The 144,179-nt window shown below is 36.5% G+C and overlaps 2 protein-coding genes and 1 long non-coding RNA gene across 4 annotated transcripts; 2 read left to right on the top strand and 1 right to left on the bottom strand.

Annotated features, from left to right (window-relative positions):
- Positions 1-58,082: 58,082 nt before the first annotated feature.
- On the bottom strand, positions 58,083-68,986 carry LOC113701773 (phenylacetaldehyde reductase). 2 transcript variants are annotated; one of them, XM_027222560.2, is made up of 7 exons: positions 68,846-68,986; positions 68,417-68,619; positions 67,483-67,649; positions 65,002-65,193; positions 61,845-62,007; positions 60,013-60,199; positions 58,083-58,500 (listed from the first exon to the last, which is right to left on the bottom strand). In XM_027222560.2, exons 2-7 carry the CDS (start codon positions 68,520-68,522, stop codon positions 58,344-58,346), a joined length of 972 nt encoding a protein of 323 aa, XP_027078361.1. In that variant the 5' UTR covers positions 68,523-68,619; positions 68,846-68,986; the 3' UTR covers positions 58,083-58,343. The 2 variants fall into 2 exon arrangements, with proteins under 2 accessions (XP_027078361.1, XP_027078372.1); XM_027222571.2 differs by having other exon boundaries at positions 68,417-68,568; positions 68,846-68,955.
- Positions 68,987-104,160: 35,174 nt separating this feature from the next.
- Positions 104,161-116,071, top strand: LOC113701766 (phenylacetaldehyde reductase-like). The gene is made up of 6 exons (XM_027222549.2): positions 104,161-104,457; positions 106,331-106,500; positions 108,909-109,100; positions 112,154-112,316; positions 113,698-113,884; positions 115,610-116,071. Exons 1-6 carry the CDS (start codon positions 104,352-104,354, stop codon positions 115,764-115,766), a joined length of 975 nt encoding a protein of 324 aa, XP_027078350.1. The 5' UTR covers positions 104,161-104,351; the 3' UTR covers positions 115,767-116,071.
- Positions 116,072-122,405: 6,334 nt separating this feature from the next.
- Positions 122,406-123,296, top strand: LOC140021396 (uncharacterized). Its single transcript, XR_011825158.1, has 2 exons — positions 122,406-122,460; positions 123,125-123,296. It is a non-coding gene; the product is annotated as an uncharacterized lncRNA (long non-coding RNA).
- Positions 123,297-144,179: the final 20,883 nt, after the last annotated feature.

The raw sequence follows: 144,179 nt of genomic DNA, 5'->3' as shown, positions 1-144,179 counted from the left end.
GTACCCCTAGTTCTAGCCAAGGGGGAGAGTCAGTGGGCTCCGTGGGGAACTAGGCTAGAGCTCTTTTGGGCTAAGTTTTGATTCCGTGGGAGGAGTAGTTCAGGGGAAGAACTTTTAGCTAGCCGTTTTTATATGTTTGGGCTAGCTTTGTACATATCACTTTTGATGACTCCGTTATCTCATGGAATGTCTTTTGTTTGTATTTGGCTAGTTGTTACTGTGAAACTTATTTGATATGGTTGTGTTATGTGTATATATATGTTTGATTTGTGAGTAGCTCCTGTTCCTTGCTTATGCTTACATCTATCGTTAATGTTATATTTATGTTTCGGCCCTAGATTGGTTAATTTTGATGGAGGGAACCCGTAGTGGACGGGGTTGTGGTCGCGGAATTAGGCAACCCTCGAATGAAGGGGGTAACCAAGAACCAATACTTGAACCGAATCCAGAACCTAGGGTCGATCCAAATATTCAAGTAGCCGCAGCCATCCAATGAATGACCGACTTGTTGGCTCATGTAGTAGAGCATCAGGGTCAAAACCCTAATCCCCAACCCGGAAACCCTGGGAACCCTGGTAATTTTGTGGAAAGCGAGGATAGGGCCCTCGAAAGGTTTCAGAAAATTTTCCCACCAAAGTTTAATGGAGGGCCAGATCCGAATGTGGCCGAAAGATGGTTGGAAAAGATAGTGGACATTTTTGCTGCCTTGCACTACACGGAAGAGAGGCAGGTGACTTTTGCTGTCTTTCACCTAGAAGGGGCAGACCGTTCTTGGTGGAACGTGATTCGCATAAAGTGGGAAAGATAGCAAACACCAAGGACGTGGGTGAACTTTATGAAAAAGTTCAACACTAAGTTTTTCCCTCCTCTGATTCGAGAACGAAAAGAAGATGAGTTTATTCGGCTCCGCCAGGGGACCCAGACCGTAGTCGAGTATGAGAGTCAGTTCACTCGATTGTCCAAATTTGCCCCTGAATTAATTGTGACTGAACAATGGAGAATAAGACGTTTCGTTCAAAGTCTGAATGTGGAGATCCAAAAGGACCTAGCTGTAGGCCAAATTAATGCTTTTAGTGAGGCCGTGGAGAAGGCTCAACGAGTGGAAGTGCCAGGCTACAAGTGAGGAACTTCCAAGATAAGAAGCGAGGTTTTCCTGGTAGTAGTTCAGGGCAAGGGAATAAAGGTATCCCTCCCAAGTTTGGAAGGGGAACCGGAGGAGGAAGGCAGCCAGGAATGTGGAGAGAGGCCCCGCCAAGAGGCGGCCAATTTGGGCGAGGCCAAAGGGGAGGTTCTCAAGGAGGTTCGGTTTCTGCATCTAGCGGTCCCTGCGGGTATTGCGAAAAGCCAAACCACACGGAGGATAATTGCTGGAGGAAGGAAAGAAAGTATTTGCGATGTGGGAGTGCAGACCACCAAATAGCCAATTGCCCGGTTCTGCCACGAGACGGAAAGGGAAGCCAGCAACCGACGAGGACCAATTCTGGACCAGCTACGGTGGAAGGGACCAAACCTAAAGTGTCGGCTCGAGTGTACTCGCTAGAGCCACAACAGGTCCCTGACTCTTCTGAGGTCGTAGAAGGTACGATCCCTGTATTCCACCGATTTGCGAAAGTTTTAGTAGATTCAGGTGCCACTCATTCATTTGTCAACCCCGATTTCATGTGTGGTATTGATGTAAAATCTGCTAGTTTACCTTATGACCTTGAAGTTAATACTCCTACGGGGGAACACCGTTTGCTCACTAGTATGGTTTATAAGAATTGTGAAATTTGGGTAGGAGAGAGGAAATTGTTAGGAGACTTAATAAGCTTGTCCATTAAGGGGTATGATGTAATTCTGGGTATAGATTGGTTAGCTCGGTATAATACTCAACTCGATTGTAAGAGAAAAGTAGTAGAATTCCGTATTCTCGGGGAGGCGATCCTAAGGTTAGATATAAGGGGTAGGTTAGTCTCATCTGCTTTGATCTCGGGTATTCGGGTTAGGAAATTTCTAAGTAGAGGGGCGCAAGGGTTCTTAGCTTTTCTAATCAATACCTCCACCGATAAACTGAAGCTAGAAGATGTACACGTGGTGAAAGAATATCCAGACGTATTTCCTGATGAATTAGTAACCCTACCTCCGGAGAGAGAGATAGAATTCAAAATTGATTTGTTACCAAGAACGTCACCTATCTCTAAAATCCCATATCGGATGGTCCCTGCCGAACTTCGGGAGCTAAAGTTACAGTTACAGGACCTATTGGAACGAGGGTTTATTCGCGAAAGTGGATCTCCTTGGGGAGCTCCTGTGTTGTTTGTGAAGAAAAAGGATGGGAGTTTTGCGGATGTGTATAGACTACCGGGGGTTGAACAATGTAACGATTAAGAATAAATACCCACTGCCCCATATTGATGAATTGTTTGACCAGTTGCAAGGAGCAGTGGTCTTCTCGAAGTTAAACCTCCGACAGGGATACTATCAATTGTTGATTAGGAAGGAGGACATACCAAAGACTGCCTTCAATTCTAGATACGGGCATTTTGAATTTGCAGTCATGCCCTTTGGACTAACCAATGCCCCTACTGTTTTTATAGATTTGATGCATAGAATTTTTAAACCCTACCTGGACCGATTTGTCGTTGTGTTTATCGATGACATTTTGGTTTATTCAAAAACTCGAGAGGAGCATGAGCAGCATCTACGAATTGTCTTACAAATCCTGAAAGAGCATCAGTTGTACGCAAAATTTAGTAAGTGTGAGTTTTGGCTGGAGAATATTTCTTTCTTAGGGCATGTAATTTCACAAGAAGGTATCTCCGTTGACTCGGCGAAAGTAGAGGCAGTGACGGAGTGGAAGAGGTCAGAAAAGCCCATTGAGATTCGTAGCTTTCTAGGGTTGGTTGGGTGCTATAGACGTTTTATTAAGAACTTTTCTAGACTTGCCGGCCCTTTAACCGACCTGACAAAGAAAAATGGTCGTTTTGTGTGGGATACTAGGTGTGAACCTAGTTTCCAAGAATTGAAAAGAAGATTAACCATGACCCCCGTACTAACTTTACCTAGCGGAATAGATAGTTTTACTGTTTATACTGATGCCTCGAGGGAAGGTTTGGGGTGTGTGCTGATGCAAAACAGGAATGTGATATCTTTTACCTCTAGAAAATTGAAAACTCATGAGCAGAACTACCCAACCCACGACTTAGAGTTAGCTGCAGTTGTTTTTGCTCTGAAAAAGTGGAGACACTATTTGTATGGGATAACTTTCGAAGTTTACTCTGACCATAAGAGCCTTAGATACCTCTTCTCGCAAAAGGAATTGAACATGAGGCAGCGGCGATGGATGGAATTTTTGGAGGACTACGATTGCACCATCAACTACCATCCGGAAAAAGCTAACGTGGTGGCCGACGCCTTAAGTCGAAAGGTTCAAGTTGCGGGGTTAATGATTAAGGAGTGGGACTTGTTAACGTCAATTACTGAATGAACTCTTGTCTTGGCAATAAGAAGGTGATTTTTGGTAACATTAGGGTGACATCCACTTTACTGGAAAGAATTAAAGAGGCCCAGAAGGCAGATTCGATGGTACGAAAGTGGGGGGAAAAGTGGAAAAGGGAGAAACGTCTGATTTCAATCTAAGTCCCAAGGGAGTTTTGAAGTATCGAAATCGAGTGGTGGTACCCAAAGATGAAGTATTAAAAAGAAAAATCTTGGAGGAAACTCATCGGTCAAAGTATACAATTTATCCAGGTAGTAGTAAGATGTATCAGGACTTGAAAGGGGCCAATTGGTGGGACAACATGAAAAAGGAAATTGCTCAATACGTGCAAACTTGTCCCATCTGTCAGCAAGTGAAGGCAGAATATCAAAAATCATCTGTATTGTTACAACCCCTTGAGATACCCGAATGGAAGTGGGAAAACGTAACAATGGACTTCGTTTCAGGTTTGCCACGAATGCAACGAGGACATGATGCCATTTGGGTGATCGTCGATCGGTTAACCAAATCGGCCCATTTTTTACCTGTAAACATGAAGTATTCCATGGACAAATTGGCTCAGTTATATATGAATGAGATTGTAAGACTACACGGAATCCCTGTGAGTATCGTTTCGGATAGAGATCCTCGTTTTGTGTCTAGATTTTGGCAAAAGTTTCAAGAAACCTTGGGGACCAAACTCAACCTTAATACCACTTATCACCCCCAGACGGATGGACAATTTGAGTGAACCATTCAGACCCTTGAGGATATGTTAAGAACTTGCATCTTAGATTTTGGGGGTAGTTGGGGCCAACACATGACCTTAGTGGAGTTTGCCTACAATAATAGTTACCACTCGTCGATCCAAATGGCACCATACGAAGAGCTTTACGGAAGGAAGTGCCGATCACCGATCTATTGGGATAAAGTAGGCGAAAAGAAGGTTCTCGATCCAACAACCATTCCATGGATGGAGGATGCCCAAGAAAAAGTCAAGTTAATACGTCAAAAACTCCAAACAGCTCAAAACCGACAAAAGAGCTACGCGGACAACTGAAGAAAAGACTTGAAATTCGAAGTTGGAGACCGTGTTTTCCTTAAGATCACGCTACTACGAAGTGTCACTACAGGTAGAGGAAAGAAACTTCAACCTCGGATCGTAGGACCTTATACGATTCTTCAGCGAGTTGGGAAAGTGGCATACCGACTCGAGTTGCCGCCAAGTTTGTCCCGAGTTCATGACGTCTTTCATGTCTCGATACTCAAAAAGTATTACCCCGATCCAACTCACATCTTACAACCAGAGGAAATTGAGATAGATGAATCACTCACCTATGAGGAAAAACCTGTACAGTTACTCGACCGAAAAGTTAAGGAGCTGAGAAATAAACAAATTTCTTTGGTGAAAATCTTGTGGAAAAATCACGAGATAGAGGAGGCGAGCTGGGAGAGGGAAGAGGACATGCAAAAGAAATACTCTGATCTATTTACGAATCACGGTAAGAAATTTCGAGGGCGAAATTTTTCTAAGGGGGAGAGAGTGTGAGAACCCGAAATTTTCTTCTTTTCTAGCCATTATTTTATTTATTTGCACACATTTTCTATATTTTCTTTATTATGAAAAATTTTTAAATAATTTTTATGAGTAAATAGTTTTAAAATCATTTTTGTAGTATAAATTAGTTCAAGAGATATTAAGAGTGTATATTGGACGTGGGACCCGCTAGTGCGATAAGTGTGATAAATTCTGCCAATTACGTTAAGTTTTGTATATAGGGATTAATTTACTAGGTGTTAAGAGGTAATTAGAGGTTACCTAGATGGATTAACATTGGAGAGACTTGGAGATAAGTTTAAGCCCAAAAGGTGACATGTGTCACTTTCTTATTTAACCTTGGACTTTGACCATTTTACCTCAACTTTACTAAATACTAAAATTGACCCAAAAATCATCTTCATTTCAACCCTCTTGGCCGAAACTCTTACGGAGAGAAAAGAAGAGAAAGCTTCAACTAATTCATCCATTTCTTGCACAAATCTTGTGATTCAACCACCAAAACTTGAAATCACTCCATAAAAATCCTTTGCTAGGTAGGATTATAGAAGGTGGTGGAATTGTTTTGGAAGAAAGAGACCTAAGCTACTACATTTCTTGAGGTATCAAGGTATGGTGTGTAGAAATTCATAGTTTGTTCTTAATAATGGTTTATTAGTGACTTGTAGTAATTAAATAAGTTGTTTTGTGGAAGATTTCATGACTTTTAGTAGAGTTTGATAAATTTCTGATTTTATTCATGATTTTTTTGATTTTATATGATAAGTGTTGGTTGGCCATGGATGATGGCTTGATATGGTCTAAAGTGAAGATTTGGTGTGTTAATTGTAGTTATTTGCGAAAAATTTCAGCTTGGTGTGGAAATTTCAGTTTTAGGGTTTTAATTTGGGGCTTTTCTAGGGTTGTTGTGGAACTCTTGATTTGGCTTTGATTAAAGGGCATTATAACCCTAATAAGGTGTATTGAATGGCTTATGACTTGTAATTGTAGTTGTGGTTGTGTTGGATGACTATGTAGGATGGAAAATCTGAAATTTTAGGGAAAATGCTGTCCAACTTTTTAGTCTAGGCGATTTCATGGTAATTGGCTTGTTGTGAGTGGACATGAGTGCCTTTAGGGGTTGTCTAAACATTTGGCACCCCTTGTTCCGTATTTTGTTTCCAAGTTCTATTTTGGCCATGCATTAGTCGTTTTGATTAGGTTTATGACTCGTGTGCGAGTCTCAATTGTGTTTCTTGATTATTATAGGACACGCCGGTGACTCAAGGCATACGTCGGGCGGAAATTTGTGACTTTGCTTTGCTTGAATTGGTGAGTGTACTACTCCCGTGATTGTTATTTCATGGCTTTATTGTAATTGACATCTGTGATTGGACTGTTTGTGCTTACTGCTTGTGCTAGATGAGACGAGGGTATACTTGATCGCTCTCGTACTCTATGACTTATTTGACTGTTTACTGTATTACCTGGAATATACTTGAACTGATGTCAGTTGGACGTGTATCCAACGACTTTTACTGTTAACTCTGAGCTCAACCTCATTGGAAGTCAATTGACTCGAGCCAATAAGGACTTGGTCGAGGAAAATTGACAAGCCATGGGGACTATTTTGAGGAATCTATGGGTATGAGACTCTTGATTCCGGTATACTCGAGTATTACCAATTCTGTTCTGTTTGGTGTTCGGTGTGAGAACCCTAAACCTTTCATATTTTCTCAGCCTTTTGGTTTATTCTCATTTCCCCTTTTAAGTGAAAATTTGTTAACTAATTGTTTTAAACAAAGGAAGGTTTTGTTATTTCGTGTATTTGTATTTGTGTGTGAAATATGTATATGTGTGTATGTGTTGGAAATGCGGTTGAGCGCGGCAATCGAACTCGAAAAGAGGAAACTTTTTGTGAAAAAGCTGAAGGGGCCAAATCCGGCCAGAAATCCGGCCAGTTCCTGGCCGGATAGCTGAAGGGTTTTCAAAAAAATTTCATTTTGCCTCTGCCTTGAATCCGGCCAATAATCCGGCCGGAAATCCGGCCGGATTGTGACGTGGCACAGGCGGCCACCAACTTTGACCGCCTGTTTCCTTCTCTTTTTATACTGTTTTGGCCCCAAAATATCTTCATTTGTTCCTCAGCTCAGCCGTGCATCTTAAGAGAAGAAAGAAAGCTCTTCATTTCTTAGTTTTAATTTTTGCTTGAATCTTGAGATTTCACCGTCGGATTTTCAAACCACTCCGTACAAGTGCTAGCTAAAGGGGATTAAAGGTGATAGTGGAGTTATTTTTGGAGGGGAGGCTTTAAGTTCCTACCTTTCTTGAGTTAGAAGGTGAGTTGCTAAGGAAGTTCTTGTTTTGTTGTAATAATGGTATATTGGTGGCTTGTGAAGGTTAAAGGTGCTATATTGTGGATGATTTCATGGTTTTAGGTCAAGTTGGACCATTTTCTGATTTATTGGGTATTTTTCTGATTTTATATGATAGTCTTGGATTGGCTTTGATATGATAGCTCTAAATGATGTTAAATGGAACTTTTATGCGTTAATTACGATCATTTGCGAAAAATTTACGCTTGTGGGAATAATTTCCGGTTTTAGGGTTTCAATTTGGGGATTTTCTTATAGTTGGCTCCTAAGGTTCGAATTGGCTTTGATTGAAGGGTTTTGTGATCTAATTGGATGTGTTTTATTGTTTATGAGTTGTATGTGTGATAATGGTTAATTGCTATGAGTAATGGGTTTTTGATTGTAAGGTGAAAGTGAAGAAAATTAGGGGAAATGCTGTCCGTTTATTTTCTTGTCTTGTAAATGAGTTCAAGAAGTTTTGCAACATGTGTTTTGTGTCGAGTTGGGCGTACTTCATGGAAAAGTACTTTGACGCTCTCGAAGTGTGTTCAAGAAGCTATCTTCCATTTGAACTCATATATTTCCTCTTGGTGAACAACATGACAGTTGTGCTATTTTCCTCTTCAATTTGAAACTCCAAATGTTGCTTACTCCTTACCAAAATATAGAGGTATGATTTAGGGTTTTCTCGGCCACAAGTGAACCACTTTTAAGTGAGGTTTTAAGTGTGAAAGTAAGGTAGCGTTGTCCTCCTTTTCACATGATTTTTATTATGACATTTAGTCTATACTAGCTACTTGAATATGAGTTGATTTTGAACTACCTAAACGATCCCGAAAACATTATTTTTTCGCCTATCTAGTTAGATTCCGACTTGTCTTTGGTTCAAGTGTTTTCCGCCAGAAATTTTAGAACCCGTTTGAGTTTCGTTTTACGTTTGGTTTGTAAAACTCTTAGTTATTTCCGTCCTCCGATCCAAATACCCTCGTTTCACTATAAAGTCGTCTTTATACGTTTTACTTATCATTTGTCGGTTTTCTTCGATTTCACTTACTTGTTTTGCTAGATAAATCGTAATATTCTTTCTCGTTGAATCTTAGGTTTCCTCAGTGACTAAGGGTTTGGTCCGGAGGAATATTTTGGACGTTGTTTTGCTTAAATAGGTGAGTGTTCCTTGTTTGTTATGTTTCTTGATTATATGGCTTGTATGAATAATTGATAACGTGTTAAATGCTTTCAATGATTGTCAAAAATGAGTTTTCTAGGCGAGTGTGTACTTTATCGCACTCGGCCTAAATGATTGTGACATTTTCAATGATTGAACGATTGGAACGTTACTTGTGCATGAATGTAAGCCGTTTAGCTGAACTGGGCCCTGCCCCTTCATTACCGATCGACTCGAGCCAGAAACGGTCTTGGTCGGCGATATGGTGACCCTGGGTGAACGTTTGGTATACTCGAGTATTACCTTGAATTCTGGTGGAGCCTGGCCAATGTCCGGGAAGGGGGTGAATGAAATGAATGAACGAATGAGGGTTTTACTTACAAAATTCATTTTTCAAATGAATGGAGGAATAAGGGAATGAAAGGAGAACGAATGAATGAATGAACGAATGAATAGCTCCTTGTGAGCCCGTATCCTTTTAATGTGTGTGTTATTATCGCTTTCCATTGTAAATGTTACTTGAGTTATTGATATGTTAGATTTAACGTATTGGATGGATAGTTGCTTATGTGTTTGGAACCTCACTGAACTTTTAGTTCACCCCTTTAGTTTTGTTTTCCTTAGCAGGGGAAGGCGAGCAAGGACGGGAGCTTTGTATAGACTCGCTTAAGATAGATCTTTGATTTTGTAATGGTTCTCGCCCTAGTGCTTGGTACGGGCTGGTTGTATGGGGAAATGAGAACCTGTGTATATTTGACGGTTGTACTCCTTTTGAGATAGATATGTATATAAGTTTTGTTTTAAGTTTTGGATCGTGGTTATGTTTATTCTTGTGGATTTATTCTGGTTTTGATTGAGGATTGAAGTGAAAGACTGAGTCCCGGCGAGAGTTGGGCAGGCGGTCCGCCGAACCCTCTGGTTCGCCTTAGGGGAAGGTGGGGCTGTCACAGTTGGTATTAGAGCCTGCTTCGTGTGGTCTCTGCGCGGAGTGAGCCTGGACGAAGTGGTGAATAGGTATGAAGGATTAAGTGCTCGTCCGAGCATAAGCTATGAATTGTGGATGTTATAGGCCTTAAATTTTCTTGTGGTATTTGAGGACCACAGATAGGTACGTCTGATAGGAATTTCGATTGTAGATGGTTTACTCTTGGGACTGGCCAGCTCGAGATGTGAATTGTCTTATTTCGGATTCTCGTGCCCGAGTACTCTAGAGTTGAGGCGATGCTTAGTATTTGAAATTTGCATTTTGGGAACATGAACAGGCTTTGTTTGGCCAGAATGAGTACAAGAGGTCAATGGACGTTTAGAGTGGCTAGTGTGGATAGAAAGTGACGTGAGAGACCGGACGGGGTTATTTTAACTGAGTGTGGGACGATATACCCCTTTTTCTTTTGATTTGTCCTTATACTGTTACTCCTTATCCTTGTTTGTGATGATATGAACTTCTACACGTCTACCATTGACCGCATTTGATTATTTGTTTAATGTGATACGTCTCTTTGATATATGGTGTGTTATGTGTGTATATGTTTATTTGTGTATTTGGTGTGCTAGCATTTAGTTATTCTAGTCAACTCACTGCGTTTATTCACTACATTACTTTTGGGGACAAGAAAAGAAAAGAGAGGGGAAAATTAATATGGAGGGGAGACGTAGTCGTGGACGTGGTCGAGGCCGTGGAACTAAGCGGATCCCGAAACCAAGAGCAGAAAGGGAAACGTCAGGTAAAAGCCTCCCAAACTCGGAAAAGGGGTGCATCGGGCAGTGGATTGGAAGAGTTTAGTGAAACGATGGCACCTTCTAAAGCGCAGAAAGTGAACCAATTATTCCGCCCACCATGGACATTAGGGGCGATTTTGTAATGGTTCTCGCCCTAGTGCTTGGCACGGGCTGGTTGTATGGGGAAATGAGAACCTGTGTATATTTGAAGGTTGTATTCCTTGTGAGATAGATATGTATATAAGTTTTGTTTAAATTTTGGATCGTGGTTATGTTTATTCTTGTGGATTTATTCTGGTTTTGATTGAGGATTGAAGTGAAAGACTGAGTCCCGGCGAGAGCTGGGCAGGCGGTCCGCCGAACCCTCTGGTTCGCCTTAGGGGAAGGCGGGGCTGTCACATTCGGGCCCGGTAAGGGAAATGTGTGGTGGACGGAAATCGGAGTAAAGAGGTTTCTACGGTTATGGTTACGCTTTATACATTGACGGAGGGTCAATGAGGTAAGATCAAGTATGGCAAAAGAGGAAAAGGGCTCTTGAGAGCCATCTGTATCCTTTTACTCTCATTTGTTGTGTGGTGTTAGTTTGGCTCACTTGATGAACGTATTTGATTTGAGTATCATTGTGTTTATGTGCTTTTTGAATGGTTGAGTGATGGTACCTCATTGAGCGAAATTTCACCCCATTAAATTTTGTTTTCCTTACAGGGAACAACCTTTTGGACCTGTGATTTTTGAAGAATGAGTTGAGCTAGTCTAGTTATTTTGTATAGCTCCTCAGTGGTTGGAAACCCTAATGTATTTTGATCCAAATGTTTTGCTTTTGCTTTGTAAATGTGCGAGTATGGTATCTAAACGTGTTTAGTCATGTTCATGTGTTATTTTGGTTTGTAAATGTCCATTTTCCAGGTTTATATGACGTTACTTGTATTCGATTGGGGTTCCGACAGGTTCGGAATTTGAACAAAGAAGAAAAATTTTGGCGGGAAAATTCTGCAGTGGAATCCGGCCGCAAATCCGGCCAATTCTTGGCCGGATTGTCAAGGATTTTTGGATCCGGTTGGTTTTGGCTACTGCTCCCGGTCGGATTGTGACGTGGCAGTTACTATTCACTTTTCGTTTCAATTTTTGTTTTCCGTTTCATGATTGTTGTTTTGTTTTAGCGCGCTAATGTATTCCGGACAATTTGAGTTATCTATAACTGTCTTAGTAGTCCTGGCGAGAGTTGGGCAGGCAGTACGCTAATCCCTTAGGTACGCCTTAGGGGAAGGTGAGGCTGTCACACTTTTTGTGTTAGTAAACTTTCCAAAAATGAAAATTTTCCATTTTGGGAAACTTTAAAGTACTTTTTATAGATTGTTTTGACATGAATAATCGGATACTTAGAACAAGGAAATGTACCCTATGAATCAGAATGCAAACTAACTAGAACAAACATATATCTACTATAGGTATAAAGCAAGGGTAATGAGCATTAAGAGTATCTTACACGATCAGTTCAGGATAAGTGGTGCTTACCCCTCTATAATTTTTAAAGTGTTAAATATGAATTTTTTCTTTTGATTAAATGCTTTATTTTGATACATGTAAAATGGATCATATATTCCTATTTAAAATATTTTGGAATACAATATTTTATGAAATGAGTGGTACATTTTTCGTAGAATGAAAGAAATATGCATGTGACTTGTGAAATGATTTTATGTTACAAAAATCTCCAAACAGTCATGAAATAGACGATAAGAGTTATAATTCTATCATATATGACGATCAAGTAAAGATTAGGGAAAATGTTTGATTGGTAAAAATTGGTCAATTGTAGTCGTATGTCTGGCCTTTGACCCATGTATGGATAGTGTGACGCCCCGAAAGAATGAGAGTGAGAACTCGGAAATTTTCTAATTTTCTAGGGTTTATTTTATTTAATCACCCGCTTTTTCTACATTTTCTTTATGAGAAAAATTCCCCAGATAAAGTTTATGAGCAAAGATAGTTTTAAAATGATTTTTCTAGTATCGGTTAGTTTTTGAGAAATTAAAAGCGTATTTTGAACGTGGGACCCGCAAGTGCGGTAAATGCATTATATTTTTGACAACTTGTTGAAATTTTGTATTAAGTGATATTATTTTACAAAGTGTTAAGATATTTGTATTGGAGAGACAAAAAGATAAGTTTTAAACCAAAAGGTGACATGTGTCACCTTCTTATTCAAAATTGGATTTTGACTAATTTGCATCACCTTTACTAAACCTCAAAAATTGACCAATTTCTCTCCATTTTAAGCTTGTCTTGGCCGAACCTCTTGGAGCAAAAATACAAGAAGAAAGCCTTCAACTCCAACTCCATTTCTTGCTCAATCTTGTGAATCAACCGTTAAACTTTCAAATTCCTCCACAAAAGTCACTTGTTTAGGAAGATTGAAGGTAGTGGTGGAGTGATTAGAGAAGGCAAAGGACTAAGCCATCAACTTTCTTGATATTTCAAGGTTCATGTCTAGCAATCCTTTCTTTGTTCTTGATTATGCTAAATTAGTGACTTGTGATGGCTAAAGAGATGGTTTGATGGATTATATCTTGAGTTGTGGTTGACTTGATGAAGTTTTATAATTTTTGGGGATTTTTCTGTTTTAATATGAACATGGTTGTGTGGTTATATATGATGATTGGAAATGATGTTTAAGGACTCTATGAGGTGGAAAAAGTGGTCAATTGCAATCAATTTCTGTTTTGGAAGAAATTTCAGAAAATTAGGTTTTGTGAAGGAACATTCTGCCCGAATTTTTATCTCCTAGTTAGAGGCCGAATTGGCCTTGGCTTAAAACATGAACATTGTCGGGAATGACATTTTAGAGGTGCCTACAAAATTTCAGGTCAATCGGAGTAGTGTAGAATGAGAAAAGTTGAAATTACTATTGATGTTCTGGTTTTACCCGAATGTAAGAATTGCGCCTGTAATTGGTTGTTTTGGCTCGAATTGCTTCCGAATTGGTTGTTGAGGTCTTCTGATGAAATTTAGCCATGTTTCTTAGCTTTCAGCTGGTTTTAGAATTTCTGGATTTGGACTTGGATAGCCTATTTTATGATGTTTCCGCTAGAATGCGTTCTGTGAATCTGTTTTTCTGATTCTGGTATAGTATCTTGCATTTTTTACCTGGTTACACTCGAAACTAGGTTGAGTGACCTTCTGCAATATTGTAGCCCTGTCTCTTAGCTTCGAAACGGAGGGTCTTGTACCTTCATCCGACAATCGTAGCGCCTTTGGTACCATTACCGCAAAATGACGTCAAAACTGTTTTTCTGGTTTTGAGCTTAACTTTCATTTCCGGACTTTTCCCTAGCTTGACTTGTACTAGTACTACTTGGAGCTTGCTGAATGGCTATTGGATGAACTTATTGTTGTGTGTGTATCTTTGGGTTGGAATGAGGAAATAATGAAGCCATGATGACTGGAAAAGTTAGCAAATTCAGGGGAAGTGCTGTCCGAACTTTGAAGGGATTTGTTTGCATTGAGTTTGTGATCTAAGACTTGGATTTGAGCAAGGCAATGTTATATGTTGGATGATTTCTGAGCCGTGGAGGTGAGTGACCCTAAACTATTTCCAAAGTACTTGTGAAATGTTTCTTGCATTATGTGCTCGATTGCATATCATGCGTGCTTGCATGTGAGTTCATGACATGATTTGGCTTCAATGAGTTCTGCGAAAGTCTTGTGCTGGACACCAACGTCTCCACTCTGTTTATGGTTCATGTTCATGTTTATCTGGAGCTCAAGAAGGGGCTCCCTCTTAATGTTAATGTTAATGTTAAATGATCTATTTGAGCGTTGGGTGTTCAAGTGCTATGATTTCCCTGGCTCACGAGAGCACTAAACGAACATTTGATCTCTGAATCATGACATCATCGAAATGATCGAAATGCAACATTGCGAAATATATTTGTTTAATGATTTTACTGGTTACTCGCTGAGCTTCTAGCTCACCCCAAAAATATTTTATTCCCCTCCACAGGGCTCAAGGCGAAGGAAGGACTTGTAGTGCTTGTGCACGTGACTGGATGGCCTATGTTTTGTATAATTTGGATTTGGAAATCATTTTATGTATAGTTGGGAATTATTTCCGCTTTGCTTTTGACATGTAATTATTGGAGAATTTGATGTAATATTTGAGGTTTATTCTTGTAATTTATTTGAGGATTGTAGTGAACGACTGAGTCCCGGCGAGAACTGGGCAGGCGGCCCGCCGAACCCTCTGGTTCGCCTTAGGGGGAGGTGGAGCTGTCACAGATAGATCAAATGAAGATCAAGAAAAATGCTATCTACTGCCCTTCTAGAAGGGGTTAAACTCTAAATTGAGTACTCAGAAGCCAAATATTGTATGTGCCTATTTATGAGCTATGCTTATGAACTGAAATGGTATGTTTTGACATGCTATTCGATTGTAAAGTTTTCTGTGAATATGCTCATGTTACGTAATGTGAATTTTGGTGCCACTCAAATTCTTTATATATGTATGTGTGTGTGTTCATGAAGAAACAATGCCAATACTTTTCAATTAATGATGCATGTGATATAGTGTGACAAAGGTTTCAAGAGTATGATTTGTAGACACCAAAATTTTGTCAAATTTTAATGTTTTCTTGAATATTTTCCATTATGAGTAATTTATTTTATTTCATTTTAATGTACATTTTTTCTCATTTTTGTAGGTTTATTTTAAGAAAAAAAATTATGAAAAAAAAATCAAAATCAAATCATGACCAAATTTACACATTTTAATCATTTTCCCTACCAAAACCATTATTAACCCATTTTTACACTCAATTTCCATGCACCTTTCTTTTCTTTGGTAAAAAACCATCATTTGACAAGAACCAAATCCAATACTAATCTCTCGGCCTTGCTTCTTCTTTTTCTTCCAAGCGACACAAAAGAAAGACTCCAATTTTTTCCCCTCTCAATTCCCTCTCTCGGCCCTTCTCTTTCCCAAAAAAAATAAAAAATAAAAAATCTTCCAACATACCCCTTGGCTCAGTCACGGCACTTCCACTACACAAACACACACATCACTCCATTTGTTTTCTTCTCTTGGCTCTCATATGCACCTGTCCTCGGAGCAAAGAAAAGTGAAGGAAAGAAGTAAAGACAACAAGCAAACAAATGGTTGAGGCTTAGGAATTCATTCAAAGTTTTAACCAAGAAACTCCACTTTCATTGAGGTATTTTCCAGCTTTTTTTAAAGCATATTAGATACATTTTGGTTGTTTAATTTCTCTTGCTTTTGCTGGTTTTCATTGTTGTTGTTTTATTGCTGAAAATTTGGGGAATGACATAAGCTAGATTAAGGAAAAGGAAAAGATTCTTGTGTATGCATCCCAAGTGTTTGAAAAAAATACTTAAATGGAAAATCGAATTAAAATGTTAATTTTGTACATATATTGTTGTTAAAATGAATAATCATGACAAGTTAACGGTTTGGAGAGGTTGTTTAATTAAGTTTTTGTTGATTTTGAAGTCTAAAAGGCAACAAAAAAATTGGATTTTTAGAGGCTGTTTTTGCTTTAATTTAGACTTTTGATGCTGTTTTCTTGTCGAATTAAAATCATGCTTGTATTGTAGAAGTTATAAGGAGTGTTGTAGTATAATTTTTATGATTTTTGGTGAAGGATATAGTGTTTTGAAAAAATAAAAACTGGGCTGTCTTTTTGCTATTTTTGCCACTTTCAGTTTATTTTTTGTAAAAACTAAGTCCAAAAATGGATTCTACGTGAAAAATCGAGTGGGTGTATTTTGGAAAAATTTTGTGACCGGATAATTTGTCGGCGGCCGACAGCGGTCTGACGGTGGCCATAGCCGCCAACAGGAAGGAAGCTTCAGCTTCACTGGAGAGAAGAATAGGGAAGAAGGAAGAAAAAAGAAAAAGAGAAAGAAAAGAAAGGAAAGAAAAGAAAAAGAAGGAAAATGGATTGGGTCAATTTTTTATTTTCTGATGGGCTTGTCACTTTAATTTCGATTGGGCTAGAGTTTAGTTTTTAGGGCTTTTCGTCTGGGCTTGTGTTTATTTTTCATGAAGACAGCCCACATTTTTCTTTTGGACTAGATGGCTTCAGCCCAAACAAATAAAAATAAATGGTCCAAAATCCTTTTCTCACAAATCAAAAATCAAAATTTTCACTTTAGCCCCTCATCCTTTGAGTAATTTTACTGTGACTCAGAAAATTTTAAATTTCTTTCACTTAGGCCCTTAAATGAATTGCATTTTGGTCCCGAAACTTTATCTTTTATTTAATTTTGACCCCTAAACTTTGGAAAAATTTTATTTTTGACCACAAAAATTTTTCAATTTTTGCAATTCAGTCCCTAGTTAATTTTTGACTCTCTCTATTATAATTGTAACTTTTTTTAATAGCTAATTATGTCATTTTTAATATATTTAACTTGTAATTTTTTGGATGTTCTTAAATTTCTTTATGTTTGACATATTAATGTGAATTTAGTATTTTAATCATCATTATTATTATTTTCAATTAAATTGGTGCCATGATTTTTAAATTTTGAATATAAATAGGGCAATTTGACTCCATTTAGTCACCACTTCAAAGGGAGTTACCCCTATTATTATTTAAATGTTAATTACGTGCTCTTATATGCTCCTACGTGCTCCTATATGCTCCTACGTGCTCCTATGTGTTTATATATTTTTATACATTTTGTTATTTATTTGATTCAAATGTTCATTTAAATTTTCTTATGTTTGTTTAGTTAATTTTATAATTATTTGAGAGGTGTTTAAATACCTCAAAGTGTAATAGATAGGTAATATTTTTGTAAAAAATTGTAATTAGATAGACCAATGTAATAGATAGAATAGATAGGTTTATTTTGTCATATTTTTCCCACTATAGATTGTAATTAGGTCCCTTATTTTAATAGATAGAATAGATAGGTTTATTTTTTTTATATTTCTCCATTTTAAATTGTAGTTAGATTCTCCGTTATAATAGGTAGATTTTGTGTGTTTATGTGATTTATGTGTTATATGTTTTATTCGCTTTCCTTATATTTTTGCATCTAAATATTATACTTACATGTTACATGTTGCGTGCTCTTATGTGTTTATTCGTTTTAATTTATACCTTATTTGTTTTACTAAGTATTATTGATGCATGACGTCACCATACTAATCCAGCGCTAGTTATGGCTTCTCCATTCGCCTACTTGCTAGTCCAACACTAGTAAGAACTTTTAGAAATAGGTTAGTCCAACGCTAAACCCTTAGATCATTCATACATTAGATTCATTTTTTTATATGACATTCATTATATTTTTTGCATAATTTTTATTTTAGGATCTTTTCTCATTTGCATGATATTTCCTATTATATTGTTCTCTATCCCCTACCCTCTATATATGTTAATCATATCGTTTAGAATTGCATCTCATTTAAGAAATTGTAAAATAAGTTAGTTCATTTGCTTGTCTAAATTAGGAGAATTATTCTTTGAACATGGGAAATGGGCGATTATAATTCTTTAGTTTAAATATCCCATTAGTCCCTGTATAAGAAAATTCTGTCTCGAGTTTTGTCTCCTGTACCCATTATACTGCATCTCTATTTGTTGGCCACTTATATTTAGGTATATAATTTAATTTTTTTTTCTTTGAATTTCATTTATACATACTCGTGACCCCTTTCAAGAGATTATTTTGGATTTCGCAATTAATGCGATTGGCATTAACTAAACTCTTGAATGGACATTTGTCCCTTCCGACATGTTCTAAATTTAGATTTGTATCCATGTAAGAAACATCCAAACGTGATAAATTTAAAACTTAGATTACAAAAATTTTTGACTAAATCTCGCAACTAGTTTGGACTAAATTGAAAGGGTGTCTTAGGTTTGAATCGATTGAATCTTTGCCTTCCCTTTTTTCAAACGTGACTCCCGATCTCATTTTCTCTTGTTTTCAAAGATCTGGAGTTGTCGAAAAGGGTTTTATTTGATTTTATTTTGTTAAAACATTTTTGGGTGATTTGGTACACCCAAATTCAATTTCAAGTGGCGGCTCCTATTTTTTTTTTAAATCCTTTTAGACTAAATTTTGGATCCAAACTGTCGCATTCTTTAAAGTTTCATTCTAGGTCTTTTTTCACTTTGTAGACACCAAATTTTTGGTTTCGAATTTTATTTTTTAAATTAGTTTAATTTTGGATTTATTTGTTCAATTTTAGATTTATTTTGGTTGATTCCTGTCTCGTGTCTCTTATTGTATTTTAATTAGTTGTTTTTATTCAAATTCAATGTTTTCTTGAAAAAAAGGAGAAAAAAGAGAAAAACAATGAAAAATGGAAAATGGAAAAAAGAAGAAGAAAATGGAAATTGCACTTTGTTGCTTCTAGTTTATTTATTTTTATCCAATGTTAATTAAATTATTTTTGTTATTTATTTTTATTATCAATTTTGTTTTAATTAATTTCAAAAAAAAAAAAAAAGAAGATCCGCGGCATGCAAGCTGCGTATTTTCGCAGCTTGCAAGGAAGGACTTGGGCAGCCCTTTAGCTGCAATTTTAGAAGAAATGGCTAAGGGCTTAGGGTTATGATACCCCATATAAATAGAAAAGAAAGACAGCGGCCGCAAAGGGGAGGGGGGTGACGGAAGGAAGCAACGAGGCTGAGAAAAGAAACCAGGTGATGGGCTGAGCAGGGAAAAGAGACCGAGAGAGTGAGATAGAAAATTAAAGAGAGGAAGAGAGGAATCGGGTGCCATCCTTCCAGGGACAAAGTAGCAACTGGAGCTGCTGCTCCTCACGAAGCTTTCACCATTTCACTCCACCATTGTTACCCGTGAACTTCACCGTGAGTTAAGTGCAAGAAGAGGCAAAGGGCGGCTGGATTTTGGGGGAGAGTTTTGAGGGAGCCACGGTGCAAGGCTGCGAAGAAACAACGCAAGAAAGGTCGGTCCAAGCCACCACAGTCCGCATCTGCCGCTGCTGCTGTCCACCGTCGCTGCATTGCGCGCAACCTCCATCGCAGCCACCAACAACTACAACCCTTCTTCTCCCGCGTAGCCAACAAGTGCCCAAGGACTGGAGCCGCCTCCGCCACCAGAATCAGCCGTCACCACCAGCGAAGCCTGCTGAAAGAGCGTTTTTTGTGTTTTGTCCCGAAGCTAAAGTCTGCAATTGGTTTCTTTTGATTTCTGGGGAGTACGCCTCCTCGCAGGTTCCTGTTGAGATTTCAATTCCAGAAGAAGTGAAACAGGTAATATTCAACTCTCTTTCTCGTCGTTCTAATTTTCACATGGAACCAAATCCGCTAAGCTGAAATCTGGTCCTTTGATTCTTTTGCTGGGTCTCGGCTAAACCAATATGCATCCATCTTGCGTCTGATTTGGTTAAAGCTGGAGCTTTGATTTGGTTGAAGTTCTTGTTTGGCTTGCTTTCTTTTTTGTGTTTGGGGTCTGTTAGAGTTGTTGGGGTGCGGTTTGCAGCAGTACGGGTAGAATATCTTTTCTTTCTTTGGTTGCTGAAGTCGTAGCTGGTTAGACGTCCTTGTTCTGTTTTGCTGCTTGACTGGGATGCCATGAACATGTTTGTTATCAAAGCTGTGTTTAGAATCTTTCTTGATAGGAACCCAGGGATCAGAGTCATTAGTTTCCCTTCACAAACAATTCTTTGCATTGTTTAGTTGCTTTGTTTCTCTGAAATCTGCATTCGAAGTTGAGCTAATGGTCAGCTCATTTTATTGCATTTTGTGTTCGGAAGTTTGTTGGAACTTATATCTCTCCCTGATCACAAGCTCCCGCATTTGGTGTTGTAATGAGTTAGGATTCATTTGAATAACTTTGCATGAAAATTGTCTCGGATGAACAAAGGAAGTTGCAAAAGTTCATAGCCTTCGTAGCTTTGCATGAAATTCCTCCAACTATTTTGCATTGTTAAAGGATATCCAGCCATGTTTAATTGGAGAAATTTCAAAGTTGTGGTATGAATCTGCTTTGCTGAAATTGTTGAACTTTGAGCCTAAAGATTGTGTAGCAGAACTTTGCCGAGAGCTTCGTTAGTTTGTGAAGCTTTGTTGTGCAGAATGTGTCTCACGTAACTTTGCATGAAACTTGCATGAAAAATTCCCAAAATTGCACTTTGACCCCTTGGCTTCTAACTCATGCTACTAGGACCCAATCAATTGAATAATTTCCTCAATTTGGTCCTTGGCAGTTTTAATTCTACAACTTCATTGCTTGTTTGTTTTAATTAATTACTATGCTTTGTTTCAATTGCACTTAATTCATGACTTTAGGGGCTTTATGACCAAGTGAGCTTGTGTTTGCCTATTTTCTTTAATTTTCCCAAATAAATTGGTACCTTGACCATTTCTTTTATTTTGGAGGATAAATAAGTGATTTCACTCCATTTAGGGCATCATGTGAAATAGAGCCTATGAAAAGCTTGTTTGAAAAGATGATTGGAAGAAGCAAGCTGCATTGATATGAATAAACAAAAGAGATGTATGCTTAATATTCTTTTACCTCTGGTTATTCAAATTGCATGATGAACACATTCATATCATAAAGGTAAAAAGGTGCAGTCTATCTATCAAGAGGTGCATTATTCAAATAGCAGCCTTAACTTGTGGAAGTGCACAAAATGTTGGAAGGAGGTTATCCTTGTCTTGAGATGTAGTCATATCTAATAATACATAGGTTTAAAATTTGTAAGACAATTTTTAGTTTTGATGCTAGACTCCTTGACTAAAAACCATTGTTTAACTCGAAGAAATCATGAGCTATTAAGTTTATCTCAACAATTACTTAGTTTATAAAAAATTGTGTAATTTAAAAGAATCAAAAGAAGGCGATTAGCTTTGATGAATAAGGGAGGTATAACTTCTTTTATCTTTTTTGTCTCTCCCCTATGTGATCCAACATGCTAAATTAGAATTGCATGTCTACTTGGCTTTCCTTGCTTTTCCTTAAAACATTTCATTTATTTCATTTACTCTTGCTTTTGATTAAGTCATTCTTTTATTTATTTATGGGGTATGTGTACACCTCTTGGCTTGTAATAGATAGGGCTTGGAGAGCAATTTCGTCCATTTTCCCCTTCCCCTTCTGTTTTAGTTAGCAAATGTAATAGGTTCATCGCCTGTTTTTGTTGCTACGTGTTACTTTGCTTTATTAGGCTCTTGCATCTAGTCGAGCATGCTAAGTGTTATGTGCTATGTGTTTATGAGTGATTTGCATGTCTATTTGCTTTCTATAATTATAGATGAATGTAATGGATGAATGCACGTCGCCCCTCTAGTCCAACGCTAGTTGTGGCTCATTGTCCCGTTTTCCACTAGTCCAACGCTAGTAGGAATTCATAGATATGGGCTAGTCCAATACTAGACCCTTAGGGATTTCCCTCGCTAGTTCATACTTGCATGTTTCACTACATTTCATGCATTTTTCTTAGTTTTTTAGCATTTGGCATGCCCCTCCAACCCTTTCCCCTTCATTTTAGGCTTTTGCATCTTCATGCTAGTTGTTGGGTACATTTGCTTGAGAGTCCCCTTTCGATAAGGGAAACAAGCGAGTGTGGCTACAAAATAGCCTTAGCACGCTAGTCTTTCCTTCTAATCAAAGGGAAAATTAAAGTCGTGAAATTAGGAGTCATTCCCGCACCCGACTTGATGCATTCCTCTAGGTTCATGCACCTCCATTTGTATATCACCTTTCCCATTTTTATCTACATTTTCTCACTACTTATATTTTTCGCAATCCACATGCCATGTTCACACACTTTCCCTATCACTTATTTATTTTCCACCTCACAAATTGCACCTCATTGCACTTATATGTATTTACTATTATATTTTCATCCACTTGCACACAAACACCTTTATTTTCTCAAATTGCACACATGCACTTGCCTTACATTTGCACACGTGCACGTTTTCGTACATCTTCACACTTGCACTCATACTTGAGTCTTCATTTGCATCATTCGCGACCTCTATGAGGACTTTCCTTATTGGCCACCACAACTCATGTGGTTGGGACCAAAAAGCCTCATACGAGACATTTTATATTTAGGATTGCATTTTTTTCTTTTCTTTTTCATATCCATTAGCCATATCCAACATGCAAAACATACTTTGGGTAGAAGAATTAGGAAAAGAAGGGCTAAGTCACGCAACTAGCTTTGGCTAGGGTGAGGGAGTGCCTTAGGCTTTGCCTTTGCCTTCTCCCTTATCAAATGTGACCCCCGATCCCTTTCTTTGGTACGTAGACCTAAAAGTTCTTAAAAAGGGGTTTTGTTTACTTTGCTTTCCAAAAAATTCATTTTTGGGTGACTTGGTACACCCTAACTCTATACCAAGTGGCGACTCCATTTTCCATGCAAAAAACCCTTTTTCGAACTTTGTTTGGCCAAATCGTCGCATTTTCAAGTCCCATGGCCTTTTATTTTCACTTTCACACATGTTCACATACACATCACACACTTTCACACAACCCATCAAAAAGTGGGGCGCGACACACTTATTTTTAAATAAAATCACATCTTTTTTAAATACATTTTTTTCATTGCGAAAAATGGGGCGCGACAATTTGGCGACTCCAATGGGGATCTAGTGAGCCAAGAATTTGGTTTAGTTGTCTTTTCTCTTTCTAATCTTTTCATTTATCATATTTGGATGTCTTAGGTTGCATTTTTCTTTTTTTATGATATTTTGCATTTCACACTTGTATTCGTTCCTCATTCTTCGTATATGTGATGATTGGTTTGTTTATTTATTTTTGTTTCTTGTATTTACTTATTCGCTTTGCAGTTGAGGATGGGGAGCGATATTACCCTAGAGTTTTCATGCATATTTAATGGTATTACTCCCTCCCCTCAAAGAAGCACTTTATACGTGCATATGTTATTTCTTTTTAACCCTTTATCTTATTTTCTTTAAGTGGTTGTCACACCACTCATCCCTATTAGGATTAGGATCGATCTACTTAGACATGTAGCCGTGGCACGACATCCACGTAGCAATGTCTGAGGGATCACTCGAGCCACCGACTAATGGTTTTCGGATTGATGATCGTTCACTCTTTTGTCTGAAAGTTTGGGGATTTAAAATTTTATCGAATCTAGATGCATTAATGAACCCAACCTCATGCATCTATTTAGAAATCACCTAGGATAGAGCCTTCATCTGTCCTATTAAAAACACTAGACACGAGGGGATGGATTGTCTTTCTTTCTCGTTATCATATATTTTCGTATTATTTTATTGTTCTAATCTGTTATGTGTCGTTTATCAAATAAACTAACCATTATTTTATTTTCTCATATTGCATTCATAAGCCCTAGAAATAAGAGTTCTGACGTGGTACTCACTTAGGGCAGACCGCCTTTTGTAAATAGCACGTTTAAATTTCAGTCTATCGCATTAATACTATATATATATATGTGCATATCATTTTAGACTTATCCCGACATCTAAATAGGTCACCTTTAGATCATGTTTCAATTATTGTATTGCATATTTATTTGTTTAATAAACTGTCATCATGCATTAACCCTAGAGGGAATGCCATTTAGGAAATTTCATTTTAGGAATATACCAACCTTATTTTTCCTGGGTAACTAACTCTCTATGGGATATTCATATTTAAATTTTTGTAAAACTGGAGAAGTAAAGCCTGTAGGTAAGGTTTTTAATCGAGGTTACGTGCTTCAGATGAACAAACCTCAACGAATCAGTCAACTGTTAATGGTTCCAATGGAGGTTCGAAGATGACCAGAGCTTCTCTCATTTAGTGAGATCAATCAGGTTGCCTCATATCTCGGGCCAATTGGAAATTTCAAAGACATTGAATCCGATGGGAATTTGGTATAGGCTTTAATTCAACTGTGGGATCCCAACTATTCAACATTTAGAATAGGAAAAAAAGGAGCTGACTCTGACAATTGAAGAGGTAATTGGTCTTCTGAATTTGCCAATAAAGGGTACATCAATGATATTTCCAGTTGCTTCTAGCAAGACCAAATTTTGTCATTTTACTAGGTTAATGTTAGGACCGAATACAACCTAAGAGGGGGGTGAATTAGGTTATTTAAAAACTAATCAAGTTAAAGGATATTTTTTTTGTTCAATGTGAAGTTTACCTTCTTTTCTAGGTGACCACTCAATGAAACAATTAGTAAGAGAGCAATATCACTTGGGAGTAGAGGAAATAAGCAATTAAGGTTCACAAGATAATAAATAAAAAAGAAAAGAATTGCAAATCGATTTGATTGCCAAGCTCCTCTTGAGTTTGAAGATCAATTTATAGAACAAGCTTTTTCAAATTAATGAAATTCAACCAATCTTGTGTACAGATGAAGGCTCACTTCCTCTTTACTCTAAGTTATGAAGTTTTACAATCACACAGGATAACCCTCACAAACCTACACTATTGAAGTATTTTTCTCACACAAGAAAAGTTTACACGAATCTCACACCACAAAGAGTACAAATCTTCCTTGTAGAGTGTTTTCTCACTAAAACTACTCTTGATCTTTTGTATTTTCAGTGTGCAAAAGTTACCCTTTTTATTCTAATCATATGCCTTTTATATGGGACCAAAAAGGTGCTCATTATGACTTCCAACGGATAAAAAGTAGTTGAAGAGTCAACTAGCCGTTGGGAGTGTCAGACGTCCGATACAGCTTATGCTTGCGTCCGACAGCAGATAGAGAGTTTTGAGAAATCATCTTAATTCTTTCAGACGTCTGGTACTTCGAATGCTTGCGTCTGACAGCAAACAGAGAGTTTGGAAAATTATCTTAATTATTTCGGACGTCCGGTGATTCCAATACTTACGTCCGATAGCAGACAGAGAGTATCTCAATTCTATCGGACGTCCGGTGATGGAGTTCTTCGTGCGTTCGAAGGCAGGCAGAGAGTTTGAAAGATTGTTTTAATTCTTTCGGACGTCCGGTGAGGATGTTCTGCATCCGATAAGATCTGCACAGTTTATCGGACGTCCAGTATTGTCTTTATGAGCACCCGACAGCTTTCGTCTTCCTTTATCTGTTGTTCTTTGAATCAAATTGCTTCAAGACTAAAGGATTTCTTAGAAGAGATATTAGTACTATCCATTTGTTTTGTAAACATCAAAAGACAGGAATCAAGATCAACACTCTTCCTCTTTTAACGGCAATTAAGTGAGATTCTTTAGGGCAAAATTGAAAACGAGCACATAAGTAAACAGCAAACATAATATCGAGTCTACTTGCGGTTAAATAAAATAAACTATCAATCATACCTCTATACTTCTTCTCATCAATCTTCATACCTTCTTCATCTTTGTCAAATTTGGTAGATGTACACATAGGCGTTCCAACTTGCTTTGAATCCTCCATTCCAAATCTTTTGAGAAATTCCTTTGTGTACTTAACTTGATTGATGAATGTACCCTCTTAAATTTGAACCACTTGCAATCCAAGAAAGAAATTCAATTCTCCCATCATACTCATCTCAAACTCATTTTGCATAATAGTGGAAAAGTCCTTGCACAAACACTCATTAGTAGCACCAAAACATCCACATATATTTGCACAATTAGAAGATCATTGAAACTTTGTTTAATGAAAAGAGTGGTATCCACAATACCCCTTTTAAAATCATTTTCAACCAAAAAATCACTTAAATGTTCGTACCAAACTCTTGGAACTTGTTTTAACCTATACAAAGTCTTTGAAAGTTTAAACACGTGATTTGGATATGACTCATTTTCAAAATCGGGAGGTTGGTCAACATAAACCTTTTGATCAATAAATCTATTTAAGAAAGTACTTTTAACATCCATTTGAAATAATTTAAAGTTCTTGAATCATGCAAATGCCAAAAACATCCTAATTGATTCTAGACTAGTTACGAGAGCAAATGTTTCATCAAAATCTATTCCTTCTTATTGAGCATACCCTTTGGCTACAAATCTAGCCTTATTTCTCACAATTTCACCTTTATCATTCATTTTATTTCTAAAAATTCATTTTGTACTAATAATAGGATAATTCTGAGACCTTTCAACTAGTGTCCAAATCTTGTTTATTTCAAATTAATATATTTCCTCTTGCATGGCTAAAATCTAGTTTTCATCTTTCAAAATATCAACAACATTTTTAGGCTCAAAATGCGAGACTAAGACAAAATTATCCATTAATTGTTTAGATGAGGAACGAGTTCTTACCTTCTCGAATGGATCACCAATGATAAGTTCTTTGGGATGATTTTGAACAAATTTTCAAGTTTTTGGAAGATCCGTAGGTGTACCAACATCCTTGTCATTTTCTTCTAATGCTTGATACTCTTGAACATTATCTTCCTTTGAATTTTCTTCTAATGAAGTATTGTCTTAATCATGAATCGCGAGTTTCTTGAATCTTTCTTGAACACCTACATCATCATCTTCACAACAACTCTTGAAAATATCATCATTAGATTCATCAAATGTAACATGTATGGCTTCTTTTATGACAAGAGTCCTTCTATTATAGACCTTATATCCTCTTTTGTTTTCACAATAATCCAAGAAAATACCTTCATTGGATTTCTTATCAAAATTTTCAAGATATTCCTTGATGTTTAAAATAAAATATTTGCAATAAAAAACTTTGAAATATCCAACAATTGATTTTTTACCAAAAATTAACTTATAATAGGTTTTGTTCAAAATTGATCTAAAAACACTCTATTCATTGTATAGCAAGTTGTATTTACAATTTCGGTTCAAAAATATTTTGGTAAGTTGCATTCACTTAACTTGGTTCTTGCGGCTTCTTGAAGAATTCTATTCTTTCTTTCAACAACATCATTTGTTGAGGATTTTTGCAATTGAAAATTCATGTGTAATTTCATTGTGATCACAACATTTCGGAAAGCCACAAAATTTAAATTCCGAACTATTGTCAATTCTAATTTTAACAATATTCAAACCAAGCAGATTTTGAATTTTGACAAATAGAAAAATAAAATTTTTGAAGGTATCATCTTTGTGAGTAAGAAAACCACCTAAGTATATCTAAAGTAATCATCAACAATGATTAGTCAATATCTCTTACCACCCAAACTAGCAATTTGTGTAGGACCGAATAAATCAAGATGTAAAAGCTCCAATGGTCCTGAAGTAGAAACACACCTTTTGGGTTTAAAAGAGACTTTGATTTGTTTTCCAAATCAACATGCATCACAAATTTTATCTTTGTCAAACTTAATTTTTGGCAAACTTCTAACAAGATCTTTTTTGAAAATTTCTTTTAACAAGTCCATGTTGAAATGACAAATCCTTCTATGCCACAACCAAGGATCTTCATTCGAAACTTTAAGATATTTAAAGTTAGAAGAATCAATATTTTCAAGAATTACAACATAGATGTCATTTAATCCTTTTCCTTTGAAAATGATGTTAAATTTTGAATCAAGAACTAAACACTCATGTTTCATGAATAAAACAAACAGATTTCTATCATATAGTTGACTAACACTAGCAAGTTGTAACTCAAATTGTCAACCAAAAGAACATTATGAACTAAAGTTTAACCATTCTTACCAACATCTCTTACTCCAATTGTTTTTGCCTTCATATCATCTCCAAATGTCACTTTGTCACTTGATTTTGGCTTGAGTTTGATAAATTGTGATAGATCACCGGTCATGTGTCTTGAACATCCACTATCTATGAACCATTTTGATTCCTTAATGATGTTCACCAAATTCACCTATACAAAAGTTTACGAAATAATATTTGGTACCCTTTAATTTTTGGATTCTCGAGAGTTAGTATCATGTTTAACTATTCACATGCATTTCATATCTCTTCTTATGTTCTTCCTCACAGAGCAATTACTTTTCATGTGACATTTTTTACAACAAAAATTATACATAACTAAGGAGTCATTTGTATGGACAGGTTTAACAAATCTTACTTGCATTCTCTTATAAATAGTAAATTCATTTGCAATAGAATTTAACTTTTTCTCATGAGTGCCAAAATGAGACTTTGATCCATTTCCTTGAAAATAGTTTTATTTTTTGTGTTGGAGCAACTCATTCAGATTGTCCATTCTTCTTTTCAAATCACCATATTTTTTTTTTAATATTTCACAAAGTTTTATTTCTCTATCAAATTAAATGTGTAGATCAATCTCACCTTTTTTAAAGTAATCATTTTCAGTTCTTAGCATTTTGTTTTGTTGAAAGAGATTTGCATTATCCTGAAGAAGAAAGCTAATTTTTTGTTTTAATTCCTTGTTTTTAGCATAAGATTCTTTCAAACTATCATGCAGTCTATCAATGAAGGATTCAAGATCATCATCAGTTTCATTATCACTAACAAGTTGAGAGTTGCAAGTTATTACCTCATCATCACCAATGGTCATGAAAGCCATTTGAACAAATTCTTCTTCTTCTCTAATGTCACCATCTGAGTTTCATTCATTCCATGTGATTTGAAAGTTGTTGAATTTTGATTTTCGTTCAGCTTTTCCTTCTTTCTTCTTCATTGGACACTCACTCATGTAGTGTCCGGGTTAGCCACATTCATAGCATTTGTTGCCTTATTTTTTATTGGCCTCTTGCTTTTTTTTTTTTTTGTTTCTTGCATTATTAAATTGATTTGGAAATGAATTGATAGATCCTCCTTGTCTGAATCTCCTTTTGTCGAAGATTCTCTTGATACTTTTTGTGATGAGAGTAAGATCATTGTCGTCAACATCCATATCTTCTCCATCCAAGGAAGCTGAGTCATCTTCATCTTGAGATACTTTTAGAGCAATGCTCCTTCTTACCTTTGCATTTTCTTCTTCTTGTACCTTCGTTTTAAGTTTCAACTCATAAGAGATTAGAGAGTTAATAATATTTATCTCAATCCGTGACTTTTGATGATTACAAAACAAATGGATGTTACTAATGTTCTCTAAATAGACCTTTTCAGAAATGGAGCAAAACATGGTCAAAGATTAAGCACAAAGGATGCTGAAACTACTGCCGGACGCACAAGAAGACTGGATTGGACGTCCGACAACCTTTGCGCAACTTCAGACGCATGAAGAACTTCACCCTCGAACGTCCGAAGATATTGAGTCATTCCTTCTAAACTCACTGACCTCGATCGGACGCATATTATCAGAGCACCGGACGTCCGACAAACGTTGCGACACTTCAGACATAAAGCTTTGGAAGCGCCGGACGTCCAAAAAGAATTGAAAAAGAATTCTCAGTTTCATCCCCTACCCTCGGACGCATACATTAAAGGTACCGGACGTCCGATATAATTCAAGAAAAATTTCTTGAACTCACTGCCTACGTTCGGACGCAAGAAATTGGTCTACCGGACGTCTGACACTACCAATGGCTAGTTGACTCTTCAACTGCTTTTTATCCGTTGGAAGCATTAATTGAGAAACTTTTTGATCCCATATAAATAGAACAAAGTTAACCACTTCCGAAGAATTTTGTACATTGAGACTACATCAGATCAAGAGTGTTTTTAGTGATAAAATACTCTTCAAAGAGAAATTGTATTCTTAGTTGTGTAATTTTCGATAAACTTTTCTAGTGTGATTCAATTATTTCAATAGTGTAGTTTTGTGAGGATTATCCGAGTGATAGTAAAATTTTCTTGGTTGACCAAGTGTGGCTTGGGCAAGGAGGAAGTGATCCTTTCCTTGTACACAAGAGATTGGTTATAAGTTGATCAACTTGAAGAAGGTTGCTCTACAAAGTGACATTCAAACTCAAGAGGAGTTTGGTATTTGATTTGATACTCAATCTTTTTTACTTACTGTCTTGCTATATAAATTACTCATATTTTTTACTCACAAGCACTTGTGCTTTCTCATCAATTGCTCCATTGTGTGATCTTTTAGAAAAAGAGGGCAAATACTCAAAAAGTGACTCACAATTTGGCCAGTTTTTATACTACCTAATTCACCCCCTCTTAGGTTATCTTCGATCCTTACAATTGGTATCAGAGTTTGGTCTCCTAGAGATTAAGCTCAATCGACTTTGGAGTAAAATGACAACCAACAATGTCATATTTTTTGAAGGACAATCCGTCACTAGACCCCCAATATTCAATGGATCAAATTATGTGAGTTGGAAGGAAAGGATGATTATCTTTTTACAATCTATTGATATCGAGTTGTGATTTATTATCAATAAAGGTCCATATGATGCCTCTATTGTTGATGAAGTCACTCATAGATCAAGACCAAAAATTAGAAACGAGTTGACTGGTGATGATAGAACTCACCTCACTTTGAATGGCAAGGTTATGAATGTGTTATACAGTACTCTAGATTCAAATGAGTCTATTAGAGTCAAAAGCTGTAGATCTGCAAAAGAGATTTGGGATAAATTTAGAGAAATCCATGAAGGGAGTAAGAATGTGAGAGAACAAAAGAAATCTATTCTGATCACTAAGTATGAATTCTTTAAGATGGAATCTCGTGAAAATATTGATAAGATGTATTGTAGATTCAATGATCTCATTAAGGATTTAGAAGTGCTGGAAAAGGAATATTCTCTAGGCGAGAAGAATAGAAAAATTCTGAATGCTTTATCAAAGGATTGGGAGATCAAAGTGACTGCCAATGAAGAAACTAGAGATCTAAATTCCACGCCTATTGAATCTCTTATTAATTTTCTAATTTCTTATGCGCTGAAACTCAAGTCCAAGGTGCAGGAGGAAGAAGATGCAAAGGTGAGAAAGAGTATTGCTTTAAAAGTCTAGCAAGATGAAGATGACTCAGTCTCCTTGGATGGAGATGATGTAGAAGCTGATGACAGAGATATTGCACTCATCACAAGAAGCTTTAAGAGAATTCTCAACAAGAAGAGATTCAGAAAAGGAGGACCTAGCAATTCATTCCCAAATCAGTTCAACAACTCAAGAAACAAAGGGAAGCAAGAGTTCAATAAGAAGCAAACTGACAAATGCTTCGAGTGCGGTCAACCTGGATACTATGTGAGCGAGTGTCCAATGAAAAAAAAGAAAGAAGGAAAAATTGAACGAAAACCAAAGTTTAACAACTTCCAGATCACTTGAAATGACTGCAACTCAGAAGGTGAAGTCGAAGAAGAAGACGAATCTACCCAAATGGCTTTCATGGCCATTGGTGATGAAGAGGTAACTGCTTGTAACTCTCAAACTGATAGTGATGATGAATCTGATGATGATGTTAATTCTTTTATGGAAAGAATGCATAATAGTTTGAAAGAATCTTATGTTAGAAACAAGGAACTAAAACAGAAGATCAATTTTCTGATTCAAGACAATGCAAACCTTTTTCAACAAAACAAGAATCTGAAAAATGAAAATGAAAACCTGAAAATGATTGTAAATGATTTACAAGCTGAACTTGATAGAAAAACAAACTTCTGTGACATGCTCAAAAATGAACAAGGAAGTTTGAAAAGAAGAATGGATAATTTTAATCAGTTGTTTCAACATAAGAAACAAAACTACTTTCAAAGGAATGATACAAAACCTCATTTTGGCATTCATGAGAAAAGGTTGAATTCTAGTGCAAATGAATTTACCATTTATAAGAGAAGGCAAATCAGATTTGTGAGCAACTCACTGACTATGTGCAGCTTTTGTTGTCAAATTGGACACATGAAGAGTAATTGTTATGTGAGGAAGAATATGAGAAATAGTATGAAATGCATGTGGATAGTTAGGCATAATGCTAACTCTCAAGGACCAACAAGTAAAGGGTACCAAATATTATATTGTGAACTTTTGTGTAGGTGAACTTGGTGAATATTATCAATGAATCAAAATAGTTCATAAATAGTGGATGCTCAAGGCATATGACTGGTGATCCATCACAATTCATCAAGCTCAAACCAAAAGCAAGCGAAAAAGTAACTTTTGGAGACGATAACAAAGCCAAAACTGTTGGAATTAGTGATGTTGGTAAGAATGGTCAAATCTTTGTTCACAATGTTCTTTTAGTTGACAACCTGAGCTATAACTCGTTAAGTGTTAGTCAATTGTGTGATAGAAATCTATTTTTGTTATTTAAAAAGTATGAATGTCTTGTTCTTGACTCAAAGTTCAACACTATTTTCAAAGAAAAAAGAGTTAATGACATTTACGTAGTTATTTTGGAAAATGTTGATCCCTCTAGTCTTAAATGTCTTAAATGTCTTAAAGTTGCAAATGAAGACCCTTGGTTGTGGCATAGAAAACTTTGTCATTTCAACATGAATTTGCTAAAAGAGATTTCTAAAAAGGAACTTGTTAGATGTTTGCCAAAAATTAAATTTGAAAACGATAAAATTTGCGATGCTTGTCAATTTGAAAAACAAGTCAAAGTTTCTTTTAAACCCAAGAAATATGTTTCTAACACAAAACCTTTGAAACTTTTACATCTTGATTTATTTGATTCTACACAAACTACTAGTTTAGGTGGCAAAAGATATTGTCTTGTTGTTGTTGATGATTATTCTAAATACACTTGAGTGATGTTTCTTGCACACAAAAATGATGCTTTCAAAGATCAGAAGTGACAATGGCTCAGAATTTCATTTTTGTGGCTTTCCAAAATTTTGTGATAACAATGGAATTACACATGAATTTTCAATTGCAAGAGTTCCCAACAAAATGGAGTTGGTGAAAGAAAGAATAGAACACTTTAAGAGACTGCTAGAATCATGTTAAGTGAGTGCAATTTGACAAAATATTTTTGGCCTGAAACCATAATACAGTTTGCTATACTATGAATAGAATTCTTTAAAGACCAATCTTGAACAAAACCTCTTATGAGTTGATATTTGATAAAAAGCCTATTGGTGGATACTTCAAAATCTTTGGTTGCAAATGTTTTATTTTAAACATCTTGGTAAGTTTGATAAAAAATCTGATGAAGGAATTTTCTTGGGGTATTGTGAGAATAAGAGAGGTTTTAGAGTTTACAATCGAAGGATTATGGTTATAGAGGAAACTATACATATTACTTTTGATGAATCTAATGGTGATATTTTCAAAAGTTGTGGTGAAGATGATGATACAGATATTCAAGAAGGACTAAAGAAGCTCATAATCAATGACCAAGACACTGCTTCACCAGAAAATGACTCAAAGAAAGATGATTCTCAAGACAGTCCAGCACTGGAAGACGATGACAAAAATATCAGTACACCTAACGATCTTCCAAGAGCCTGAAAATTTGTTCATCATTGGTGATCCATCCGAGAATGTCAGAATTCGTTCCTCTTCTAAATAATTGATGGATAATTTTGCATTAGTCTCTCATTTTGAACCCAAAAATGTTGTTGATGCCTTGAAAGATAAAAACTGGATTTTATCTATGGAAGAGGAACTAAATCAATTTGAAAGAAACAAGATTTGGACATTAGTTGAAAGACCTCAAGATCATCCTATCATTGGTAAAAATTGGGTCTTTAGAAACAAATTGAATGACAAAGGTGAGGTAATAAGGAATAAGACCAGACTTGTAGTTAAAGGATATGCTCAAGAAGAAGGAATAGATTTTGATGAAACATTTGTACCCGTAGTTAGGCTAGAATCAATTAGGATGTTTTTGGCCTTTGCATGTTTCAAGAATTTTAAATTGTTTCAAATGGATGTGTAAGAGTATTTTTTTAAATGGCTTTATTGATCAAGAAATATATGTTGATCAACCTCCTGATTTTGAAAATGAGATTTATCCCAATCATGTGTTTAAACTCTCAAAAGTTTCATATGGATTAAAACAAACTCCAAGCGCATGGTATGAACGCTTAAGTGATTTTTTGATTGAGAATGATTTTAAAAGAGGTATTGTAGATACTACTCTTTTCACTAAATAAAATTCACATGATCTTTTGATTGTGCAAATATATATGGATGATATTATATTTGGTGCTATTAATGAGAGCCTATGCAAGGATTTTTCCACAATTATGCAAAAAGAGTTTGAGATGAGCATGATGGGAGAATTAAATTTTTTCCCTGGACTCCAAATAGTTCAAACCCGAGAAGGAACGTTCATTAATCAAGCAAAATACACCAAGAAGCTGCTCAAAAGGTTTGGAATAGAAGATTCAAAACAAGTTGGAACACCTATGTGTACATCTACCAAACTTGACAAGGATGAAGAAAGTACAAAAGTTGATGAAAAAAAGTATAGAGGTATGATTGGTAGTTTGTTTTACTTAACTGCTAGTAAACCTGATATCATGTTTGTTGTGTGCTTGTGTGCTCATTTTCAGTCTTATCCAAAAAAATCTCACTTGAATGCGGTAAAAAGAATTCTTAGATACTTAAAAGAAATTTTGAATTTTGGCCTATGGTATCCTAAGTGTCATAAATTTCCTTTATGTGGATTCTCGGATGCTGATTTTGGTGGTTGTAGGATAGATAGAAAAAGTATAACGAGTATGTGTAACTTTCTTGTAAATTGCTTAGTATCTTGGTTTAGTAAGAAGCAAAATGCTATTTTCTTGTCTACAATCGAAGCGAAATATGTTGCCGCCGGAGTTTGTTGTGCTCAATTATAGTGGATGAAAAACACATTGAATAATTTCGGATTAATGTATGATTGTGTGCCTATGTATTGTGATAACACTAGTGCCATAAATTCGATAAAAAATCTCATTCAACATTCTAGGACAAAACACATAGACATAAAGCATCATTTCATTCGCGATCTTGTCCATAAGGGTGAAATTTGTGTTCAATGTGTCTGCTCAAAAGATCAAATTGCTGATACTCTCACAAAAGCCCTACCACTGGATCAATTTGTGTCTTTGAGAACAAAATTGGGCGTTTCAAAAAAAATATTCTAAAAAATCTCTGATCACTCTTTATCGGACGTCCGATGTTTTAGAACGGACGTCCGATAGTGTTCTTGATCACCTTCCCAGAAAGTTCTGGTTCGGACGGTTATGTCGGACGCCTTACTTCGTTCGGCTGTCTGACACTCAAAAATCGCGTCTTATAAGAAAGTTCTCTGCTTCATTCAGTTCATTTTTACCCTTTGTTTTGGACGTAACTCTTCATATTCTCTCACTTTCAAAATTCAAATTCATCTCTTTTCGAAACAAGTTCCAAGAAATTGCTCTGACCAACACTGTTACATTCCTATTGCGCATTTATTGTGCCTCATAATTTCTCCCAACTGCCAACTGCACTAAAAATTTCAAATCTCATCCGAAACCCTAACCACTCAAAATTCACTCCCTGTGGACGATTCAAGTATCGATTACAGTTCATACTGCACTTTTCATCTTTTGATACTTATTTGCATTACACTCTCCATAAAAAAACACACTGCATTGCAATCATGGTGAGAATTAGAGGAGGGTCTATTGGTGTCGGACGTACTTTTAGCCTTAGAGATGAAGATGATGAAGATGTTCAAGTTGTCAAACCTTCCACCAAATCACCCAAAAAGGGAACTGAAACTCATGGTGAAAAAGTGATGCAGTCTGCAAAAAGGAAGCAAAATGTTCAAACTGGAGAGCTATCTGCTGAACCATTTGTTGAGCAGATGGAGGAGCATCAAACTGAAGAGCATCCAGTCAGTGGTAATGAAGAAGAACTGGAGCAGCCCATCAATGCTGATGCATCCGTCACAAAATCACCCAGAAATGTGACGGAATCTCACAGGTAAAAGGGAAAAAGGTCCGCTAAAAGGAAAGGGATTGATCAAACTAAGGAAAGGCAAAATACTGATCCCTCTATCGAGCAAAGTAAGAAACAGCGGGCTGCAGAGAAAAATACTGGGGAATAGCAAACTGCTGAACCATCTACCAGGAAGTTACCAAGGACAAGGTCTGGTATCCAGAATACTGTGCCAGCCGCTCAACTCAGTGAAAAGAGAAAGCGTCCTGCAAAAGAGCAACCTGAGGCTCAAACTGCAGAGAAACCTATCCCCTTACCCAAGTTCACTGATGATGATGTTAGGGAGAGTTTCGAATGGATCTCACAGAAAGGTTTCATCATTCAGAGGACTATCATCCCTTACGAATTCCGTAAGATTGACCTTGAACCTGTTCTTAACCTTTTTGAATTTCAAAAATAGACCCATCTTCTGACCATTCCAAACACATACTATCCTGACATGCTTCATCAATTCTTTGCCAATCTTAGGAAGGGTAGATCACACACTGATCTTGTTTCACGCGTCAATTCTGTTAACATAGAGTTGAACCCTGACATTGTTAATACTGTTCTGGAAACCAAAATTGAAAATGATTTTAAAGGAAAAATTGCAAACTTCTTTTCATATGAAGAATTTTCTTCTGCATATCATCATTTTCATGTTGCTAAATTGATGAGCTATTTTCAAACTCATTTTAATACTCCTGCTGAGGCGAGATTAGAGGATCTCAGTCCTCAAAACTTGATCATCTTTTTCATAATTTCAAATTTGTTGGTTCCTACTGATGCCAATAAAATGGAGTTTTACCTGTTCTATTGCTTTCTTGGAAAAATCAGAAATGATTTTGGTTTTGTTATGTGCAAATTCTTGCTCAAAATCAGCACTGATAGTCGTAGGAAACTTTTCTATAGAAACTTTCTGACTCCTATCTTTACTCATCTTGAAATTTCCTTTATTGGAAAATCACCAAAAAAAAGTTCATCAACTGTTTTCTCCAAAACTTATTTTGAAAGAAAAAATCTGAAATTTTTTAGGGTCACTGATGCTACAAGGAAACTGTTTCAGAGTCTAGGAGAAAGAATTTTCATGAAACTCCTGTTACCCCTAGGACTCCTCGAGATCAGCCCATGTTTGTCTCACCCTTTACTATCCATCCTAGAAAGTCAGCCACTAAGTCCTCTTCATCCAACTCTGAATTCATTTCTTTGCTTGAAGATCTCAGACAACACATCCTATTCCTTGAAGATGGTCTGATAATGATCATGTCATCCGAACAACAAGCCATCTTCATTGACAAAAAGAATCTGCATGTGCCTCCCATTCCTCGAGAAAATGAAAATGCACATCGAAAGGAGCTGAAAACTGAGCCACCTACTGAAACTACTCCAGAATATCGTGCCTCCAGTTCTCAGCCACAGGACAAGGGAAAGGCTCCAGCAACTGAAGAAGAAACTGATGATGATGATGATGAGGACACTGAAGAGGAAGAAGATCCTGCTTAGTTTCGCCTAACAAGAAGAAGGCTTGGATCCTCCAAAATCACCATTTAAGCACTTATAGGCAAATGCACCTCATGATTAGCATGGTAGTTCATAATAGGCTTTTGGCATCTTCTGCATTTTAAACATTTCGTGTGTTCTGTATTAAGGATTATATTTCTCTTCCTCTACTGGTCTGTAAAACTATTTGGTTATCTTTTACAGTTTGAATTAATGTTATTTTTATGGATTATCCCTTTGTTCTGGATGAATGTGCCTAACTCAGTTTGGCCTCTAATTTCTGATATTGACTGCTGTTGAAAATTGCTGGTTGCTGCCAATATTGTTGATGCTGTGTTTTGGTTTCTAGTTTTTGCTTATAATGGTTGATAATTGTTGATAGTATTGTTGATTGATTACTAGCCTCTGGTTGATCTAATGATGATAAAAAGGGGGAGAAATGGATACTGGTTTCTAATGAGATCAAGTGTAATAAAAGGAAGTCACTCTTAGGGGGAGTATTCACATGTAAGAGGATATCATTCTGAGGGGGAGTATTCACTCCTTGATGCATTAAATAAGGGGGAGTTGTGCCTAAATTATTTTTCTCCATCCATTGTTTTGTCATCATCAAAAGGGGGGAGATTGTTTATCTCAATCCGTGACTTTTGATGATTACAAAACAAATGGATGTTACTAATGTTGTCTAAATAGACCTTTTCAGAAATGAAGCAAAACAGGGTCAAAGATTAAGCACAAAGGATGTTGAAGCTACTGTCGGACGCACAAGAAGACTGGATCAGACGTCCGATAACCTTTGCGCAACTTCAGACGCATGAAGAACTTCACCCTAGGATGTCCGAAAATATTGAGTCATTCCTTCTAAACTCACTGATCTCGATCAAACGCACATTATCAGAGCACCGGACGTCCGACAAACGTTGCGACACTTCGGATGCAAAGCTTTGGAAGCACCGGACACCGAAAAGAATTGAAGAATAATTCTCAGTTTCACCTCCTACCCTCGGACGCATACATTGAAAGTATCGGACGTCCGATATACTTCAAGAAAAATTTCTTGAACTTACTGCCTACGTTTGGACGCAAGAAATTGGTCTACCGGACGTCCGACACTACCAACGGCTAGTTGACTTTTCAACTGCTTTCTATCCGTTGGAAGCATTAATTGAGAAACTTTTTGGTCCTATATAAATAGAACAATGTCAACCACTTCCGAAGAACTTTGCACATTGAGACTACATCAGATCAAGAGTATTTTTAGTAGTAAAATACTCTTCAAAGAAAAATTGTACTCTTAGTTGTGTAATTTTCGATAAGTTTTTCTAGTGTGATTCAATTACTTCAATAGTGTAGATTTGTGAGGGTTATCCGAGTGATAGTAAAACTTCCTTGCTTGACCAAGTGTGGCTTGGGACAAGGAGAAAGTAATCCTTCTCTTGTACACAAGAGATTGGTTGTAAGTTGATCAACTTGAAGAAACTTGCTCTACAAAGTGACATTCAAACTCAAGAGGAGTTTGGTATTTGGTTTGATACTCAATCTTTTTTACTTACCGTATTGCTATATAAATTGCTCATCTCTTCTACTCACAAACACTTGTACTTTCTCATCAATTGCTCCATTGTGTGGTCTTTTAGAAAAAGAGGGCAAATACTCAAAAAGTGACTCACAACTTGGCCAGTTTTTATACTATCTAATTCACCCCCCTCTTAGGTTGTTTTCGATCCTTACAAATAAGAGATTCAATAGGTATAGAATTCAAATCTTTAGTCTCTTCAATAGCAGTCACCTTACTCTCCCAATCTTTGGACAAAATATTCAAGATTTTCTGTTTTTCTCTCCTAAAGAGTATTTCTTTTCTAGAACCTCTAAATTCTTAATAAGATCATTGAATCTACAATACATTTTATCAATATTTTCATGAGATTTCATCTTAAACAACTCATACTCAGTAACCAAGATAGATTTCTTTTGTTCGCTAACATTTTCACTACCTTCATAAATTTCTCTCAATTTATCCCAAATTTTCTTAGTTGACTTGCAGTCTTTGACCCAAATAGATTCATTTGAATTTAAAGCACTATATAACACATTCATAACTTTCGCATTTAAGGTGAGATGAGTTCTATCATCACCAGTCAATTCATCTCTGAATTTTGGTTTAGGTCTATGAGTATTTTAATCTATTATAGAGGCATCATATGGATTTTCATTAACAATAAATCTCAATTCAATATCAATCGATTGCAAGAAGATAATCATTCTTTCCTTCCAACTCACAAAATTCGACCCATTAAACATTGGAGGTCTAGTGACAGATTATCCTTCAAAAAATATGGCATTGTTGGTTGTCATTTTTACTCCTAAATTGCTTAAACTTAACTTCTATAAGACCAAGTTCTGATACCAATTATTAGGACCGAAAACAACCTAAGAGGGGGTAAATTAGGTTATTTAAAAACTAATCAAGTTAAAGGGCATTTTTTTGTTTAATGTGAAATTTACCTTTTTTCTAAGTTAACCACTCAATGAAACAATTAGTAAAAGAACAATATCACTTGGGAGTAGAGGAAATAAGCAATAAAGGTCCACAAGATAATAAATAAAAAAGAAAGAATTGTAAACCAATTTGACTGCCAATCTCCTCTTGAGTTTGAAAATCAATTTATAGAACAAGCTTTTTTAAGTTGATGAAATACAACCAATCTTGTGTACAGAGGAAGGCTTACTTCCTCCTTGTCCTAAGTTAGGAAGTTTTACAGTCACACAGGATAACTATCACAAATCTACACTATTGAAATATTTTTCTCACACAAGAAAAGTTCACACAAATCTCACACCACAAAGAGTACAAATCTTTCTTGTAGAGTGTTTTCTCACTAAAATTACTTTTGATCTTTTGTATTCTCAGTGTGCAAAAGTTGCCCTTTTTTATTCTAATCATATGCCTTTTATATGGGACCAAAAAGGTGCTCATTATGACTTGCAATGGATAAAAAATAGTTAAAGAGTCAACTAACCATTGGAAGTGTCAGATGTCGATACAACTGATGCTTGCGTCTGACAGCAGACAGAAAGTTTTGATAAATCATCTTAATTCTTTCAGACGTCCGATACTTTCAATACTTGCGTTCGACAACAGACAGAGAGTTTGAAAAATTATCTTAATTATTTCGGACGTCTGGTGCTTCCAATGCTTGCGTCCAATATCAGACAGAGAGTATCTCAATTCTATCGGACGTCCGGTGATAGAGTTCTTCATGTATCCGAAGGCATGCAGAGTGTTTGAAAGATTATTTTAATTCTTTCGGATGTCCAGTGAGGATGTTTTGCGTCCGATAAGATCTGCACAGTTTATCGAACGTCCGGTATTATCTTTGTGAGTGTCCAACAGTTTTCGTCTTCCTTTATCTCTTGTTTTTTGAATCAAATTGCTTCAAGGTTGAAAGGATTTCTTAGCAGGGATATTAGTACTATCCATTTATTTTGTAAACATCAAAAGACAGGGATCAAAATCAACAGTTAAAAGAGTGTGTTATGCGAGGATCTGATCAGAGCATAGATGTAAAATTTTTGTTCGATAGATTTGCAATAAAAGATGAATTTGATAAGCATTTGAAAGATTTTTCATTTACATCTAAGGCAACATGGAAGTGTAAAAAACCGCTCATATATGGACGTGATGGCAGGGATTTATTTGTTCTCGAGAAAAGATAAGAAAATGGTTTTAAAATCACTAAACTTCTGTCTGACTTGTTCTTTGGGATTAAGGATCGAAAAGACTCTATAATATCGACTGTGTTGGCTGATATTTTTGTTGCATGTACTAATTGTCAAAAGGGGTCAAAATTTTTCCATGGGTCAAATAAAATCTTACATATATAGGCTATAGAACATTTTCAGAGACAATTGCCAGTTCCTGATGGTCTACCATTGATTGGGTATAATTGGATAGATACCCATCATAAGCGAGTTGAAAAAAGTAATTTGCCAAGAAATGCATCAGCATGGTTGGACTTTCTGAGGGTATTGCCAAATCAAAAGATTAGATGGGTTTTAGATTGGACGGATTCTTTCAACCCGTTTTGCATGCCAAATCATCAGATTTTATACCATTATTGAGAATTCAAGGCATCATGGCATACACTCCGAAAAGGTTTCTCAAACAGTTAGGACGCATTCAAGGAGTACCACTTACACGTGATTTGACTAGTTTTACCATCAGTTTTGACAAAGGGATCTGTCCAGACAACATTTTGATGAAGATACCAATTATCAAAGTTTGGAAAACATTGCCTGATGATAAGGATATCACTTCCGTTCCACAACTTAAGCAGATGGCTTTAATCACCCCTCAATACGAGGAGTGGCTCAGAAATTCTAATGCTAAGCGACCACCGATGAAACAGTCCGAAAAAGTCAAGAAATTAATGGCTATCATTGAGGTGAAAGATAAAGCAAATGCACAATTAAGGCAATATGTGGAAGTGAACAGGGGCCTGGCAAAGAAGAATAAAAGACTGTGTGAAGAAATGCAAGAAAAATACTAGAAGTTGAAAAGAAAGTGTGGCAAATTGTATGATCAAACTGAACACATACAGAATCCCTATTCTAGAGAGTCAAAAGACATTGTGATAGATAGATTGAAAAAGTTTAATGATCTTGTACGAAATCAATTTCGAGAAATGATGTAGATGATGTATGAGATTTTGAAGTTCATCAATAAAATGATCCTTATCTTTTGTAAAGATATTTCTGAAACACAGGTTTTGTAAACAATGCTCACTTCGAAGGTGTTGCATCATACTAGACCAACCCTTGGCAGAAAAAGGCTCCCCGTAGGACACGCATCCAAATTATTTAAATGCTTCCTAACACTTTTTTTTCTTTTTTATCTTTTCTTCTTTCGAAATAAAAGTTTGACAGGTCTACTCGAGAACAAATTTCTGAACCAGTTTCTCCTTTACTCTCTCAGGTATTTTTAAGCATAGTTTCACGAAGGAGTCCCATCATCACCAGGTCCTGAAGTAGAGTCTTGAGACAGTTTGTAAATATGAGTTCGGTGCCAGAAACTTCGGAGAGATCTGTCTTAGTTGTGTCACCGATTTGACTACTTTGGGAGCTCAGTTAAGTGAGGTACTCGACAAGTTCAATGAGTTGAGTGCTGAAATGGACGCACATAGGTGCGTAATTGATCAGTTGGTTGCAAGCAATAGTGGTGGTGGTGTCCCAAATGATCAGGACCCTGCGATAATCACCCACCTGCACCAGACCATCAACCGCCCAACACATCTAATATCTAAACAACTTTCCTTCCACCTTTCACTAATCCTCTTGAAAATACTTTTACCCGACTAAATTCAAACTTTTTCTATGTGCATCCAAATTACACATTGATGAACCCAATCAGTAGTCAATTCTCTCAAACTCATCTACAAACCAATCTGAACATTCCCTCTAACCCTCAGGACCCCACCACCACATTACAAAACCTTTTGTATTGGATACTGCCTCTCAAGAGAAGGCGACGATGGAGAAACAACCCGCACCTATTGACAAGGACCTGTTGAGAATGTTGGATCAATTCGACGAATTGATGAAAAAGAATCAAGGATTGAGCAAGCATAGTGGGTTGGACTACGATGAATTGTGTCATTTTTCAGATATTCAACTATCGTTGGGATTCAAAACCCCCAAATTCAGTAAGTATGATGGAACTGAAAATCCTAAAACGCATCTCAAGATGTTTGCCAATAAATTAGGTACACCCGTGGAAGATGAAAAATTGCATATGCATCTATTTTGGAAAAGTTTGGACGGAGATGCTCTAAATTGGTATTCAAATTTGAAGTTTGGAAATGTCAAAACCTGGTTAAATCTGTCAACAGTTTATGTAAAGTAATATGAATTTAACTATGAGTTGGCACCGACACGAACAACACTGGAGGGTACGAAAAGAAAGCCATCGGAAGATCACAAGACCTATACAAAGCGGTGGAGAAAATTAGCAGCCAAAGTGGAACCTCCTATGACTGAGGAGGATATTATTCATACTTTCATCAAGGCTCACGATCCACCCTACTTTTAAGAGATCTTTCGCATGATTGAAAATTCATTTGCTGTTATTATTAACAAGTTGGAGGAGTACAATGAATTTGTCGAAGCTGAAAAGATTGTTAATGTATCGGCATTAAAGTTACAATTGGATGCTTTGCAGAATCAAAGCAACAATGGAAAAAAGTCCTCATTCAAGAAGAAAAAAGGAGAAATTATTTTTATAAGGGATCAAGGCCCGTCTTGCAGACCCAAAATTCGAAATCATCCCACTTATTCTGTTCCTTACCCATACTACCCTAACCCTCAATCGGTCTACCACACTACTGCCCAATTCCATCATTCTCGATCAAATTACTTGAATACCTCAATTTACATCCAACCTCACAACCTATCTTTCAAAATCACCCCCGTCTCATTTATCATTCCAGACCAACCCTACAAAATAATAACCCATTCAAAATCTTTTTCAAACCAGCGGAATTCAAACTCAGAAGCAATTTCGAACTTTCACCAATTTGGGCCGACTCATTGATCAATTGTTTGAGCAATTAAAAGCAGCTGAAAAAATTGGCACCGTTCCTCCCAAACTCTATTCCAGAGGTCCTCCTGCTGATTATGATCCACAAGCAATCTATGCTTATCATTCTGGAAGTTCAGGTCATAGCACTGGTAATTGTTGGATTCTACAGCACAAGATTCAGGAAATGATTGACTCTAGAGACATCCTTCTTAAAAGAAAGGGAGAACAGGGACCGAATGTCAGTAAGAATCTTTTACCTAAGCATGGGAGCACTGTGGGGGTTATCATCGCTGATGAAGATTTTATCGATCCCACACAATATATTATAGATGAAACGGAGGTGTTTAGCGTAATGGAGACTGACCACTTGAGAATGAGAAAACTGTTGTCTACTAAAAAGTCCATGGCTAATGATAATGTTGAGAAAAAATTGAAATCTCTTGTGTTTGAAAAAGATGAGCCATTTATAGTAGAGGGAGGGCCTTCCGAGGTTGATAATTCTAAAACTCCTTTTATTCTGGATCTGTTCTCTTTTGAATGGGATATATCAAAGCCTGTTATCCTTGAATTTTCAGAACAAATGCCTGTCAATAACTTGTAAGAGCTGTCATGAAACTACGAGGAGCTTATTCTGTTGATTGGAGATAAGAAATGCTTGAAGGAAGATGTATCTACTATTATCAGGTCTGGGAGAATTGTGGAAACCCTGAAATCGATGTTCAATCCAGAGTCAATATTAATTCTCCGCCGCCCAAGCCTCTTGTGTTTGAAAACAAAACTGTGGATTTTCTAAAGATGCTGAAGAGAAGTAAGTACAAAATAAAAGAGTTGTTGGATAGGATGTCTGCTCAGATTTCTTTTCTAGACCTTCTCTTGACCTCTGAATTACATAGAGAAGCATTGTTCAAAATTTTGAATGAGACTCAAGTGCCTAAAGATATCCCTGTGGATAAATTTTCTAACATTGTGGGGAATGCACTTGCTGCCAATCATATCACCTTCTTCGATGATGATCTGATTGTAGAAGGGATTGGGCACAACAGAGCCTTATATATATCAGTATGCTTGCAATAGAAAGCTGTTGTCGAGGGTCTTAATGGATAATGGGCCAGTATTGAATATTTGTCCATGGAATACTCTCACTAAACTTGGATTTCTTGACATCAAACTTCGCCCGTCTACAACTGTGGTTAGAGGATTCGATAGTTCGAGGAGGGAATCTATGGGTGAAACAGATCTGGTATTGGAGATAAGTCTTACTTAGTTCCAAGTTACTTGCCAAGTCATGCACTTCTCTAGTGCTTACAATATTTTGCTTGAAAAATCTTGGATACATGATTCCAATTCAGTGCCAACTTCTCTGCATCAAATGTTGAGATTTATCATGAATGATCAACTCATTATAGTGTTTGCTGATGATGACTATACTATGATCATTAACACAAAATTCAAAGGTGAAGACAATAAAAGGACTCCAATTTCATCTCATCATGTTGCTGATATCATCTCCGTAGGATGGGTATCCAGAAATAAGTCGCTTACTAAATCAGGTTTGCTAGAAGCCAGTATCATGATGGCTAAAGAGATGATCCGAGATGGATATGAAATAGGAAAAATGTCTTGGACGGGAATTACAAAGAATTTTGGAGCCGATAGAGATCCTAACGCAAAAAGATATATTTGGATTGGAATTTCATCCAACTGCTAAGGATAGAAGGAAAATGCAAGCTCAGAAACAAGCTAAAAAAGAGGGTAAGTAAACTGTCTTATATGTCCCACCATTATATCAAACCTTTTCTCGCCCGTCAGAGGTGTTCTGTCAGAGAAGGAGGATTCTGTTGAAGAGGTTGAAATGGACTTATCTCAATTATTTGTTGGGGTTATTTGTAAGGAGAAGCCATCAAAAAATTCAGAATTTTTGCCAATTAGCAAAGGAGCCATTCAAAATTGGACTACTGATTATCTTCCCTCTGGAAGGGAATTTCGATAAATTTAAAGAGATTGTCTTTTGATATAGATTCATATCCAGATAAGTCTATGGTCTGGATCTTTTGCTAAAAGAAATTACTTTTTTTTTGGACCTTTATTCTCGTTTCAGTTAATATAGCTTGTTTTATTCAAGGAAATTACTGAAATGGAAATAAAGGTTTGGGTTAGATATGTGTTTGAATAACAATCATGTTTGTATATTTGTCATTTTATGAAGTTTCGATGCATTTTGAATTCAATGGAATGGAAGACTTCTCCTGCATTTTAAACTATTTTCTATATATTTATTACATATGTTCTATTCTATTTTTAGATGGCCACAAATAACATTCTTTGACCCTTTGGATGTCACCATTCTGGAAGTCAATGGCTGCAATCTCGATATCTCTCAAGAATTTGAAATCATGCAATTTGAAATTCAAGACAAGAGCGATACTGAGAAAGAATCTGAGTCCATTTCAAGGGATTTAAAACAGTATGAAGAGAAACCCAAACTGAACTTAGAAGAAATAGAAATCATCAATATTGGCACTAAGACGGATATTAAAGAAGTTAAAGTCAGCATTCATTTGAATAAGAAACAGAAGGAGGAAATGATCTAATTTTTAATACTATTTCAAGATATGTTTGCATGGTCATACAATGATATGCCAGAGATCTCTATGGACATAGTGGTTCATAAATTGCCAACTGATCCAAATTTTTACCTGTAAAGTAGAAGCCACGTAAATTCAAACCAGAAATAAGGTTCAAGATAAAGGAACAAATCGTGAAACAGCTCAATGCCAAAGACATCATGGTTTCTCATTATCCCATCTAGCTCTCAAATCCTGTGCCAGTGCTAAGAAATCTGGGGAGGTGCGAGTATGTGTTTATTACAGAGATTTGAATAAGGCCAGTCCGAAAAATAATTTTCTTTGCCAAATATTCATATTCTTTTGGACAATAATGTTGGACACGAGATTAAATCTTTTGGTGATTATTTTGTTGGGTACCATCAAATCTTATTGGCAGAAGAAGACAGAGAGAAAACTTCTTTTATTACCCCATGGGGAATCTTTTGTTATCGAGTGATGTTTTTTGGATTGAAGAATGCTGGAGCTACTTATCAGAGGATCATGACTACCTTGTTTCATAACATGATTTATAAAGAGATGGAGGTTTATGTGGATGATATCATAATTAAATCCAAAAAGGCCAAGGACCATTTGGTTGATTTAAAGAAACTGTTTGAAAGATTGAGGAAGTATAATTTGAAGTTAAACCCTACGAAATGTGCTTTTGGAGCTCTGACTGGTAAGTTATTGAGATTTATTGTCAGCAAAAAGGGTATAGAGATAGATCCTGCGAAAATTAGAGCAATTCAAGATATGTCCATTCCAAAAACTCAGAAAGATGTGAAGAGTTTTCTTAGAAAGATCAATTTCGTTGATCAATTCATTGCACAGTTAATCTCTACCTATGAGCTTTTGTTCAAATTGTTGAAAAAGAATGCGCCGATGGATTGGAATGAAGACTGTCAACAAATTTGTGATAAGATCAACAATTACTTATTAAATCCTCCAGTCTTAGTGCCACCTCAGTCGGGAAGATCTCTGATTATGTATTTGTCTATTCTTGATGAGACTGTTGGATGCGTTCTAGGACAGCATGATGAATCTGGGAGGAAGGAACAATTCATCTACTATCTGAATAAGAAATTTACAGCATATGAGACCAACTATTCTTTCCTTGAAAGAAATTGTTGTGTTTTATTGTGGGCAACTCAGAAGTTGAGACATTATTTGCTCGGTTATACCACGTACCTGATTTCTCGTTCTGATCCTCTAAAATACATGTTAACTGGATGCTCACGGGATATATGGCTATGTGGCAAATGATCCTTTTTGAGTTAGACATTGTCTTCACAACACAAAAGACAGTCAAGAGACAAGCCATAACAGATCATTTAGCAAAAAATTCAAGAAAAAATGATTACCAACCATTGCATACCTACTTTCTTGATAAAGAAATTCTGTTCATTGGAGCAGTTGAGAGCATGAGTGAGCAGTGTCTTAGATGGAGGTTATTTTTTGATTGTGTATCAAATTCTTTTGGAGTTGGAATTGGAGCAGTTTTGGTATCGCCTAAGGGGAAACACTATCCTGCTACTGTCAAATTACAGTTTTCTTATACCAACAACATGGCAGAATATAAAACTTGTATTTTTGGATTGAAAATGGCATTAGACATGGAAATCTAGGACCTGATAGCGTTCACTGATTCCGATTTACTTGTGCATCAGACGCTTAAACAGTGAATAATTCGGGATTTAAAAATTATGCTGTATCATTGTAATTTGCTTAGTTTGGCCAGTAAATTCAGGAATTTGGAGTCAGATATATTCCTCGCACTGGCAATGCCTTTGCTGATGCTTTAGCCACTCTGTCTTCAATGATCCAACATTCATATGAGCTGGTGATTGAACCTATACAGATTCAACTTTAGGATAGTCCAGCGCATTGTCTAGTTATGGAAAGGGGTCTTTGATGGTCGCCCTTGGTACAATGACATTAAGGAATTCATGAAAATGGGACCTACCCTCCTGATGCTGATTCTGTTGCAAAAGGTTTCTTACGTAGAATGTCATCAAGATTCTTCTTGAATAGAGAAGTGTTATACAAGAAAATATCTGATTTGGGCCTTTTGAGATGCATCGATAAAGAGGAAGCCGATTATATGATGAAGGAAGTGCATAGTGGCATTTGTGGACCACACATGAATGGGCATCTATTTATTAAGAAGATCATGAGAACATGGTATTTTTGGTTTACGATAGAGCATGACTGTGTAGATTTTATCAGAAAGTGTGTCAAATGTGAAATGCATGGTGATGTTATACGCGTTCTTCCTACAGAGTTGCATAGCATAACTGCTCTGTGGCCATGTTCGATGTGAGGAATGGATGTGATTGTAGCTATTGATCCTCCTGCTTCAAATGGGCATCGATTCATTCTGGTAGCAATTAAATATTTCACTAAATAGGTTGATGCCGCATCCTATAAGCTTGTGACTAAGAAAATGGTGTCAGATGTTTTAAGCAATAACATCATCTGTCATTTTGGCATACCGGAGACATTGATCGCCGATAATGCCAAGAACCTCAATAATGACATGGTGGATGGATTATGTAAACACTTTAAGATCAGGCATCGAAATTATGCCATTTATAGGCCTCAGATAAACGGAGCCGTCGAAACCGCAAATAAGAATTTGAAGAAGATCATTCGTAAGATGATTGAAGCACACCGGAATTGGCATGAAAAACTGCCTTATGCATTGATGGCATATAGAATGGCGATCAGGACTTCCACCGGAGCAACTCCTTACTCTTTTATGTATGGAATGGAAGAAGTATTGCCTACAGAAGTTGAAATTCCTTCCTTATGCATTCTGATGGAAGCTCAAATAGGAGAAGCTGAATAGATCAGGGAACGCTATGAGCAGTTGTTTCTAATTGATGAAACAAGATTGAATGCTTATTAGCGAAGAATAGCTCGTGCTTATTACAGAAAAGTTAAGCCTCGTTTGTTTGAAGTCAGAGATAAAGTTTTAAAACAAATTCTTCCAATGCAAGAGGATGCTAAAGGAAAGTTTGCTCCCAATTGGCAAGGACCATTCATTGTTAAGAAAGTGCTATCCGGAGAAGTGCTTATCCTTATGGAAATGGACGGACAAGGTTTTTCATAACAGATCAATGCAGACATGTGCAAAAAAATTTTCATTTGATTATAAAAAATTTTTTATAATTACTGCAAGAGACAGATTTAAGACAGACTTTCTCTCCTTTTTTCATTTCGATATCCTATTCCTAATTTTTCCCTTTTGACTTTTCAGAACAACCTTTTTTTTTCGTTTAGCAGTCCCTTAAGATCACTAACCCCATACTGGGGCAATTTCATTTCTTTGTGAAGAAAAAAGAAAGGAAAAAAAAGAAAGAAGAGAATTAAAAAAATAGAGAAATTTGGTTAGAATTAAACTGGGGCAATTTCTTTCCAACCCTAGACCGGAGCAAAATTTTTGAGAGAATGTTATCTCAAATGATTGCAAACCCATCATATGATCCACTTTCAAACCTTAGCCTTTTCTTCACTACTCCATCTGATCCTAATTACAAGAGCCAAAAGTTGCTGACTTTCATCTTTTGCAGTATTTTGAAGAAAATTTTTCTTAATCAATTTACAAATGATGTAAATACAGCTTTTCTGGAATATGTCAGAGAGGATTGTCTCACTGATGCCACTAATTGTCAAAATATGACTAGATTGATACAGAAAATCTGAAAGGGCACATTTTTAGAAAAAAAGAAGGAAAAGAAGAAAGAAAAAAATAAAAAGAAAAGAAAAGAAAAACAAAATAAAAGAGAAAAAAAAGGGTGGGGGTAATTTTAGTGAAAACCCGAAAGGGCGCTAGGGTAGGGTTTTGGAATACAAGAGGATCATGAACGAAGAACAAGATGCTAAGGTCTGAAAACTGGTGACAATGTTGATTTGGATTTCTTTCATACTGTTGTTCTTTTGCTGACAATGAATTCCAAAATGGATGATATTGAAGGGGTCAGATGGAGCATTTTTCTTCATCAAAGGCCGTCCTCTAAATATGTATTCAACTTTTGATTCTTGGACCCACGTTCATAAATCCAACAATTTTGTTTTGCTATTCTATTTACTATTTTGTTTATTTATTATATATCATTGTTTATTTCATATCAGCATCATTGCATGATGAATAATACATTTTCAATAGTTTATATTTCTCATTTATTGAGTCTCATTCAAAAGACAATCCCCTTTAATTTATCCCAAATGAGTCATAAAAATTGAAGGTCCTATGATAATAAAGCACGGATAATTAATTTTAGAAAGTTGCAAAGATTCTAAAGGGGTTGTGAACCAAATTTAAGGGAGTGATTTGTCGATATTGAAACTCATGTTTACACGATTTTCAAGGCAAAGGGATCACATGGTGGTGGCAGTGTTTACATCACAATTGTTTCTTTTCCTTTTTTTCCTGTTGCAGGTAAAATTATATGACACAATACTAGTTTAGTTAAACATGATTCACACTGGGGCAAATGGTAGAAGGATTGAACTCCAAACTTGACTGTACATTTCTAAAGAAAGAAAAGAAAAATCATTATTCCCTTTCTTTTGAAGTTCAAAAAATCAAGAAAGTTGTAAGTCCACCAAGTAAGTTTGTCTTGGTTTATTACCTTTTGAGCAACATGCATTTTGATCTTTCTATTTGATAGTATAGAATTTGCATTTTCATTTCTTCCGCTAGTTATTTGGGCTCGAGTTTAATCCCACCCATTATCTAAGTTTCGAGTATACTTTCATTCTCTTGATAGGCGTCTGGGTTTGGATTCAGTCCCATTGAACAAACCTAGATTCTTGACATATCGAATCTAACTTTCTGTTGGCGAGTCTCAGTGTCCGCCGCGCACCCTTCTACTCCCTTCTTGATAGATCGAATTTAATTTTCTGTTGACGAGTTTTAGTTTCCGCCGCGCACCCTTCTACTCCCTTCTTGATAGATCGAATTTAATTTTAATTTAATTTTCTGTTGGCGAGTTTCAACTTCCACCGCACACCCTTCTACTCCCTTCTTGACAGATTGAATTTAATTTCCTGTTGGCGAGTCTCAGCGTCCACCATGCGTCCCTCTATCTCTTTTCTTGATTGATTTGTTTAGCAACGGTGTTTTATCACTCATTTGTGTTTCATATTTAGAAATTCTGAGAGCTCAGACTTCTTTATATATGTAGAGATAACCGACATGATACACATCTGTTTTACCATAGTTCACTTGTATTCGAACTATGTTTGACCTGATTCCCATGGCGGGATACGTAGGCAACTCTACATGAGTTCGGTCACGTGTTTTGTAATGCCATCGCATCATTTTATTCAACAATTTTAACAAAGTGTTGGCTTACTTATTTTATCTCAAGTACAGTTGGCAAAAATAGGTAAACAATTTGGTGTCTACGTTTTTGTCTTGAGTTTATTCGAAACTATAGACAAAAAGGGGCAAATTGTAGACACCAAATTTTTGTCAAATTTTAATGTTTTCTTGAATATTTTCTATTTCATGAGTCATTTATTTTCTTGCTTTTTAATGTATATTTTTTCTCATTTTTGTAGGTTTATTTTAAGAAAAGAAAATTATGAAAAAAAAATCAAAATCAAATCATGACCAAACTTACACATTTTAATCATTTTCTCTACCAAAACCACTATTAACCCATTTTTACACTCAATTTCCATGCACATTTCTTTTCATTTGGTAAAAAAACCATTATTTGACAAGAACCAAACCCAATACTAATCTCTCGGCCTTGCATCTTCTTTTTCTTCCAAGCGACACAAAAGAAAAACTCCAATTTTTTCCCTTCTCAATTCCCTCTCTCGACCCTCCTCTTTTCCAAAAAAAAAAAAAAAAAAAAAAAAAAAAAAAAAAAAAAAAAAAAAAATCTTCCAACATACCCGTTGGCTCACTCACAGCACTTCCACTACACAAACACACACATCACTCCATTTTTTTTCTTCTCTTGGCTCTCATATGCACCTGTCCTCAGAGCAAAGAAAAGTGAAGGAAAGAAGTAAAGACAACAAGCAAACAAACGGTTCAAGCTTAGGAATTCATTCAAAGTTTTAACCAAGAAACTCCACTTTCATTGACGTATTTTTCAGCTTTTTTTAAAGCATATTAGATACATTCTGGTTGTTTAATTTCTCTTGCTTTTGCTGGTTTTCATTGTTGCTGTTGTATTGCTGAAAATTTGGGGAATGGCATAAACTAGATTAAGGAAAAGGAAATGATTCTTGTGTATGCATGCCAAGTGTTTGAAAAAATACTTAAATGGAAAACCGAATTAAAATGTTAATTTTGTACATATATTGTTGTTAAAATGAATAATCATGACTAGTTAATGGTTTGGAGAGGTTGTTTAATTAGTTTTTGTTGATTTTGTAGTCTAAAAGGCAACAAAAAAATGGATTTTTAGGGGCTATTTTTGCTTTAATTCAGACTTTTGATGTTGCTTTCTTGTCAAATTAAAATTATACTTGTATTGTAGAAGTTATAAGGAGTGTCGTAGTATAATTTTTATGATTTTTGGTGAAGGATATAGTTTTTTAAAAAATAAAAACTGGGCTGTCTTCTTGCTATTTTCGCCACTTTCGATTCATTTTTTTGTAAAAACGAAGTCCAAAAATAGATTCTACGCAAAAAATCGAGTTGAGAGTGTATTTTGAAAAAATTTTGTGATCAGAAAATTTGCCGGTGGTGGCGCCGCTGACTGTGGCCATAACCGCCAGCAGGAAGGAATCTTCAGCTTTCATCGGAGAGAAGAAGAGGGAAGAAGAAGAAAAGAAAGAAAAGAAAGGAAAGAAAAGAAAAGGAAGGAAAATAGATTGGGCTAATTTTTTCATTTTTTGATGGGCTTCTCACTTTAATTTCGACTGGACTAGAGTTTTGTTTTTAGGGCTTTTCATCTGGGCTTATGTTTATTTTTCATGAAGATAGCCCACATTTTTCTTTTGGGCTGGATGGCTTCGGCCCAAACAAATAAAAATAAAATGGCCCAAAACCCTTTTCTTACAAATCAAAAACCGAAATTTTCAATTTAGTCCCTCATCTTTTGAGTAATTTTATTGTGGCCCAAAAAATTTTAAATTTCTTTCACTTATGCCCTTAAATTAATTGTATTTGGTCCCTAAACTTTATCTTTTATTTGATTTTAACCCATGAATTTTAGAAAAATTATATTTTTACCTCAAAAGTTTTTTGATTTTTTGCAGTTCAGTCCGTAGTGAATTTTTTACTCTCTCTATTATAATTGTTTCTTTTCTTTAATAGCTAATTATGTCACTTTTGAATATATTTAACTTGTAATTTTTTGGATGTTCTTAAATTTCTTTATGTTTAACATATTAATGTTAATTTAGTATTTTTATCATCATTATTATTATTTTTAATTAAATTGGTGCCATGATTCTTTTGTTCATTTTGAATATAAATAGGGCAGTTTGACTCCATTTAGTCACCACTTCAAATGGAGGTATCCCTATTATTATTTAAATGTCAATTATGTGCTCCTATGTGTTTATATATTTTTATATGCTTTGTTATTTATTTGATTCAAATGTTCATTCAAATTTTCTTATGTTTGTTTAGTTAATTTTATAATTATTTGAGAGGTGTTTAAATACCTCAAGATGTAATAGATAGGTAATATTTTTACAAAAAATTGTAATTAGATAGACCAATGTAATAGATAGGATAAATAGGTTTATTTTATCATATTTTTCCCACTTTAGATTGTAATTAGGTCTCCTATTGTAATAGATAAAATAGATAGGTTTATTTTTTTTATATTTCCCCATTTTACATTGTACTTAGATTCCCCGTTATAATAGGTAAGTTTTGTGTGTTTATGTGATTTTTGTGTTATATGCTTTATCCGCTTTCCTTACGAATTTTGCATCTAGATATTATACTTACGTGTTACATGCTATGTGCTCTTATGTGTTTATTCGTTTTAATTTATACCTTATTTGTTTTACTATGTATTATTAATGTATGACGTCACCACACTAGTCTAACGCTAGTTGTGGCTTCTCCTTCCACCTACTTGCTAGTCCAATGCTAGTAAGAGCTTTTAGAAATGGGCTAGTCCAACGCTAGACCCTTAGATCATTCATGCATTAGATTCATTTTTTTGTATGACATTTATTACATTTTTTTGCATAATTTTTATTTTAGAATCTTGTCTCATTTGCATGATATTTCCTATTATATTATCCTCTATCCCCTACCCTCTATATGTATTAATCATATCATTTAGGATTGCATCTCATATAAGAAATTGCAAAATAAATTAGTTCATTTGCTTGTCTAAATTAGGAGAATTATTTTTTGAACATGGGAAATGGGCAATTATAATTCTTTAGTTTAAATGTTCCATTAGTTTCTGTATAAGAAAATTCTGTCACGAGTTTTGCCTCCCGTACCCATTATATTGCATCCCTATTCATTGGCGACTTATATCTAGATATATAATTTAATTGTCTTTTCTTTTCTTTGAATTTCATTTGTACATGCTCCTGACCCCCTTTCAAGGGATTATTTTGGATTTCGCAATTAATGCGATTGGCATCAATTAAATCCTTGGATGGACATTTGTCCCTTCCGACATTTTCTAAATTTAGATTTACATCCATGTAGGAAACATGCAAACGTGATAAATTTAAAACTTAAAGTAGAAAAATTTTTAACTAAACCTCGCAACTAGTTTGGACTAGATTGAAAGGATGCCTTAGGTTTGAGTAGGGGTGGCAATCGGGTCCAAATTGGATTGATTGGTTGGGTTGAGACCCGGATACAACAGGAAACCCGCTAACCCGAACCTGACCCCGAACCCGAAAAATTCGGGTGCGCGGGTTGGCGGGTCGACCCAAAATTACCCGAAACTTAATTTTAATTTATTAATTTACCACTGTAATTTCTAATAAAATCAATTTCGCACAAGACTAATTACATAATCAAGTAATAAAATTTAAATAAATAATCTCAAACCAAATCTAAAATAAATTAAAACACCGTAAAAGTATTTGATCCCAAACCAAATATAAAATAAATTAAAACAGTATAAAAGTAAAAAATAATATAATACATTATTTGTCCAAAGATAATAATTTCAACTTCACACAAGTTAAATAAATTCATTTAGGATTAAGTGATTAATGCCTTTGGAAAAAAAGAATAACTTAGTTTAGTTAGATAAAATAATTTTTTATATTTATTAAATTATTTTTAATTTGAAAACGGGCTATCGGGTCATATCGGGTCACCCACGGGTTGACCGGAATTCGACCTGTTTTCTTTTCGGTTCATCGGGTTCGACCCAATTCTGACCCGAACCCGCGAAACCTTAACCCAAATCCATTAATTTCGTGTTAGATTCGTGTCGTGTTTTAAGGTCGTGTCGAAAATTACCACCCCTAGGTTTGAGTCTATCGAATCTTTGCCTTCTCTTTTTTCAATCATAACTCCTAAACTCATTTTTTCTTGTTTTCAAAGACCTAGAGTTGTCGAAAAGGGTTTTATTTTATTTTATTTTGTTAAAAATATTTTTGGGTAATTTGGTACACCCAAACTCAATACCGAGTGACGGCTCCTTTTTTTTTTATAAAACCCTTTTAGACTAAATTTTGGACCCAAATTGTCGTATTCTTTAAAGTCCCATTCTAGGTCTTTTTTCACTTATTTTTAAATAAAATCACATCTTTTGTAAATACATTTTTTTTTCATCACGAAAAATGGGCCGCGACATGATTTATATACAAACATAAATAGTTACATGATCCAACAAAGGAGTAATTGCTGCCTATTGAGTATAGTGTCACTCAATTCACTCTTTTCACTATTTTACAAACCTTGAGGATGAGGTGGTCTACATTGACGACCCAGGAGATGACTTCTACTAGTTATGCATAGTTATAGGAAATAGAATCTGATGTTAGGATTTAATGTTTAACGTAGTATTGAGCATCTTGACTAAAATACCGTACAAAAGATGCCTGGAATTTGAAAGTAGACATACATAGCAGTATTCAACTTAGTAAAAGTATTAAACTATGTTTTCAAACTTGGATCGGGCATCGACTCGGTCGAGCTCAGGGGTCAATGGGTTCGACCGGGTTCGATCGGGGTTGAACCGGATGACGTCATAAATAAAAATTATTTAAAATTTAAAATATTGTATATAAAAAATACTTAAGAACATGTTAATATTAATAAATGTATATTCATATATATTTAATATTTCAAATATATTTAACAAGAAAATACAAAGAAATTAGAATGATCAAGTAGCAATTTATATTATTCAATGAACATTAACAAGTTTAGAATTAAAATTATAGATTTGATTAAAAAATAAAACCAAACTTTAAAATAATATTTATAAAATATGAAATATTTGAGATAAATTAATAATTTTTAACAACCTAGGGGCTAAAACATAATATTGAAAATACTTTGACCTTTCAAAAAAAAAATTGGGCGGCAGGACTGAGGCTAAAGTTTCGGCTGCGCATGCCATGTCGGTGTATGGTTCAATTAAGAATGCTGCCATTATATCTTTTCATCGGGCCCACCAGAATTCCCACATCTAGTACTTGCAAGCCGGCCTTGATTGAAATGCGAAATTTCCTCTTAGTGGACTGAAAGCTTTGATATCACCCCGGTTCATCCGGTTTGCTGGTCAAATCCAATTTTTGATCAAGTTTGACCGAGTTTTATACATCCGATTTTTTAGAATAATTCGGACCGGACACGTGGCCGGTTCCTGGTTCAACCGGTCAAACCGGCCGGTCCGGTCCGAATTTGAAAACATAGGTATTAAAGTTACTTGTTCCAACGGTTTGACTTGGCACCGACTGTATTATCATAACAATCTAAGCCTCTACAAACATATAAATTCCAATATCCACAACTCCTTGAGCCGGATGCTACCTCAGTTCTCCCTTACGCTTATCCTCTACTAGTTCACATTCGTTTTATCTTTGCCAAAAACAGAGATAATATCCACTGAATGAATTTAATTGCTCAGCAAGTACCTCAAGGCTCAGGCTATCTTTATGGACCATATGAGCTGTGTACAAGTACATTCAGCAATACATGTTATCAATCACATTAGTCAAAGCTTCATACGCATCCATACATTATTACGTAAAAATGACTTCATGTTAATGGCATAAAACTTTAAGCGTCCTTTAAACCTTGCTTACACTTTATCCCATGTGATTCATAATTTTCACCAGCTTACCGAGTAATTAACCTAACAATTAAGCCCCACTAGCAGGGTTGCTAAGGAGCCTGAACACAACTCACAAAGCCTTGAACAATTTAGACATGGATAAAGTTGAGCTACTTAATGTTCTTAATGATCATATACATATAATATGGATATAATTCAGCACATAAACTTCAATCTTTTATCAATTTGTTACCGTGACATTAATTTGCTCCTTGATTTTATAAAGTCTCATCAAATGGCAATTTAACACACTGACCCCAAATAAGAGAGAAAGAGGTAAGCCACATGATTACGCACCAAAATCTACTCATCATCATTGCTTTAACCTTGAATTTGAACAAGGAAAAGCAAAAGACATTTCCTGTTCAAATTTCCATGATAGCAAAAAGATGAGTCCTTTATTGTTTCATAGGTAGATCTCTCCCAAATCTCTGTCGAGGCAGATAATGCCAGTCAGACAGACCCGGTACAAATAGGAGTTTGCAAAACATATGTTCAATAGGCAATGACACCAATTCTGAAATGTTCCTCATCATGTTTGAGATCATATTCACAGTGCAGCAGAAGAGCCCAGAAAGTTCTTCTCCTTCAAGCTTTCAACTGTTTCCTTGATGCTTTGCTCAAGGGGCGTGAATTCAAGGCCTAAGCTTTTTGCTTTTTCCTTTGAAACCTGGTACGTTGGCACAAATGGCTTGTCGTCAGCACACCTACAAAGATTAGTTTACCAAAGAACATTAGAAGCTCCATAAGAATAATAAATATTGTTGAAAATGGTAAAAATCTAATAAAAGCAAACTGATAGAAATGATAATTTTGGCTTCCTTACTGGTGTTTGACGAGTAAAAATACATCAACAGCAGGTGATGGACAGGAAAACTCATCCATGATTAGAAAACAAAAGATGAATTGCAGTAAGCAGAACATTGGAATGAAGTTCATTGATACTCAAATACCCTTTTATAGATTCCTGGACACCCCTACTCGGTTTTTTATTTTTCCAAGGCCAAATGACAAGCATATATAGCAGCCAAAATACATAGTAAGGGTGTTCAAGAAGTTAGAAGGGTCGTGAATATCAGTACCCTTAAATGAATGCCTTGATATAAGCCCTGATATTTTAGGTACAGATTGTACAAATAATGGATCTTCTCACAGCAGGATCTGGTAAAGCAGCAAAGGGGAAAGAAAAAACCAGAAATTTTTTGCATAACTTCACATATTATACACGGATCTCACCATTTAGACATGAAATCAAATAAAAGCAGATGAAGATCAGAATTCGGAAAGGTAAAAAGTCTTGTTGCAATGAAGAAAGGTCAAAACTTTCAGGTAAACATTCTTAAAGAGCTGTAATTTGAAGTACACTATCTCAAAAAATTGACACAGTGGTTTGATTTGAATCGATGAAAGCCAACCTTCAAAAGGCCACCCATTCTGTTCTTGGCCACCCCAAACAATCCCCTTATGTTCAATAACAGATCTTCTACAACTAATGCTATTCTCATCTTTATCTACTTTTCTACCTAATCAGGTTGCCAGGATTAGTAGGCTGTCCTTGGTTTAGTAATTGTGGAGCAAAGATTCCAAGAACTAGATCACTATTACAAGGAAAAGGATTCCTTAGTTAAGTACCAACTAAATTAACTATATAGTCAGTATCAACTTTCCCGAAGTAACTTAACCTATTTTTTAATATTTTGTTTTATTTTATTATTTTTTTTAAGCAAGGAAGAACGGCATGTAAGAAGTAGGGAAGGGTTACGGGATAATTGAACCCAGGTGCTCTAATTCTTACGGTTTCAACCTTAGTCACTTGACCAAGGCCTCCTCGGCAACTTAATCCTATTTCAAATAGGGAAAATTTCAAAATCTTGTGAATTCGACAACATAAACCTTGACCAGAACTTCTAAAACATAATAGAGAACAGTCTATTTTATACAAGCTCTAATCAATAACTAATTTTACTCAGATGATGGAAATTGTATTCTGCAACAAGAGTTTCTTAATATTTATTCTGTCTTCCATCGTCAACAGATGGTATTAATAGGTAATAGCCTCCAGATATGATTTATCCATGTGGCACATCATAATAAATCCTAACAGAAAAATTACTGATGCACATACATGCATGAAGCATTCCAGACATAAATTTATGTTGCAGATGTAAATCCCTACTTGTATATGCATTATCAAGTCTAAATACAGAGCTTAAACTTACTTTTCTGGAAGTTTCACAGAAGGATATAGTGTATGCAAGATCTTCACAACTTCAGAGTAATGTGCCACTCTTTCAACCAGGCAGTATCTTCCACTTGCCGACGGATTTTCAAAAGCTAGTACATGGGCATTAGCAACATCTCTGACATCAACCCAGCCCAATGTTGAATTTGGGAATGTTTTTGCACCTGTATTGAATGTAGAAAATAACAATGAACAAACAACATTTCCATAATATTAAGACATCAAAATAAATTGCATAAACAATTCAATGACACTCAATGCATGAAAATCAGTCTAAGATCACAATACACAAAATATCTAATGACAGACAAGACAAGTTTCATATCAGCATCTCTTCCTTCTTGTATAAATGAATCTAACCAAGCAAAGAGAGGAAAATACAACGAAAATCATTTTCCATGAGCGTAACCACATCTTTACTGACAACTTATGAGCTGTTTGGTTTGTACTCCACAATTGAAATCAGAATTGGAACCATAAATCTCACTATTAGTATGGTGTTGGTCATTCCCCATTACATATTTGGTTGGAAGTGGAATGAGTTTCATTCTATCAAAGAGTTAATCAATTCAAAACCCAAGCTATAAGTGGGGAGTCATAGGGGGAAAGATCTAATACTTTCATTCCCATTGAGTGATTGCTATAGTGGTCTACCTAGCAACATGTACGGGCATCATTAATTTTGGTACCCATTCCTACCCTCATAGCCATTTACCGAATACTGCAGTAATAATTCAAAGACTTCAATAGTTGATTAAAAAAGCACCTGGAACTTTAAAACAATGTAAACATCCCTTCAAGCACACTGGATAAAGCTTTCGCAAGACACAAAAACGAATATGTTTGGGAGGTTTTGATCCAGCAAACAAGAACATATATAAATATCAACAAAAGGAGCATATACACATATACAAATACCATCATAGATACACAAACACACAAACAAATAAAATTCTAGCGAACCTCCAAATGACCATGACGTCTACCTTGGCAAAACTCAAGTTCATGACACAGGCAGAGAACTCCTAACAAGCTTTGCAACATGGCAAATTCCATAGCACGTTGCTCCTAAGTACATAGGTAGGCCACCTCACTGGTTTTTCGGCCTTTTTCATTTATTCTCAAGTTCATTTCAATTTTATCAGATACTTAGAAGTTCTATAAAGACTAACATTGTCCCCACCTTTTACAATATATCTAATGCATTTGTCATAGCTAGATAAGTAAGTACTAAACTCCTGACCGGTAAATTTTCAGAGCATGGGATGTACCATAAACCTTGGCATACAAGTGAATGCTCAATCAATATTCTGATAAAGCACAAATGAGTATGAATCATTACTGTCCAGAATGTTACTATTAATTCTTTTGGAGCATGTTACCATTAATTCACTTATCTATTCTTTACATACTTTAATTTTAAAGAAATATAAGAAGGTATGTAGTCTACACTATCGATGTCGATGACTAAGGATAGATAAAGTAATGGAAAGTCAAAGGTGCGAGTCAAAAAGGCAAAAACTTAAAAATAAATGCTTATTTGCATGTTCTAAAAACATCTGTCTATGCACCATTTTCATCACCATCAGTAGCTTCACCAGCTCAAAAAACATCAGCTCTAAATTGCTTCCTGTCCACTCAATTTCCCTCAAAAAGCAGAACCAAGGCAAAAAAAAAAAAGACAAAAAACAGTCAACAGAGCATCATGCACGACCATGGCCTCAAAAAACAAATAAACATAGATTCAACAAACAAAGTATCTCCAAAAATATTAATTGAATTCTCTTTGTTTAATATGAATATCCATACCATTTATTAAGTTCAAGATCGCAGCAGCACTGGTGTTAAGTGTTGGCTGTAATAGAGGCCCAATCACCATAGCTGGGTTTATTGTAACCATGTCGAGACCTTTCTCTTTTACAAACTTCCAGGCAGCATCCTCAGCCAATGTCTTCGAGAGCACATACCATAACTGGAAGAAAAACAATAGGAAAGAATAACATGTTTAACTATGATTGTTAATTCACAAGAATACATGTTCATTTCATAGACTGGCTAACCAACGGTGATCTTATTATGACAATATCAATTAAAAGAGGCATGTACACAAGGACAATTTACTTAAGTGCCACGGGCACATTGTCCCCAAATCTTGTGGAAATATTGATTTTGGTTATGCTGAAATGGAGTTTGTACAGCAGATAGAAATGACACTTGTCTAGAATACTTTTAACATGCCAGTGGGAAATGATGCTATTACTAGTATAGTATTTGGACACGAAAACAAAATCATGGGAGCTATAAACAATCTAAAATCTCCGCATCAATCCAAAAAGTATCGTTCGACAAACAAAAGCTTTCTTTCTTGACTAATTCCAGGTTTACTACTGCAACACCATGCCAACACAAAAGGGACAGAATTATTGCACCAATTAAAGTTCTGTTCAAGCCACGCTAGACTTGTTCCATAGGACAATATAGCATGACTATAGCCATGATTTCCAAGTTACATTCCATAAAATCAAAAGCCAGAGTATGAGTGGTTTCAACTATTACAAACATAAATTTTGCTGATTGCTAATTGAAGTACTTCAATTGAAAAGCTGCAATATTCAGCTTCTAACTAAAACCACAGGAATCAATTTGGCCACCACAAAAGGACGTATATCAGCTAGTTAATGATCAGGAACACAAGTCCTTTAATCAGGATACAGTTCCTTTCAACCAAATCTTTTAAAAGTTCATCCACACATTTAAGCCATAGGAACCTTGTCACATGCATCAGGCAGCTATACTGAAACAAACTGCACATAAAAGTATCCTGCATCTAACAATTAATTCTAGAGAAATGACAGTGATCAAATGGTCCTGGACATTCTTGATGCTCAATTAGTGATTTAGGAGAATGATTCTTTAACTGCAGACAACCAGATTTTCTTACAATTGTATATCAGTAAAAGTTCTAATGACTGAAAATAATTAGAGAAGAGACAAAATGAAGAGGCTTTAGGCTACCATTGCTCTTGTTTGTTTTACCTCTGTTAGTAACAAGAACCGTTTCCTTAGAATTTCAAAGCAACCAGTTGAAAGGGTCTGTTTTTTTATCTAAAGGATGACACAGCTGTTCAAACTATAGCCCCAGAGGAGATCCAGAAATTCAAAAAAGATGGAAAAACATCATCCATTTAAAATCCTATTTACATTATCTGTCAGATAGAGACAGCACCTAGTCTGGCAAATACATTGATAAAGACGGAACACTAAGTTTTGGGGGCACAATTACATTTTAACCTTAATCTACTAACACGTATAGGTACTTCAAAAACTAGACGACAATGAAAGATAGTAACAAGATCTCCAACCACAAAAGTTGTCCGAAACTCTGTTCCTGTACAGCCATGGAGCTTTTGTTAAATACTATTCCTATTGCTTTTTTATCACCTTCATGCCAAAGAAGGCAATAACACCCCATCCACAAAAAAAGTTCCCCGTGTGAGCCAGTGTCTATCACAGAGAGAGAGGGCATCTCAAGCATCTAAAAGTTTGGCATCACATTCGTGATAACAGCTGAAAAGGAATTCGGAACATAATAGAAGTGGCTTGTCGAGAGCACCAAAAGTTATTTTCCCGAAAGGAATTTATTAAGTATGCATTTTTTATTCATAATTAGCACACTAAAGTAGAGAAAATAACCCTATCAAGTATAATAAGCTCAAAATCAAATGATGGAAATCCTCAATAGAATTGGATAAGGATCATGCACATATTTGGATTCCAATGGGGGTCATTTAGTTTTACTTATTTCAGGGTCTCGCTGTAGGATTTACAACATTAGTACGAAATTTCTATTAGCTTATGCAATTTGAATTTGTTTACTGCTTTCATCCAGAAACTTTACCTTTTGGATTTCAACAGCTCAGCCTAAGCTAATGACATGAGGCACAGGGGTTTTGAAATATTTTAGTTGGTTTTAGCTTATCTAGTTCCAAGTTTACCCTTTCCGCAAATTTTTCCTATTCTAAAGTTTGCCATCATATTCTACTCAATTTTCAAAGAAATTCTTCAGGTCATTAATTGTAGTTCATATTGTCCCCAAATTTAACATCATCCAATTCCCAATTTTCGAGGAGCAGAAAGACCATCTGATATATACATGAAGGTATTTTATATTTCCTCCAACCATATGGCCATGTTTCGTTTTCCAGAGTTCCAGAAAACTGCCAAGCATCATAGTTCAAGTATCATCAATTACCAAATTCCTCGAAATACCCTACTTCTGCTTTCACATAAATATGTTTTGTCTCGAGACTTTTAATTCTTAAGGTTCACAAAAAAAAAACTTTCAGTATATTTATACAAAAGTTACAAATGTTAATAGACTAAGTGCAAGTCCAGTGAACTAATCTCTAGTTCAAATGGACAAATGCAAATGTGGACTAGATATCCTGAAACTTTGACAGAAAGAACATTGAGGTGGCACTGGCCTTAAATGTCTTCAAAAAAATCCATCAGAAGTCAATGAAAACCTAAGGCCTTTGGTAGATGGTAGTTAAAAGCTGAATACATGTTCTATTTCAAACAAATAAATTCTCTAATGTCTACACTCTATAGTGCCCTAATTTCAACTTCTAATACAGCAAATAACAGTACCTGTAACAATTACATTAATGGAATTTTTGCAGTTGATGCATAATGAAGATTTTATGTTCACAAATTTTCAATGGCATAATGATGTCAAATATGTACACCATTTTAAAGACATGCACCTTTTTAAGCATTCACGATACAAGTATATTATATTCTGGAACCACATCTATATTTTACTCCAAAAGGTACGTAAAGCAAAAGTGTTATGGGACACAGTCCAATGGTCTTCAATATATGTGACAGCAGATATTTAGTTAATTTAAGAACATTTAAATTTAGCAATAAAACTCAGACAGAAAGGAAACTAACATTTACAGACCTTGTTTTCTTTGCATAAATCAGGAAGACTCCACCAAGTCTCATCAACCACCACATCAGGAGAACGAGACCTGCCATTGTAGTAAACTGCAGCTACAGAGGATGTCAAAACCACTCTTTTCACAGATGGTGATTTTGCACATGATCCAAGAACATTAAGAGTGCCTTTTAGAGCAGGATCAATCAATTCAGCCTGTCCAAAAAGAATTCCTCTTGGTGACTTACAGAGATAGAAAATTACTCACCTTGGCAAGATGGACTTAATATAAAAGTTATTCACTACACATATTTAAAATATATATATATAACTCACTGTCTTCAATTTCATTGAATACTGCTCATTTCCATGAAGCATGGTTTTCAGGGTTCCTCAGTTATTCAATAAGTCAAATAGAAGGGCGAAATAAAAGGTTCAACAGTGAGGCTCTTTTAAAGAAATTACTGAGCTTCCATGAGGAGATGTGTAAGATTTACACCATTTCAACAATTACTCTTCTAGTTTTTGAGGTTAGCCCGTGATTTTGATACCACTTATAATAAGGAGTGCCAATAAAGCCAATACAACCAACAGAGGATTTTCTTTTGGGTTACTAAGTAGTAAATTGGTTATTGGACATTGTACAGAAATCAAATATTTGGTTTCACCTCACTGTACGACCCTATCAGATTAATACAGTCAACAAAAACTTGAGAAAAAGAACTTTAAAACTTGTTTCCACCAGAAAGAAACTCTTCAAACATCCATATGTATATGATGTTAATATTTCTTTAACCTGGCACTTCTATTTATTTTCATTTTCACCCCTTCTTGCAGACTCTATGGGTGATTAGTTATGAAAGAGCTTTGGAGTTCCTTTTTTATGCTGTAATCAAATAGCAAGCCCAATCTCAAACACCCATTAGATAACAGTTTCAATCGAAGCCTAAGGTGATCTCCACCATAAGATTTAATTCAATTCAAGATTCCTCTTGCAGAAAACCTGTACCCTTAGAACATCAAGACTTTAGCACCCTGAGCCGTTGACAGAAAGACCATCTACTCTTTTTAGAGTCCCTCAAAGAGCCTGAGAACCTTTAACATCTATACCATACATTTCTCTACAATGGATCAACTGTTTCTACTTTCTTGTTTCAAAGAGACTGCACAAACTAGACCACTGTAAATGCTGTTTAGTAAAATTTGAAGGAAAGCATCTCGAGTATTTTCTTTTGTAACATAAGTAGGATAGTGGTTTCTCTTTCCCTAAATGTAGAATAAAGGAGATTATTGGCAATAATAGTTAACACAATCTAAGCCATAACAAAAATTTGAATTAGCTCAAAAATTTATGCATCAGAGAGCATAGAGTAGAATGAACCCATACTGCAATAGATGCAACATATGAGTAATTTCAAATGTTTAAATAGACAAAGATTGGAGATACTCTAGAACTATACAAAATGTAAAAGAAAACAAGGAAAATACTACTGTAGCAAAAACTTGACCAGCTTTTGTTGGACTACAGAATTTTTAAGACTAAACATCAATCTTGAACTCTTGTAAGTCACTGGAATTATAATGTTAAAATGGTCATAAACCTGTGTAAAGGGATTCCAAGATAACTTTCAAATCTTTTAAACTAAAGAAAAATGAAACCTCAGAAGAATTAAGCAAAATGGCAAGCATTTAATGCTCAACTGCCTGCACATGTTAACACTTCTTCTTTTTGGGCAGGTAAGCCTATTGCATTACTAGATTCAGTTATTTTATAGCTGATAGCACCTGCATATTGCATCTATCAGCTTACTTACTGAAGTTTGCAAATAATGACAAGAAAGAAGCTTAGAAACCATACACAAATGGGTGCTCAAACATACTAAAGTCACATATACGCTAAGCAGTTAACTACTAATAAGCCACTGAAAGATTATCAAAAACCATTTAACATATGCTAAAGTAATTATTGGAGCTATCTATAGTTTCTTTTACATTTCTATTTATCTAAAACCCATTTATACTTACTAAAGCAATTGTTGAATCCAACCACAGTTTCTTGTACATTCTTTTAGGCAACAAATGAAGTCAATTAGAAACAGTGCACTAAAGCTTTCTCATTTATCATTACTATGTAAGAGAAACCTGCGAAGCATGCAGAGACATATAAAGATTTGAATGATAGAAAGAAATTTTTACCATATAAATGGAATTTATGTTAAACCATGAGAAGAAATCCTATATCCACAAGCTAAATAGTACTGCTTATATAGCAATTGGTCAAAAAGCATCTTCTGTGGCTCAAGTAGTAACTACTTTCCAGGAAGGGGAACAATGGAATACACCATTGTAGTAGCCGAAATGGCAGATTCCCCTGCTACATTACAATATCTCACTCCTTATACAGGAGCAGCTATGGCCTTCGTGTCTTACCTTTGCCTCGAAGAAAGAGTATTGAAATGAAGGAGGTGAATATTCAAATAAGAGAAAAGGAATTGTTCAAGGGACCTGAGGATCAGTGACTGAATGGTAGAAAGGAGATGCTGTATGAAAAACGCCATCGCACCCATGAATTGCAGCATCAAAAGAACCTTCTTCCAGTAGGTTAGCTTTGAACAACTGAAGTCTCTCAGCTCCATCAAGCGCAAGCAAGTGTCCTACCTTCTTTGGATCATCTACATGATTCAGATAAATTAAAACAAAGCTCAAAATAAAGTACTAAGCTGAGAAGCAATATATCTTTCTACAGGATTGTAATATTATAAAATTACAGGACTAGATGATGACCCTGACATGATTAGAAAGAGACAGTAAGCATTGACAAGATTCAACAACCAAATGGCCGAGAAAAGCATAATAGTTTTGGAAAATTGATTGCGTCAAGAGTAATTAACATCATGCACGACACTTGCTGCCAGTAGCAGATGCTATACGGAGACAAAAAGAGATATATTGCTTCCTTACGAATTTAATAAATTGCTTCCTATACATTCATTTATTTTCTTTCGCTTGGGGGAGGGAGGAGGGAGGCAGCTGAAGTTGGAAACCACCAAAAAAAAAAAAAAATTGCATCAAATCACATGCTATTCATCAATCCTGAAATTTCTAAACCTAGTCTTCTTTCTCTTATCATCATAAAAGCCCTTTCTCTTCACACGTGAATATGAAAACCTGTTAATTCAGAATCCTCAATCTACAAATGTCATCAACAAATTCTCCCCATCAGGAAAACCGAAATTGCACAACAAAATCAAGCAATAATAATCACAAGATCCCAATAATCCACAAAATTAGAGCCCCCAAAACCAACCTGCGTATCTTATGATTGTCACGACCCATATCCTACAATTGCAGTTTCACAGACCACAAAAGCAAAAAAAAAAATGGTAAAACATTGAATTCAAAACAGAAAAAAAATAAAGGGTTTGGAAGAAATACTGACTGAGGTCACGAACAGATGCCTTGACAGTGTAACCACGCTGGAGCAAGAACTTGACAATCCATGATGCTATGTAACCCGAAGCCCCTGTTACACACACTGTCTTCATTGTTTTCACCTTTTGTGTCTGTGCAGACTGTAGACGTTATCCTTCGCTAAAAATAACCAATGTTTTGTTAAAGGTTTGCTCCAACTATTAAGGCCTTCTGAATTCGGAACAAGAGCACGGACAGTTATTAGAGGCAACAATTCTGAACAATATTTTTCGAATAAAATGTAAATTTTAAGTGAATTATTTATAAAACTTAGTAATAAAAATACAATTATTATGTATGCAACTTATATGAATAATAATAAAATATCAAATCTAAAAATTAGATGTACAAAAAATTTATATAAAATTATAAAATATTAAAAAAAAATGTTACGGACTATTTAGGGACGGTGGTTGTTCTGGCAAGTCCCTGCCTGTTCCCTCTAGATTCGATCAAGCACTGTACTATGAGACCAGGACAGAGAGTTGAATCTTGAATGGCGGGCTCCTGAAAAGTTGGTAGATTATTGGCAAATACTCGGTCTATGAACCCACCCATGGACCTGCCATTCTAAATTAGCCACGTCACCCACTTTACTAGGACAATTTTTTTTTTTTTTTTTTTTTTTTTTGGTATGAAAGAGACTAGGACACTCTTTGCTGGCTTGTTTATCAAAAAGGGGGGGAAAGACCAGCTTTGAAACTTGGAACCAGCGGTGCCATTCATTTTCAAAGTTCAAACTATTTAGACCAACTATTTAGACAATCTAAGGGTCTGTTTAATAACATAAAAAAGTGCTGAATCTGAATTTTTTCAGATATTCAGATGTTTTGAGTGTTTGATAAATGAAAATCTATTTGCTGAACTTGTTAAGCAGTGCTGAATCTGTATGTATTTTTTTCAGCACAAGAATCCTAACTGAATGCTTAATTCTGATAAGAATCAATAGAATTACTTCAGCTACCTTATATTATCTATCAAATCTACCCTTATTTGTTAATTATGTTCAAAATTCTTATCTAATTAAATAACATAATATTCTCTATTTAACGATTTTTAGTTTCTCTTTTCTCCATTTTTAATCACTTTCACATATTCTCCATACTCCTCATATAATATATTTCATATTTTATATTAATTTGATTTAAAAATAAATATTATCATTTTCATACCTAACAATTTTAAACTAATTAAATCATAAATTCTATTTATTTTTTGAATGAAAGGATATAAGAGCTAAATTGTCAAATTAAACTTATTAAGCATTCAGTTATAATATTTATCAAACAGTATAAATAGATTTAGCATTAAAATTCAGACATTCATATTTTTTTTTCAGTACTTAAAATTCAGCAAATTAATTGTTTCAGTATTCAGATTTTAGAATTCAAACTTCAGAATTCAGATTCAGTTTTATCAAATGGAACCTAAAGCAGAATTCTGCAAAGGCATCAAAGTACTGAAGTAGGAAGATGATATCCTCCTAAGGAGAACAAAAGTCATCAAATGGGGTTTTGTTGTGGCAATTGCAGTTAACCCAATCACTGCCAGTAGGAAAAAAGGCTCATCTATTCCAGCGCCTACTTTGCCAAAATTTCGGGAGAAAAAGGGATGATTTTCATGTCGGGATCAAAATGTTCACGGAAGAATTTGCGATAAAGCCGGAGAAAGTGAACGGAAGAATTTGCGATAGCATCATGTTGGGCTAGATCGCCAACCTGGCTTAGAATTGGAGAATGATCAGTGGTGAAAGGAAAACATTGGAATCTGTGTGGGGATGTTTGACTTTCATTGAATTTTTGGATGAGAAAAATTTGTGAGTCTGATATTAGTTTTCTGTCAAGCAGCAAGTAATTGGGTTTTCTCGTTACTTTCTTAAATGGATTTAGATGGATTATGTGGATTATCCACTTAAAATCATCAAACCAATTGATTTTGCTTGGATGTCCATATAAATTTTGTTTAGTAATCCAAAAGGAATAACTTATTTGATCGTTAATATTTCACAAAAAATATTCTTTTTGTCCATCGCTTTTAAAGCGAAAAAAATTAGTTCTTAACATTTAAAAATGGAAGCTATAATATCCCTGAAGCCAACTTTCAATCTAAATCAAACCATTCAATAACCCAGTAATAAATTCAGGGATAGAATTGATAGATCACTCAGTCAACCCCATTACATTCATATGACATTTATTGAACCAAAAAAGAAAAAAATTTAAAAAATTATAACATAAAAAGGTCATTCTTTGTTTCAAAATAGTAATGCTTCTTTTTTGGATAAATCTTTTCATGCATCGTTAGTATACACATTTGCAAATCTAGATGTATACAATACATATAAAGTTTGATATTTAAATTTAAATTGAAATAATATATCAAGTATCTAGAACCATCAGTATATACAATGACAATATAAGAAAAATTAATCCTTCTTTGTTATGTTATAATTTTTTTCTTTTTTCTTTTTCTTTTTTGGTTCATTAAATTTTCCGTGAATATCAAATTGAGTTAACCAAATAATCTACCGATCATACCCCAAAATTTTGTAATCACGTTGCTGGGTGGTTTGAATTAGATTGAAAGTTGACTTCAGAAATGTAATAGTTTAAGTTTTTAAATTTCAATGATGAATTTGCTTCACTTTAAAAATGAGGGACGAATAGAATATTTTTGTAAAATGTAAGGGATGAAACTGGTCATTTTTCCTAATCCAAAACCATTTAGGTGAGGTGAATATGGACGGTTAAATAGATATGGATGAAAATTGTCACCTCTATAATCATGTTTCGTTCGGACTAAAAAAATTGATGTATTCTTTAATGTGATAATTGCAATTTTCATCCCGTGCACTAAACAGGTCCCTAATATTTTTTTCAAAATAAATCTAGACCCCAAATTTCTGATTTTAGGCACATTTAGAGTAATTAATGAAAATTCAAAATCACAAACGGTCAACATAAATTGCTGTTAGTTAACAATTTTGACTTTGCACTTTTGGTTCTCAATGCTTTCATTTTGAATCACTATATTCCCTCGAATTTTAATTTTAAATACTAACGTTAAGAATTTTAGGATGAAATAAGATGCGAACTAAAATGAAATTATATTAAATGGGTAATAAAAATTCTAATTAAACTTATTTATTTTAATTGTATTTGTTTCATGCAACTAATATCTCATATACTTCCTTTCTTTTGCATAGTTAGTGTCAAATATAGTACTATAGTCTATGCATGCTATTGTTTTGCACTATTACTAATGACTTATGAGTTCTATCCTTTTTTTAGACATAATTAAATAGCTTAATTAAATATCCCTTAAAAAATAAGGAATATATACTACTAGTAAATTAAGTTGATTTGGGGGGAGTAGGAGTGGCAATTTCTAGTACGACAGAATAGCACGACTCAAACACGACCTGAAATTAGTAGGTATTAATACGACCCAAATTCAAGTGAGTTATTATTGGGTTAACCTATTCATGACACGACTAAAAATGGGTCAGGTTAGGTCAACCTGCAGGTTGACACATTAACTGAATAAAAAATAGTTTTTTTAGAATATTACAAATTATAGAGGCAATTTTGGTAATTTCTAAAAACTACAAACCCACAAACCAAACTAATAAATTATCAATGTAATGCAAGATGGCTTATTTATCCTCCTCCAACGCATTTATCTAATTGTCTTTCTCTAAATTCCAAACCTTACACCCTACGGCCATACTTCTTTTCTTAAACCCAACCCCTAAATCACAAGTTTTAAATCACAGGTTTGGAACTGGCAAGTATATTGTTTGAATAGGTAAGTTTAGTAGTTACAATGATTTAATTGATCTTTCAATACATCAGGCATGTGTTTATATTGGTCAAAAGTTAAAAGAAAAAATTTTAAAAATTATTTGACTAGGATTTCATTGAAGTTTGTTTAGCATGATTATGAATTCTATTGTGAATAGTTACATTTTACCAAATAATAGATGTATTGCATTTGGAGTTGGAATTGTACTAATGTTTTTGAAGTTTAAATTTTGCCTTAATACTAGACTATTGCCTTAATACTAGACTACATGGTTGCATGGTGACCATGGTCTGATGATCAAAACTCAAAACATTGGACTTTCATTTTCATTTGCTCCAAAGTAGTGACAACTAATATGTTTATCTTTGTCCAAGTAATATGCTCTTTTTTTTTTTACAAGAACAATTGATATTATTTGTATACAAGATTTTGTATTCTTATGTATTCTCATACTATGTTGACCAAACATATTTTTCCTGTAAACTTTTAATTTCTTTTTAAATTTGTTAGTGAATCTTAAGTAAAATTTTCATCTTTGTATAAAAAAAAAAAATTACCGAGAGTATTTAGCTCCAATTTACAAACTTGATCTAATATTCTATAATCAAACAATTCATGTTGTATGAATTTTCTTTGTTTTGTTGATTCTTTTTTTATTCAATATTGATAAAATATTCATTTTATTGAGATTGTTGTACCATTTGAATCAGTGATAGTTTAATCTCAAAATTATTAGCGTTTACCGTTGACTTTACAATGCTAGTTTGAGAACCTTGTGTTCTCGATAAAGCAAAATTTCGTAGAATTCGCCTATTTGGGTCATTTTCCATCATTTCTTTCTCAAATGGTAACTCTATCAAGATTTCCTCTATCGGTTGCCAAACCTATTGTTCCTTTTGATATGGTGTATTCCTCCTTTGTCTCCTTAGTGTCCTCTCAATTTCAGGATCGAAAAGTGCAACTTCTCGATTTGATCGGTGCATACACTACAAATAAAAACAAGAGAAATTTTGTAATTTTTATTATTAAAATCAACTATAAACAACTTGGATAAAAATAATGGAAATATCTAAATTAATAGAGATGATTAGGCCCTAATATTGCCGCTCTCCGGCAACGGAGCTAAAAACTTGACGGAATTTTTATATCAATGTAAGTTTAAATCCGATTTTATACCCGTTGACTGCAAGTATACAGGCCGAAATCATAATGTAAGGTATGTATCGGGTCGATCCCATGAGGAGCAAATTAAACAAGTACTAGACCCTTATTTTTCTCTATTATTTAGACTTACAATAAATTAGAGCAGAGAAAGTATATTGCTATAGTCTACAAATCTGATATACAAATCTAGTTTAATAAATGCTAAATGTAAATGGAGAAATTTCACTCAAGAAAGACTCTAGGGATGTAGATTTTACTTATGGCATAAATGTGAGAACCCATATTTTCCCTAATAATTTTCCTAGGGTTTTTCCCCTTTAATTGCATGTTTTCTGCATTTTTTCTGGCTTAGAAAATTTTCTTGGTGGATTTTAGGGGTAATTATAGTTTTTAGATGATTTTTCTAGCATTGGGTAGTTTTTGAAAAATTACGGATAGATTATGGACGTGGGCCCCACTAGTGCGAAAAGTTCTGAAAAATTCGGCCAATAAGGTTAAGTTTCGGATACTGTGTAAAATTTATCGGGTGTTAAGAGATAAGAAGAGGAGGTGATTTGATTGATGTGAGAGAGACTTAAAGGATAGAAATGCATTTAATAGGGTGCCAAGTGGCACTTTCTCATTGGTTGGACTTTTTGACTTTTTACCCTTAAGTTAAATATCTCAAAAATTGACCAAAAATTGACTAAAAGTCACCATTTTTCACTCCTTGGTGGCCGACTCTCTTAAGCTCAAGAAGGAAGAAGATTTCTCCAATTTTCAAGCTTCCATTTAGCTCAATCTTCCAAACCAATTGCATCAACCAGTTTCTACTCCATAAAAGTCTTCCATTAGGTGCTAGTGAGTGTTTTGGTGAAGTTTTTTGGAGAAGCTAAGGTGGTCTACAACTCCTCTTCTCTTGTTTTCTAGGTAAGTGGTGATTACACTTCCTCCTATCCTTAATGATGTTTACTTTGTGCCTAATGGTGGCTAAAGGGTTGAAATTTGTGATTTATTTCTTGCTTTTGGATGATATGGTGAAGTTTTTATGTTTTTGAGGAATTTTCTGGTTTAATGTGATCATGGTGTTGTGGTTATTTATGATGGTTGGTAATGAGGGGTTATGACTCTAGTAGGTGTGAATGATTGAAAATTGCAACCAATTTTGGGTTTGGATTGAAATGTGAAAAGTTAGGGTTTCATAACCCCCTTTTCTGTCCGGTTTTGGATCATACGGTTAGAGGCCGAATTGGCCTTTGCTTAAAACATGAAAGTTGTAGGTATTGATGTGTTTGAGATGCCTGTAAAATTTCAGGTCATTTGAAGTAGTGTAGAATGAGATATGTCATTTTTACTGTTGCTGTTCTGGGTGATCAGAATGTGCGAACTGCGTTGGTAATCGTCTGTTTTGACTGGAATTGCTTTGGATTTGGATGTTGGTGTCTTCTGATGAAATGTAGCTTGATGTCTTACCTACCGCATGCCTTTGGAATCAATGCATTTGGACCTGTATAGACTGAGTTAGACGAATTACAGCATAGTATGATTTGTTAACCTGCAATTGCGGTTCTGGTTTGGTTTTATGCATTTTTGACCTAGTTGTGCTAGGATTTGGACTGAGTGGCCTTCTACATTGTTGTAGCCCTGTCTTTTAGCTTTGAGATGGTGGGTCTTACACCCTTATCCGATAAGCGTAGCGCATTTTGTGCCATTACCGCAAAAGGAGGACGAAAACTGTTTTTTTTGTGAGGTCAAGTGAGTGCATTGCTGAAATTTCTGGTTTGCTATAATGCTTATATATGCATATGAAACCTTATTGGGATTGTGATTGGCATTGCTTTATGACTCGTTATCGAGTCTCATTGCACTTGTTTGCATGTTCTAGGAAGTGACGGTGGTGCACGACGTTCGTTTAACGACGGTGCTTGAAACATCACCTACTTGAGTGGTGAGTATACTACTCACTTGAATGTTACAATGTGGCTTTGCTATATGTGATTTTGATGCCTTGAAGGTTTATTTGGCTATTGGAATTGATTGAGGTGAGGGTGTACTTGACCGCCCTCACCCCTTGTGATACCGTTAATGACTGATTACCCTTTTACTGAAATACTGCACTTGCTATATGAGATATTGAATTCCATTCATGAAAAACTGATTTGGTGTCGTTTGGACGAATATCCAACGGCCTTACTGTATTACTGAGCTCAACCCCGTAGGTAGTCAATTGAATCGAGCCGGCGAGGGCTTGGTCGTGAAAATTGACATGCCACGGGGACTGTACTGGGGAATCTTGTCGTAATGAGACTCTTGGTTCCGGTATACTCGAGTATTACCAAAAGCTACTGATTGGAGTGCGGGCCCGGTTGGGGTATGTTTGGTGGAAGGGATGGGAGTGAAGTGGGTTCTACGGTTGGTACTCATAAACGTTGACGGAGAGTCAATGAGATTGGATCAAGAATATAAGCGTGGAAATGGGCTCTTGAGAGCCGTCCGTATCCTTTTACCGTCTTGTCTTATTTCTTAATTGCGTACTTGAGATGAAAGTTTAAGGTTAAGTGATCTTTGTGGATTATGTGATAGTTGCTCACTGAGCTTTAGCTCACTCCGTTCCATTTGTTTTCCTTACAGGAAAAATGACTATTTTGAGAAAGGATCATACTTGTTGGTTGCCAAATTGAGCCATGTATATGTCTATTTTGAATAGCTCTTTGCATGAAAACCTAATGTGTATTGGGTTCATCTTTTGATTGGCAAACCGAACATGTGTATCCATGATGAATAGCTTTTGACATGCCAATGTGGTTGTAAATGTTGAATTTCAATGTATTCATGTTTGGTTGATGTTTGGATTGGACTTCGGAACGATTCGGCTTTCAAACGGCAAAAGAAAAATGTTTTGACCAAAGAGCACTGGACTGAATCCGACCAGGAATCCGGCCAGAAACTGGCCGGATTGTCGGCCGGATTGCTTGAGGAAAATTTTGATTCCGGAAGTTAGCCACTGGACAGTATCCGGCCAAGAATCCGGCCAGATTCCGGCCGGATTCCCCTGTTCCAGGCACTATTCATCGTTTTCGTTTTTTTTATTTTGTTATTTTGGTGCTTGTGGCTTGTTCGAGCGCGCTTTTAATTTCCCGAAACGTCTTAGATCGCGTGTTACTGCTCGTTAGTCCTGGCGAGAGCTGGGCAGGCAGTCCGCTAACCCCTTTGGTTCGCCTTAGGGGAAGGTGGGGCTGTTACAATAAACAACACAAATGAATGGATTTACCTCTTGTTATTATTCTTGTTTAACCAGAGATTCATTTCCAAAATTATCAAGTCTCATTCTCATGATAAAATGATCTAGAGTAGTTCAGTTTTCCCTATTTTCATGGTGAAATACTAGTTCTACTCTGTTTTCTTTCATGAAATGCTAAGTAATCCATTTAAGTGTATCTCTATTTTCATGAACATACAACTTAAGCTCTACTCATGTGTTTCCATTGTTACTACCAATTCTCATTGAACAATAACAACTATAAACATGCTATTAGTGATCAATCAATAACAAGTAATCACAGCTACACAAGTAAACAAGTTAATACAATATATAACAAGTGTAAATCACATTCAATTCATATTATTTAGCCATAAGTTTCATCTACTCCCTAAATAAAGAAAATTAGCTACTCATGAATGATTTAACAATCAAACTCACAAGTTTATTAATGCAAAATATCATAAAGTACAAGTACAAGAAAGATAAAAGAAAGTTTAGCCAATTGATGGTGAAACCCTCAAATTCTGCTATATTCTTGTACAAGATGATTACAAGTGAAAACTCCAAATGCTTCTCCAAGAACTCTTAGCTAGAGAGAAACTAGTTACAAGAAGAAAAACTAGCTACGTAAGGGTCCTCCTGGCTTCTCCCCTGTGTTTCTGCATAAAAGGTGGTAGAAAATCTATTCCTCTCACTTCATAATTTTCTCCACTCAGATTTTATAAAAAGAAGTCAAAGATATGATATTTTCTTTTGTCTACAACTCATTTGGTCTTCTCTTTTGTTGCAGAAGCATGTGCCACCGATTTGTGTCCCTTAAAATAGCGGAAAAAGTTGTGAGAAAGGTAAAGAAAAACGGCTGTGCCACTTGCTGAAGAGAGAGATAGATCCGAACCTCAGACTCGAGGGTTGAATATGGATCCGAGGCCTTTTTTCTATGGATCCGAGGTCGGATCTTCTGACCTCGGATGCACTGCTTCAGAAACACAAACGAGGGCTCGGATTGCCCCTTGTTCACACGGATCCGACCTCGGATCCGTGTTGATCAAATTTTCAGTTTTTCACTTCTTTCCTTTTTTCCTTCATTTTTGCTCCTAGTTTCTATTGTACTTTATCCTCAGGACGATTCTTACAATTTCTTCATCTCGTGCATGAATTCCATATATCCATATCCTTCATATTTTCACAAAACTAACACATTAATCTACTTATTTATCAAGTTTGAACATTTAAACAATATTTAATCAATTATCACCAAAAGGGTTCAAATATGGCTTTAATCTTCTCAAAACATACCAAAAGTTCATGCCAAACTTGTACAAAATGTACGTTAAATATTCCCTTATCAACAGTCACTTCAATTAGTCTCTTCCAGCCATTGTTAATACATAACAAAGAAAGCTTGATACATGGCAAACAAAGCTCTCAATTCTCACATTTGTTGAAGAGTTTTTTAGCTCGTTAAGCCTATACCAGGTTAGTGTTTAAGAATGTTGGAATATTTCAATATTCCTTAGCAGCCTATGTTGATTTGGTTGTTGTTTGGGCAAGTATGATACATGTTTACTAAGATTTTCTAGTTTGTGGTATGACTTTGTTTGTTAAGATATGACTTGGGTTACTTCATACAGTAAGATATGACAGCCCCACCACACCCTAAGGCGAATCAAAGGGTTCGACGGACCGTCTGCCCAACTCTCGCCGGGACTCAGTCGAACCTCAATCAAATCCGAAATAAAACCACAAGCTCAAACGAAATAACAATCCAAAGTTAAAGCGAAAGTTATATACATTTCTATCTCAAAAGGAAGTACAAATATCAAATATACAAAGGTTCTCAATTCGTTATACATCCAGTCCGTGCCAAGCACTAGGGCGAGAACCATTACAAACCAAAAAACTAGAATAGGCTAACCTACACTGGGCTCTCGTCCTTGCTCGCATCCCCCTGTTAAGGAAAACAAAACTAAAAGGGTGAGATAAAAGCTCAATGAGGCTCGGAACACATAGGCAAACAATAAATCCAATGCATTCACTACATATCACCAATAATTCAAGATACATGTACAATATAAAGTGATAAACACATTCATTAAAAGGATACGGGCTCACAGGGAGCCATTCATTCGTTCGTTCATTCGTTTACCTGTCATTTCCTCTTATTCCTCCAATCATTTGAAAATGTATTTTTGTAAGTAAAACTCTCGTTCGTTCATTTATTTCGTTCACCCCCTTCCTGGACGTTGGCCAGGCTCCACCAGAATTCAAGGTAATACTCGAGTATACCAAATTCACCCAGGGTCACCATATCGCCCGACCGAATCCGCTTCTGACTCGAGTCGATCGGTAACGAAGGGTAGGGTCCAGTTCAGCCAAAAGACTTACATACATGCGCATATAATCAAAAAATCATTGAAAATTTCATAATCATTTAGGTCGAGTGCGATAAAGTACACACTCGCCTAGAAAACTCGTTTTGGCAATCATTAAGAGCAATTAACACATTACCAAACAATAACAACAAGCCATGAAGTCAAGGAAAATATAGCAACAAGGAACACTCACCTATTTAAGTAAAATAACGTCCAAAGTTTTCTTCCGGATACACCCTTAATCACCAAGGTATCCTAATATAATCAAACGAACACATTATGCTTCAACCATCAAAGATATAAGTGAGTCAAAGAAAAGTCGCATACGTACTAGTACAAAGTATAAATATGGTTTTGATAGTGAAAAGAGTACATTGAAACCAAAGGACATAAGTAAAATATTTGTAAACTTAGACTCACTTGTAAAACTTTAAAATCGCTATTTAAGTCGAAATGGCAAAGAAAACGTAAATACCCTAGATGGTTCGCGTGGTATTCGCTCTCAAGCCTTACTCAAGTCGCAAGTATATCGACCTAGTTCTCGAGCGTAAATTTGGCCAGCATGCCCTTTGTATTTACTTATTTTCCAGCAATTTATGGCTTCAATCTTTTCCTCAATCAATCCCAAAGTTACACACAAAATAATCTCATTTCAATAGCCATTCCATAGGATCCAAGTCATACAAGTACAAAATCAAGTTAGGAGCATGTGCGAAAATGAAGGTTGAGTTGGAAAACAAAAGACAGATTTGACGTTGTTTTGTGTAACGGACACAACTGAAACTACGCTTATCGGATTGGGGTGCAATTTATACCGTTTCGAAGCTAAAAAGAGGGTTACAACTTTTATGAAGACAACTCAGTCCAGTTTGTAGTGTATCTAAGTGTGAGAACCCAAAAATTTTCACATTTTCTCAGCATTATTTTATCGACTATATTTTATATTTTCCTTGAAAATATTAAATTTTCTATGCATTTTTACAAGTACAATTTTAAAATCATCTTCCTAATACGAGTTAGTGTACGTTAATTTGAAGTGTATTATTGACGTGGGACCCGCTAGTGCGGTAAATGCGTTATATTTTGACAACTTGTTGGAGTTTTGTATTAAATGATATTATTTTACGAGGTGCTTAAGAGTGACTTTTAGGTGAAAAATAATATGTGATTAGAAGTTATGATATAAAGTTAGTAAATAGGAAATAAAAACTCTAGTACGTGTAATTTAAGGAAAACGGTTAGAACTGACGTGTACCGTTCGTTACCGAGTGAGTGCACCGATTAAACCCTACTTTATTTCTTTAATCTCCTCATTTTATTTTGACTAATTAACCCTCAAAATATCTTATACATGAGTCACCATGGTGGGCCAAAGGAAGAAGGAAGAAAACTCTAGAAAGGACACATGTCAAGCCCTTATTGGAAGGAGCTTTGACTAATTTGTATCAACTATCATAAAACAAGAATTTAACCAAATCTTCTCCATTTCTTCACCACCTTGGCTGAAAATAGAGAGAGAAAAAGAGGAGAGAAACTTCATCTTCATCAACTAAATTTCTTGCTTAATCTTAAACTCCAACCATAAATCTTGTGAATCACTCCACCAAAACTACTCTTTGGGGAAGATTAGAGGTTTATATGGCAAGATTTTGAAGGAAAGGTTGTGGTCTTCTCCTACAAGCATCCTAGGAAGGTATCATGGCTTTTCACCCTTTTCTTTTTCCCAATTTTGGTTAAATATGGCTAGAAGCTTTTAATTTTGAGTGACAACGGTTAATTAGTGAGTTTTGTTGGAGTTGGGGGGATGATTAGCTAGGGTTTCATTTTCAGCTTTGATTATGATCATATATCCTTTAATTGATGTTATGAAGTTGCTAGTTGGAATTCTAGCAACAAAGTTCTAATTCCAGGTTTACATTCTCACAAAACACCATTCTACCCGTTTTTGTTTCATCATGATAGAGGCCGAATTAGATTTCGTATAAAATATAAAAGTTGTAGAGAATGATGTTTATAATTGTCTACAAAATTTCAGATCAATCGGAGCAACGTAACCTGTGAAAAGACCGAAATACCCCTGCTGCCCTGTTTCTGTCCGGAAATGAAAATCAGTCTCTGTAAATGGTTAGTTTGACCCAGAATATTATCGAATTGGTTGATGATGTCTTCTTAAGAATTATAGCCTTATATCTTAGCTTTCCAATGGCTTTAGAATTACCTGAATTGGAGTTGTGTGTGCTGAGATATGAGTGAATAAAGCAAGACTGCTAGTTGATTTCCGCAGTAAATTTTGAACTGGAAACATCTGGAGTTGTTTTGGTAAATTTGACCTAGTTAGGGTGAGAACTGGACTGAGTGGTCTTCATGAAAGTTGTAGGGCTTTGTCTTAGCTTTTCAACGCCTCTACCAACGCCTTAAACGGACTTTGGTTGCCTGCAATATGGCCATTTAAAGGTAGTACGGTTAATTAGCCGATTAGTTGAAACTTGGTTCTGGGAATTGAGAATTTGACTAGGTTACACTGGAATTTGGACTAAGTGGTCTTCATCAAAATTGTATCCCTCTGTCTTAGTTTCGAAACGGTATAAATTACATCCCAATCCGATAAGCGTAGCTTCGGATGTGTCCGTTACGCAAAACCCATCAAATCTGTCTTTTACTAAAGCTCATTTCCGCACATGTTGTTAACTTGATTTTGTACTCATATGACTTTGAGCCTATTGAATGGCTATTGTGATGAATTTATATTGTGTATAACTTGGGGATTGGCTGAGGAAAATAATGAAGCCATAAATGGCTGGAAAATTAGGTAAACACAAATGGCGTGCTGCCCAAATTTATGCTCGAGAACTAGAGAACTATACTTGCAACTTGAGTAAGGGTTAAGAGTGAATATCACTTGAACCATCTAGGATGTTTGCACCTTCTTTTACCGAGATATATAAGTAAGGATTTGGCCGAACTTATACCCTTGAGAAATAAAATAATGACTGCTCGGAGTACGTTTTCTTTGTCACTTCGACTTAAATGGAGATTTCAAAGTTTTACGAACAAGCATAAGTTTTACAAATATTTTACTCATAGCCTTTGGTTTAAATGTACTCTTTTCACTTCCACTTCCAAAACTATTCTTATATTTTGTACTAGTAGTTATTCGGATTTTCTTGGGTTCCCTTAAACTTTAGAGGGGTTTAACTGTAATATTTTCTCTTGGCTATTATTAGGGTTTCTTGGCAATTGAAAGTGTTATCCGGGAGGATACTTTGGACATTATTTTGCTTAAATAGGTGAGTATTCCTTGTTTGTTATATTTCCTTGACTTATTGGCTTGTTATTATTGATTGATAATGTGTTAAGTGTTTCCAATGATTTCCAAAACGAATTTTCTAGGCGAGTGTGTACTTTATCGCACTCGACCTAAATAAATGTGAAATTTTCAATGATTAAATGATTAAATGCTAGTTGCGCATGAATGTAAGCCGTTTGGCTGAATTGGGCCCTGCCCTTCGTTACCGATCGACTCGAGCCAGAAGCGGACTCGGTCGGGCGATATGGTGACCCTGGGTGTGAATGTTGGTATACTCGAGTATTACCTTGTAGGTTGGTGGAGCCTGACCAACGTCCAGGAGGGGGTGAATGAAATGAACGATCGAACGAGGGGTTTACTTACAAAAATGCATTTTCAAATGATTGGAGGAATAAGGGGAATGACAGGAGAAGGAACGAACGAACAAATGGCTCCCTGTGAGCCCGTATCCTTTTAATGTATGTGTTATTATTGCTTTCCATTGTAAATGTTTCTTGAATTATTGATTATCGATGGTTAATGTATTGGCTTTGTTGTTGAATATGTGTTCGGAACCTCACTGAACTTTTAGTTCACCCCTTTAGTTTTGTTTTCCTTAACAGGGGGATGCGAGTAAGGACGAGAGCCCAGTGTAGGTTAGCCTAGTCTAGTTTTGTGTTTTGTAATGGTTCTCGCCCTAGTGCTTGGCATGGGTTGGATGTATGACAAATTGAGAACCTTTGTATATTCGATATTTGTACTTCCTTTTGAGATAGAAATGTATATAAGTTTCGCTTTAAGTTTGGATTATTATTTCATTTGATCTTGTGGTTTTATTTCGGATTTGATTGAGGTTCGACTGAGTCCCGGCGAGAGTTGGGCAGGCGGTCCGCCGAACCCTCTGGTTCGCCATAGGGGGAGGTGGGGCTGTCACAGTTGGTATCAGAGCCTGCTTCGCGTGGTCTCTGCGCGGAGTGAGTTTGGGCTAAGTGGTGAATAAGTATGAAGGACTAAGTGCTCGTTCGAGCATAAGCTATGAACCCTGAAGTGTTATAGGTCTTAAATCTTTCTCATGGTATCTAAGGACCATAGATAGGTATGTCGGGTAAGAATTTCGATTTGTAGATGGTTTACTTTTGGGACTGGCCAGCTCGAGATGTGAACTATCTTATTTCGGATTCTAGTGCCCGAGTACTCCAGAATTGAGGCGATGCAAGCTACTAGGTACTTGAGACTTGTATTTTGGAAACATAAACAGACTTTGTCTGGCCAGAATGAGCACAAGAGGTCAATGGGTATCTAGTTTGGATAGTAAGTGACGTGAGAGACCGGACGGGGTTATTCAACTGAAACTAGGACGATATCGCCTTTTCTTTTGATTTGCCCTTATATTATTGTTACATGACGTTAGTTGGTGTATTTGTGCATATGATTATCTGTCTAATTTGATATGCCTTTGTGTATTTGATCATCTGTCTTCGTGATATATGGTGTGTTACGTGTGTCTATGTTTAATTGTGTATTTGGTATGTTGGAATTTGTTACTTTGGTCAATTTACTGTGTTTATTCACTAAATTACCTTTTTGGGAGGGAAAGAAAAGAAAAGAGAGAGGGAAAACATATATATGGACGGGAGACGTAGTCGTGGACGTGGACGTGGACGTGGCCGTGGGAATAAACGAGCTCAAGAGCCAAGAGAGGAAAGGGAAACAACAGCTGCACAAGAGCAAGGACCGAGGGTTGAAGCCGGGGACCAAATGGCGACGGTAATTCAACAAATGACAAACATTTTAGCAAGGTTGGTGGACCAACAAGGTCAAATACCTGTGAATCAACCTCCGAACCCTGAAATAGGAGAAGATCGGGCTCTTGAGAGGTTTCAGAAGTTTGCTCCTCCGAAATTCCTTGGAGGATCTGATCCGGATGTAGCCGAACAGTGGCTGAAGGCCATGATCAACATCTTTGCAACTTTGAACTCTACCGAATAAAGGCAAGTGAACTTTGCGGTATTTCAATTTGAAGGACTGGCCCGAGCATGGTGGAACGTGATTAAGGCAAAGTGGGAAAGAGAACAAACTATATGGACATGGGCTAACTTCCTAAGGGAATTTAATGAAAAGTATCTCCCATCTTTAGTCCAAGAAAGGAGGGAGGATGAGTTTATTGGACTACGCCAGGGAACCCAAAGTGTGGCCGAATATGAAACAAAATTCACCAAACTATCCAAGTTTGCTTCCGAATTAGTGGCCACGGAACCGAGAAGGGTAAAACGATTTATACAGGGATTGAATCTAGAAATTCAAGAAGCACTAGCGGCGGTTCAAGTGAATACGTTTACGGAGGCCCTTGAGAAAGGCCAACGAATCGAGAATGCAAAAGCACTGATAAAATCCTCCCAAAACCGAAAAAGGGGTACACCTGGTAGTGTGACTGAGGAACCAAGTAAATCGATAGTCCCTTCCAAAGTGCAGAAAGTGAACTTTTTGTCCCACCCACCATGGACAATAGGGGCATTAAATGAACGATCTACAAAAGGAAGTCAAGTAGGCCATGGGGAGATTTTTCAAAAAAGCCAACAAGTGGCTTCTTCCTTGACTTGTGACTACTGTGGAAAGGCCAATCACACTGAGAGTGATTGTTGGAGGAAAGGCCGGAAGTGTTTGATTTGTGGAAATGGTGACCACCAGGTTAGCAACTGTCCGAGAAAACGGTCACGTGAAAGTAGTACTCAGCAACTGGAGGGCACTAAACCAAAATCAGCGAATGAAAAAGGGAACCGAACAAAAGTACCGGCAAGGGTATATGCTTTAGACAACCAACAAACTCCTAAGCCATCTGAAGGTAAAAATTTCGAGGACGAAATTTCTTAAGGGGGAGAGAGTGTGAGGACCCAAAAATTTTCACATTTTCACAGCATTATTTTATCGACTATATTTTATACTTTCCTTGAAAATATTAAATTTTCTATGCATTTTTACAAGTAAGTACAATTTTAAAATCATCTTCCTAATATGAGTTAGTGTACGTTAATTTAAAGTGTATTATTGACGTGGGACCCGCTAGTGCGGTAAATGCGTTATATTTTGGCAACTTGTTGAAGTTTTGTATTAAGTGATATTATTTTACGAGGTGCTTAAGAGTGACTTTTAGGTGAAAATAATATGTGATTAGAAGTTATGATATAAAATTAGTAAATAGGAAGTAAAAACCCTAGTACGTGTAATTTAAGGAAAACAGTTAGAACTGACATGTACCGTTCGTTACCGAGTGAGTGCACCGATTAAACCCTACTTTATTTCTTTAATCTTCTCATTTTATTTTGACTAATTAACTCTCAAAATATCTTATACATGAGTCACCATGGTGGGCCAAAGGAAGAAGGAAGAAAACTCTAAAAAGGACACATGTCAAGCCCTTATTGGAAGGAGCTTTGACTAATTTGTATCAACTATCATAAAACAAGAATTTAACCAAATCTTCTCCATTTCTTCACCACCTTGGCTGAAAATAGAGAGAGAAAAAGGGGAGAGAAACCTCATCTTCATCAACTAAATTTCTTCCCTAATTTTAAACTCCAACCATAAATCCTGTGAATCACTCCACCAAAACTATTCTTTAGGGAAGATTAGAGGTTTGTATGGCAAGATTTTGAAGGAAAGGTTGTGGTCTTCTCCTACAAGCATCCTAGGAAGGTATCATGGCTTTTCACCCTTTTCTTTTTCCCAATTTTGGTTAAATATGGCTAGAAACTTTTAATTTTGAGTTACAACGGTTAATTAGTGAGTTTTGTTGGAGTTGGGGGATGATTAGCTAGGGTTTCATTTTCAGCTTTGATTATGATCATATATCCTTTAATTGATGTTATGAAGTTGCTAGTTGGAATTCTAGCAACAAAGTTCTAATTCCAGGTTTACATTCTCACAAAACACCATTGTGCCCGTTTTTGTTTCATCATGATAGAGGCCGAATTAGACTTCGCATAAAATATGAAAGTTGTAGAGAATGATGTTTTATAGTTGCCTACAAAATTTCAGCTCAATCGGAGAAACATAACCTATGAAAAGACCGAAATACCCCTGCTGCCCTGTTTCTGTCCGGAAATGAAAATCAGCCTCTGTAAGTGGTTAGTTTGACCCAGAATATTACCGAATTGGTTGATAATGTCTTCTTAAGAATTATAGCTTTATATCTTAGCTTTCAAATGGCTTTAGAATTACCTGAATTGGAGTTGTGTGCTGAGATATGAGTGAATAAAGCAAGACTGCTAGTTGATTTCCGCAGTGAATTTCGAACTGGAAAAATCTGGAGTTGTTTTGGTAAATTTGACCTAGTTAGGGTGAGAACTGGACTGAGTGGTCTTCATGAAAGTTGTAGGGCTTTATCTTAGATTTTCAACGCCTTCAACAACGCCTTAAACGGACTTTGGTAGCCTATGATATGGCCATTTAAAGGTAGTACGGTTAATTAGCAGATTAATTGGAACTTGGTTCTGGGAATTGGGAATTTGACTAGGTTACACTGGAATTTGGACTAAGTGGTCTTCATCAAAATTGTAGCCCTCTATCTTAGCTTCGAAACGGTATAAATTATATCCCAATTCGATGAGCGTAGCTTCGGATGTGTCCGTTACGCAAAACCCGTCAAATCTGTCTTTTACTAAAACTCATTTCCGCACATGTTGTTAACTTGATTTTGTACTCATATGACTTTGAGCCTATTGAATGGCTATTGTGATGAATTTATATTGTGTATAACTTTGGGATTGGCTGAGAAAAATGATGAAGCCATAAATGGCTGAAAAATTAGGTAAACACAAAGGGTTTGCTGCCCAAATTTATGCTCGAGAACTAGAGAACTATACTTGCAACTTGAGTAAGGGTTAAGAGTGAATATCACTTGAACCATCTAGGATGTTTGCACCTTCTTTTACCGAGATATATAAGTAAGGATTTGGCCGAACTTATACCCTTGAGAAATAAAATAATGACTGTTCGGAGTACGTTTTCTTTGTCACTTCGACTTAAATAGAGATTTCAAAATTTTACGAACAGGCATAAGTTTTACAAATATTTTACTCATAACCTTTGGTTTAAATGTACTCTTTTCACTTCCACTTCCAAAACTATACTTATATTTTGTACTAGTAGTTATTCAAATTTTCTTGGGTTCCCTTAAACTTTAGAGGGGTTTAACTGTAATATTTTCTCTTGGCTATTATTAGGGTTTCTTGGCGATTGAGAGTGTTATCCGGGAGGATACTTTGGAAATTATTTTGCTTAAATAGGTGAGTGTTCCTTGTTTGTTATATTTTCTTGACTTATTGGCTTGTTATTATTGATTGATAATGTGTTAAGTGTTTCCAATGATTTTCAAAACGAATTTTCTAGGCGAGTGTGTACTTTATCGCATTCGACCTAAATAAATGTGAAATTTTCAATGATTAAATGCTAGTTGCGCATGAATGTAAGCCGTTTGGCTGAATTGGGCCCTGCCCTTCGTTACCGATCGACTCGAGCCAGAAGCGGACTCGGTCGGGCGATATGGTGACCCTGGGTGTGAATGTTGGTATACTCGAGTATTACCTTATAGGTTGGTGGAGCCTGGCCAACGTCCAGGAGAGGGTGAATGAAATGAACGATCGAACGAGGGGTTTACTTACAAAAATGCATTTTCAAATGATTGGAGGAATAAGGGGAATGACAGGAGAAGGAACGAACGAACAAATGGCTCCCTGTGAGCCCGTATCCTTTTAATGTATGTGTTATTATTGCTTTCCATTGTAAATGTTTCTTGAATTATTGATTATCGATGGTTAATGTATTGGCTTTATTGTTGAATATGTGTTCGGAACCTCACTGAACTTTTAGTTTACCCCTTTAGTTTTGTTTTCCGTAACAGGGGGATGCGAGCAAGGACGAGAGCCCAGTGTAGGTTAGCCTAGTCTAGTTTTATGTTTTGTAATGGTTCTCGCCCTAGTGCTTGGCACGGGTTGGATGTATGACGAATTGAGAACCTTTGTATATTCGATATTTGTACTTCCTTTTGAGATAGAAATATATATAAGTTTCGCTTTAAGTTTGGATTATTATTTCATTTGATCTTGTGGTTTATTTCGAATTTGATTGAGGTTCGACTGAGTCCCGGTGAGAGCTGGGCAGACGGTCCGCCGAACCCTCTGGTTCGCCTTAGGGGGAGGTGGGGCTGTCACACTAAGTCAAAATTCCAAATTACAGAACCAGCATCTCACATTCGGGCTTGTTAACTGCACTATGATTCAACGACAATAACTCAGGCTGCCGAAGTCCGATTGAGGTGTATCTTATGGCGTTTCGAAGCCAAGACATATACCTACATTTCTTATGAAGACCTCCAAAGCTAAATCATGCATTTTCAGAGTCAAAAACTGAAATTCCCACGAAGATAGAAAACTGTCCGCGAAAATAGGGGTTATGGACAGTCAAGGGTATTTCGGTCATTTCACTGGATATATTGCTCCGATTAAGCTGCAATTTTGTAGGCAACTATAAAACATCATTCTCTACAACTTTCATGTTTTGTGCTAAGGCTAGTTCGACTTTTAACCTGGTGAAATAGAACCGGACAGAAGCATGGCAGGTTATCATCCAAGTTGGAATTTATGCTTACAAACTAGAAATTTCTTTAGGCCAAGTAAACTAACATCTAAACACTAGCTATTTCACATATCAAAGCTATAAAACCATAACTAATCATTAATCTTCATATTAGGGCAGAAAATTCACGAAGAAACTGAAATTTTCATAAACCTACTTCAACCCATATAATTCTCTCACAAAAATACTAATTCAACAACTATAACCACAAATTATCCATTAATTGAAGTAAAGAAGGAGTTTCTTGACAATTTACCTTATCTCCCTAAGAAAGATGGTAGCTTAGGTTTTGTCCTCCAAAAATAACTCCACAAACACCTTGGAAACTACTTGGAAAGTAAGTTTTATGGAGTAGTTTGCAAATTAATCGGTTGAAACTCAAGATTTGGGCAAGAAATTGAAGTGAAAGATGAAGATTTTCTCTCTCTTTTGCTCTCCAAATTTCGGCCAGCTCTAGGAGGAAATGAAGATGATCTTGGTCAAATTTTGGGTTTAGTAAAGGTGGAGGAAAAATAGTCAAAGTCCAACACCAACCAAATCGCGACACTTGGCACCTTTTGTTTTCAAACTTATCCTCTTGTCTCTCAATGGTAATCTATCTAGCTAACCTCCAATTATCTCCTAGCACCTTGTACAGTAATATCCCCTCGTGTACGTTTCACTTATTTATCAAAATTTTATCGCACTTACCGCACTAGCGGGTCTCACGTCCTTACTACACGCCAAAGGTGTCATGAACTATCTTATACTGGAAAAATAATTTAAAATATAGACTTGCTTATAAAAATCTATGGAAATTCAATATAATAAAGTATAGTACGAAAATACATGAAAGAAAATAAAATTAAACGATTAAAAATAAGACAAATTTTCGAGTCCTCACATTCTCTCCCCCTTAAGAAATTTCGTCCTCGAAACTTTTACCTTTAGATGGCTCAGGAGCTTGTTGGTTGTCTAAGGCATATACCCTTGCCAGTACTTTTGTTCTGTTCCCTATTTCATTCGCTTGTTTCGATTTGGCTTCATCCGGTTGCAGAGTACTACCTTCACGTGACTGTCTCCGCGGACAGTTGCTAACTCGATGATCACCGCTTCCACAGATCAAACATTTCCGCCCCTTCCTCCAACAATTGCCTTCAGTGTGATTGGCCTTTCCACAATATCCACAGACCAATCGGGGAGCTACCGTTTGACCTTCTCGAGAAATTTCCTTGGATCCGATCTGACTCCCTTTCATTGACCCTTCATCTACTGCTCCTAAGGTCCATGGTGGGCGGAGTAACGGGTTCACTTTCTGCACTTTAGGAGGTGTTATCGTTTCACTTAATTCACCCACTATACTATCCGATGCACCCCTTTTCCGAGTTTGGGAGGCTTTTACCTGTGCTTTTGCCTCCTCAATTCTTTGAGTTTTCTCAAGAGCCTCCGTAAATGTATTCACTTGCACTGCCACTAAGGCTTCCTAGATTTTCAAATTTAATCCCTGTATGAACTGCCTTACTCTTCGCCGTTCTGTGGCTACCAATTCGGAAACAAATTTGGATTGTTTCGTAAATTTCGTTTCATATTCGGCCACAGTTTGAGTTCCCTGACGCAATCCAATAAATTTCTCCTCTCTCCTCTCTTGGACTAGAGGTGGGAGGTACTTCTCGTTAAATTCCCGTATGAAATTTGTCCATGTCCATGCAGTGTGTTCTCTTTCCCATTTTGCTTTAATAACGTTCCACCACGCTCGGGCCGGTCCTTCAAATTGGAACATTGCAAAGTTCACTTGCCTTTGCTCAGTGTAGTTTAGAATTGCGAAGATGTTAACTGTAGACACCAAATTTTGATTATTTTTAATTTCATCTTTATCATTTATTATTTATTATTATTATTATTATTATTATTTTTTTTTAAATTTAATTGGGTTAGATTCATCATTTTTATTTTTGTAAGATGATAAAAGTGGCCTTAATTCTCTTAAATTTGGTTTGAAAATTGTTAATTTATCATTCATTGATTTTTGAAGAAAATGAAAATGGCAAAATAGGTGGAAGTGGGCATGTTGAACAAGTGTACACAACAATCATTAGACAAGTGTCTAAAGAATTATAGGACAAGTGTATAGGGGTAGGTGTCAAACACACTTGGTGGAGGCCAAGGGGAGGCTGACGGCCAAAAAGAGCCGCAAAAACAAAGAGGGGACTGGAGTTTAGGGCAAGAGACGAGGGAAAGAAAAGAATACAGAGCAAGGGAAAAACAGAGGGGAGGGGACGATGAAAATCTGGAGAGCTAAGCAGGGGGCTTCGGCCTTGAGAGGAAAAACAGAGGGAAAAAATGGAAATTGAGAAGAGGTACGAAAGGAAAGAGCAAGGAAAGAGCGGCGGACAAAGGTTGATCAAGGTGGAAGAAGAGCTCGGGCAGGGGAAGAATTTTCTGGAAAAAGAAACGAGAAGCAGAGGCCGCCCCTGTTTTCTCCCCTTGTTTTTCTTTCGCGCACTGCCGCCCACCCCAAATCTCCTCTCTTCCTCACGCCATCTGCCGTTGCCTCACCGCGCGCAACCTTCATCGAAACCACCGCAGCCGTGAAGGTAGAAGCCGAGGCCATTCAGAAGAGCTTCGGGCAGAAGTAAGAGGGAAAGGCCGCGACCAGAGCCTCTCGTCAACTGCTTCTCCATCTGCTCCTCTTCCATGGATGATTTGAGCAGCAACGGCAACAGAGGTTTCCAATTCACCGAGCTGCCATAACCTCATCGAATCTACCATCACCATCTGTGAAAATTTCACCGGAACAAGAACACTGTAAGTTTCTTTCTCTCCAAAGAATTTTCAGTGCCTGCCTAGTTTTTGACATGGGTTTTCTGTGGTTTCATTTGGGTGCAATTTTCCTGTTAATTGACCTCATTTGGTTGAACACACATGCTGCATACGTGAATTGGATTGAATGTTTTGGTTGCTGATAAATTTTGGGGCCGGTTGTAGTGTAAATTAGGCAGAGAGTTGTTGAACTTTCCAATGACCGTTAGTTGTTTGATAAAATGACTGAGTAAAATTTTGAACCAAAAAGGAGAAGATTTTTATTCCTTTTTCTGCATGAGTTCAGGATGAAATCTGGCCAGTCCGAAACTGGCCAGAATCTGTGCATTTTCATCAGTTGGCGCAGGGAGAGAGGCCATGAACTTTTGAAATTGATTTTGTTTAATTTTGCTGTTTTTGCATTCCATAACGATGTGATGTTGTTGCCGTGTAAACTTGTCGGGTGTTTTGAAACATCAGAAGTTGCAGAAACTTTTCCATTGAAAGTTTGCATCGCAGAAGAAGGATTCTGCGAAGCATGAAGTATGAATCTCTGTAAATTTCAGTGTAGCCCCTCAATTCCTGTCTAATTTCACTATGACCCAAAATCTGGAAAATCGACCTAATTTTGCCCTTTAAGCTTATTCCTCTGTTTGCATATTTTATGCGATTTGTTGGATAGATTAATTCTTAGATTTGGATTATAATTATGGCCTAATAATTTTAGTTGATTTGCTAATCTTGTTAGGTTTGGTATTATGATTTGGGTTGTGGGTAATCATAATTTGTTTGGGTTTGATAAGTGGATTGATGACTTGTTTTTTCTGGGTTGTGACATGGGCTTGAGAGATGAAGCCCATCGGTTTTAGTTGAGTTTTGTTTGGACTTAAAGATAGGCTGCCTGCTTGTTTTCTTAGGGCTTTCTGTTGGGCTAGGGAGGTTTCGGCCCAAATAAATAAATAAAATGACCCATTCCCATTTGTTTTGGACTTCCGTGGGCTGGTAAGGGTTTTTGGCCCAAGAAATGAATAGAATAGCCCAATAGCCTGGTCCATGAAGAAACCAGAAAATGATTTTGCAAATCAGTCCCTGAATTTCTCCTTAACTATACTGTGGCCCTGGATGTCTTCAATTTCTTTCAATTCGGTCCTTACTTTAATTGCAAATGAGTCCCTGAACTTTATTTTTCTTTAATTTTGACCCCAAGATTTTATTAATTTTTGCAATCAAGTCCTTTCTTCTTTTGACTTCTTAAATGTGGGTTGTTGACATGATTCAATTGATTCAAATTCATGTTTATTTCTATCATTTGTGATTATTTGCCAAATAAATTGGTGCCTTGACCCTTTTATTGTTTTGAAGCTAATATTCTTTTCATTTCACAACTTAAGGGAGGTAACCTCTATCTCCTTGATTTTATTTTTCCTACGTGCTCTTACGTGTTATGTGAATATGCATGTCTACGTTGTTTTCTTTGCCTTTCTTTATTTCCTTTCATTTTTTTATTTATTTTATTTACTTTTGCTTTTTTTATTTAAGTTATTCTTTATGGGGTATGTGTACACCTCTTGGCTTGTAATAGTTAGGGATTTAATTATTTTATTCCTTTTCCCCCTTTTAGATTGTAGTAGGGTCTCCCTAATGTAATAGATAGGGCTCGGAGAGCATCTTGTCCATTTCCCCTTCCCCTTTATGCTTTTATGGGGTATGTGTACACCTCTTGGCTTGTAATAGATAGGGCTCGGAGAGCATCTTGTCCATTTCCCCTTCCCCTTTATGCTTTTATGGGGTATGTGTACACCTCTTGGCTTGTAATAGATAGGGCTCGAAGAGCATCTGGTCCACTTCCCCTTCCCCTTGCTTGCTTGTTTTTGTTGCTACATGTTAATTGCTTTATTAGGCTCCTGCATCTAGTCGAGCATGCTAAATGTTATGTGCTATGTGTTTACGAGTATTTTGGCATGTCTACTTGCTTTCATAGCCATGAATGAATGGAATGGATGAATGTACGTTTCCGCTAGTCCAACGCTAGTCGGAATTCATAGAATGGGCTAGTCCAACGCTAGACCCTTAGGGATTTCCCCCCATTAGCATGTCATTTGCTTGTTCACCACATATCATGCATTTTTCTTAGTTTTTATCACTTGGCATGCTCCTTGAACCCCCTTTCCCTTCTTTTTAGGATTTTTGCATATCATGATAGTTATAGTGTACATTTGCATGAGAGTCCCCTTCTGATGAGGGAAACGAGCGAGTGTGGCTACTCGATAGCCTTAGCACGCTAGTTTCGCCTTCTAATCAAAGGGAAAATCAAGTCACGATTTAGGTCTCCCCGTACCCAATATGCATGAATTCCCTAGGCTCATGCATTCTCAATCCACTCTATCATTACACTTTCACTTTCGTCTCATTTGCACACATGCACCTTTTTATCACCTTCACTTGCACACGAACACTTTTTTTGTCTCCACTTGCACACGAACCCTTTTATCTTCACTTGCACACGAGCATTTTATCTTCACTCGCACACGAGTACTTTCATCTACATTTGCACACCTTCACTCTTATCTTATTACTTTTATCATTTTTCTCACTTCACACAAACTCACACTTTCACATGGCATGCATTCCACTCATTTTTCACGTCATTTAGGTTTAGGTGTGACCTCTCCAAAAGGATCATTATTGGGCTTCACAATTAATGTGATTGGCACCACTCAACCTTTGAAGAGAAATTTCCCCCAATCCCCCTAGGTCTAGGTTTTTGCATTCATATAGACATATCCAATACGCGATACATACCTTGGGTAGAAAAATTAGAAAAAATTGGTTAAGTCGCGCAACTAGCCTTGGCTAGGTCAAAGGGGTGCCTTGGATTCTATCCTTGCCTTCCCCTTTGTCAAACGTGACCCCCGAACCTTTTTCTTTGGCTTACGTGGATTAGGAGTCGTTTTAAAAAGGGTTTTTACTACTTTGTCTTTAAAAAACACTTTTTGGGTGACTTGGTACACCCCAAATCTATACCAAGTGGCGACTCCGTTTTCATATTTAAAAAACCCTTTTTAAAATTTCATTTGGCCAAATCGTCGCTTTCCAAAGTCCCATGGCCTTTTTACTTTTCATTTTGCACACGTTCACACCACACTTCACACATCACATCACTCACATCCACATTCACAATTCATACACACCATCACACATTCTCAATTCATTCGAAAAGTGGGGCGCGACATTAACCATGGTTTCTACCCATTGTTCAGCTACGTCCGGATAGGGCCCTCCAAGGAATTTTGGAGGAGCAAACTTCTGGAATCTTTCAAGAGCCTTATCCTCACCCATCTCAGGGTTCCGGGTTTGGTTTACGGGTATTTGGTCATGTTGATCCATCAGTCTTGCCAAGATATCCGTCATTTATTGCATTATCGTCGCCATTTGGTCTCCAGTCGCAACTCTCGGTCCCTGCTCTTGCTCGGCTGACGTTTCCCTTTCTTCTCTTGGTTCCGGAGCCCGCTTAGTTCCACGGTCTCGACCACGTCCACGACCACGTCTCCCCTCCATATATTTTTTTCCTCTCTCTGTTCTTTTCTTTTTCCCAAAAAGTAATGTAGTGAATAAACGCAGTGAGTTGACTAGAATAACTAAATTCTAGCACACCAAATACACAAAAAGACATATACACACATAACACACCATATATCAAGGAGACGTATCACATTAAATAAATAATCAAATGCGGTTAATGGTACACGTGTAGATGTTAACATACCACAAACAAGGACAAGGAGTAACAGTATAAGGACAAATCAAAAGAAAAGGGGGTATATCGTCCCAGTCCCAGTTAAAATAACCCCGTCCGGTCTCTCACGTCACTTTCTATTCACTAGATGTCCGTAGACCTCTTATACTCATTCTAGCCAGACAAAACCTGTTCATGTTTTCAAAATACAAGTCTCAAGTACCTAGTAGCTAGCATCGCCTCAACTCTGGAGTACTCGGGCACGAGAATCCGAAATAAGATAATTCACATCTCGAGCTGGCCAGTCCCAAGAGTAAACTATCTACAATCGAGATTCCTACCTGACGTACCTATCATTTTGTCCTCAAATACCGAGAGAAAGATTTAAAACCTATAACATTCACAATTCATAGCTTATGCTCGAACGAGCACTGAGTCCTTCAAACCTATTCACCACTCAGTCCAGGCTTACTCCGCGCAGAGACCACGCGAAGCAGGCTCTAATGCTACCTGTGACAGCCCCACCTCACCCTAACGCGAACCAAAGGGTTCGGCGGACCGCTTGCCCAACTCTCGCCGAGACTCAGTCGAACCTCAATCAAATCCGAAATAAAATCACAAGTTCAAACAAAATAACAATCCAAAACTTAAAGCGAAACTTATATACATTTCTATCTCAAAAGGGAGTACAAATATCGAATATACAAAGGTTCTCAATTCATCATATATCCAACCCGTGCCAAGCACTAGGGCGAGAACCATTACAAACCAAAAAACTAGACTAGGCTTACCTACACTGGGCTCTCGTCCTTGCTCGCATCCCCCTATTAAGGAAAATAAAACTAAAAGGGTGAGCTAAAAGCTCAATGAGGTTCCGAACACATAGGCAAACAATAAATTCAATGCATTCACTACATATCACCAATAATTCAAGATATATGTACAATATAAAGCGATAAACACATTCATTAAAAGGATACGGGTTCACAGGGAGTCATTCATTCGTTCTCCTGTCATTTCCTCTTATTCATCCAATCATTTGAAAATGTATTTTTGTAAGTAAAACCCTCGTTCATTCATTCATTTCGTTCACCCCCTTCCTGGACGTTGGCCAGACTCCACCAGAATTCAAGGTAATACTCGAGTATACCAAATTCACCCAGGGTCACCATATCGCCCGATCGAGTCCGTTTCTGGCTCGAGTCGATCAGTAACGAAGGGCAGGGCCCAGTTCAGCCAAAAGGCTTACATACATGCGCATATAATCATTCAATCATTGAAAATTTCACAATCATTTAGGTCGAGTGCGATAAAGTACACACTCGCCTAAAAAACTCGTTTTGGCAATCATTAAGAGCAATTAACACATTACCAAACAATAACAACAAGCCATGAAGTCAAGGAAAATATAGCAACAAGGAACACTCACCTATTTAAGCAAAATAACGTCCAAAGTTTCCTTCCGAATACACCCTCAATCACCAAGGTATCCTAATATAATCAAACGAACACATTATACTTCAACCATCAAAGATATAAGTGAGTCAAAGAAAAGTCGCATACGTACGAGTACAAAGTATAAATATAGTTTTGGTAGTGAAAAGAGTACATTGAAACCAAAGGACATAAGTAAAATATTTGTAAACTTAGACTCACTTGTAAAACTTTAAAATCGCTATTTGAGTCGAAGTGGCAAAGAAAACGTAAATACCCTAGATGGTTCGCGTGGTATTCGCTCTCAAGCCTTACTCAAGTCGCAAGTATATCGACCTAGTTCTCGAGCGTAAATTTGGGCAGCATGCCCTTTGTATTTACCTATTTTCCATCCATTTATGGCTTCATTCTTTTCCTCAATCAATCCCAAAGTTACACACAAAATAATCTCATTTCAATAGCCATTCCATAGGCTCCAAGTCATACAAGTACAAAATCAAGCTAGGAGCATGTGCGGAAATGAAGGTTGAGTTGGAAAACAAAAGACAGATTTGACGTTGTTTTGCGTAACGGACACAACCGAAACTACGCTTATCGGATTGGGGTGCAATTTATACCGTTTCGAAGCTAAGAAGAGGCCTACAACTTTTATAAAGATAACTCAGTCCAGTTTGTAGTGTATCTAAGTCAAAATTCCAAATTACAGAACCAGCATCTCACATTCGGGCTTGTTAACTGCACTATGATTCAACGACAATAACTCAGGCTGTCGAAGTCCGATTGAGGTGTATCTTATGGCGTTTCGAAGCCAAGACATATACCTACATTTCTTATGAAGACCTCCAAAGCTAAATCATGCATTTTCAGAGTCAAAAACTGAAATTCCCACGAAGATAGAAAACTGTCCGCGAAAATAGGGGTTATGGACAGTCAAGGGTATTTCGGTCATTTCACTGGATATATTGCTCCGATTAAGCTGCAATTTTGTAGGCAACTATAAAACATCATTCTCTACAACTTTCATGTTTTGTGCTAAGGCTAGTTCGACTTTTAACCTGGTGAAATAGAACCGGACAGAAGCAGGGCAGGTTATCATCCAAGTTGGAATTTATGCTTACAAACTAGAAATTTCTTTAGGCCAAGTAAACTAACATCTAAACACTAGCTATTTCACATATCAAAGCTATAAAACCATAACTAATCATTAATCTTCATATTAGGGCAGAAAATTCACGAAGAAACTGAAATTTTCATAAACCTACTTCAACCCATATAATTCTCTCACAAAAATACTAATTCAACAACTATAACCACAAATTATCCATTAATTGAAGTAAAGAAGGAGTTTCTTGACAATTTACCTTATCTCCCTAAGAAAGATGGTAGCTTAGGTTTTGTCCTCCAAAAATAACTCCACAAACCCCTTGGAAACTACTTGGGAAGTAAGTTTTATGGAGTAGTTTGCAAATTAATCGGTTGAAACTCAAGATTTTGGCAAGAAATTGAAGTGAAAGATGAAGATTTTTTCTCTCTTTTGCTCTCCAAATTTCGGCCAGCTTTAGGAGGAAATGAAGATGATCTTGGTCAAATTTTGGGTTTAGTAAAGGTGGAGGAAAAATAGTCAAAGTCCAACACCAACCAAATCGCGACACTTGGCACCTTTTGTTTTCAAACTTATCCTCTTGTCTCTCAATGGTAATCTATCTAACTAACCTCCAATTATCTCCTAACACCTTGTACAGTAATATCCCCTCGTGTACGTTTCACTTATTTATCGAAATTTTATCGCACTTACCGCACTAGCAGGTCTCACGTCCTTACTACACGCCAAACGTATCATGAACTATCTTGTACTGGAAAAATAATTTAAAATATAGACTTGCTTATAAAAATCTATGGAAATTCAATATAATAAAGTATAGTACGAAAATACATGAAAGAAAATAAAATTAAATGATTAAAAATAAGACAAATTTTCGAGTCCTCACATAAGATGCCAAATCTCTGTGTTTAGAATGCTTATGTATGCTCTGTAACTTCAGGAACTAATATTGTTGGATTGTTAACACTGATATTCATGATATTGCGATCCATTTTATGGGAAGAAAAGTAAGAGTGCCCAATGTAGATTCCAACAGTTACTTGTACATTGACTTACTAAATGATGTTGTTGAGAAGGCATTGCATGAAATGCTTGGGAATGTTAATCTACTACTGCACATGAGGTACGAAATACCTGAAAAAGATGAGTACCTAAATGTGAATGATGACCAATCTGTTGTTGAAATGTTCAAGCTGCATCAATCTCATGTAGTCATCAATGTACAAGTGTTCAATATGGATATCATCCCTCATGAACAGGGTGATAACTTCCTAAACAGAAATCCAATAAATGGGCATGAAAATTTAGGAATTGAAACAATTGGTAGAGGCAAGAATGTCAAAATTGATGACATAAACTATGAGACTAAGGAGTACGGTTATGATTTTGCTTCTGATGACTCATGGAAACAAGGTTGGGATAGTAACAATGAGGATGATTTAGGTGATGAACATTGGTCTATATTCCAAAGTGACTGTAGTAATGATGATTTTTTTGACTTTGATGACTAGGAGTGTGCAAAAATAAAAAAATTCTGATTTACCGACCAAATTCGAAATTTTCGAAATCGATAAATTGAAATGAAAATTGGGTTTCCTGAATTCAAAATATAAGAATTTGGTTTGAATTCGGTAATGGGGATTTTCAAATCGAAAATCAAATATTGATTTCGATTTCAAATTCGTTATATATATATTTATTTATTTCATTATTTAATACATCTAACTAATAATTACATTATTTAATAATACAATAATAAGTCTTATTAAGTTAGTTATATATTATGTTATAATTATAAACATATATTATACAAAAGTTAGCATTTAGTTTAGCAAAACTTATATATAATTATAATAAAAAAAATTAGAAATACAAAACAAAACTCAAAATTGAATTCGGTAAAATTGGTTATTATCAAATTTTGACTTGAATTCGGTACGAATTCGAAATCGAAATATGTGAAATCAAAATTGAAATTAGTCAAATTTCCTGATGTCCAAATTTCAAAAAATTTCGAATTACCGAATTCGATTTCGATGCACATCCCTATTGATGACAATGAAAATTATGATATTATACCTGATTCTGAATCTGAGCTTGAAGTAGATCCCATGAGAAAAGTCTTGAGAGCCAAGATGTGGACTTACACCAAAAGGAGGACATAGAGTTTAAGAAGGGACAACTTTTCACTAATGTTGATGCTTTTAGAGCAGCATTAAATGATTATGTGATCCAAAAAGATTTTCTCCTAAAAAGTTTGAAGAATGAAAAAGGTAGATGTATTGTCAAGTGTGGTGTTGATGGATACAAATGGAGAATTCATGCCTTATCTTTAGTAGATAAAATCTACACACCTGAACACACTTGTATGATGGACAACAAGAGCCGAGAGGCCACCTCGGATTAGATCGCAAAGAAACTTGTTGCTGTGATGGGGGATCATCCTGACATTTCCAGAAAGGGGATTGAAGCTGAGATGTTGAAATATGGTGTTCATCCTAGCAAACAACAAGTGTATAGGGTAAGAGAAAATGCCAAGGAAGAAATTGAGGACATGTAGCTTCATATAGTAAAATGCCAAAATATGTTGTTCTTCTATGGCAGAGCAATCGTAGCAACATATGTAAATTTCATTATGATAGACCCAATTTACTTGTTGAGCAAAAAACTTTTAGACTATTTATAAGTTTCAAAGGACAGAAAGATGGTTTCTTAACTGGTTTTAGACCCTTTGTTGGTTTTGATGGCTGTCACTTAAAAGGCAGCTTTGGTGGAGTATTACAAACTATTGTGGCATTGGATAGAAATAACTCAATTTTTCCTATTGCATTTGCTGTGGTTGAAGCTGAAAACAAAGAAACCTGGAGCTGGTTCTTCTACTTTTTTCAAGAATTCTTTAGACCATTTGATAATAGTGTTCCTTTAATATTCATGAGTGATAGACAAAAAGTATGGAGCTTTTTTACTGTCACTTCAAATGTGTCATGATTATGTCCAGATGTGCCTATTATTGACTAGTTTGATTCTTGCTGTAGGGATTGAATCTTGCTGGTGAAGAGATGATTCCATTAGTTACTGGACGATATTACTGCAAACACATTTGTAGCAACTTCAGGCTTCAGCTTCCTAGACTATTACTAAACAATTTCTTCTGGAAAGCTGCTAAGAGCTATGATGAAATAGGCTACAATGAAGCAATGATGAGCATTATAGACATAAGTATAGAAGCATGGAGATACTTATCAAAGATTCCACCTGCATCTTGGGCTTGGCATGCATACTCAACTGAGATAAAGTGTGACCATGTCACAAACAATTTTACTGAATCTTTCAATGCATAGGTGGGAAATTTAAGAGGAAAACCAATACTAACACTTGCTGATGGTTTAAGGACAAATTTCATGAAGAAGCTGCATAAAAGATATTAGAATACCTGCACATAGAGCTCTAAAATCATTTCAAAGATCACTGAAAAGCTGAAGGAAATTGCTGAACAGTTTAGGAGATGCTCACTGCAAATGGCAAGTGAGGGGATAGTTAAAGTTGGTGATATGGACAAAGAACATATTGTCAGTTTGGCCCAAAGGACTTGTGATTGTGATGCTTTCCAATTGTCAAGACTGCCTTGCATGCATGCTGCACTAGGCATAATATACAAAAAAAACAAAAATTAGAGACTTACTGTGATGGTTGTTTCTCAAGAGAAATGTGGCTTAAGGCATATAGTGGCATGATCCTGAGGAGAGCTCTAGGTAGACCAAGGGTGAATAGAAGGTAAGAATCTGATGAACCAATTTCATCTCAAACAAAGAGGTCTACTACTTTGAGATATGGGAACCGCAAAGCTTTTGGCCATAATAAAAGAACATGCCAAAGAGCACCTGTGAAATAACTAAGTCTCTTCTACAAATCAGTAGGTTCATTAGTGGTTTGACATCAAACTTCATGATTTTTGTTCACCATACTTTGATCATGACATAAAACTTTATGGCAGATTCCTCAGAGAAGAGCAAAGCTTGGTAGTGGAATTGCAAACACAGGCTTGACAGGATCTGTTCTCTTGGTAAACCAAATTTTACTGTACATTTAGTTAGCTCAAACTATTTGGTATCAACTTCACAACTGTTAACTAATTAGTGTGATTGTATTGCAGGATCATGTAGAAGGAATTGTGCCTATCGTGATTTCCACTGAAGGTAGCAATCCAAGCCCATCAACTCAATCTGGTGTAGCTAATATTCAATTGAATGTACAAACAACTATAGATGCTGTGAAGAGAAAGGTATTTGTGCAGCTTTCTAGTCATGATTTCCCAAATTCTGAGTTGCTCACCATATGCAATTGTCCTACATCATTTCAAAGAGGAAGACCCTCAAAGAAAGATAGAACATCTGCTGCAACTAATAGCAGGTGGAGAACTTCATTTGCAGCTTCACAACCAACTTCAGTTGTGCCAACTATTGCAGTCAATTCCACTGGCAATTTCCACTTAGAAACTTGTGTGAGCATCAATACATCAGCTAATAATGAGTCACACAATGTCAACAGCAGCATTAGCTTGAGGTTTTAAGTAGTTAAAAACTCCCTTGTCATAGATTGTCCTTTTGGATCTGCTAAGATATTACTGTTGTTCTTTTGTATCTGCTGAGGATTTCACTACTTTTGTCACTTCTTGTTTTGCTAAAACTTTGTAAAAACTTTTGGTTTTGTAAACCATCTATGGACTTAGTACCCATACATGGTCTTTTCTATGGCATTGAAATTCCAAATAGCTGTGTAAACTCATTAAAGACATATGATTCTGGTATTTGGAGTAAAGTTCAATATGCATGGTGTTACTTATTGAACTTTTTTTTGTGAATATGATTTTCTGATTTTGTCTTAGTAAGATCATAATAGAAAAGGTCTTGCATATCCTTCAATTATAAGTTCAACAAATAGCAATAGGAATATCACTCCAACAATATTTAAACAAATAGCAATAGGAACATCACTCCAACAATATTTCATCATTAGCATTCTACTGCATCAATCCCGTTAAACAGACTTTACAATTTGAATAAACATATAAATTGCTAGGAATACAAGGTCAAGTATGATCAGTTTTGTCACCGTGGAGTATGGTTGTTCAACTCTACCAATCTGGACTTGTTCTTCCCTTTACATTGATAAATGTCTTCGGTCTCTTTTGTTGCTCACCTTTTCCTCTTCAGGACCTTCATACCATTCAAAGAATTTGCAATTTGTGTAGCAAAAGTACAGCTTGTGTGGATTTCGTTCACTCTCAGAAATCTTAATTGTTGCCTTGCGATTACATTGACAAATATCTATTTCTAATTGTAAATGATGGAGGTGAATTGCTTGAACTAACCATTTGTGTGTGTGTTTGTTGCTGCTACAGTTGCTTACTTCATTTGCTGCTATTACTAAAAAGTTCATCCAACACCAAGCATTTCAATTGCATCTCTTGCTACTGCATTTTGCTCTTATAAATTGTCTTGTGAACTGACCGTTACATATAGACGTTACAAATGATGACCAGAAAGAGCCGCTGGCTTCCACATGTGAAACTAATGTTCAAACCTTCCTTCATGCATTAATTTCACTTACACCCCTTAAAGTTTCATTCTTGTTAAATTTCTTGGTTATTCTTCATATGATATTAGTTCACTAATGCAAGAAAATGAGGGCATTTGTAGTACATAGTTGTTTCTCTCTCCAGCTCCCCATTTTTAATTGTTTATATTTTTGAATTGGGTTGGATTTGAGATTGCTATTTAGTTTTAGGGGAACTTTGTGATATTTTGGAAACATTAGTGGAGGGGAATGAAACTGTTAGACATTTTAGGGGGGGGGGTTTGAAATTATCCCTAATTTCAACGTCAAAAGAGTGAATGACTAGTAATTACTTTTATAATAATTTCACCGCCAAAATGACTGAATGAGTACGTAATTACGCCATTTTGCATTTTGGTAAAAAGTCTGAACTAAGCAATAGGGTCACGCTGAGAATTACATACCAAATTTTCAGGAAGCAAAATCCAACTCAAAATGCATTTTGCATTTTAGTAAAAAGTCTGACCTAAGCAATAAGGTCACCCTGACAATAAAATAGCAGCCTTTCAGGAAGCAAAATCCAACTTTAAAAAACGTCAAAAATCTATTAAAGGGAAGAGACGGGACACGGACACTTGTCTCCTATTGCTGCAATATTTGACTAGAGATCGATTACCAGAAATGTGTATAAATAGACCAAACCCTTACAAAATCTGTGTCTGTTGGAACAAGATCTGTGTTTGTTGGAACAAGAATTCACACTCTGCACTCATTTTTACACAGAAAAGGCAGCAATAATGAAGACAGTGTGTGTAACAGGGGCTTCGGGCTACATAGCATCATGGCTTGTCAAGTTCTTGCTTCAGCGTGGTTACACTGTCAAGGCATCTGTTCGTGACCTCAGTCAGTATCTCCTCCAAACCCTTTATTCTTTTAATGGTTTCAATTCGAATTTTGACCCTTTTTCTTTGGTTTGTTGTCTGTGAAGTTGTGAAAATTACAAGATATGCAGATTAGTTTTTGGGTTTTTTTTGGGTGAATTATTGGAATCTTTTTGATGTTTATTGCTTCAGTTTGTTGTGCAATACCGTTTTCCTGATCAATCAGAGATTTGCTGGTCATATATGTGAACTGAGAATTCCAAATTAGGCAGGTATTCATATTCAAGTATGAAGAGAGAAGGGCTTTTGTGATGATAAATAAAGGAGAATAAGGAAAATAATTTGGGTTTAGAAACACAGAATTGATGAATTGCATGAAATGCAGTTTGGACTTTTTTTTATTAAAATCTGTACTGCATCCCCGCCACACACAAGAAGATAAAATGAATGAGTGTTGCAAGGAAACCTGGAAGATCACGGAAAGGAAACCACCTGTCCACAGCATACCACCGCCACCATCAACCATCATTGAGATATGGGCAATAGTAGAAAGGAAAACATTATGCAGATTGTTGGAAAAAATTGGGTAGGAAAAAGCCAGAGGTTATGGGAGGAGACAGAAGAGTGGTGAGAAAGTGGGGCTGCACAGTGGAGGAGGGAGAGGGAAAAGGGGGAGAGGGGAGAGGGGAGAGGGTGGAGGGAGAGCAAGGGGGGAGGCCATGGCAGATTTAGTACTCTTTGATGCGGGAGAAGAAAGAGAGAAAGGAGTGGGTTTTTGGGAATTTAAAACTCTTTTGTAATGAAGTGGTGTTAAGATACTTGTGTAGATCAGAATAATCCAAAATGAATATATTGTCTATGATGGTTAGCCGAGTTGCTTGAGTAGCTCGCCCGTGGCCTCAAGGCACAGGTTTTCGTCACCACTAGGGTAGGTGGAGTCTTATGGTTGATCTTCTTTCGGAAAATATTAAAAGGAAAAATTTGCAGCTTTATTGTTGGTTAAACCTAATTTCTCTTTTTTGTTGACACCTGGAACCTGTGACTTGTAAAATGAATAAACTTATGAACATTAGTGCTTTTGCTAATCAATTGTGTTATCTTGGCTTAGACAAAAATATTGTGAGGAATTTAGTACAAGTCAGATAGGTTCCTTACAGATTTCCAGCTAATATATGGCAGAAGATGTACAGAAATCCTATGCTTGTGCTTTATTTTGTATTGGCATATGCATTTCTTTTTGGTTTTCATTTTGAGATGGGGAAGAAAAATGAAAAAAGAAAGATCCAGGTTCTTTTCTGTCTTCTACATTTTCCATGCATATTTTCTTTGCGTTCTTTTTTTTCCCTTCCCTTTTTATGATAAGGGTGGCCACTTTGGGAGGCAATATTTTGCCTCCGTGGAGAGATCTCTGTGTGTGAGCTGATAGAGGGTTTTAAGTACTACTGTACCTGGCATTCAGAGTACTTCTGTTGGTCCATGTATTTTTATTTTTTTTAAATCCAAAAGTATGAGATTTGGGATATATTTTAACCAGATTTGGGCTATCTTATATGAGGAAGGCAGTGCATGTTTCAAATGAATCAAAACTTAAGATACAAACAGTTACATTGAGATTTGCATGGACCCTCTTTCTATCAACATATAGTGTCAGCTACCGATAGCAAGCGTCCTGTATGATGTCAGTCACTCTTATGTAATCAACTCTCCAAAATTACCATGCTTTTGTCGTCCATGGTTGTCCAATCTTCCGAATGCTTACCGTCTCTTACTATTCATGTCAGGATCATCATCCACTTTTGTGATTTCATGTAACCACTATGCAGAAGGAAGATATTTTGCTTCTTAGCTTGTTAAATTTACTATGAGCTTTGGCTTAATTTATCTGAATCATGCAGATGATCCAAAGAAAGTAGAACACTTGCTTGCACTTGATGGAGCTAAGGAGAGACTTCAGTTGTTCAAAGCAAACCTACTGGAGGAAGGTTCCTTTGATGCTGCGATTGATGGTTGCGATGGTGTTTTTCACACGGCCTCTCCTTTCTACCATACAGTCACTGATCCTCAGGTCCATTGAACACTTCCCTTTCTCTTATTTGGATATGCATTTTATTCTTGTCTGATTTTCTTTCTTACAAGATGAAAGTAAGAGTAGAAGGCCATAAACAGTACAATTTAGGTTGCAGAAATGGATTTTCTTGGCTTAACATAAATTTCAAGCATATGGTAATACTTTCTTTCTAGCCCTCAAGTCTATGTGTATGGCAGATGGCAAGGTAGTAAGTGAAGTGGAATTCTGAGATGGTGCCCCTTTAGTATGCTGGTTCTAGTTGACTTTGTTTATTGCCTTAAAAATATAGATAAACTATAGTTGGCTTCAAGAATTGATTTAGAAAATATAAACAAAGTTTAGATGAATAAGCGTGTCAAAGAAACTATAGCTGGCTTCAATAATTGCTTTAGCAAATGCAAAAGGTTTTATTTAATCGTTCACTGGATTCGCAGTAGGTATTAGGTAACATAATTTCTTTGCAACTTTACTCGATTTGGATACCCATTTATGCACGGTGTCTTGAGACTCTTTCTTGTGATAAGTTGCAAACTCCGGTGAATAAGCTGATAGATGTATTGTGCATATGCTATAAGCTATAAAAATAATTAAATCTAGAAATGCACAACTTTTACCTGGCCAAAAAGAAGTTTAAACGTGCTGGTAATCAAGCATCAAATGCTTGCCACTTAGCTTGAGTTTTCTTTTTTTTTTTTTCATTTTTCTACAATTTTAAAGATTTGACAGTTATTATTGAATCGCTTTACATAGTTCTGTGTCCATTTTAATGTTAGAATTCCAGAATTTGACTTATGAGGGTTCAGGAATGATGACTCTAAAGTCTTATAAATTCTTCAGTGACAAAATTTTGGTCAAATGTATGCTACTTCAGTGCTTTTTCTTGTTATCGTTTACATTTTTGCAGTTTTTTGAAAATCTTCTTTCTTTTTCTGTATACACATTTGAAATTACTAATTTGTTGCACCCTTTTCAGTATAGTTTCAATATTGTTTTCTCTGCTTTTAGGTAAATAACTTTTTTTGAAGCCATCCTTTTTATTTTTTGGGCGGCTGGTTAGATGGTGCTAACTGTTGTCATCAATCTCCTTTTCAACATTTAGGAAAAGAGAAAAGAGCATCCTACTTATCTTACAAAAGAAGATACTCGATATGGTTCCTTGCTTCACCAAACTAATGCTAGACAGCATGTCTATGGGCCTAATTTGTTCAGTCTGTCTATTTAAAACAAGAAATAAGTAACAGTTGATGCGTCGTTGAGAAATGTATGATTGTCGATCTTAAAGATGCTCAAGCTATTTGAGTGAAGCTAAAAAAGAGAAGGTGGGTAGTTCCATGAACTGCTTAGTGTGCTGCCTTGATGTTCTAAGGGTACAGGTTCTCTGCATTGGGTGATCTCTCTCTCCCTTCCCTTGATTGGACGCATTTGTACCATAACCACAGGATACCCCAGATAGTCTTTCAGAGCCTTCCCTTGCTGACTTCAGTCAATTAGCAATATTTTTCCATGTCATGTAGGCAACACTGCAGTGCTGTCTGTTGTACTGTTGACTCTTTCTATTCATTGAGTTTGCTTTCAAATCATGTTCAGCCCTATGTTCAGATCATCCCTTATTTGACTAAGGATTGAAAGCATGTCTGCTGTGTTCTTTTAAGAGGAATTTTTCTTTGAACTAATTCTTAGTAAGTATGAACTTAGGCTTGGAACTTGTTACCGAATGGGTATTGCTGGGCTGGCAATTAAATTGTAGGATCAAAAAGGAGCTTCAGGGCTCTTGTATTTTTTGAAAGCTAATAGATACCTCAAGAAGGGGCCAAAATCCAAATAAATAGAAGTGCCATGCTAAGGAAATGTTAATATCAGACATACAAGTATGCTTGAAGAGCTTCATTTTGGCAGAAGCTAGTTTTAAATGTTTTTTTCTTGAGTTTTCCTTCAGTATGTCAACTCTGTAGGTGGTGACTTTGAGGTGAAAACCAATATTTGATGTCTGCAAAATGTCTGTTGACCAATTCATATATGTGGACACAAAAGTAAACACCGTGTTGCTTGTATTAACTTTATTAGTAGTCCTTATTTTAAGTTGTATCAAACCATTGTCCGACCTAAAAATAGACGAATAATTGTTTTAACTGGTGCAAATCTTTCTTAAACCCTGATAGAAGCAGGGTATATTTGCTAAAGGAGCCTCACTTACTGTTGAGCCACTTACTGTTGAGCCTTTTGTCCTCTTGACTTATTGCATAGTTAATGAATTAAGTATCAAATTAGCACTATTCCTTGAAATTGAAGATAGTTTTTTTTTTAAATTTAAATATCTCTGCTAATGGGTTTTCTATTACTTCATCTTAGCAAGGTGAGTGATTTGTTATGGCTGTGAGTCACCATAAGGAATTCTTTGTTGACAGGCTGAATTGATTGATCCTGCTCTAAAAGGGACTCTTAGTGTTCTGGGATCATGTGCAAAATCTCCATCTGTTAAAAGAGTGGTTTTAACATCCTCTATAGCTGCAGTTGCCTTCAACGGCAAGCCTCGTACTCCGGACGTGGTGGTTGATGAGACTTGGTGGTCTCTTCCTGAATTTTGCAAGCAAATGAAGGTCTGTAAATGTCACTTTCTCTTGCATGAACTTAAACAATTACTCTTGATATACTGGCATGTCTGCTGTCATGTATAGCGAACACCATTGCACTATGTTCCATAAGCTTTTGTTTTACTTTCCTGTTGGACTAAACTATAGATATGGCTCAGAATATAAGATACTTGAGTAGCAAATGCTCATAAACTCTGTAGATAAAGTGCATGTCACTAAAATAGGCTTACATATATCACATCATAATGCCACTGAAAAATATTTGAATATGCATCAACTGAAACAATTCTGTTTGTGTGGTTTCTTTATTTCTGTTATATGAGAAGTTGAGATGTAGGGCGCTTTCAGCATTGGAGAATCTATTTGCTTTAATTCAGATACTTTTTAAACCTTTTAACAACCATTGATAAAAGGCCGTGTTTTCATTGACATCTGATGGATTCTTACCTTAAGACACTTAAGGCTGGTGCCACAATATTCATTTGTCAAGATTTCAGGATAATTACTCCATCCTGTTTGCAATTGTCCATTTTAACTGGAGGTGTAGTTAACTGGACATCTAGTTAATGTATTAATATCTGTGACTTTTGTATAAACCTCGGAATTAAAAGTCTTGAGACAAAGCACACATGTGAAAGCAAAAAATGGATATTTCAAGGAATTTGGTAATTGGTGATATTTCACGTGTTATGGCAGGCTGTTTTCTTGAACTGTGTAAAAGGTACATGGCCAATAAAAATAGATGGGGGCAAATTTCTTCAGTTCTATGTCGGATGTTCTTTCTGCCCTCCAAAGGATAGGCGATTGGATGATATTAAGGTTGTGCATACTATAAACTACTATTAATTAAAGATTTTACTGAAAACTGAGCGGAGTATGATGGCAATCTCTAGAACCGGAAAAATCTGTTGACAGGAAGAACTTAGAACCGTGTAAGCTACAAATGAACTAAAAGATATCAAAACTCCCAGACACGTAACTTAGGCTGAGCTAGTGAAAAGCCAAAAGGTGAAATTTCTGGAGGAAACCCAAAAAGGATTTTCAGATTCCCTAGGTTATAGCAAATTTTTAAGTATCTAAAGCTGTAAATTTTACAACCAGACCCTGAAATAAGTAAATCTAAATAACCCTTAGCATCCAATTGTATGCATGTTCCTTATTCAATTCTGTTTAGATTTTCCATCATTGTGATTTTGAGCTCATTATGGTAGGGTCATTTGCCCTACTTTAGTGTCCTAGTTATGGATAAGTAATTGAAAATTACTTTTTGTGCTCTCTTCTAGCTGCTTCCACTATGTCCTGAATATCATCAATGGGAAGTTTTAGATATTTGAGATGGCCCCTCTCTCTCTCTCTCTCTCTGCGTATGGACACTGACTAACTTAAGGAACCTCTTTTGGGGGAACCTTCTTTGATGTAAATGCAATTGAGAAACGGGCACACTGTCAGAGCCCTGTGTTCGTCCCACTGCTTGGGAGCTTAACGTTCATGTTTGTATAGGAAGAGTTCAGAACTCGTTTTGTGTGTGGAATTCTTATTATTATCTTTCCTAGAGGCCTAGTTTTTGCTGTTGTTATAGTTATTGGATTGTACTATAAATGTCAATTCCCAAAAAGTGTTCCAAATTTAGTTTGCCAGATCAGATGCTTTTTCTGTCTGATGCCTAACAGGAATAGGATTGAAATGGACGATGGTTCCCATATTTTTTTCTGGATCTCCTCCGGAGTTGTCATCCTTAAATAAAAAAGCAATCATCTCTACTGGTGGTTTGATAATTCCAATAGGAAAGGGTACCTGTCATAAAAAAGAGGAAGAAAAACTAATGAATGCTGGTATAAAGCATCTTAATTTTGCCTCTGCTTTAGTCAATACTGGTATAAAGCATAAAAAAAGGTACCTGTTTCCATGAAATAATTGTCTAGTTCAACCCTTCGAATCATTCTCCTATACTTCTCTGTATCAGAACAAGAAGTTCCTACTGTTTACTTTGCCCAACAAGGTAAATCTACTGTTTTGTCATCTTTAGCTCTGATACCAGGAAAGTAATAGAGAATTGTGAAAGAAGTAGAAGGGAGAAAAGGGGGGAACAGCAAAAATAGAAGAGCTGTGATAACTTATTATTCAGATCCCTAGGAAGAGACAGATTTACTTATTGGCCTAAATACCCTTATTACTTCTAACAATATGCACTTTGTATCAAAATAGCTTCTTGATGCATGTTGACATTGAACCCATGGCTAAAGTGTCTACATAAATTTTAGAACTTTTACTTGAAAGGAACCTTTTCCTGATTTAAGGACTTGTGTCCCAGATTATTGACTACCTGAAATTTCTGTTCTTGTATGGTTGCCAGACTAATACTATGTGATGCCAGAAGCTCAATATTACAATTTTTCAATTGAAGTACTCCGATAAGTGTTCCACAAAATTTATGTAAGAAATGAGAAAAAGCGCTCATCTTCTGGATTCTGGGTTTCATAGAATGGAACTTGGAAACTAGATTACAGCTGAATGCCTCACCTTGGCTTTGGCTATAGTCATGTTATATTGTCTTGTCAGACAAGTCTATGTTTGCTTGAATGGAGCTTTAATTGGTGCACTCATTTTGTCCCATTTGTGTCTGCATGGTATTGTAATATTAAGGCAAGAAGTAAAGCAAGAAATTTTTTGTATGTCTAATGATATGCTTTTATTGATTAATGAATTAGTCTTAGATAATTACTTGTTTATCTTCCATTACCATTTAGTAACTGTTGTAATTTTGTTTTCATGTCCAAATACTATACTAGAATAGCATCTTTTACCACTGGCCTGTTAAAGCATTTTAGACGAGTACCACTTCTCTGTGCTGCACAAACTCATCAGAGAAACCCAAATTAAAATTTTCATGAGATTTGAAGACAATTTGCTCATGACACCTCCTAAATTGATAGAGACATATAATCAAGTAACTGTTAGCTAGACAGTCCAAGTAGTTAACATGGCTTTTGGTGTAATTTAATATTCATACTAAACATTATATTTGATGTCGGTATTTTTTCTTATTATTTTTCTTCCAGTTATGGTATGTTCTCTCAAAGACATTGGCTGAGGATGCTGCCTGGAAGTTTGTAAAAGAGAAAGGTTTAGACATGGTAACGATAAACCCAGCAATGGTGATTGGGCCTCTGTTACAGCCAACACTTAACACCAGTGCTGCTGCAATTTTGAATTTAATAAACGGTATGGACATCGTAAAATTATGAACTCAATTAATTTCTTGGTATATGTTCTTTTTGTTGGATCAGTGCTTATTTATTTTTTGGTGTCACAGATGTGTATGATATTCTGTTGGTCATCTTTTGATCTTTTATTCCTTGATTATGCTTTTAAGGGCAAGTGAGTGGATTGGAAAAAGGCTTTAAAGCTGACCTTTATGGTGCTAATGATGCCACTTTGCAGATGGTGGTGAAAATAATGCAGATACAGATGTTCTCAGAACATAGAAACTGACTTTTTTGTTGTTGTTGTTGTTCTTTCTCTTTTCTTTTTTTTTTTTCTTGATTTGTAACTTAGCCGTATAACTTATCTTTACTTTCTCTGCCTATACTGCTTCATATCTACAGCTTAGAAAACATATTTTCTTACATTTGAGTCTAAGTTGAATAAAAAAAATTAAAATACATAAAAAATAAAGAGGTGATGGTAACATTCTGGATAATAATTAATTAATAGTAGCGGAGTACTTTTGATAATATTGGTTGAGCATTCTATGGCCTAGTAGAGTTTTATGTATCCCATGCTGTGAAAGTTTACCATACCAGCAACTAGTTAGCTAACTACAAGGAGTGCCTTAGATATATATGAGAGTGTGGGGACAATTTTAATCAAGATAGAACTTCTAAATCTCTGATTCAATTGAAATGAACTTGAGAATTTATGTAAAGGGCCAAAGCACCCTTGAGGTGGCCTACTTATGTACTTAAGATTAATGTGATATGGAGTTTTGCTATATTGCAAAGCCTTTCATGAGCTTTCTGCTTCTCTCAAGAAGTTGAGTTTCCCAAGATAGATGTCATGGTCATTTGGAGGTTAACTAGAATCTAATATGTTTTTGTACGCAGCAGAAGGTGTTTCTAAAATGATATTTGTCTGTGTATATGCTCATTTTGTTGATCTTTATTTGTTGTTGCTTTTCTGGTTGAAAAATTTTGGTTCTTTTTTGTTTCTTGAAAAAGTTTGTTTCAATTGGCTAGTTTGCTTGAAGGGATGTTTTACAATTGCCTTGTACTGATGTTTTACATTGTTTAGAATTCCTGGTGCTTTCTTAATCAAGTATTGAAATACATGAAATATTAAATAATCAGTATAGGCATGGGTATGCTTTGAGCAAATGTTTTTCCTTCTATTTTTCTCTTTGCGTGATTATGTTCATTTGTAGAGAGAGAAGAGATGGTGATATGAAACATGTCTTTTGTGTGATTGATATTCTGTGCATTCTAATCTTAGACTGATTCATGTATTGACTGTCATTGAATACTTCATGTAATTTTCTTTCTTCCTTTAGTTTTTTTTTAATTTATCAGTCTGTTTTGTTGATTGTTTTCTTCTATACTGAATGCAGGTGCAGAAACATTTCCAAATTCTTCTATGGGCTGGGTTGATGTCAAAGATGTTGCTAATGCACATATTCTAGCTTTTGAAAATCCATCTGCTAGTGGAAGATACTGCCTGGTTGAAAGAGTGGTACACTACTCTGAAGTTGTGAACATCTTGCGTGAAATTTATCCTTCCTCAAAACTTCCAGATAAGTAAGTTCAAGCTCTGTAATTTAGATTTGACTGTGCATTTAGAGATTTACATTTGTGACATAGGATTGTATTTGGAATTTTCATGCATGTCCATGTGCGTCTCAGATTTTTCTGTCAGGATCTATTATGCCTTTCATGATTTGGCCCCTTGCATAAATCATGTTTGGGACTCCTAACTGTGATACATCAGGTGTCTGCAACTAATGGCAGAATATATTTTAGGAAACTTTTTCCGTGGATAAGTATTTCAATTAACATTGTTTGCATTATCCGGATAAGTTCAGTGTTTCGTAAAAGCTTAAATACATGAACTTACCGCCAATTGTGTTTTGGAAGTTCTTGTCAAGGGTTCTGTTTGTTGAATTGACAAGTTTTTGAAGCTTTTGCTATTTGAAATCAAATTCAGTTTCAGAACGTTCAGGAAAGTTAACAGTAACTAGATAGTCAATTTATTAAGTACTTCAACTAAGAAATCTAATCCTCGTATTTCTGGTTTAGTTCTTGGAATCTTCACTCTACGGATATGTCTTTCAGATATTAGAAAATCTTTTGGATTGAGCATATCAGGTCGCATGATCATGTTGGAATTTTGATTTAGCTTGCAATTGGCTGTTTGATATCCTACTCTGATGTAGGTTGCATTCTAAAATTTCCTCTTGCTTAACTCCTGAGACCTGTTCTTTATTGGCGTGATCTTCTCCCCAAACTTGTGGCTTTTCTGTCTTAAATGTGCATATTCATTCCCAAATCAATACGATGAAATCAGCTCAATACCTTGCCTTTCATGAAGACTTATAGTCTAGATAGATTCTTACTAGAAGTCCTGTGAATTGATAATGTGTACATGACTACCATGACATGATTATAGTTTTTGCACACTCGTGGTAAGAGCATGCATTAGTTATTCACAAATATTCAGAATTCCTTGAACACCAATCTGCATATGCACTATAAGCTAGTATACTGGTTTTCTACTAATTGTTGAACCAAGAAAAGCATCTATGCCTGGCGACCCGATTTGGTAGGACAGCAGATAGAAGATGAGAATATCCATGTATATGATAGATGTGTCATTGAACATCAGGGAAATTTTTGAGGTGGCAAAAGACATGGTGATGGTCAGTTTAAATTGTTGACGTGCAAGTTTTGACCTTTGTTCATTGCAATCAGATTTTTTACCCTTGTGACCGTAACTTACTTGGAATCATGTCTAAATGGTGAGATATATACATAATAGGTGAAGTTGAGCAAAAGTTTACTGCATTTTATTCCTTTAGTGCTTTACTTGATGTTGCATTGAGTAGATAAACATTCTTCATATGATTTTTACCTGAAGATGTCATGCCTTATGGTAAGACATGCCTTATAGTAAGACATTCACGCATCCTTTTTAACATCTTGTGCATCCCCTACTATGTATTTTGGCTACTATGCCTTTCAATATAGCCTAGAGAATGTAGAAGGGGTGTGCAAGCTAAAAAGGGTGTGTGAATATCGTTAACCTTTATTCAAGCATTATGTTTACAGCAGTACATATTCTGTAGTCCAATGGCAATGAATTTTCCTGTTCATCACCTGCTGTTCATTTAATTTGGCTCATCAAAGACTGATGAAGAAGTAAAAAAATCACGTCTATGAGCGAACTTTTACTTGAATATTGCCAATTCAACACTATTTATTATTTTTATCAAGCCTTTGATGTTTTTTGGTGAATAACCTTTGTAGGTGCGCTGATGACAAGCCATTTGTGCCGACGTACCAGGTTTCCAAGGAGAAGGCAAAAAGCTTAGGTCTTGAATTCATTCCCCTTGAGCAAAGCATCAAGGAAACAGTTGAAAGCTTGAAGGAGAAGAACTTTTTGAACTCTTCTGCTGCACTTTGAATATCGCCCGAAACATGATGAGGAGCATCGAGAGTTGGTAGCATTGCCTATTTAAAATATGTTTTCCAAACTCCTATATGTACCAAGCCTGTCTGACTGGCGTTACATGCATCCACAGAGATTTAGAATCTACATATGAGACAATAAAGTACTCGTCTTTTTTGCTATACTGAAAATTTGAACAGGAAATATCCTTTTGTTTTTCCTGCTGCAAATTCAAGGATATAGCAATGATGAGTAGATTTTAGTGCGTAATTATATGTTGGACGAGAATTAATAAAATCAAGGAGCAGCATTCCTTGTAATATCAGGGTAACGACTTTATAAATTATGTATGGAATTGTTAACAACAGATTTTTTTGGTACGAATTGCTTTTAGGCAGTGCACCGAAAATCAATGGGATTCCACCCCTTGATGCCATTTGTTAATTGGACATGAATGACTTTCTTTAATTTATTTTTTATTTTTGGTGGCTGAGTTCTACTTCTGTATCTGTTAATTCTGGATAGTTGGGTAAATTGGAAAAGGATTGAACAGGAGGTAAATTTCTCATGAATCTTAAACAATGAAAGTCAAGAAATAATTGAGAATTTTGTACTGCTAAATGTATGACAATCCGCTAGTTAATCTGGCACTAGTGTTCTCTGCGCTGGGAAATTTAGTATATTAGCTTGCCAGAATAGAACTCATGAAGAATACTAGCTATGGATAAAAGTTCATTTTATTTTGTGGTAGTGTGAATTAAGGATCCTCTAGTTCGTGTTAATCGCAGAAAATTGATGTTAGCCACCATAGTTGGTGCCATCGTCAAAGAAAAAGAGAAAATTGAAGCAGCGATCATCTGATTCGGTGGTGGTTCAGTCCCCTCCGAGTTATTTTTGAACCTCTTGAGGTCTTTCCCCTCCCTCTATTATAGGATAATTTATCGTATCGACAAAAAAAAAGATCAATACACGCAAACCCAAAGTGTAAAGATCGAGAAGAAGAAAGCAAAGATAACAAATTTGTTAATACTTAGGTCCTATTTGATAATTCAATCCAGCATTTAAACTTAATGGATTCAAATTTTAATATATTCGATGGTTTGACAATAAAAAATTGAACATCTGAATTAATTAAGTGGTACTGAATTTTCTAGACAAAACTTGCTCCCAAAATTATGTAATAAACTATTCACTTTATTACTGAATGTGATATGCACTCAAATATATTAAATTTAATACTTAACAATTCAATAATTTAATGAATTCATACTTCAAATTTCAGGTTTCAAATTTCAATTTTTAGATTTCAGTTTTATCAAACGCACTCTTAGTTTGTGAACTTTGCAGTTTCTTTTTTGGGAGAACTGCACCAATCGTCCCTCACATATTACAGATGTGAAAATTTAGTCCCTCAAAACAAAAATGATCAGATTGAGTGCCTAACAAATAAAAAATGATTACCTTTAATCCTTTTTCACTTTTCCGAACAAATTTTGGCCGGAATTCATTGGGTCCACTTGCAATGCCCAATTTTTAAAGGGTAAATTTGACAAATCACCGTTGACCAATCATGCGAAGGACCAACTTTGCAAAACTTTAGTTAAACATTCATTAAAAACAACATAAAAATTAACCCACCATTATTTGCAATTCATCTCAACCCAAAATCTTAATACCAAGCAATTCAAACAGTATAGCATTGGCCTTAATAAATCTCACCATTGTGCTCAAGTAAATAAGTAATTTACTAAAATCAATCTCTGATAAAAAAGCATGTACTGATACTAGCACTAGCATAAAGTCCTTGCCGTTCAAATTTATCCACCGCTTTCATTTTTTAATGGCCGCCTGAGCTTCTTCCCAGAAGCCATTATCACAAATGCAAAGCCCTTGTTTTTATCATCTTTTTGCTTTATAATTTGCCACATCCAAGAAAAACAAAAACCACCCCTCAAAATCACTTCTTCAACAAATTCATCCAAGAAAAAAAAATAGAAAACATGATTCAAAATGACTCCTTTAACAAATTCATCGAGATAAACAAGACCCACCATTTAAAAATCACTTCATTAACAAATTATGTAGGACAAACAAAACCCACGATTTAATGTCACTTCAATAACAAATTCAGACCCAAAAGAAAAAAGAACAACCAACTAAAATCATTTCTTCAACTTCAACAAAAGTATCCAAAGTAAATTCTTTAATAGAAATACCAAACTCATGGAAGTACCTCAACATCAGTAACAGTGCCGCATTCAGCAAAGAGGTTCTTGATATTAGCAACGGTGAAAGACCATGGCAAATTTAGCAGAAAAAGCTTTCTTTTCTGATTGGTTTGTGGGATTGACTCTATTTTTCCTTCGGTTGGCTCTGTTTTTTCTTCTACTGTAACAACTTCTTCAACTGTAGAGGTTGAGTATATTTGGAATCTTGGTTTTATCGTGAGTGCAGTGGAGGAAGGGGAAATAGTGAACGTTTTAAGAAAAAAGAAAAGGCACAGGTGAAAATGGGAAGTTTAAGGAAGTGTAAAGAGCATTTAGGGGAAGTTGACGGGAAGGAAGAGGAAGAAGAAAGTATGAAAAATGCTGCTGCTTCAATTACAACCATTGCTGCAAATTCTTTGGTTTAGGATTAAAAAATACATATCGTAATCTGGAATTCTGGTGTTGTCTTCTTCATTCATTAGCTTGGTTAGCCTTTCTCTTACAAGTCTTCAATCATCAATTTCCTTCAGATGAATTTCAATCAGTTGGGAGTTTGCAATTCGGGTTTGTTTTGGGTTGAGATGAATTGCAAATAATGGTGGGTTAGTTTTTATGTTTTTTTTTTTTTTAATGAATGTTTAACTAAAGGTTTGCAAAATTGGTCCTTCGCATAATTGGTCAGTGATTTGTCATTTTTACCCTTTAAAAATTGGGCATTGCATGTGGATCCAATGAGTTCCGGCCAAAATTTGTTCGGAAAAGTGAAAAAGGATTAAAGATGATCATTTTTTATTTGTTAGGCACTAAATCTGATCATTTTTGTTCTGAGGGACTAAATTTTCACATCTATAATATGTGAGGGACGATTGATGCAGTTCTCCCTTCTTTTTTTCTACCCCAACTTTTTTGTTGATTCCAAATTCTTTGCTATCCTTTGTTAATTTTTCCTGTGGCCTCACAGCCCAACTCTTTACATAAATCAACTCATGTCATCAATCTATACATGCTTATAACATCAAAAGTAACCCGAAATCATCATATCTTGCACAAAGCAAGAAATAGTTTAAGAACAACCCATATTTCAACCTCCTCCTACTTCACATAACTCAACGAAAAAATTGCAGAAAACTCTTGTTCTACATCTTTACCGGTTTAAAATGACAAGACTCATGTAAAATTTTAGGGAAAAACATCCCAAAAAAAAATCACTATTGTCAACCAAGAATGGGAGAAAATTCTAAGAAATTAGTCAACTATGATATAAAATGAAGAGAGTTGATCAGTTAAGGTTTTCTACAACTCCTCTAAGAGTTTTAAGTTGAACTAGATAGTGGTGGATTGCCAAAATTCAATATTTGTGAAATTCCTCTCTGTTGGGGTAAAGAACTTCGAATTTCAAGAGCTGAGAAATTGGTGATTTGAACAAGAATTTTCACAGCTTTAGAGTGGTTTTCCTTAGAAACCTTCAACAGAAAAGTTACTCTCCGATGACTTGTGAAAGTGCAGCAAAAAGAATCTCCCTAAAACGTTGAATCATGAAAGAGATATTCAGGCTTGAATAGGGCTGGTTCATCAGCCCTGTTTTCTCTTATTTTTCCAGAGAATTTTCTCTCTCTCTCTCTCTTTTTCTCTGATTCTTCCCCAAATCACTCTTGTATCGCTGATGATCCCACCAAACCTCACCCTTAACATCATGGGCCATGAATTAAAGAAAACAACCCAAACAATCATTTATCAGGCTTCAAGCTTCATCCAAATATGCATAAGTGTCAAGTGAAAAGAAAACTACATGATGCATGCCATTTATATTAGAATTTGAAAAGAGAGAGCTGAAAATTTTACAATCCTTTCTTGGTGAGTTGGATGAGCTCAATGGTGGCAATGGCTCCTGTAGCAACAACTTTCTTGCTCTACTCCCTTGGGTCCTTTTTTTTTTTTTTGTTCTGTGTGTGAACCTAGAGAGAAGGAAAGAATGGAGTGATGTGTGTGTTTGTGTTGGCGTGCAAGTTTAGAGTCTAAGAGGAGGAAAGAAAGTTGTGCTTGTTCTTGTGTGTGGGCGTGTTGTGTGAGAATTTTTTTTTCGTCCAAGAGAGAGGGCTTGTGTGTGAGGCCCCAATCAGTTCGTAAGTTGATATTAGGGTTATTCATTATTTCGGTGTGGTTAAGTAGGGTTTTAGGGCTAAGGAGGAAACCCTAATCTCGGTTAAGATTGAAAACCCTAGTTTATGTATTAGTTTGAAATGGTTAGCAAACTCTAGATTAGCAAACTTCTAGTGTTACAATTTATTAGAAAGTTTAAGTGGAGTTTTATTTATCGCCCGCCTTTTTTACATTTTCTTTATTAGAAAATTTCCCAGATAATTTTTATTGAGTAAATATAGGTTTTAGATGATTTTTCTAGTATCGGTTAGTTTTTGAGAAATTAAGAATATATATCGGACGTGGGACCCACTAGCGCGGAAAGTTCGGTAAAATTCGGCCAATTAGGTTAAGTTTTGGATACTGGAATTAATTTACCGGGTGTTAAGAGATAAGTAGAGGTTGCAATTTGGATTGATATGAGAGAGACAAGTTAGGTAGGTATTTAATAAAAGGTGACAAGTGTCACCATGTGATTGCTTCATACCTTAAGACCACTATTCATGGTCTTACCAATTGACTAATTAAATAAAAAAAACAACCAAGAATTCTTCATTTCTTCTCCCTTGTTGGCCGGCCCTCTCTCTCAAAAGGAAAGGAAGAAACTCTTCAAGTTTTGCTTCCATTTTGCTCCAAATCATCAAAACCAACCATTGAAACTTGAACTTACTCCATAAAACCTCTTCAATTAGTGTTAGTAAGTTGTTTGGTGGAGTGATTTGGAAAGCTAGGAGGACCTCTTGCTCTCTCTCTCTCTTGTTTTTAAGGTAAGTTGTGAAGAACCACCCTCCTCCCTTAATTGATGCTTAAATCATGCTTAGTGGTAGTATGAGATGCAAGTTTATGGATTATTTCTTGATTGTGGTTGAAGTGATGAAGTTTTATTATTTTTGGGGATTTTTCTGTTTTAATATAAGCATGATTGTGTGGCTATCTATGATGATTGGAAATGGTATATAATGACTCTAGGAGGTGGAAAAAGTGATTAATTGCAACCAATTTCTGGTTTGGAAGAAATTTCAGAAAATTAGGGTTTTTGTGGGAGCATTCTGCCCGAATTTTTAGCTCCTAGTTAGAGGCCGAATTAGCCTTGTCTTAAAACATGAAAGTTGTAGGGAATGACATTTTAGAGGAGAATACAAAATTTCAGGTCAATCGGAGTAGTGTAGAATGAGAAAAGTCGAAATTACTATTGCTGTTCTGGTTTTACCTGAATGTAAGAATTTCGCCTGTAATTGATTGTTTTGGTTAGGAATTCTTCCGAATTGGTTGTTGAGGCCTTCTGATGAAATGTAGCCCTGTTTCTTAGCTTTCAGCTGGTTTTGGAATTTCTGGATTCGGACTTGGATAGCCTGATTTATGATGTTTCCGCTAGAATGCGTTCTGTGAATCTGTTTTTGTGATTCTGGTGTAGTATTTTGCATTTTTGACCTAGTTACCCTCGAAACTGGACTGAGTAGTCTTCTTCAACATTGTAGCCTCTTAAGTCCTGAATATATCTACAAAATTTTCGGTCAAACGGATCTGTGTAGCTCGAGTTATAACCAAAACACTCGCACCTGTTTTGTACCCTGAAATTGTGTACGTTTTGAATTTCAGCTTCTGACCGTGCATTTTTCCGTTTTGATCCTGTATGATCTGGGTGTCAACTCCTTCATAATAAATGTAGATCTTGGTTTTAGCTTCGAAACGGTATAAAGTGCGTCGAAATCCGAGTTCCGTAGCTTCCGTTATGATCAAAACAAGATTGATCGTCAGAACTGCCTTTGATCTGGACAGTTCTGACGGGTACTTTGGGACTCAACTTTCGTTCTATTCTGAATGGATTCAGGTCTTGGCCAAAACATCAAAGTTTTAACCTTATGTCTCAGATTTCTAATGCCTTTGGAATTTCCTGATTTAGATTTGTGAGCTGGGAGTTATGGTCCAGCAAACATACCCTGTTCGTTACTCTAGAGTGCGAATTTCTGGAACGATTTTCCATACTTTCGACCTATTTCTGTTCAGATCCGGATTTAGGTGTCTTCATGAAAATTGTAGCCCTTCCTCTTAGCTTCGCAACGGTACCTCATGTACTTTGATCCGATATTCGTAGCCTAACTTTTGATCAAAACGGTTTGAGAAGGCAGATTTGGCCATTTCCGTTTGCCGTTCCGCGCGGGCGCGTGCGCCCGTTTTGCCGTTTCCGCACTTGCATGTGCCGATTTTACCGTTTTGCTTGTTTTAAGTATGTTAGTAGCCGTTTGTGATATATTGTGACACAATCTTCAATTTCAGACGTTGGTGAGCTAGGTGGAGCCGGTGGGGCCTACTAGCTACTCCTCGCGGCACGAATTTCGTACTTTTGCTCTTTTGTTCGTTGTGTAAGTATTCAAGCCGCTCTTATGTGTTAGTTGCTTATGTGTTTCGATATGTATGAAAAGGGTACCTAGGCGAGGGTGTACTTTATCGCACTCGACCTAAACCCTAATTTACGCACACATTTGTATATGGCATATGTATATGAATCATTTTGGAACTAAACCCCTTGAGCTTGTGGCTCGGGGTGACCTTTTAGTAAATTTTGTGAAGTTTGTGAGTTTGGGGCCCGATCTCATGACTTAGATGGACTATTCGAGCCGGTTAGGGTTTGGTCGAAGTTAGTCCAACCTGGTTTGAGGTCACCAAGTTTGTGAATTCGGTTCACCGATTATGTGGACCAAGTTTGTGACCCGAGCTTGTGAACCAAGCTCAATTCGTTCGCTCGAGCAAGTTTGTGAGGTGTCTGGCCAGAGAGGGTGATAAGGTGTACGGTGGGAGTACAAGTGAAGTTCTACGGACCATTATGTGTGGTCGACGGAGTGTCGGCAGGAGGTCACACATGGCAAACGATCTGGTTTTGGAGCCACCTGTATCCTTATTATGTGATGTTACTTTTCTGCTTTTGCTTTACTCTTACTGTGCAATTGTTAATATGTGAGATTTACGCTTTTGCCCCTGTTTACTTGCTAAGCATATAGCTTACCCCTTTTTTTTTGTTTTCCTTAGCAGGGGCCGACGCGGGGACTTTTGACACATACACTAGTATAGTTAGGTTTGCTTGTAATAGTCGGACAGTTAGGATGTTTGTTTTTGTTTTGGTGATTTGTATAAGAACCCTCCTTAGGGTCTACCTTCTGATGATTGTTATTATAATGTATTAAAGTGGTTTGACTCGATACTTTTGAAGATGTAAATAGAATTTTTGGCGGTTGTATATATTATAAATAGTTCTCTTTTGGTTTAATATAATTTTGTTAGCTTTGTATTTTGAGTCCTGGCGCGAGCTAGGCAGGCGTCCCGCCGATACCCTAGGGTTCGCCCTTGGGAGAAGCAGGGGCGTCACATTGTGTGTGAGTGTGTGATGATGAAATTGAGATAGAGTTGAGGGAGAGGGGAATTGGTGGAGTTGTTGGAGTGATTGTGACCATGAATTTTTTTTTTTTTTTGGTACCAAAAGAAAAAGAGGGTGATGGGGGTGGAGTGTAGTATTGGGTTAATAGTATATTAGGTGGGAAAAAAAAAAGATTGAAGAGTGATTTTTCTTTTCTTGATTTTCTCTTCCTTTTTTTTAATTTTCTCTCTTTTTTTTAGATAAACCTGCAAAAATAAGAAAAATGCATGATAGAATACATGAAAAATTAATGACCCATAAATAGATAAAATTTTAAGAAAATATCAAAAAATGACAAAAATTTGGTGTCTATAGCTAGTTTATATCTACCATATAAACATGAGTTTAGTAAGAGAATAACTAAAAGAAAATCATTCTAATATCCAGCACAGAAAATATAAATAAATGCATAATTAATATGGTAGTTTATTTAAAATTTATCACTTTCGAACATTGTTCACATTTTGTTTGAATTCTTCTTATACCTGATCAATTGCTTTATAGGGAAAGCACATGATAGGTTTCCCATTAGAATCCACCATCCTCAATACTTTGATGAGAGGTGAAACTACCTTTAAACATAGCTCAACTTTTGGCCAGAATTGTTGATTATAAACAGTTATGCTTTCAATTTTCCCCCTTTTTTCTCCTAGCATACACACTTGCCTTCCACTAATCCGAAGAGAAAAAAGGTAAACGAGCTACCTTTGAACTCACTTGGATGTCTCATGGTCAAGTATGAAGTAGCAAAGTGAGTAACTCCAAGTCTAATCAACTTCTTACCATTAGTGAATTGTTTCATCTAGTTAATAAATGTACTCCATGAGTAAATATATGTAACCACTGATTTCGCTTTTTCTATGTGACTTTATCGAGAGAATCAAAATTTTGAAAATCTTCTAACATCAGGTTAATGCAATGAGCAGCACAAGGGGTCCAAAACATTCTTTTTCTCTTTTCCAACAACATTTTTCCAACTACCTTATAATTGGAAGCATTATTAGTGATGACCTAGACAACATTATCCTCTCCAATTTTTTCCACAATACCATCTAACAATTCAAATAATTTTTGAACTATCTTTGAAATGTCAGTGGTATCTACTGAAGATAAGAGCACAGTACTAGCTGGACTATTCACAAGAAAATTATTCATTGTTCTCTTTCTTTGGTTAGACTATTCTTTTTTTTTTTTTTTTTTCAAGTAAAGGAGAGCGAGTGCGATAAAGTACACACTTGTCTCATCAAGTGATATTCTTTTTTTTTTTTTTTTTTTTTCAAATGAAATATGTTTTATTCCATCAAAAAAGTGTACAAACGTCCAACCTAGCCTAGCCTAGTGTTCCGCTTTAACTGCCGTCGCCTAATGGACGGTATTCCTATCCTATCACAACGAATTTCACCACGCGCCAAAGCTGGTAATTCATCAAAATTCTCGTAAGTGATAATGCTCTGTATCTGTCGAGAAACGCCCACGTTTGCCAGCCTATCAGCCACCCTGTTTGCCTCCCTATAACAATGCGAAACCTGGCCCGCGTCCGGGATCAAACCCCAAATCTGTTCGACCACAACACGAACCTGCCATGGACACTGGACCCTTCTCTGCAGAATCCCTACCAGCACCTGAGAGTCCACCTGAATGGTAACATCTGTATATCCTCTCTGCCTGCAAAGACGGAGGCCCGTTGCCAGGGCCAGAACTTCTGCCCGTAGACTCGTTGTTACCCCGAAAGATTCCGAGAACGCAAAAAGCGGCAGCCCTAATGAATCTCGTAACACCCCCCCACCACCACTAGCTCCAGGATTTCCTTTCGCGCAACCATCAGTGTTCAAAATCAGCGTTCCCCCCTCAGGCGCCCGCCAGCTTACCGCTTGAGCATAAAATCTCTGGGGCGAGGTTGCTAGTCCCCCCAGAAACTGAAATAGAACGTTCCTCCCCACACGTTGATGAAATTTTCCTTCGGCCACCCCTTCCAGATCCTGAAGGATGTCATGGCAAACCTTTGCATGACTCATCGGAACCCCCTCAAAAAATGCCCTATTACGCCCCTTCCAGATGTGCCAGCAAATAAAACTAGGAATAATTCCAAACAGAAAACGACCCTCCTCCGCCCTTGGATGCGCCATCCACCAAGCCGCAAGCCAAGACCGAACAGAAATCCCCCGCCGTGATACCCCCCCAATCCTACCAAAAAACTCCCAAACTTCACGCGCAATATCCCCCTCTGAGAAGACGTGATCAAGTGTCTCCTCCGCCCCCTCCAAACAACAAAGACACTTTGAAGCCAAATGAACCCCTACCCTTCCCAAGGCGGCCGTCACCGGTAATTTCCCCAAAAGCAATCGTGTCATGAAGAAAAATATCTTGAGCGGAAGCCAAGAATGCCATACCCGAGAGTGCAGAACGGAATAATGACTTGCGCGACGAACCTCCTGAAAAGCGGACGCTAGAGAAAACCTTCCTGACGCCGTGTGACGCCAAACCAGCTCATCCTGCTCTTCCCCCTCCGGAACCGGTTGTTGGGAAAATGAGTAAATCAGCTCAGCCGGAATTACTGATCTAAGCCTTTGCCAATCCCAGGACCCATTCGAAATGAAATCCCGAAACGATAACTCCGGAATAACCGGAACTTTAAGATACAAAGCTCCACTCCCTAACCAGTTATCATACCAAAAGTTACATGAACCCCCTTTTACCAACCAGACCATGGATAATTCCGTCTGCCGACTGATGTTCACCATTCTTTTCCAAGTCATCGAATCCTGCCTTTTTATCTCCACCTGACACGGATGCTGCCCCTTGCAATACTTCGCCCGCATGAACTCGGCCCAGAGAGATGTGCCTGCCCGTAAGTTCCACCACAACTTACAAGAGAAAGCCGAATAAACCTCACTAAGTTTTCGGATTCCCACACCTCCCTCATCAACGGGGAGACACAATTGAGGCCAACTTATCCATTGGAATTTTGACACCTGCCCTGACGACCCCCAAAGGAACCTTGCACATACCTGCTCAATTTGCCTGAACACCGAACCGAAACCCACCGCGGCCGACAACAAATGGACAGGAATTGCCGAGAGCACATGCTTTATCAAGACTAACTTTCCCCCTGTGGATAACAACCTTGACTTCCAAGACATCACCCTAGCCACAACCGACTGACACACCTCACCGAAATACGCTGCCTTACCCTTTCCTGAGTACAACGGGAAACCCAGGTACCTTATTGGAAAATCCTGCCTTGAAAAATGAGTAAGCCTCTCAATCACCCTCCTCCGCGACGGGGAAATAGACGGGTGTACCAAATATCCACTCTTCTGGGGATTGACCAACTGACCAGAAGATTGTTGATACTTCTCAATCACTCGTTTCACTTGCTGAAGCGCCATTGAAGACCCATTTGTAAATACCAGGATGTCATCAGCAAAAGCAAGGTGAGTAATGGCCTGGCAGCCGGTTGGGCCCCTAAACCCTATATAATTCCGACGACTAGCTAGCTCATTCAAACCTCGCGAGAGTAGTTCCGAGCCAATGACGAACAACACAGGCGAAAGTGGGTCACCCTGGCGTAATCCACGACTAGATTTAAAAAACCCCTGTGCAGACCCATTAATGATAATGGAGAACCAAACATTCGAGATCAGGCGCCAAATCATATCAATAATCTGCTCACAAAAACCAAAAGCTCGTAACATGGAGATAACATGGAACCACGACATCCGGTCATACGCCTTAGTCATGTCCAATTTAAGAGCAACGTTCCCCCCTCGCGCCTTCTTGCCTATAGATGCCATGAGCTCCTGAGCCAGCAGATAGTTATCAGAAATGCTTCGGCCCTTGACAAACCCCGTCTGTTGGGGGGATATCAGCTTTGGCAAAACCAAGGCCATGCGACTCACCAATAACTTTGATAACAACTTATTGCAGAAATTGCATAGGCTGATGGGTCTAAAATTTGAAAAATCTTGAGGGTTCGACACCTTAGGCAGTAACACTATTGAAGTGGAGGTGAGGAATTTTGGCAGGTGACTCCCACAGAAAAAACTCACTACCGCTTTGTACACATCCTGAGCCACAACCTCCCATGCAAAGGAGAAAAATTTCCCTGTAAACCCATCAGGCCCCGCAGCACTTTCCCCATCCATAGAAAACACCAAATGCCGAATCTCCTCCATGCTAGGTATAGCTGCCAGCCTTTCATTCTCCTCGTCTGAAACCAGCTTAGGAATCAGATGCATTAGATCACCACCCCCAGTATCCACCGGCCCTGAAAAGAGATTCGAAAAATACTCCACCGCAACCTGTGCAATGTCCTCATCCCTGTCCACCCAAGACCCATTAGAATCCTTCACCCTATGTATCGCCCCTTGCACCCGCCTTTGTTTAACCACGGCGTGAAAAAATCTGGTGTTCCGATCCCCATACCCCAGCCATTTTACTCTTGCCTTCTGCCTCCAGAATTGTTCCTCCACTGCCAGGGCTCTGTTAAGATCTGCCCGAGCCATATTTAGTTCTGCCGGATCCTCCTCCTCCAGCCTAGATGTTTCCACTGACCCTTCAATCCTTGCTAACCTGTTTTCCGCCTCCCGAACAGCATTACCAACTGACCCAAATTTCTGCTTATTCCAAAGCTGAATTGCCCTCCGAGTTGCCTGGAGTTTTAAACATAAAACTCGTAATGGAGACCCATGCACATCAACAACCCATGCTCCCCTGATGACATCCAATAACTCAGGTTTGGTAGTCCAGATGTTTAGAAATCTGAAAGGCCGTGCCCCATTGTCAAGCCTCGACGCAAAAGAAACGTGCAACGGGGCATGATCAGAAGGATGGCGTGCAAGATGAACCACCGAAATCACTGAAACCGCTTCTGCCATCTCCCCATTCATGAGTAATCTATCAAGCCTTTTCCAAATCCTGGCTCTCCCCCTCCTATTGTTACACCACGAAAAGCTGGACCCTGAGCAGCCCGCATCAAAAACCTCTGCATCTTGCATGAAAGCCAAAAAGTCCACCCCCTCCGACACCGCAAAAGGTCTCCCCCCTTTCTTTTCCGAAGCTTCCACAATAACATTGAAATCACCCCCTATACACCACGGCAATGCCTGTGGTTTATCCAACAGGAGGTTCGCCCATAGCTCCCTCCGCCCCTCCTCCGTACACGCAGCATGCACAAAGGAAAAAATCATAGAGCCCGGTAGCCACGGGTGGGATACCATTAACGAAATGTGCTGAGTAGAATTACCCAACACTGAACAATTGAAAGGGTACTTATATAAAATCCATAAATCTCCCGAATCATTAACATGTGCAAAATCAAAAGCAAGTTTCAATCTAATATCATCAGACATAATAGTATAATCAATTTTCTTCCACTTTTTTTTTTTTGTACGTATTGAGCAAACGTAATGTCTCTTGCACCTTTTTTTTTAAAAAAAGTCACTATCATTTCATGGTACGAAGGTGGTTTAAGCCCTTTCTCATATTCTCCCAATTTCTTAATCATCAAAGGAAACAATGAATTATTTACGGCATTAAATGGAATGGCACTTGTATAGAACCACCTATCCATGATATGATAAATTTCATCTCTATCTTGTTTCTTCCATTCCTCATTTATGGTTGTTTGTCTTGTATTCGACCCCTTAGGTTCTCTCACAACAAAGTCTTCCATGGAACATTTTTTACACCATTGCGTAACTTCTTCTTCTTCTTCTTCTTTTAAACCATACATAGTACTAACCCATTGTTTTTTTTTTCTTTGATCCCTTAAAGCTTGCACTTAGTAAGACAAACATTTGTATTCTAACATTTTCAGGAACTCTGGAACATGGTTCAACATTTACATGCATTTTCTTTAACATACATCATAGGCTCCATTGATCTCCACCAATTTTCTACATCACCAACCAAAAATGGAATGGGCACTTGGACCTTAATATCGTTTAGGAAATTCAGTCTTAAACCTAGTCTCCATTTCAGCAATCCAATTTAAAGCCACATCGGGTCAGGCCCCCCTTCAAAATTTGGAGTATTTGCCTTGTAAAGTTTTACAAAATAAAAACTTTGCATCCGTTTCTGCTTTAGCTGTTGCTGCTGTAATTGTTGTTGATTTTGATTATGTATCGCTTGAGTCATAACTTGCAAAATCGACCCCATATCTACTGGCATATTATTGTAATTAAAGATGGTTTGCATGTTAGTTGTTGTTGTTTTGGCACTAGTAGAAGTTTCTTGTGCTCTATGTGAACCTTGGTTATCTCTTGGGGTGCATTCCTATTTCCATGAACTAAGGCCATCAGTGGGACTTCCATCTCCTCATCCCCAGCCTCATTAGCTCAAGTTTGAGTGTTGATATCAATATTTTTATCCTTTCAAGTCATTCTCACAAACTTCATAGCCTACGTTCGACAAGAAAAACCATTAGTATTTATAAATCTTTAAGACAATACTTTCTATTCATAAGTTATGCCTTAAATTATAATAGACAATTCGTGCCTAATGTTTCAAGTAAATTTTTAAATCTTTGCTCTGAGACCACTAAATGTCACACCCCAAATCTGATAACCATAAGTAAAAATATTTAATTTATAATTTGAAACATGGCACTGGCATACCCTCTCGAGAGGATACAAAGCCGTCTATCGAACTTATAAACACAAATCAACTATTACATAAACCTTTGAATGAGCTTAGAAAAGTTCCAAATATAGAAAATCACTCATACAATCCTTCACACTAAACTCTTGACATATATACATTACTAGGGTATAAAAATCATACAAGTTACAATTTTGCAAAATTCAACTCTAGAAACATAATCTGATCAAACTAGTTTTCAATTCATCCTACGCCTAATCCTCATCTACAAGAGGAGAAAAATTAAGTGGGGTGAGTATCAACTAGCTCAATAGGTAGGTCAAACATACCTCCATCGGATCGAGCATATTAATATTACATATTTAATAAAATCATTTCACAAAATTCAATTGCAATTAGCACATTACATGCATCATAAATATTCAATGCATAGCTATGCATAAATTCATATTTTATTATTCTTCAATTATAATCCATGTAATCTTGTATCTTTCCATTTTACTTTCAACTAAAAAAATGCTACGATCACTATTATATCCTGTGATAGGGTCATTAAATACCACTATTGTTTCTCGTGATAGAGCCATATACCGGTTAAAATGTAGCTCCGAATAATTACTAAGGTCACTATTCTTTCCTATGACAAGACTATTTATCCACTATTATATCCCATGGAAGGGCCGTACCGATATTCAAAGTAGTGATTCTAGAGCCTTTTCCTTTCCTTTACTAATTTAATCTCCTCCAATAATATTCAAAATATTGCATAACAATCACTTTTAAACACATAATAAAGTTATTCCTATGCACAGAGTCATCAAGAAATTACATATGCTCAACCCAATTTAGCATAATAAAATAAATTTCCATAACAAGTGACAAATAAGAATTTCTTTAAAGACATTTCTAAAACTATGAGGATAACTCTAGTTCCGATCAAAAGTCACTGAAATGTCTCTTTAGTCTTCCCCTATAAATAACAATTCAGTTGTAAAGTACTTTTAGTATACCTAAAAGGTAATTAGGTCCGATACTAATTGGTCAAAATAAGCTACTCCAAGTAAGGCTGTTTGCTCAAGATATTGAGTATCAACAGTGTTCAATTAAAACAATATAACTCAAGTTACACTCACCAAAAAATTATGAAATTGGTGGTGTTAGAAACTGGAATCGAAGGCTAAAAATCTTTAGAGGACTTCTCTCAAAGATTTAGACCACATGCTAGCCTAAATTTAGCTACAAGTCAATGCAATTCTTCAATTCTAAGCTACGAAGGTTACACTCTCCAATGCAAATTTTCTGGTATTTATAAAAAAATGAACCATAGCTAGAATTTTATAACTTTGGAAAGATCTTTGAGACTAGTTTGAAACATAATTGACAGCACTCAATTTTGACTTTTTCATACCAAGTTATAGGCAATTTACTAAAACTGCGTAGAAGTCCCTGTTGGTCCAACGTTGACTAAGTTTTAAGTTTTTCTTGGCTGCAAAATTAAGCTAAATTCATATAGTTTTCATCCCAAATCCCTAGTTATAAGTTTGATAATAGGAGGTGCAAGAAATCTTTCAAATTAAACTAATTTCCATCCATTAGATATCATCTTTCTCAACCTTGTTACCAGCTCATCTTATTCAAGGAACCATTCAACCTCAATCAAATTTAACTTTATATAACATATGATTAGTTACCTGCAACCACTTGAAGTCAAAATGATGGTCTCGTGATTCTCCCCTGAAGTTTTCATCTCTATATTTTGCTTCTTCTGTTTCTTCCGCCAAGCAAGACAATAAACTGATACATAAGAGTTTAGGCGGTGGAGAAGATAAGTATGCTATATTTGCACTTGACCCTCAAGTTCATATTGTAATTCTTAATTGTACCCCCATTTAACAGGGGTTTCTCACTTAGGCCCATAACTTTAGACATTTAGGGTTGTGTGTACTACAAAGATATTGGACAACTAACCTATATCTGATCAAATTCACCCTACCAGAATCTCATTCTTAGTATGACACAAGATGGTATGAATATAGATGAGGCTTCGCAGGTAGCTGCATTTATCGAGAAGCTTCCTCTCTCTTAGAAGGCTTTCTGCAATTCCTTGGAACATGTCAAAGCTGATCTATCACTTGATGAAGTGATATCTCACATTCAAATTGAAAAAAACAATCGCACGAAAGATCAAACCTCTATGGCTTTATCGCAAGAACTTGCTACTAAGACAAACTTAGTAGATACATAACTTGCAAGTGGCTTCCAAAAGTTCACGAACAACAAGAAAAACAAAAACTAGAGTGAAAGTAACCAAAAAGGTAATTTCAAAAATTTAAATAATATTCAAAAGAAGTCTAAGAGTCTTTGTTTTGTATGTGGTAAACCAAGTCATAAAGCAGCCTAGCGTAATTTTTGCAAAGGACAAGAACAACGTGTGCCAAAACCTCAAGCAAACTTAGCTAAATCTGACGAGGTGATAGCTACTATTTCTTTTAAAGTGAACTTGGCACATAATGTGACCAAATAGATTGTTAACACTGGAGCAACAAAGTACATTGCTACAAGTAAGAACCACTTCATCGAGTATGAATGAGTCGATGATAGGGAACATGTGTTCCTTGGAGATGCTCATGCAGCTCCAATTATTGGTAAAGGGAAAGTTCTATTGAAACTTACATCGGGAAAGTCTATTGCTTTGACTAATATGCTGCATGTTCCTTCTATGAAGAGAAATTTAATTTCTAGTGGATTGCTTAATAAGGCTAGTATCAAACTTGTGTTTGATAATGATAAGTTAATTTTGACCAAAAATGGGAATTTTGTTGGAAAGGGCTTCTCTTGTAGGGGTATATTTGTGTTAGATGCTACTTGCAATGTCATGAATAAAGCTTCTTCTTCTGCTTACTTTGTTGATTCTTTGGATATTTGGCATTCTAGATTAGACATGTGAGTATTGATTCAATTAAACGAATGAGACACTTGAATCTAGTTCCTAATCTACCTAACAATGAGACCTCTAAATGTGAAATTTGTGTAGAAACAAACATCACAAAAAACCCTTCAAATCTGTTGAGAGAACAACTGGGGGCTTTTAGAATTAATCCACATCGATCTTGTTGACTTTAAGAATACCAAGAGTAGAGGTGCTAAAAGATAGTATGTGACATTCATTGTTGACTACTCAAAATTCATGAAGCTATATCTCTTAAGTGAAAAAGATGAAACTAAAGAAATGTTTTTCAAATATAAAAATGAGGTTGAAACTCAACTTGACAAAAAGATTTAAAGACTTAGATTGGATAGAGTTGGGGAATATGACTCTAATTTGTTGAAAAGAGTGTATGAACAAAGTGGAATAATATGGGAAACAACTCCACCATATTCACCTCAGTCTAATGGAATTGTTCAAAGGAAAAATAGAACATTGAAAGATATGATGAATGCAATCCTAATTTGCCTAGTAATATGTGGGAAGAAGTTACACTATCTGCATGTCATATTCTCAATAAATTCCACATAAAAGATACCAAAAACTCCTTATGAATTGTGGAAAAAAATATGTCCCAAACTTAAGCTACCTAAAAGTGTAAGGGCGTTTGGCTAAGGTGGGTATTCCTAACTTTGAAAGGAGTAAAATTGGACAAAAAATGGTTGATAGTATCTTTATTGGCTATGGTTTGAATAGTGCAGCATATAGATTCTTGGTTTTGGAGTCAAATCATATAATTGAAACCAAGAATTCAGAGTTCTTTGAGAATGTTTTTTCTATGAACAAATCTCTTCTATTCAATAATCAAATAATCAAAAAGAACAACATCATCAAAAGTTAAGAAGAAGCAATAAAGCTCGAATTGAGACCAAATTTGGGTCATATTTTATAACATCTTTTATAACTAAAGATGATTCTAAAACCTACATAGAGGCAATGAAATCAATAGATGAAAATTTTTGGAAAGATGCAATCAACTCTGAATTGGAATCCACAAGGTCTAATCATATTTGGAAGTTAGTAGACTTGCCTAGAGGTTGTAAACTTATTGGGTGTAAATGGGTTTTTAGAAAAAAAATTAAAAATTGATGGCTCAATTGATAAATTCAAAGCAAGGTTGTCAGCTAAGGGTTATACACAAAAGGAAGGGTCAGATTATTTTGATACTTATTTTCTTGCTGCTTGAATTCCACCATAAGAATTTTGATTACTATTGCTACTATTTTTAAATTAAATGTGCACAAAATGGATGTTAAAACTACATTTTTGAATGGTGATTTGGATGAAGAAATATATATATTCAACAACCTGAAGAATTTGTAGTTAGTGGACAAGAGCATAAGGTGTGCAGGTTAATTAAATCATTGTATGGGCTAAAACAAGCATCCAAGTAGTGGCATGAAAAATTGGATAAGAACCTAGTGTCAAATGGTTTCAGAGTGAATGAATTAATAGATGTGTTTATAGGAAATTTAATGGAACTGTTGGATTCTTAATCTATTTATATGTTAATGACATGCTTATATCTGGGATTGAGAAACTATTGTCAAGCAAAACTTAAATCCTTCTTGACTTCACATTTTGATGTGAAAGATATGGGTGAAACTAATGTGATATTGGGTCTAAAATTGACTAAAACTGGTAATGGTTTCATACTTTCTCAGTCTCACTATGTGGAGAAAATTTTGAAAAAATTCAATCATTTTGAATTAGAGCCTGTTAAAACCCCATCTGATTCTAGCGTGATTTTGAAAAAGAATAAAGGAAAATGTATATCACAATCTAAATTTGCTCAAATAGTTGGAAGTGTGATGTACTTAATGAATTGCACTCATCCTGACATTGCTAATGCTGTGAGTAGATTGAGTAGATGCACACACAATTTTGATAGGAGTCATTGAAATGCATTGTCTAGATTGCTTAGATATCTGAAAGGCAGCATGTGTTTAGGACTTCATTTTATTAGTTATCCTTCTGTGTTAGAAACTTATTGTGATGCTAATTGGGTATCTGTAAATTATGAAGTCACCTCTACCAGTGGCCATCTGTTTACTCTTGCTAGTAGAGCTGTATCTTGGAAGTCATCTAAGCAATCTTGAAATGCTAAATCAACTATGGAATCTGAGTTCCTTACTTTAGAACTGGCACGTTTAGAAGCTAAGTGGCTTCGCAATCTATTATTTGACATCCTACTTTGGGAAAAGTCTATGCCTTCTATTTCTTTGCATTGTTATTCAAAAGCAGTGATCGCAAAAGCCCAAAGCAAAATCTACAACTTGAAAAGCTAGGATATCAAATTGAGACACAATCTTGTGAGATAGCTCATGAGCAATGGGGTGATAGCTATGAACTTTGTGCGGCCCAATAAAAATTTGATAGATCCTGTAATGAAAGGATTGTACAAAAATGCAGTTCAAGAAACATTGAGAGGGATGGGTCTTAAACCCATTTGATAGGAATCGAATGTGATGACAACCCAACCCCATGAAGTAGGTTCAATGGGTAATAACAAGTCACAATGAGATTCCACAAGCACTATAATATTGTTGTCTATTCCTATGGTGTTGTGAAAAAAGTACTTACTATCCTATGAGTGCTAAAGTTGAGTTTATGACTTTTAATGATCTTATATCCTTTGTAGGTTGTGTGAGGCAGTATACACTTGATAAGTCCACCTATATGAGTATCAAGTGAAAGCGGCTTCTATTGAGAGTTTGGATATATGTCTAGAGCATTCATGAAATCCAGGTCAGCAACGGTTGGAATAGCACCAAATTGCTAGCTTTTGTGGATCTGAAGTATAATATGTGTCTAGCGGAGAAGTATACATATGGGAGAATAGATTCAAGATCATTGGTCATCTCTTTTCGATATTCTTCTAAGCTGAGTAAACAAAGTGATGATTCAAGTCGAAAGACATTGATCATTGTGTATTAAATTTTTATTGTGACAGCCCCACCTTCCCCTAAGGCGAACCAAAGGGTTTGGCGGACCGCCCGCCCAACTCTCATCGGGACTACGGATCCGAAACATACATAAACCCCACAACACACTAAAGGACTTCAAAAAATCAAAATTTCGGTAACCAAATTAGCTAAACTAAATGATACAATAGAACTTTGATACAATGCTCCAACGAGAAATCAAAAACAAAATGAAAGTGCTGTTGCCACGTCACAATCCGGCCAAGATCTGGCCTGATTTGCGGCCGGATCACAGGCCGGATTCTAGGCAGTGGCGAAAACAAAAATTTTCAAATCTCCCCTGCCAATCCGGCCAACTATCCGGCCAATAATTGGCCGGATATACGGCCGGATTTTCTGAAAATTTTTCCGCCAGAAATTTTCTTTTCCTAGTTCAAACGCCGCGCTCGTCCGTTCTTCCAACGGGTTCCGGAAAGGTTTGCCATAGCCACAGAGACTTACAATCTCAAACAAATACACTTGAGATACACAAACACACGCTTATATATATATACAATGAAAACTTTACAAAATCAAAGTGTGATAGTTAAGCAAAATACAATTAGGGTTTTCTATTACAAATGAGCTTAACAAGATGATATACATCTACTAGCTCAACTCTCTCTTCCAAAATCATGGTTTCAACATTTTGAACCCTGTAAGCAAAACAAAATCACAGGAACGGGGTGAGCTTACGCTCAATGAGGTACCAGAAGTACAAGTAGTCAAATATACACACCAGATAAGGAAATGAACAAATACTTTAAATAGAAAGGATATAGGTGGCTTTCAAGAGCCAAATTCCCCTTTTCTTCACCAGAGCTTGATCAAATAGTAGTTGACACTCTGTCAACTTTCAAATAAAGAAACCAGTCTAGTAGAACACCACTTTAACGCCAATTCCGTCCACCAAACATACCCCTCACCGGGCCCGAATACCTCAACAAAAGTAGAAGTGGTAATACTCGAGTATACCGGAAATCCAGAGTCTCCAATACCTAAAGATTTCCTAGAAGTGGACTACCATGATTCGTTATCTAATCGACCAGACTCTTGCCGGCTCGACTCGAGTAACTAGCCCCCGGTTTTGAGTTCAAAGGTCATAGAATGGTCGTTGGACTCAACCCTCCAAACGACATCAATAAATACAGAGAATAGATATAGATAACAGATACTGAGAACAAATACAGACTTATACGGTATACAGGAACCAGAATAAACAGATGAGAGAAACGAGCGTGATAAAGTACATCCTCGTTTCATACAGAGTATACAGAAGTCACAAATAGCCCAGATAAGCAACAAATTAGGGGAGTGGTATACTCACCAGTTCAAACAAACAATTTCAAACGTTTCCTCCGGAAGTACTTGGATCACCGGCACGTCCTAAACCACCAAGATAAAACAATTGAGACTCGATTACGAGTCATATGCCTAACCAAGTAAATTACCAATGCAACACAAAAGTATAGTTTTGGAGTGAAAAGGTAGCAGTTGGTTTTCAAAACATGAACAATCCTAAAGCCTTTCGCTCAAATTGCAAGTACAACCAACTAGCTCTCGGCGGCATGCCCTTTGTATTTACCTAATTTCCAGCCATTTATGACTTCATTATTTTCTCAATTCAGCCCCAAAATCACACACAATTAATCTTCCCACAATAGCCTTTCACTAGCCTCCAAAATCATCCACTTACCACACAAGTCTAATAATACAACCGGAAATCAGTTTTTGAAGACAAAAGACTAAACAGCAGATTTGACATCTTATAGCATTTTGGTCACAACTGGAGCTACGCTTATCGGTGTGGGGTAAACTTTATACTGTTTCGAAGCTGAGATAGAGAGTTAAAAGTCTTATGAAGACAACAACATCCAATTTGTGCATTTTCAATAACAAAATGTGATATCTCAGAGGAAAACAGAAAACTGTCCGCAAAACAGTACGTTAGGCAGTCAAAGGTATTTTTGTCATTTCACATGGTACAGTGCTCAAATTGAGTTGAAATTTTGCAGGAAGGTAGTTAACACCATTTTCTACAACTTTAATGTTTTGACCTAAGCCTGATTCTGCCTCTAACATGGACGAATTAAACAGGGCAGAAGCATGGCAGATTTTTCCTTAAAGCTGGAAAATTGGAACCCTAAACTGAAATTTGTATACACAAGCTGAAAATCGGTATAATGAAACTATAAGAGCATATAAAAGCTAGAAAAACCACATAGAAAAGCTCATGGTCATATCAAAATGAAAGGACCAAATCAAAGCTGGAACTCTTCATCTAAAGCTGGAAATTTCAATTTACTACACAAACCAAGAAATTTTCCATAGAATCTACCACAAACAAGCCTCAAATCTACTAAAATGCAAGTTAAAAGTGAAGAGATGGTTTCTAAACTTGATTAACTTTAAATCCTATGAAAGAGCAACCATAAGCTTCCTTTTCCCCCCCAACTTTCTCCACCAAAAGTCCTCTTCCTTCCTTAAAGTCACTTTTTGTGGTTTGGATTGCAAACTTAGAATGAAATCTTGAAGATTCAAACAAGAATTGAAGTTGGAATTGAGGTTTTCTTTTCTCCTTTTCTAGCTAAGGAGTTCGGCCAACAAGAGGAAATAAATGAAGGAATTTTTGGTCAAATTTTGTATTTAGTAAAGGTGAAGAAATGTTGGTCAAGTCCACCTTCCAATCGAGTCGCGACACTTGGCACCTTGAATGGTTAAACTTATCTTTTTTCTCCCAATGGTTAATCTATCTAACTAACCTCTAATTGTCTCTTAGCACCTTGGAAAATAATATCACTTAACACAAAACTCCAACTAGTGGTCCAAACATTTATCGCACTTACCCTACTAGCGGGTCCCACATCCATAATACCACTTTAAACTTAATATGAGCTAACTTATTCTAGAAAAATGAGTTAAAACTATACTTGCTTATAAAAATCTTTGGAAAATTAATATAGTAAAGTAAAGTAAAGAAAATGCATGCAAAAAATAAAATAGAAAGATATAAACTAAGGAAATTTTACAGGTCCTCACATTCTCTCCCCCTCAAAGAAATTTCGTCCTCGAAATTTTCTTATCAACGGGATCTATCAAACTCTTAGTTAAACGGTGGGACACGGGTATCGTACCTTTTACGACCTCAGACGAGTCAGGGACCAGATGTTGTTCTAGGGCATACACCCGAGCCGATACCTTCATTCCAGTCCCTTCTCCTTTCGACAGTCCAGGGTTGGTTTTGGTCGATTGTTGGGTCCCTTTCCTTTCTCGTAACAGAATCGGACAATTAGCAATCCGATGCTTGGCGCTCCTACATCGCAGGTATTTTTCCTTTTTTTTCCAACAACTCTCCTCAGTATGGTTGATTTTTCCACAATAGCCAAAAGATAGGGAAGGGATTGAGGTTTGAACTCCTTGTGAGACACCTCTCAGTTGTCCTCCTCCACCTGGGGCTCCTCTCGGAGTATCTTCTTTAGGTGTCTCCAAAATTTTCACACCACCAGCTCCTCGACCCACCTTAGAGAATGGCCTACCTCGATCACCTTGTTCCTGCCTTTGACTTTCACTAGATGCACCCCTTTTCTTTGCATGGAAGGTCTTCACCTGTGCCCTTGCAATTTCTGTCCTTTGGACTTTCTCCGGAACCTCCGTAAAAGTATTAATTTGTGCCCTTGCTAAAGCCTCTTCGAAAATTCCTTCGTATTTCCTTTTCAGCTCTATGTTCTTGTGCAAGAGCTCAATTTTCTCCGAATACTCGTGTTTCCATCGCCCTTCCCAGTACTCGGCTAGTCTCTTTGGACCTCTATTTCATTTCAAAGAATCTCGATTTCCTTATACATATCAACCAAATGTGCCATCTCACGGATTCGCTGGAACTCAAGTGATAGCCTTCCAGGCAAATCAATGGATCATAATAAGTAACTAAGTACAAGTGGAACAAAGTACAAGTGGCACTCTAATCATATAACTGTTAAGTTCCTTAACTCCCAATCCAACCACGGAAGATCAAACTTCGAGATTCTCAAATGAAACAGACGGGAAAGTAGAACATAGTTAGGCAATATCTTAAGATACTATGCCACGTATCACTTATGTGCATAACAAAACCTTAAAGCATACTTCGTATATCAAACGTTTCACACCTTATGCCCCATCTTTGTTTTCAAAATATTTCTACCTAATTCCAAAACTCTCAATCACGGTACAATAATAATCAAGCCAAGTTCACACGTTGATATCAGTGGATAGGTATCAAGGAAGCATAAGCAAGGGTAGTTCATCGAAAATCAAGCTACGGGTATCAGATATCCAAAGCGAGGTAGAGATACTTATAGTCACAGTCAGGCTGCCCCAAATCAAATAAACACTTATCAAGTCCTCACATTCATATGAGAAAGAAATAGGTCTTCGATGCAAATTTCTCAATCTACACTACAACCTGGTCACCCTTTATAGAAACCTCAGCAAAACAATTACTAGATTCGTCCATGATAACACTCTTAGATCCAATCCCCTTGATCAATCCAATTGCTAAGTCAGGCGTTAGAATCTTCCGTGCCTTAACTTTTGCCATCAAATCTCACCTCAGGTACAATCAAGATTCAGATTCTTATTCTAGCGCTCTCCACTATTTGGTACTCAAGTACAAGAATCCACAATAAGATAATTCACAACTCGAACCGGCCGGTCCCAAGAGTAAATCACCCATATTAGAGATTCCCACCTAACGTACATATCTATTGTTCCCAAGTGCCATGATAAGGGATTTATACTTATAACAGGCACGATTCAAAACTTACACCCAAGAAGAGCACTTAACCCTTTACACATAATCACACAATTGAAACCGTATGAACCCTCGGTCCAAGCTTACTTCGCGCAGAGACCACACGAAACAGGCTCTGATACCACCTGTGACAGTCCCACCTTCCCCTAAGGCGAACCAAAGGGTTCGGCGGACCGCCTGCCCAACTCTCGCCGGGACTACGGATCTGAAACATACATAAACCCTACAACACGCTAAAAGGACTTCAAAAAATCAAAATTTCGATAACCAAATTAGCTAAACTAAATGATATAATAGAACTTTGATACAATGCTCCAACGAGAAATCAAAAACAAAATGAAAGTGCCGTTGCCACGTTACAATCTGGCCAAGATCTAGCTGGATTTCCGACCGGATCACAGGCCGGATTCGAGGCAGTGGCGTAAACAAAATTTTTCAAATCTCCCCCGCCAATCCGGCCAACTATCCGGCCAATAACTGGCCGGATACAAGGCCGGATTGTGAGAACCTGTAATTTTTCCCATTTTCTAGGTTTTATTATCTTTCATGGCTTGTTTTCTGCATTTTCGTGATTAGGAAAAATTCTAGATACTTTTAAGGAGCAGATATAGTTTTTAGATGATTTTTCTAGTATCGAATAGGTTTTGAGAAATTAAGAGCGTATACCGGACGTGGGACCCACTAGTGCGAAAAGTTCGAAAAAATTCGGCCAACTAGGTTAAGTTTTGGATACTGAAATTAATTTACCGGGTGTTAAGAGATAATTAGAGGTTACAAATTGGATAGGTGTAAGAGAGACAAAAGTTAGGCAAGCAATTAATGAAAGTGACAAGTGTCACCTTATGAGTGGATTTTGCTTTATGACCACTATTCATTTTTTTACCAATTGACCAAATAAATCAAAAAAAAAATACCAAAAGTTCACCATTTTCTCCTTCATCTTGGCCGACCACTTCAAGCAACAAAAGAAAGAAAACTCTTCAAGTTTTTGGCTTCAATCTTGCTCCAATCTACCAAATCAACCATTGAATCTTGTTTTTGCTCCATAGAAACACTTAAGGGAGTGATAGTGAGTTGTTTTGTGGAGTTGTTTGGAAGGCTCAAGTGATTAGTTGCTCTCCCTCTTGTGTTGCTAAGGTAAGTTGAGAAGGACCCCTCTCCTTCCTCTAATGATGCTTAAATCATGATTGGTGGTAGTATAAGATGCACTTTTATGGATTATATCTTGATTTTTGGTTGAATTGATGAAGTTTTATAATTTTTGGGGATTTTTCTATTTTCATGTGAATATGATTATGTGGTTATGTATGATGATTGGAAATGGTATTTAAGGAAGCTAGAAGGTGGAAAAAATGGTTAATTGCAAGCAATTTCTATTTTGGAAAGAAAACTGGAAAATTAGGGTTCTTGGAATTACATTCTGTCCGGTTTTGTAGCTCATAGTTAGAGGCCAAATTGGCCTTGGGTTAAAACATGAAAGTTGTAGGGAATGATATTTTAGAGGTTTTTACAAAATTTCAGGTCAATCGGAGTAGCGTAACTTTAGAAAAGATGGAATTACCCTTGCTGCCCTGGTTTTACCCGAATTTGGGAATTGCTTCTGTAATTGGTTATTTTGGTTAGGAATGCTTCCGAATTGGTTGTTGAGGTCTTATGATGAAATATAACCCTGTTTCTTATCTTTCAGATGGCTTTTGAATTTATGTATTTGGACTTAGGTAGGCTGATTTATGATGTTTGCACTAGAATGCATTCTGTGAATCTGTTTTTACGGTTCTGGTGTAGTAGATTGCATTTTTGACCTAGTTACACTCAAAACTGGGCTGAGTGACCTTCTGTAATATTGTAGCCCTATCTCTTAGCTTCGAAACGGTGGATCTTGTACCTTCATCCGATAATCGTAGTGCCATTGGTCCCAAAACCGCATAATGACGTCAAAAACTATTTTTTTTCCGGATTAATACCTACTCCATTTCCGGATTTTTCTGGTTTCCTCTATTGCTTGTGTGTGCTTATGGAACCCTATTTTGGGAATATTTGGCATTGGTTTATGACTCGTTATCGAGTCTCATTGTACTTGTTTGCATGTTTTAGGGTGTGACGGTGGTTCACGACGCTCCTTTGACGGAGGTGCATGAAATATCACTTTCAAGCTTGGTGAGTGTACTACTCACTTGTGTGTTACTATATGGCTTTGATACTTGAACTTGATGAGTGAAATGTTTATCGCACCATCGATATTGATTGAAGTGAGGGTGTACTTTATCACTCTCACTTATTTCTCATGTTATTGGAATGTTACATGAAATGAAAAGTACTTGACTTGGTGTCGATTGGACGAGTATCCAACGACCATGATTGTTACCATTGAGCTCAACCCCATTGGTAATTGATTGAATCGAGCCGGCGAGGGCTTGGTCGTGCCAATTAATGAACCTTGGGGACTGTTATATGGAATCTTGTAGTATGAGAGACTTTCGATTCCGGTATACTTGAGTAATATCACAGTGCAAGTGTTTGGAGTTCGGGTCCGGTAGGGGTATGTTGGGTGGAAGGAATGGAAGTAAAGTGGAGTCTACGGTTGGTTACTCTTAAACATTGACGGAGGGTCAATGAGCTTCGATCAAGAATGCAAACGAGGAAAAGGGCTCTTGAGAGCCGCCCGTATCCTTTTATCACCACCATTAATGTGTGCCTTTGTTTACTTTTGATGAATTGGAATGAAAAGCTTTATGCTTATGTGAACTTTGCTGCTTGAGTGGTATTATCTCACTAGGCGTAAGCTCACCCTATTCCTTTTGTTTTTCTTACAGGAAAATAAATACTTTTGGACTGCAATTGATAATTGGTTGCCGAATTGAGCTAGTTGGACATATCTTTTGTATAGCTCATTTATTGAAACCCTAAATCTACTTTTCGGACCGTTTCTCTTTTGATTTGGCAAACCAGACATGTATCCACTTTTGAATACTTTTGTATGCCACTTTGGCTTGTAAATGCTAAATTTCAAGATGTGAATGTTTGCTTGATATTTGGTTGGGTTCTGACGGATCGGTTACTATTCATAGCCTACTCCGGTTTCATTTTTTTTTTTATTTTGACATTTTGACCTGTTTACACGCGTTTGTAAGCTTCGGAACGTATTAGCTCGCTCTATACCGAACCGTTAGTCCTGGCGAGAGCTGGGCAGGCAGTCCGCTAACCCCTTTGATTCGCCTTAGTGGAAGGTGGGGCTGTCACACGGATTCTCTGAAAATTTATCCGCCAGAAATTTTCTTTTCCTAGTTCAAACGCCTCGCTCGTCCGTTCTTCCAACGGGTTTCGGAAAGGTT

The sequence above is a fragment of the Coffea arabica genome, chromosome 1e (genome assembly GCF_036785885.1).
Source record: "Coffea arabica cultivar ET-39 chromosome 1e, Coffea Arabica ET-39 HiFi, whole genome shotgun sequence".
In the NCBI taxonomy this organism is placed as follows: Eukaryota; Viridiplantae; Streptophyta; class Magnoliopsida; order Gentianales; family Rubiaceae; genus Coffea; species Coffea arabica.
The sequence above is the reverse complement of the archived record's forward strand: the minus strand, read 5'-3'. Positions and strand labels throughout refer to the sequence as shown.

Coding starts and splice junctions, on each gene's coding strand:
- LOC113701773 (XM_027222560.2), bottom strand. CDS start 68,522: ATGAAGACAGTGTGTGTAACAGGGGCTTCGGGTTACATAGCATCATGG. Junction 60,200..61,844: donor GATCTTGAACTTAATAAATG/GTATGGATATTC, acceptor CATTCAATACAG/GTGCAAAAACATTCCCAAAT. Junction 58,501..60,012: donor TCTGTGAAACTTCCAGAAAA/GTAAGTTTAAGC, acceptor TAATCTTTGTAG/GTGTGCTGACGACAAGCCAT.
- LOC113701766 (XM_027222549.2), top strand. CDS start 104,352: ATGAAGACAGTGTGTGTAACAGGGGCTTCGGGCTACATAGCATCATGG. Junction 109,101..112,153: donor AATTTTGCAAGCAAATGAAG/GTCTGTAAATGT, acceptor TTTTTCTTCCAG/TTATGGTATGTTCTCTCAAA. Junction 112,317..113,697: donor AATTTTGAATTTAATAAACG/GTATGGACATCG, acceptor TACTGAATGCAG/GTGCAGAAACATTTCCAAAT.